The 144179-nt window shown below is 35.5% G+C and overlaps 2 protein-coding genes, 1 long non-coding RNA gene and 1 other non-coding gene across 15 annotated transcripts; 2 read left to right on the top strand and 2 right to left on the bottom strand.

Moving 5' to 3' along the window:
• The first annotated feature begins 40618 nt into the window (after nucleotides 1–40618).
• Nucleotides 40619–60505, top strand: LOC105470024 (phospholipid scramblase family member 5). The gene is made up of 8 exons (XM_024789206.2): nucleotides 40619–40816; nucleotides 45578–45756; nucleotides 51320–51362; nucleotides 52310–52530; nucleotides 54560–54721; nucleotides 56620–56785; nucleotides 57736–57805; nucleotides 60475–60505. Exons 1-8 carry the CDS (start codon nucleotides 40804–40806, stop codon nucleotides 60503–60505), a joined length of 885 nt encoding a protein of 294 aa, XP_024644974.2. The 5' UTR covers nucleotides 40619–40803.
• Nucleotides 60506–74884: 14379 nt separating this feature from the next.
• Nucleotides 74885–74995, bottom strand: LOC112424670 (U6 spliceosomal RNA). The gene has a single exon (XR_003015509.2). It is a non-coding gene; the product is annotated as a U6 spliceosomal RNA (small nuclear RNA).
• A 26016-nt stretch (nucleotides 74996–101011) lies between these two features.
• Nucleotides 101012–129495, top strand: LOC105470022 (phospholipid scramblase 1). 12 transcript variants are annotated; one of them, XM_011721727.2, is made up of 12 exons: nucleotides 101053–101141; nucleotides 104526–104572; nucleotides 106273–106359; nucleotides 108923–109028; nucleotides 109165–109190; nucleotides 112201–112281; nucleotides 116530–116747; nucleotides 120031–120073; nucleotides 122639–122859; nucleotides 122986–123147; nucleotides 127502–127663; nucleotides 128566–129495. In XM_011721727.2, exons 4-12 carry the CDS (start codon nucleotides 109021–109023, stop codon nucleotides 128620–128622), a joined length of 978 nt encoding a protein of 325 aa, XP_011720029.1. In that variant the 5' UTR covers nucleotides 101053–101141; nucleotides 104526–104572; nucleotides 106273–106359; nucleotides 108923–109020; the 3' UTR covers nucleotides 128623–129495. The 12 variants fall into 12 exon arrangements, with proteins under 12 accessions (XP_011720028.1, XP_011720027.1, XP_011720026.1 ...); XM_011721726.2 differs by lacking the exon at nucleotides 104526–104572 and having other exon boundaries at nucleotides 101012–101141; nucleotides 106273–106348; XM_011721725.2 differs by lacking the exon at nucleotides 104526–104572 and having other exon boundaries at nucleotides 101012–101141; nucleotides 108980–109028.
• Nucleotides 129496–135666: 6171 nt separating this feature from the next.
• Nucleotides 135667–137525, bottom strand: LOC105470021 (uncharacterized). The gene is made up of 2 exons (XR_980202.2): nucleotides 137361–137525; nucleotides 135667–137214 (listed from the first exon to the last, which is right to left on the bottom strand). It is a non-coding gene; the product is annotated as an uncharacterized lncRNA (long non-coding RNA).
• Between the last annotated feature and the right edge of the window lie 6654 nt (nucleotides 137526–144179).

Below are 144179 nucleotides of genomic sequence, written 5' to 3'. Positions count from 1 at the left end.
CCAATAAGATTATAATACTATATTTTTACTGTAACTTTTCTATTTTTAGATATGTGTAGACACAAATACTTATCATTGTATTACAATCGTCTACAGTAACATGCCATGCGGGTTTTTAGCCTAGATGCAATAAGCTATACTATAGCCTAAGTGTGTAGTAGGCTATACAATCTTGGTTTATGTAGTTACACTGTATGATTTTTGCACAAGGATGATGTCATCTAATGACACATTTCACAGAATGTATCCTTGTCATTAAGTGACACATGGTTGTTTTTGGAGATTATTATCTGTATTGATTATATAGATTAAAATAAGAAAACAGTCTTTGGTATTCTATGTTATGTTTTTTATTTGTCATAACTGGAAATATTTTCTCACTCAAATCTTAGCTTCTTCCACAAACTTTCATGGATCTCTCACTAAATAGGACACCAACTGGCAAACAGAAAAGAGGTAAATGAAAGTTTGACTAAAAGAAAACATGAGCTTTTTCCAAAGAGAAAAAAATAAAATCCAAAACATTCCAAAATGCCCCTTTTAAATTTCATTCATAACAGGACTCCACATCTCTTGATATAATGAATTTTACTTTCATCGGCTTACTTCCATCTCTTTAGCATCTCTGCTTTACTGCGAGAAGAGATTCTTGGTAAATGCTATTTGTAATTTAATGTTCCAAAGACTCCTTACTCAGTTTCCAACAACTTGTCTGGTCTTCTGTCAGCTGGGGATGTTAAAATGATTAAGAAATAGATCTTCACCCATACTTACTTATTGGTTGTTGAAATACCATGTATTTCCATATTGCTTGGCAAACAACTACTGCCTTTGTTCTCTGAGTGCTTCCCTTTTACCCCAGCAGTCAAGGTGCTGGGATGCTCTGGAATTCCCTAGAATCCAGCAACTTAATGAGGTAGTAACCAGCACAGGTGAGTAGTTCCAAGCCTTTGCTTCTACACTTGACAAACATTCATACCAATTATTAAATATCCCCAATACCAAAACTGAACAAAATATGAATTTGTTTTTTAAAAGTATTCTGGATACCACATGATGAGGTGATTGATCCTGATGCTAGAGACTTGGGTAACTTGTAGAAACTAGTTGAAATGTGAGTTCAGTTGGTAGGAGACAAAAATAAACCTTTTTTCCTATCCAGTCTTCACTATTTTGATGTTTCTAATTGCCTGTATATTAAGAAATAAATATCTTACTTTGTTTATTTGTTAATAATAATTGTGTGCTAAGTAAGAGAAAGGGGAAGGATCCCTCCTGAAGACAATGTATGGTTTTTTGCTGTGAAGATTTAAGCCAGAAACTTCAGTTGTGCAGAAGTCATTTTGTTTATTTCCTAGTCCTCAAATCTCTTCTGAGGTTGAGATTAGAGAGCCAGAAATTTCTATATAAGTAGATAAATACTAAAAACGTTTTGAAAATATTTTCAAGTAAAATGACTACTGAAATCAATTTTACAATATGCAAATGCCCTAAAAGTATATTTGATATCTAGTTTTTTTAATGCTACTGTACTTACTACATTTAGAAACGTTAATGGGAAGACAAAGTTTAATCAAATATTTTCATTAGACCTACATCTCAACCAAGAAGATTTTCTTGCCGTTACCCTTCACATGTGCCTTAGAATATGAAAATAATAAAGTAATAATTTCAGAGGAAAAGCAAAGTGACAAATATTTTAAGCATAGCACTTAAAAGCTGTGTTGGGTAGGAAAGTCCAATATTTTTAAAAAGCCATATTTTTATGCAATATTAAAACAAGAAATCTTCAATGATGGTTGCTTAAAATGTCTGCTACACATATAGGATTCAAAAGGGGCACCCCTGACTGTGCTCCATTCATATGAATGGGAAGTACATGGGTAAATTACTGCCTGCAGTGCATGGTGGTGGATGTTGTACACAGCTGTTACTGTGGCCCTGTAATTATGCAAGTATCCTTCCACTGTTACACAATTAGAAGGACCTGTCTTTCTTTCTTGTATTAGGCAATGTTTTTGTTGGTGTCAAGAGCACTGAGCTATCTGTACATGTTCAGTTGTTTGTGTCTGAGTCGAACATGAGTGGTACATTACAAGCAGTTCATTTTTAAATGTTTTTAAACATTTAAATGTTTAAAAATCATGTTTTAAAAATTTGAAAAATTTCTACCATAACAAGAAAGCTTGTTTTATTCCAGCTAACTTATTAAATTATTTTTAAAAATTTCTTCCCAGTAGTTGATTCTGTTGTACCCTTGCACCTTGTCAACATGGAATGTAGACAATATCAAACATTGTGCATAATCTTTCAGTATTATAAGTAGATCAGAGGACAGAAGTAAAAGTGTAAACACAGTCATTAAATATTTTGTCTAAGTTACCTTTATAATTTAAAACATGGATTTTAAAAAATCTAGAGGTGACCTTTAAAAACGGAAATGTGTTAAGATCATTGAGGGATGGAGATTTCACCGAAATTTAGATTTTACAAAACAAATTATGACTTACTAAAAAAAAAAACAAAACCATGAAACATTGTAAAAAGTTTACATATAACAGAAGGTATCTGATTAAAAAGATAAATGTTTTTTACTTGACTCAAAGATACTCAGCAATAGTTGATATGGTGCCTGAGCCATGAATTTATGGGTCACTTTTGCAAAAGGAGCAAATTTGGGAGGGTACGTGGTTATATAAAACTGTTTCCAGTAACACTGACATGTATATTAAGCGCTATCAATATATTTCTAGTTGAGAGCCTAAATATATATCTTAATTTCTAATTTTACTAATTCTACATCAGCATTCATTTGCCAAGGTTAAATAAAGACTAAATTGAAAGTTACGTGGAAAACTAAGAAGAGTCACCTTTTTAATTAAAAAAAAAAAATTTTATATATTTTTTTGTTTTGTTTTTTTGAGACAGAGTCTTACTGTGTTGCCCAGGCTAGAATGCAGCGATGCCATCTTGGCTTACTGCTGCCTCTGCCTTCCACGTTCAAGCAATTCTTCTGCCTCAGCCTCCTGAGTAGCTGGAATTACAGGTGCCCACCACCACACCTGACTAATTCATGTATTTTTAGTAAATAGGGGGTTTCGCCATGTCAGCCAGGCTACTCTCAAACTCCTGACCTCGAGTAGTCTTCCCACCTAGGCCTCCCAAAGTGCTAAGATGACAGGCATGAGCCACTACACCTGGCCTAAGAATGCCAACAACCAGGTTATTAAGGATGTGAACTTAGCATATCATTAGAAGAGACTAAATTTCAAAACAAACTCAATATCACATGCTAATAAAACTCCTATTTATCATTCATTACAATCAGTTAATGATCAGATGGCATCAATAAGTCAATATTATTTATACTTCCCAGATTTCTTAATAAGTATGCAGGAAAGAACACACCGCATTCTGACAAGTACATAAAAATCTAACAATGCATTATTACATTTTAAGAGGCTTATGCCTTTAGGCGTATGTTTTCACTAAAATTACTACATTAACTTTTACATAGGAGAAAAATAATTTCAAAAACACAAGAAAATTCAAGTTGTTTTAGCTTATTAATTTGGAAAAACAATAATAAACTCTACAAAATTGTTGTTTAAAATGATGTTCCTTTGATTAATATTAAGATGCTTTTGTATAATATTTCAAAGAAGACTACCTGAGATTTAGGATGTAGGACATTTTCTATCTTGTCAGAATTTCACATTCAATGTCTGCCTAAAAAAAATGGTTGCTAATGTCATAAAGATGTTTAAATTCTGCTATATATTGAACACAGTGTCTGGAGTATTCCTAAATGCTTTGCATACAGTATCTGACTTAATCCCCGTAACAATCAAATAAAACAAATATTTTGTATCCCAATTTGTCAGATGAAGCCGTGGTTCAAAGACCTTAAGTAATTTGTGCTAATTAGTGGCTGAGATGGAATTGCAAACAATGTCTCTCTGATTTCAATTATAATCCTTTATGCTGATACACTATAATATCTACTTAAAGCCTGCTCCAAACTGGCCTTGGTTGAAATTGAGTCACATAACATTCCCTAAAAAGACACAGTCTTTCCATTGGCAAATCAACACCACCAGAATTTCATCGGCTCAGAAAGAAAAGTACATGATTCCTTCTAGAGCAGCGCTGTCTAGTGGAAATATAACGTGAGTTGCATACGTTATTTTAAATATTTTAGTAGCCACATTAAAAAAGCAAGAAGAATTAGGTAAAATTAATAAATTAATTGTAATATATTTTATGTAACTCAATATATCCAGAATAGTGTCATTTCAATATCTTCTTAATATAATTATTAATAATGAGATATTTTGCATTTTCTTTGTATTTAAAGTAAGTTTTCAAAATTCAGTGTATATACACTCTCATCACATCATAATTCAATTAGAAATTCTGTTCCTCAATAGCACTAGCCTTATTTCAACTGCTCAAGGCCATATGTGACTAACTGCCACAATATTGGGCAGCACAACTCTGGAGTCTAGAAGGCACTTGAAATGTAATGTTATCAGAAGAAAAATAAATGCCATTAGTTCACAAAACAACACACTATGGCTTCCTAATTGGTTTCCTGTTTTCTGTATTTGGACATTCTGATCATATCAGTAAGACCAACCATATGACCAACAAGTTAAGCAAAATAGACTGTAGTTTAAATCTCTTTATCAGTTTGTCTCAATTTAGTTTTCAACCAGTATTTCTGTGTCTAAGTTCTGACCCAGCCTGAGAGTTTTCATTATTGCACTGCCACACGTTGCTTAGTCAACCCTGAGGGACTGGGTGTCATTTGGAAGGGGTGATATTCTCCTAGGGAACATTTAGAAACTTGTGGGGGCATTTTTACTGAGTCAGTGACTTGGGTTTGCTATTGTCATTTAATGGGCAGGGAACAGAGATGCTAACCATTCTGTCATGGATAGGAAAAGCTTTCTTTCTTTCTTCCTTTCTCCCTTTCTTCCTTTCTTCCTTTCTTCCTTTCTTCCTTTCTTCCTTTCTTCCTTTCTTCCTTTCTTCCTTTCTTCCTTTCTTCCTTTCTTTCTTTCTTTCTTTCTTTCTTTCTTTTAGATGGAGTCTTGCTCTTTCACCAGGCTGGAGTGCAGTTGCATGATCTCAGCTCGCTGCAACCTCTGCCTCGCGGGTTCAAGCGATTCTCCTGCCTCAGCCTCCCAAGAAGCTGGGACTAGACGCATGCCACCATGCCTGGCTAATTTTTGTAATTTTAGTAAAGACGGGGTTTCACCATGTTGGCCAGGATGGTCTCGATTTCTTGACCTCGTGATATGCCCGCCTCAGCCTCCCAAAGTGCTGGGATTACAGGTGTGAGCCACTGTGCCTGGCCCAAGAAGACATTTTCTAACCAAAATTCCAATAGTTGTTTCAGCTAAGAAATACACAAGCTCTCCAGAAAAAGGAAAAAGAACCGAGATATGTACAGTTTGCTGATTTTCATGGTGTAGATTCTCGCATTATGGCTAATTTCAGGCAACCAACTTGACATTTTAAAAAAATGGATATAAAGTATTTTTTTAAATGCCTTTTTTTGGTGTAAAATTAGGGCTCCTAATGCCTAGAAACATGTTTGAAAAATATAGTCATTTTTACTTAAATCATTAAAAAGTTAGCATGTATAACAAATTCATAGTAAAGATTACCTTTACCTGATAAAGGGAACTGTGAGCGGGAAAAAATTAAAAGTTGACTTTAGAATATTATTTAATGTTTTCTTTTTTATGAAGAGATAAAGAGAGTACAGTGATGTAATATTTATGTATGCATACATATATACATTATGTGTGTATACATATAATTTTAACAAAAATTTGAAAGCATTGACAACAGTGATTCTATTTGAGAGGGAGACAGAAATTATAATCTTACATGGGAGTTGTATTATCCTTAGTTTACATGTATCTACTTGAAGAAACCTGGAAAAGATGCTTCCCATTGAAATATATATATTTTTCTATCCAAAACTGTCAATATTGAACTTAAATATTTAACTTACAAATTACTATTTTATCCTATATTCTTTCTGAACCTTAAATCCCATATAAACTTTGACAATAAAAAATATCCAAATACCCTACACTGAAAGAACTTCTTAGTTGATTTAAGAAAATCATGTAGCTTTGAAAAGATTTTTGTTTTAACACTTTGTATGTTTGTTGTCTAAAGATTTCAAACTTTTAAAAAGCCAGGCACATAGTTTCATGATTTTAACCTAAAATTGAAGTTTAACTCTACGTTTTTGCCTTCATGGTAATATATAATGAAAAAGATTAATGGAAAACACTTGAAAAGGTAAAATTTCTCAATTTAATGAGAAACCAAGCCAACTTATGTTTGGTAACTATTATCTCTGGATGAATATTTATTTGGATATTTATATCAATTTAGAAATGCATTATGTATTGAAATACTAATAAATTGGCATAGAATTTTTTTCTAAGAAATTACATCTCCCAAGTATGTATAATAAGGCTGATATTTATTGCCAGTACTGTCATAACAAAACAAGTATGCCTTTCATTTTAGAGAAGCATTGTTATCAAGAGAAAAAAAAAAAGACAAGGTCTATACTATGAAAAATACTTTCATAGAGAAAACCAAAAACATGACATTATATCGCCCCCTATTGTTGATAATGGGATATGCATCAGAAATAGTTTCCAAATTGTATACAGATTAATGGAAATTTTGGTAACTCGTGGTGACTTTCAGAGTAGATACAGACTTTTAGAAAAAAGAAACTGGATTCTTAAGAGGGCACTTCCAAAGGGTTTAAGATTTACAACTTGAATAATTTGCCCATTGAAAAGGAAAATTTCTAAGAGCTCCAGAAGATACAAAGTAAAACCCAATTGAGTGACAGTAACAGTAAACTTATTTTAATGTCTATTTTGAATTAATATGCTTAAATATTTTCTATTTTATGGAAATAATTACCCCAATAGACACCATACATGCCCATATAAAATGGGCACCATATAACGTAACCCAAACATTCAGGCACCATATAAAAATACCCCAAAATACAATCTTTCCCAGAGGAAAGCAGGTGTGATAGACGGACTAGCCACATGATGGCAACATTTCACCACGTAAATGCAGATAAACCAGCATTTGAGAGTGGAAATCTTCTTGAGTTAAAAAAAAGTGCTTAAAATATGAAGTAAATAAAGGTCTATCTTCTAAAGTAATTATTACCTAAACCCCTACCAACTACCTCCATTTTAGTATGAATCAATACACCTTTTCAATTTTATTTGGTGGCTATGTTAATTTTCACATATAATCTACTCTTCATGCACTGCATACATTATTTCAACCTTTTAAAACATTCTATTAAATTTAAATGTTCAATATGTGGGGAATATGATGACCCTCCCCCTTAGAACAGTTATGTATTATTGAATACTACGTTGTAGAGCTGAGCTATCTCCCTAATCTGTTCCAAACCTAGGGCCTCTCCCTCAACCAGTCCCCCAAACCCCTTCCCAGTAGGACACCTGGACTCCACAGCTGTTCCTGGCATCCAAATGGCAAACAGCCCTAGGGTTTGTGGGAATCTGATTATCCTTTAATGGAAATACCTAGAGTGGGGAAATAAGACATTCTCGTTCTCCTGACAGCTGGGCCCAAAGTGGCTTTCTAAGAGAATCTTCAATTGTCTATGATATTGATGACAAACAATTGGGTCCACAACATTTAAAAGAACCAAGAGGTAATATGTGATTAATTACTGTGATAAAAATAAAATCTAGTGACTATTTTTCTACCATGTGATACCTTCAAGTTATATCTGTAACTTTATATGTAGTGCAAGTTAACTCATTTTCTGAAGTATTCTCATATATGCACTATTTATTCATTCACTGACATATAAGGTGATAAGAGTGATAGCTTCTCTACATATTAACATACAATCCAGATCAAAGATGCTATCTTCTTAGAAATTAACTAATGTCGCCGGGCGCGGTAGCTCACGCCTGTAATCCCAGCACTTTGGGAGGCCGAGGCGGGCGGATCACAAGGTCAGGAGATCGAGACCACGGTGAAACCACGTCTCTACTAAAAAAATACAAAAAATTAGCCGGGCGCGGTGGCGGGCGCCTGTAGTCCCAGCTACTCAGGAGGCTGAGGCAGGAGAATGGCGTAAACCCAGGAGGCGGAGCTTGCAGTGAGCCGAGATCGCGCCACTGCACTCCAGCCTGGGCGACAGAGCGAGACTCCGTCTCAAAAAAAAAAAAAAACAAACAAACAAAAAAAAGAAATTAACTAATGTCATTGCATCATTCTGCGATCAGAGGGCAAGGTGCCAGACCTCTCACATACGGGTACCCTGCATCATGAGGAAACTCTTTCAAGAAAAATATTAATTTCTTTTTACAAACCCACCACTACTGAGAGAGAAAGCTGCACACCACATTTCAAAAACTGTCCAATAGCAATATTTTGGCTTAAAAAAAAACATGTTCCATCATTCAGAAATCAGTTGGAAAGTAATGAGTATAAAACACACACACATAAATACATAAAATTAGGACTACATTACAGTTTGCATGACTAACGTTCAAGAGGACATAATAATAAATATGCATTTTAAGCAAATCAATTAGACATGAAAAATGATTAACCACATAACAAGTAACAGGTTACTGTGAACATCATAGTCATATATATAGATGTGTGTGTTTATGTGTGTGTATAAATGTATATATTTGAAATTACAGAGCAAAGATGAAAGAAAATATACTGAATTATTCATAAACATTTTTGTACATTGATTCCACATGTACTCACGATCCCAAAACCTGTGCATCCCCAAAGCAGATGAAGCAGTTATAGTACAGAAATTCAGGCATGATAGAAGGCTGCTATATATATTTGCAAAATAAAGATATATTTCCTTATTTCACTGTTTCAGGATATTTCTAAAAATGCATTTATTTCATAAGAAAAAATGTGTCATTAGAAATTTTCTTTTAATTTAGAGCTAACCAAGAATTTTAGGATGCTTGTTCACTGTTGTTCCACAAATCAGCGATCTGAGGAATCATTCGTAACCGTAATTTTCACTTAGGTTGACTGAGATATAAAAAAGCTAAGGAGTAAGTTTTGCCCTGCTGACTTGTTGTAGAGAGAAGAGGAGAAGAGCATCACAAAAATTTTGTACAGGGAAATTTTGTCTTTGGCAATAAGAAGCTCATACACACAAACACAGGTATTCTCATGTTTTGCTAATATATATTTAAATCTAAATAATTATAGATTAAATTATTTTATTTACCATTTAACTGTGAAAGATGAAATGTTAAGTACAAGTTACTAGCAAAGCATTTTATACTATTTATATCTTATAAAAATAATTATTACTTGCATCTTTAATTTTATTCCACAGAACTTCTCTGAAATACTAAAACAAATAATAATAAGTTTTTGTCTTCATAGCATATTCTTCTTCCCACTAGGTGGCTCTGTTCTGAAAGTTTCTCCTCTTAATTTTAAAATTATGAATATTTATAGTTTCCGTTTTTGCTTGTATAGATACTTTCTATTAAACACACATTGACATTGTGCTAGGCACTTAACTAAATGTTTGATTAGTGTATCTAAAGAAAACGCAAAAATAAGTAAGTAAAAAATAATTTAAGTATTTATTTTAATGTAATGAATATTAGCTATCTGTTCTTGGCCACTATTACATATCAGAGATCCAAACTTTTACCCTAATTATAGCTCTGTTAGGATAATTTCAGCTACATTTTACAAGGAAACCAATTCAAAATGGCCTAAATGAAAAGGAAATTTCGGGGCCTTTATATTAGACAGTCTAGGGTTGAATAATCTGTCTGTTCTATTCTGTCATTAAGGACCAGCTCTTTTGGTCTCTCCATTCTGCCATTAGCAGCTTCAGTTTAAGGCACTTTCTGGCCTCGTGGCTTTAAGATAGTTACCAGTGCCAATCAAAGCCACATATTTTCTTGTTCCTAACTAGCTCAAGAGAAAGAAAACACCTCTGCCCTAACAACACACCAACATTTCATTCTATTGGACGAACTTGGCTAGCTAGGTTATATGCCCAGTAATGTCACCCGGGGAATGCAATGCACTGGCTGCAATATACCTAAGTTTCTGAAAACTAACAAGAGGAGCAGAAATTTCAGGATTGCCTGGGAACCCTCAAGTATCTCCTCTTGGATTTTAGGACAATTTGGTAAGTCTCATGACACCTACATATATGTGAGGAATGCACAGATGTTGGTAAGTCAACCACAATCTCTACTCCCTCACTGAATAAATACACCATCCAACCTAAATTACTTAACATTCATACCTAATATTTACCATCCCAACTCTGAGTCAATACATTTTAATATGTTTTTGTTTTGTTTTAAAAAGACTTCCCTTTAAGTCTGTTGAGGGATTTTTCCCACAACAAAAAGTTACCTTCAACTCCTGAGCGTATCTTTTTATAATATAGACATAGATAAAATCTACATCCTTTGGAAAAAATAAACATGAAGAAAATATTTCACTTTCAAAGTAGCAAATGTCCTTAGTTCTAGTATATGTGTACACTCTATTTTTTGTATATAGTTTATACATACATTATGTACTTTTTGATAATTTAGACATAAAATCAATTACCTATTCTAGTTAAACTTTCTTGTGCCTCGCCCTAGACTGTGTCAATTAAGGCTAGTTTTTAAGAGTGTATTTAAAGACAATAAAGAGCCCACTTGAGGTGAACATGCATTTTGAGGGGCATTGTATACAGGGTTTGAGGTCCAACTGGTTCACACATTTGCATGTAATGAACACTGGTCATGTTGTTTTAAATTTTTAATTATTCCATTGCATCTACTCTCTCTTCACATAATATTTGCCTCAAAAATAGTTAACCAACGTTTTAAAATCATATATTTACTTATCACGGTCATGATTACATTTAGAGCAGATTCATATTCTAATTACATTTTTTCCAATAGTTTTACATTTATTTCATTATGCAAATTTAAGATCAAGATGATGCTTAGCGCTTCGCAAAAGAAAAAAATGCCATACAAATTATTTTAAAAAGAGAGGGATACTTATTCTACAAATTAAATTACTTACTTTGCTGAATTATCAAAGAACTCTCATTTTCTAATCCCCAGTGAGAGTGATTTTTAATTTTTTACCATTTTGTTGTAATTTACTTTGTATGTTTAATTTATGTGCTTTTTCATACATACCACAAGGGCAAATAACATCTTGACTTTTTTAAGTTATAGACATTATGTATTTCCCATCAACAGTTACATTGATGGTCAGGCATTTTCCATCTCTCTCTATTCTGTTAACTCTAGGATGTGTGTTTCATGTGCAATAAGGAAAGTCTCCATTTCATTCTGCTCAAATCTATATTATCTTTCACTGGTTCTTTTTCATAAGGAGAACATCTGGCTTTATCACCATTAAAATGCATGAAGTACTCTTTTGGATGCTCATTCTTAAAGGTGGCTGAGTGGCCAAATGCTGGCAGTCTGGTAGTTTGCCAAAGGTCTGTGGTCTAGTCTGCTGTGATGGTTGTCGAAACTTGTCCAGAGCTGTTCAACCATCAGGCCTGCAATTCCTGCACCTTCACTCTCAGTTTTAACTCCGAAGCTGAGAACAAAAGAGGATAATCCTTCCCGTGTTTAAAAGAGAGATCAGAGAAACTGTGTTGGACTTGCTAAATGATGGCCCTAAAATAGTCAGACACCTTAGCCTGTCATCTACCACAAGGGTGTATAAGAGGCAGTGAGGAGAGTGATTCTTGGATGACTTTGAGAGAACAGGTTTTTGGAGAGAATTGTCAGAGACCCATGCTATTTTCCAGCTCTGTAGAAAGTGGGAAAATGTGCTTCCTAGTCACATCAAAACAACAGGAGAGCCTCAACCCTATCACTTGGAAAACTTGATCTCAGATTTTGGGAGTTCATGGGTTGCTAGAGTCAGTGACTGATTCTCAATTGGAAATGTGTGAAAATTAAAAATGCAGCAGGAGGCATCTTGACATATGAATGATGGGTGTGGGATGGGCAAGCATGTGTGTGTACACTTCTTATGAGCCACATTGACCCAGGGAGGTCCCCAAGTAGCAGGACATGAAGTGTTTGCAAAAAGGATCCAGCAAAAAGCAAAAAGAAGTTTGACCTATTATAAAACAAATAAATTCAAGGAGAGTCTAAGTCATCAGGAATAGAATAAGTTTTCTATTTTCTGTGTGGTTATGCAACCAATAATATTTAGTTAGACATTGCATTTTGAGTTTGGCTTTTCAGCATTGAATCTTTTAAATTTTAATTAGTGTTACAGTCATTGAAACATGTAGATGGTTGAAAAGCCAAATCTACAAAACAAAATATATTCAATGACATCTAGCTGATATCCTATCCCTTCTGCCCTGCTCCTGCACTCTGTTTCCTCTTCTCCCATAGGTATATATTATTTTGTGGTTGCATTTGAATACACACCCATAACATAAGTGGCATAGAATATTGACACACATAATGCACATCCATATGTGTGTGTATATATAATATATACATATATAGTATATGATGTACACATATATAATATATACACATAGTATATCATGTATACATATAATATATACATATATTGTATATTATGTACACGTATTATATAATATATACATATATTGTATACTATATATACATATATAACATACATATATTGCATACTATATATACATTATTATATAATACATACATATATTGTATGTTATATATACATATATAATATATATACACACACAGAGAAAGTGAAGTTTTCCATAGAACTCCATTGTGTGGCTATACCAAAGTTAATTCAAATTATTCCTTACTGATTTATATTTGGTTATTTCCAGTTTTTGCCATTACCAATAGTTGTTGGAGTTAAGACAGAAACTTGGAGAAGGGAGGAAGATGAGCCTGAGAGCTAAGAATGGAACAAAACTTCTAAGGCTTAGAAGGTCATAGTAAAACGTTTTGACATTTTTTCCAAGGGCATCCATAAGCCACTGAAGAATTTCAAGCAGAAAACTGACGTGATGTAATTTTGCCTAAGTCTGTGTGAACTGAAGAAAAGAGGAACAGGAAGGTGGCTATTGCACGAACTGCAAAAGCAGTTCTCTTGTAGGAAGATAATTTTTATTTTTGAAGTATGCTCTTTGCTTATCCTGAAGGCTACAATTTGGACTCATTTCCCAGGAGAGCAGATTGATATAGACAAATAAAGTTTGTAAGATACTTCAGAATAGATTTCCAAGAATAAAAGCTCAAAATAAACTTTGATATTATAATATATTGCCTGGTCGAAATACTTATATTTATCTAACATATTTAGAGTCGATCAAAAGTTCTATATAAGTTATAAACTAAGAAATATGCAAAGTAATTTCTATATGTATTCAAAGATATAAATCTAAAATAATTTCGTGGTCAATTAGACTACTAAAAATTATTTAGTTTTTCAGAATCTCTGATATGAGTTGGCTGAGACCCAAGTCTTTTCTTTATCTTTTTGCTAATCTCCAGTAGCTATTGTGGCTAATTTCATTGTCCACAATATCTGTGTATATCTCCATAAGTACACTATGTCTGCACAGAGTGGTGGCATATGTCCAGCTGAAGGAGGATCCCAGGATTTGGTTTATTAATGGGTTAGCACAGGATATCAATTTAAAATGAACATGTACTACATTGCAGTCATATTAATGTGTAGTCTCGAAGCCATTACAGATGGAAAACTTTCCAACACGCTGAGCTGCAAGCAGTATACCTGTTCATCTATTTTGTGAAGAAGAGGCACAGAGTTCACTTCTGGTGGAGAGAATATACACAGATTCCTTGACACTAGCCAGTGGCCTGGCTTTCTTGTCAAGGAACTAGAAGGAAAGGATTGAGACAAAAAGTTATGAGGTAGAGTTACGTGTCTGGCTATATGGAGTGGGCAGAAAGTATGTATATTTTTGTGTCAATGTTAATGCCCATCACACATCATACACCATGGAAAGGGACTGGAAAAACAAGTGGTCAAAATTACTTGACTAATTGACATTAGCATACATCATCATCGACAACCCCAGATCTGTCACAGAGGCTACATTAAAGGAATAGTCATAATAGCAAAGATGGACGCGACATAGGGATCCATGAGCATGGACATCCACTTGCCAAGTTCTACAGAGCTATTCCTCTTTCTGAATGTGTAACTCGTTCAACAACAGAGACCAACTGTGCACCTGATTGCTGAAAAACAATTCTCCATGTGTCTCTCACATGCCTGCATGTCTGCAGTGGCTCTGCTTTTGTTCAGAACCATCTTTCCAAGGGTGTTTTTATAGCAAATAACCTTGAAAGACAGATCATGTCTTTCATTGGAGGAAAGGGCAGGTTTGTTCACTATCTAGTAAAATAATTACTTCTCCCTCTAGGGAAAAAATACAAGTTACTTGTCACATAAAATACCTGTGTTCCCTAAAATTGCCCTGTAGTTTAGCTTACTGCATGTGTGTTCCTTCTCACAAACCTCTTTGGGAATTGGAGCTGGGGAAACCAGAACAAAAATGATGATTACTTTTAGAAGAAGAGAGTTACCAGAGGCTGGGGGTTCAGTTGGTGAACAAGGGAATGGGGAGTTGCTGGTCAAAAGGTGCAATGTTTCTGCTACACTAGAGGGATAAGTTTTGAGATTTATTACACAGTTGGGTAACTATACTCAGTAGTAATATATTGTGTATTTCAAAATATCTAAGAGAGTAAAGTTCAAATATGTCAACACAAGAAATCTTAAATGAGATGATGGATATATTAATTAGTTCAATTTAATCATTCCACATTTTATACATGTATCAAAACATCACATGGTACTCCATAAATGTAATACAATTGTGATTTATCAATTGAAAACAATATTAATTTTTTTAAATGATCCTCTGACTAATGCTATTGCTTTAAGTATTAAATGGCACATTGTCTCTTATCCAAGAGTCTCAACTTTTCTACCAAAATCGATGAAACGATGGCAGACAAATTAATTACTGACAAATTAGGTAAAATGTCAGATCCTTCACAGTTCTTGACATCAATATGGCCTTATTAGTTGGGGAGAGCAATCAACCACTTGGCCCCTCCCATACTGGAAAGGCCATCAGTACATCTCTCTTAGAGGATATATGCCTGTTCTAGGTTTGATTTTGCCATTTTTACCTACACAGTTTCAATCAGTGACTTTATAAGAATTTATGGAATTTCTAATCTAAAAGCAAGAATTTCACATAGCATAGAATCTGAGCAGGGGTTCTACAGAGCAGAGGTATAAGAGTGGGCCTATGACCATAGAAACTACAGGTTAAATCATATACCTAACATCCAGAAGTGACTGGATTTATCAAAGGCTGGAACAACTTTTTAAAGGCATAGATTTAGCACCAGCTCAAAAGTAATTCTCTGAAAGGATGGGATGCCATTCTTTGGTATGTTTTATATGAATTAAAACAGAGACCTGAGTATGGTATTTTGTCCTCAATAGTAAAAATACATGGATTCAAGAACTAAAAGATATACACAAGAGTGACCCCACTTATCATCACTCCCAATTATTCACTGGGGGATTTTGTGCTGCTCATCTCTACAATTCTGGGCTGTACAGGAATGGGGGTCATGAAATCCAACAAGAGCATCCTTTTACCTAGTAAAACAGCAAGGGTCTCATTAAATTATAAGCTACAACTGCCCAGAACACCATGTCCTCCAAGGCTCCCTATATCCAGGGACCAAATGACAAGAATAGTAATCAACATGCTAACAAGAATAATTGACACTGAGCAACAGGTGAAGGTAGGGGTGTGTTTGTTTGTTTGTTTGATTGTTTGTTTGTTTGTTTTGCAATGGGGATAAGGAGAAACACATGGAACTCAAATTATTCACATAAATACCTCCCGGTACTCCCTTGTCCATTCATCATGCAACAACCCAGGCTTGAGTAGGATATATTCATCAAGCATTCAGATCCTCAGGAATGAGAGTTTGACTCACACCACCAATCAATATTTACCGATGTGATAGCTGAGCACAGGGATTTAGAATGGATTTTGTAGATGGAAACGAGTAAGTACCAACTGCAGCCCAAGATCCACTGCAGTGACTGGGGCTATTGGAGGAAAGACCCCTGGGAACAAAGATGCAACTTCTCCCAAACCTGGGTAGAGGAGTAAATCTATTTGGAGGAAGTGGTGGGCTATGGCAGCCATGAAAATGCACCACTCAGACCTCTTGCTAAAGGGATTGTAATTGACTGACAGCCATAACTGTTGCACCCAAAGCTGCCAACATTATTATGCTGAGGTCACACTTGAGAAATTTCTCTAATGGGTGGCTTTGGCTCAAGCACTCCCCATTGGCTTGACCAAAACTTTCTACAAACTACACTGCAGACGCTAATTTCTACTTTTATTCATGTGGGTCAGAACAGCATTATGTATAGTTCCAAGAATTCCCCATCTCCTCCAGCTCTTTTACACTTGTCCCTTACAGAAGTTTTTCCCAATACATTTCTTGCATGTCAAATTCTTTGTGTCTGCTTCTTAGGAGACCTGAACTAACTCAGTGACTTACTGTCAATAAAAACAATGAGAATAAAAGGCTTTGTATTAGGTAAGCCACTACCGATAGTGTCAACAGTGATCCTTATTGGCTCTCGTAGATACAATCATCATTAATTTGGTGAATTTGGATAAGAAATAAAAGCTGAATATCCTGACTTGCATTTTAAGTTCAAAGGATATTTCCATATTTTAATAGAAGGAGGTTCTATCTAACCTTCAATTTTAAGTGAATAATCTGAAATGCAGTGACATACTAAAAGGCAGTATCTAGAGAAGAATCTATCAGAACTCTTTAAGTGCTTTCCATATGCTCTTGAGTTAATATTAGTATTTGTCAGTACCTGTCTGTATGAAAGATATTTTCAAAGATTAAATACATAAAATCTCATTAGAGATCAGCATTAACAGATGAACACTTGCAATTTAATTTGGTCATAGAAAACACTAATTTTGAACGCCAATTAAATGAAATAGTAATTCTAAAACATAATTCCATCCTCTTAATTAGTAGGCTTGGATTCCCCAAAATTATCTTCAATTTTTATATTTTATAATTTCATAAATAAGATTTTTAGAAACCTATTTTCCCATTTGTTACAAAAAGACCTATAAAACATTCTTGATTTTGCCTCTCGGCTGGCCCACAAAGCCTAAAATATTTATTATCAGTCTCTTTAACTGTGACAACATATAGTATAGGTTATAACTATGACAGAGTCAAAAATTGAAACCATATAAAAATCCCCATTTTTGTATTGTATATTAATTTAGTATCAGAGTTTTATTCGAGAGCAATTCTATGATGCCTTTTTCTTTAAAGACATCATACAGGCAACAAAACAGATATGTGAATGGAAAAGTTCAATGAGTAGTTTCAGAATGATGCCATTTAGGTATATATAACCCAGTTCCTCTAATACCACCTGAAGCCATTGTTTGTGGCTTGACATATGACAAAGTTATTTGAAATTGTTCAATATTTTCTATTATATCAGAACTTTCACTATGCTGTCAGATGCACTATTAATTTAATTTGTTAATTATATTGCTGCCTAAAATGTTTTAGCTGTATTTAAGATAACATACAAGGACATACCAGTAACAGTAATCTAGGGTAAAATATATAAGTGTGCAGAAATTTTATGTTTGGTCAGACCAGGAAATTATTCATGGATTCTACCTGTTTTCTGTCATACTTAGTGGCACATCGAAAAAAAAAAAAAAACTATCTCAGAGTGAAATAAATAAATAGTTCATATACAATTTAATAATATAACATATTAAATGAACTTGTGTTCACATTAGTAATATTTAAAAGGTACAACATTAGAAATATGGTGCCCCTAATAATGAGGGTTTTAAAAAATATACACACCCAAAATAAAACTTTAAATTAAAAATAATAGATATTACTTATATTGCTCTTCTGAATGGAATTTCAAGACTGTTATTAAAAGTACAAAACAAATTAGACTGAGATTGCTAATGTCCTTTTTATTATTATAGAAGATAAATGCTTTGTTAGAATTAAATTTATCTCAAACTTATTCCTTCAACATGCCAATTAATAGAACAGGATCATGGATTTGTTAATTAAGATGAGATACCTCAGGGAATTGAAATTAATTTTGATGTCCTAATAGATACCCTTATATCAATAAATCTCCCAGATGTTTTGTCAGCATTATACAAAAGTGTATAAAGAGCATTTTTAGCTTGATTTTGGCTAAAATGAGAAGGAATTATTCATTTTAGGCTAGTTACAATGTATGAGGTAGATTAATGTAGGTTTTCATTAAGACTAATCTCTACGGATATGTTAGAAATTTTAGAGTAAGCCCTCAAACACTATATATCTAAGTCATTTGTTCAAATGTGATCCTGTTTAATAGTTACTGAAAGCTATAACCATCTGGCAGATGTTTTCTGGCCTATGTGAAATGAGTTGAGGGGCTCATTTCTGTTTCTATTGAACACATGTCCGGGTCACCAGAAATACCACCACAATTTGTACCCTAATTAGCAATCTCAACCATGTTGTGGGCTGCATGGTAATGGAACATGGGCTACTCTCCAAATTTGGATATAAATCTATTCAGATACAAATAGAAATGCCCTTGTAGGGTCAACATCAAGAGAGCTTGCATTTCTGTGTAGTGTAAATTTCAAGAACAAAAAAGATATTTTGGCTTATTCATTTGGCGTTTTCTCTGAAAATTCTTCTTTCTCAGTAATAATTGTAAAATACAACACAAAGCAAAAGAGTATTGTGGCTTTGGTTCTTAACATTTGGGAAACACAGACCCCTTTGAGAATTTCATAAAAGCTACTGAGTCTTCACCGAAAAATTAATGTTTATATACATACACCAATATTTGTATATAATTTCAGAGTTTTCACAGAATATCCTTACTTTAGCATAATTAAAAATCTTAAAATATGATCAATATTTTCACTATGATGCATAGGCTAATATCAATAAACAAGGCTTTTCATTGCAATACTAAGGCCAATAAAAATACATCGTAAGAATTTTTAAATGAAAGTCAAGAAAATCTATATCATTTCTTTTACATCCTAGCTAGAATCTCACACACACACACACACACACCCACACACACACACATACACACACACAAATTCCAGATGATTTCCGAAGTTAATAGTTCTTTAACATCGAAAGCTACATTTAAAAGTCTTTGGTCATATAGGCCACATGTTTATCAAGTCACCTGCATTACATGAGTCCTTCTATTTGGTTCATAAATATCAAACACATACTATGAATGGCTATATAGAATGTTCTTGGCCTGCTCATAGAACCGTTGCCAAAGTATAAAAATAAAACTCATTTAATTGAGGGAAAGCAAGAATTTTCCTTTTACATCAAATGTATATAATAGTCATGCGGGTGGTGCTGTGATCTGAATGTTTGAGTCCTCTCTCTTCCAAATTCATATATTAACATCTTTACCCCCAATATGATGGTATTTGGAGGAAGGATCTCTGGGAGATGATTAGGTCATGAGGATGAAGGTCTCATGGATAGGATTAGTGTCCAGATATCAAATCTTCCAGTGCCCTGATCTTGGACATCTCAGTCTCCAGAACTGTGAGAAATAAATTTTTGTTGTTTATCAGCTTCTGAGTTTATGGTATTTGTTTTAGCAGCCCAAACACACTAAGACAGTGGGTATGTGGCACTTGGGAAAATTCATTCAAAACGTTTATCGAGTTATAATGAAAGAAACAGGATAGGGGAAGTTTCTGTCCTTTTGACAGAAATGAACATAAGAAAATAGTCGGTTATAGCATAGCATAACAAAAGCTTTGCTGGGGAAGGACAAGTTGGCATGGTAGCCTCTGAGAAATAGATCTAAGAGAGAACTGAGGGTCTCTGGACTTAAAGCTCCTAAAAGGTCATGTGTGTATTTCATTTGATTATAAGTACTTTGTCCAGGACCATGACAGGTCCATAGAAAGGCTATAACAATTAACAATGGAATTGGTGGTGGTGATGGTGTGCGTGTGTGTGTGTGTGTGTATATGTGTATATGTGTGTGTATAATTTATAGACCATCTGAGTTTTTTGAGTAATCAATGTGGATAATTACTGTTACATTTTATAAAAATTTTTATAGAAATCTGAAGACCAGAAGAGATGTATGAGCTAATATCATAGATTTTTGAGTTGATAGAGATTAGAGCCAGCATGTAGATACAATTGTTCAGGGAGAGGGTATAGAATGAGAAAATTAAAAAGGGGGATCAAGGGTGAAGCATAGATAACACCAAAATTAAATGTTAGGTAAAAACGAGAAAGCCCTCAGTGCCATAATAGCAAAACTAGGAGGAAACACTATCAAATAAGCCGGAGAAGGAAAGTGTTTCGAAACAAAGAGAGTTGTTAACAGTCAATGCCAAGAGAGGTCAAGTGAGTAAGGATTTCAAAGCATATTTAGGTTTGGCAACCAGAGGGCCATATGTTACCTTGGAAACAGCAGTTTCAGAGAAGCGATAGACCTTTGAAATAGCGAGCGGAAGCAGATTGCACTTGTGTCAGTAGAGAATGGTGGGTGGTGGGTGGTGAGAGAAAGTTGACAAGGCAAATATCGACGCATGTTTTAGGAAGCTTCTACTCAGATGAAAGACAAAGCGTTTGACATGACAGAGCTGCAAAATAGGAAAATATGTCTTCACATTTTCTGCCGTATGATATTTAAATCCTGAGCAAAGCATTCCACACAGATTTATGATCTTCGTGCCAGGAATGGGAGGTCAAGAAAACATTACAATGAATTACTAGAAATAGTTTATGGAGCCACCTTTCCTCTAAGTTTATCTGCCCAAATTACTTATAAAATGTGTCTGAAGTTAATGAGATAAAGCAGATAAGCCTTGGACCTTCCTTAAAACTCTGTAGCACTATCTACTTCTTCTGCTTTAATTAGTCTTCTGTGGAACAACTTCCAAAGCTAGTGTAACATTTCTCAGATTCTTCTTGGTTATAAAGAAGATAAAATATGACGGAAAAAATTAAATAGAGATGATGTATAAGCCTTTGCTTCAATTTCCTTATCTACAAATACTGCAACCAAATCCTAGCCAGATCCTACTACAATTTTCACATTTCTTCCTTGCCATTGTTTTGTTTGTTTTACTTAACAATGGGTTTCCTTCTTGAGTTCTCTTGTACACTAATATATACAAATGTAAACAAATTGAAACAGTCCAAATGAATTAGATGAAAATTTACATATTCCTTTTTTCCTATATATAATAATTTTTAAAATGGAAAACTCTCACATATAGTTTGTTTTTCTTCATTGATTTAAACTGGAAGATCTCTGACCCTTCGCTTTCCTCTAACAGGCCAATAAGGAGGAGGAGGATGGTGGGCTTCTGTGAGATTCCCTATGGTCTCCTCCTTGGGAAATCCTATTTCAGTTATAAATAAAAGATAAATTTATCTTGAATTATTTTCATCTCACTCTTTTTTAAAAATTGATTTCTTATTTCATTTTTAAAATTTTGTTTTTAATTCTTTGGGGTACATAGTAGGCTTATATATTTATGGGTAATATAAGATATTTGATACATGCATGCAATGCAATATCCATTACCTCCTTTGTGTTACGAACAATCCAATTATCCTCTTTTATGGAGGGTTATGTGTGTACAAAAAAAATAGAAAGAAAGAATAAGACCTAGTGTGTGATAGTACAACAGGATGACTATAATCCCCTCACTCTTTTATCAAGATATCTTGGTGGCAGAGCCACTTAAGGCATTCTGTGTTACTTGATAGGCAGGTTTCACACCTCCGCCTGCCTGGACAAAATTACAGATTACTTCTAGATTCAGCATAGACATGAAAATGCAGTATTTATACAGTAAATGGACAAATTATGCTTGCTTATTAATTGAATAAATTTCTTAAAGCTATTATCTTGATAAATGTAAGAAGACAATAAGAGAACTCCCTAAAATTGACAAATGCCAGGTTTTAAACAGGAACATGAAAATAATCTTTAGCCTGAGAGGTCACGTGGTACTCCCTTTCTCACTTTCACTTTCTGAAGGAACTGCTCACCTGGGATCGTATATTTGTTTAATAAACTATCTGGCTTTCAATGACTTAATGGATCTTTGTTTGTGGAGCAAAATAGGTAATACTGAGTTTTATGTGAATAGCAACCTGTTGATCTAGTTTCTTACTTTATCACCTTTCATTCCTTTTCCAACTTGGGTTATTTTATGGCTCATAATCACTTCAACTGAAAAACAATCAACAACGTGGCTGGAACCAAATTTTGTAGAAAACATACACAGCATTTATGAAATTAAGAGAAAATTACTCACTGTATCAATTCACTGTAATTAAATCTGTGTGTGTGTGTGTGCACGCGCACACAATCCCTTTTTGTAGCATCTGATGCAAAATATGTTAAGTGCATGTGATTTTCTTCCTTCCCTTTTCCTTCTTCAAGTACTCCCTTTCTCACATGAAACAAGGGATGTAGAGATACACCTTAGGCTTATTTTAAGAAAACAATCTTTATTTAAAGTCATTATTCCCTAATAAGAATTATTTCCCAAACGATGGGTATACATATTCTAAACAAGGACTGTAGAAAATGGAATAAATTTGAAGGAATTTCCCATTAATGGCTTTTAGGACCTGCTACACATTGATGGGACTGGTTTCCCACTTCTGAATTCTGTCAGTGTGACCCTGGTGATGTAATACATTTTAAAATCACAGTAGCTCCATTTTACTGGTTAGTGGGGGCATTTTAAGCAAAAGACACAATGCATGGAGTCATGCTAAGTTCCTAATTCTGAAATTTTTGCTCACACATGAGGCATGGCTTTGCAGGTTGTGCAGTATACAATGTCGTATTATCTATAAGAAGGCTATTCAATTGCACACAGGGCAAAAATCATTGATTCCAATGATTTTTATGACAGATGAAAGTAACATCTCAGTACTAACAAAATCAGAAAAGGGTCTCAACGTAGGGATTCTATGACAGATCTTTATTTTAGCCCCATACACCCACTCTCTGTCCATCTCCACCCATTCCCACCCTGCTCTCTGTCAAGGGAAACTAACTTCTTTCTCCTAAAAAACAAAATTTTCACGTCCTCTGTCTTCTTGTTGGCATTTAGTCAGTGAAGAGCCGGGAGATGGGAAGGTGGGAAGAGAGTGAGGTCAGAGTAGCTATTTCCCTGTTTCGAGCCCTCTCAAGACAGCCAACTTCCATGACTCTATTCTTCTCCATTCCTGTTTTAATTCATATATTTCTCTTTAGGACTGACTAATAGACTAAAGGGTATTTGTCCTTGGTCCCACACTCACAGATTTATAAATAATGCCTTTGCAAATGAGCATTCTGGATCTTCTTCTGTTTTGAAGGCGTCATCGAGTTTCTATTTGTACCCTGACTGCGGGAGGTCCCTTCCTCATGCACACTCAGGCATTTCATGTCTAGCCCTTCCTTGTGCTCATGTTCCACATTCAGAATCTCAGTTCTACTGATATATGCCTCTGCATCTCCCTAATGGGAAAAAGGAAGCAAGGGGACTATCTAAAAAGAAGTGTAGAGACCGGGCGCAGTGGCTCACGCCTATAATCCCAGCACTTTGGGAGGCCGAGGCGGGTGGATCACGAGGTCAGAAGATCGAGACTATCCTGGTTAACACAGTGAAACCCCGTCTCTACTAAAAAAATAAAATAAAATAAAAATAAAATAAAAAATACAAAAAATTAGCCAGGCATGGTGGCGAGCGCCTGTAGTCCCAGCTACTCCGGAGGCTGAGGCAGGAGAATGGCGTGAACCTGGGAGGTGGAGCTTGCAGTGAGCCGAGATGGCGCCACTGTACTCCAACCTGGGCGACACAGCGAGATTCCGTCTCAAAAAAAAAAAAAAAAAAAAAAAAAAAAGTATAGTAGAAAATCTAGCAGATATGCTTATGTTCATCTTCAATTAGGAGAGAAATAAAAATTCCTAGACATTTCCTTTTACTGTGAGAAATGCTACTACAGATTGCAAAACAAGAAATATTTTGATTTTAAATTTGTTTAAAGTGCTTAGTGCTCAAAACATGGTATCAAACCATATAAAACTTTTAAAATATGAGTTTTATATTCCATTCTCCAAACTCTGGTTCCATTGTCTTTTTTAACAATTTATTCCTTTCTCTTGGGATAGATGCCAGAAAATAATCTTAAAATGCTCTAAAAATATTCAACTTTCTAAATATTATAAATACATAGAAACACTTATACGATTGACCTAACATAATGCTTCAGATTCCTGATTTATCAATTTAACAGTATCCATTTATTCTCAATATAGATTAGCTATCTAAGGAGATTACACTTTCTCCATATACGTGTGTGCACACATACACAACTGCTGTTATGTTTTCAAGGTTTATATAATTTATCTTCTATTATTTATGTATAACCAAGACCTTTGGGTTTTATCCATAGGTGGATTACAAAAAGTGAAGACCAATAATATTATTTATAATATAATGGCATACAATACTTCAGAACAAAGTTACACGAAAGAAAAAAGTACAAGTAACCTTAAGCTACTAAATATGAACCACTAAAGGGAAAATATTCTCAGCATTAAGGTCAAATTAATTCTGTTTTCAGATCATCAATTGCTCAGAATCATGAGTGTGCTCGTTTCTCCACCTTGAACTGCAAATCTAGTTATATATAATTTTAAATGGAAGATAATTAAAAATAATTATATGGTCATCAATATATCATACACAAACATAGCATTATTTATGTTAAATTTTCAATGAATTTATTAATCCTAGGAAAAGCTGATAATGAGAATGAAATCACAGCTTCAGAAGAGTAACCTTGGTAACAGTTTGGCTTGGTTTCCATGGTTACAAAGAGTACAGCCGAAAGGCTCAAAGAATCACAATTTCCTTTGATTGGTAGATTCTCAAAAATGATGACTTGGAAAGTGACAGAGGATTAAAAAAGAAAACACATTTTTCTTATAAGAAATTAGGCATTGGAAGTAATAATAGCGTATTGATGGTTGGACACACGACAGACCTTTGAAAGTTAATGAAAGTTTTGCTTCATCATTAAATATTGGGCATAATATCTCCATTTTTAACAATATGAATCTGCAAACAAAAATTCCTGTTCCTGATTAACTAGCTGAAGTATATTAGATTGTCTATAATCTACTTTAAATATTAGCTGAAAAATCTATTACTTAACTTACTTTGTGAATGAACCCAGACTAAAATCCATATTTTTTTAAATCTCTGTATTATTTTATGGAGTTTAATAGAGAAAAAAAAAAGGTTGCAATAGAAAGCATAGTAAGAAGGGCCTTTAGAAAACTAGAGTCGAGTGTATCTCTGTAGCTAGTTGCATAATTTGGGTACATCATTTTAGTTGCAAATTGCTTTTCTTCTGACCAAGTAACTAACAGTACACACTATCAAAAATAACACAGAAACAGAAAAACTACCTAAGTTACTGATTAGGAAACACTGTTCTACGTGATTTTAAGAATGTCCTGTATGTGTTGAATCCTATGATTTTAAAACATTTTCTTTCAACTTGAAACATAAACTTGAAGAGATGTGTAGACAGTCCAGGAAAAAAATGTAGACAAAGCTTTAGATAGCTTCATCTCCCAAGCCTCAGAAGACTCAGGAAAAATATCCAACACTCTTCAGGGCTTTTTCTCAGAAGGAAGAATGTTCAAAAAAAAAAAAAAAAAAGAAAGATTGAACGATCTTTCCCAGAGTTAAGTGGGAAAAGCAAAGCAATTGAAGACAATGCATTGAAAAAAAAAACAACAACAACACAAATCCTCTGAAAGGGGGGAAGAAGGTGAAATGGGTGCACTAAAGGCCATGGATTTAGCAGGGACCTTGATGCCAACCTCAGTCCCCTCTACTCTGCAGTGCCCTAAACCCTCAAACTCTGACCTTGTAGTCAACTGATCAGTCATTCTTGAAATTTTGTGATAAAAAACAATGGTTTCCACTTGTGTTTCATTCCAGTGTGAGGAGAGAGTGTGGAAATGGCTGCTGGAAGAAGTGATGAGAGAATTACCTAGGCTAACCACCTCAGGAGCAAAGGAGGGCTCTAGGGTCCACTTTATTTTGAATGCAAGAGCCCCCACCACAGAACAGAAGCAGGCTGCACAGCCAACTCAGTGTATTGAAACTTGATACAACATATTTCACCAAAAAAAAAATGGAAAAAGGAGCACAGAAAACATATCCTTTATATAAAATATCACAGAACCTAGGTTGAATTCTCCTCTTGAAACTTCGTGGTCTTAGGCAACATTAAAAGTAATGCAATGCAAAATAACAGTGATAAACTGAAGCTCTGTGAATTTTAAATTTGGTTGAAAAATTTACCCACACTGCATCATAACAATTAGAAGACCATGATACAGAAAAAAGAAAGCAGCATGTCATACTGCAAATATACCATTATAAAAGGAAGGAATAAAAGAGAAAGAAAAAAACAGATAAAAGAAAGAGAGGAAAGAAAGAGGAAGATGAATGACCAGGGAGAGAGCAAGGAATGATGGCATACAAAAATGAAATAAAAAATCAGCTCTGGAAGAAAAATATTACCTACCAAAATAAAGAAACATATTGTACTGTTTCTTGGAGAAGAACTTAAAGAAAACACACATTCAAGATATCAGTATACTAAGTTTACAATAATAAAATAGCAGACTAAAGTGAAAATACAGAGCTAAGAACAAAATTGAAGGGGAATTAGCAGTATTAAATAATTAAAGAATAATTGGAAAATAACAGGTAAAATAAGTAACCTAGATAATATTAAATAACATAAGTAGAACAGATAACACAGCCTTGAGGCTATAAAGTGAATGCAGAGAAACAAGACCAAGTGATTAAAGTAACTAGAAAAAAAAAAAAAAACTATAGACACAGAGCAGGGAATAAAAGTAAAACTTAAAATCTAGAATAATTCTTGTATGCTAAGTAGAGAACACAATCAATGGGACAAAAAAATTTCTTAAGAAAGAAATCTAACATATAGTAGCCCACCTCTTGAGATTCAAGGGTAAAGATAGACTTCTTCAGTCATGTAAGCAGTAAAAGCAAGACATTTATGAGGTGGAGAATGCAGATTGCCTTTAGACATCCACATGAATATTCAGAGACCATAGAACAGTCTACAGTGTAAAGGGAAATGAAATGTAAACCAAGAATGCTATACTCAACCAATATGCCAAGCAAGTATAAAGGCAACAGAAATTTTGAGATACACCTGAATTAAGAAAATATGAACCCATGAACCCTTCATGAAAACACAACATTATGACAAATATAACCATCAATGATATGGTAATGTTGTGGTTGAAAGGCTAATGATAAGCTCTAAAAATTCTATAATAAGACTTAGACTTAAATGTTGTTAAGAAATATGATTGTGGAAAACAACTTTTGACTTTATTTAATATGCATGATCAGTTTGTAAGGTTGAGGTTCTAAAAGAATGCAAATAAAACCTTTAACTTCCAAGCCAAGAAAGAAAAAGAAAATAAGGAGGAAGAATTAATAAAACTTTATCAATTCAAAAGGAGACAACGTGACTTTTTTAAAAGAATCAGGAAAATAATAGGTAACATATGAAATAACATGGTAGAAATAAGCCCAAATAAATCAGAAATTGAAATAAATATAAAAGTAATATGCACATTATGAACTTATATACTGGAATATATATATTATCAGATAGGATGGTTTTTTAAAAATCAGCTATATTTATTTCACATTTAAAATTTTGGGGGGCATATGAACTAGAAATTGAGTTAATCACAAACTTGTTTAATTCAACATTATCAGAACCATCAGTTATTTAGGTATTGTTTAACACTAATGTACTTGATGCATGTATTGGTGTGTACCTTGAAATACCTGTAAGATTGGTTGATGTTGTATGTTTCAACAATTCTGTTGTCATTTTGAGAATTAACTGTAGGGAATGGGTCAGAAATGAGAAGCTTGTTTATGAGATGCCTGCAATAACACAGGCAACAAAATATTATGACTGGACTAGGATAGAAGTCATAGAGTGCTGAGAACTGGATGGAGTCTTTATGTATTTTGAAGGAAGAGCCAAGGGATTCTCTATGTAAAATATAAGGTACATGATTTTTTTTTTCTGTGAACTCTTCAGAGAAGTAAAAATATAAGGTATGAGATAAAGAGGGGAGTCACTAATGGCCACAAGATTTGGCCTAACTGGAGAGAGAGAGTTGGCATTGACTGAGTGGGTAAAGCATATTAGGAGTTCAGTTTTCATCCTGCTGAGTTTGAAGTGTTATTATACAAGTAAAGAATACAAAACAGAAGCCTGAGCTAGAGAAATAAATTGGAACAGTCATGATGTATATTTTATTTAAAGCCTTGAGACTAGACGAGATATCCCAGGAAGTAAATATATAGATAAGGGATTAAGGAAGAAGACTGAGGCGCTACAAAATAGATGTCTGAAAGAAGAGATGTTGCCAGCAAAACAGACTGAGAAAGAATGATCAGTAAAACCAACAAAATGTGGAATGCTAAAAGCCTATTGAGGAAAGTGTGTCAAGAAGGAGGACGTGACCAACTGTGTCTTGGTGTCAGTAGGTCAAACAAGAGGAGACACAAAAATTAATCATTGGACTCAAGGACAGGGAAATTATTATTAACTTTAACAAATGCAATTTGTGGAATAGTGAAGGCAGAAGCTTGAGTGGAGTGGGTTGAGGGAGTATGGGAGTAAAAAATTCAGGGACTGCAAGTACAAAACTCTTCTGAAGAGTTTTGCTTACAAAGTGGAGCAAAGAACGGGATAGCAACAAGTAGGGGGAGTCAGTCGGTCAAGAAAAAAACATTTAAGAAGGGAGGGAGTTGGATATGGCTAATGAGTACAAAAAATAGAAAAAAAAATCAGTAATACCTGCTATTTGATAGCACAACAGGGTGACTATAGTCAATAATAAGGTAATTGTATATTTTTAAATAGCTTAAAGAGTGTAATTGGATTGTAACTCAAAGGATAAATGCTTCAGGGGATAGACACCCCATTCTCCATGATGTGCTTATTTCACATTTCATGCCTGTATCCAAACATCTCATGTACCCCATAAATATGTACACCTACTATGGACATGATCATGTGGAAAGTGAAAATTTGATGAAGTAGGAGAGAAGAGAGAACTGCTGGTGCACTGTCTTGGAGTGTAAGAAGAGAGGATGAGACCTAGTGCACCCATGGAGGGAGAAGGCTGGCTGTATCATCTTGGGAAACACGGGGGAAAGCAAACTACATGTAGGTGGACTTGGACACTGGTGGGGAGACATGGTGGGGGGAGTTTTTAAAAGTCATCTTCTGATAGCTTCCATTTATCAGTTTATGTAAAGTCACTGGTTGAGAACAAGCATAGGATGGGAGGTGTTGTGTTCTTGTGAAAGAAGTTTGAAATAGTCATCTAGGAGACTGGGTGACATGGACATCTTGAGTATTGAGGGCCCACCTGATTTTCAGGCTTCTGAATACAAAAGTGAGAACAGTAAGTATTATTTTGTTTGCTTTACATGTGTTTAGGCACAAACTTGGAAAAGGAGAAAAGTCAGAATAAACCAGGATTGTTCTTTTTTTCCTTTGATCAAGTAAGTACTATCTAACAAGATATGCTTATATTCGGGAGTGAAATTATAAAAATTCTGTCTGGAATTTAGGCTGGGTGACTAAGAGAATGAGGACATCAAGGGGGCAAAAAATAAGTGAGATCAAAGACCTTGGTGCATCAAAAGCTCATTTCAGTGGGAGCACCAGAGGAAGTGGGCCAGAAATAGAGGAAGAAAATAGGGCAATAGGTACCTGAATTTGATATTGTAGTAGAACTGCAATTACAAGTTACAACAAATCTAAGTTATAGCTATAAAATTATGTTTATTTAAATCAGGCCAAGGTAGAAGAAGAGACAAGATCATTGGAGAAAAGTTAAGAGGACATGCAAATGTTGGGATCATTTTTATGTACATGGAGTTTTCTAACAGTTAAGGTAAGGGTAATATAGGCCTACCTTAGAGGTATCACTGGTTCAGTTCTAGACCACTGCAATAAAGCAAGTTACACAAATAATTTTGGTTTCTCAATGCATACAAAAGTCATATTTATACTATACTGCAGTCTATTAAGTATGCATAGCACTATGTCTAGAAAACAATGTACATAACTTAAAAATATTTTATTGTAAATAATACTAACAATCATCTGAGCATCCGGCCAGTCAAAACCTTTTTGCTGGTGGAGGGTCTTGCCTTGATGTTGATAGCTGCTAACTGGTCAGGGTGCTAGTTGCTGAAGGCTGGGGTGGCTGTGGTAATTTCTTAAAACAATACAACAATAAATGTTGCCACATCAATTGACTCTTCCTTTTTCAAAAGATTTATCTGTAGCATATGTTGTTTGGTAGCATTTTACCCATGATAGAATTTTCAAAAGTGAAGTCAATCTTCTCAATCCCAGCTGCTTTATCAACCAACTTTTATGTAATATTCTACATGTTTATGTCTTTCCAACAATGTTCACAGCATCTTCACCAGGAGTAAACTGCATCTCAAGAAACCTCTTCCTTTGCTTATCTGTAAGAAGCAACTCCTCATTCATTAGATTTTATTGTGAGATTGGAGCAATTCAGTCCCATCTTCTGGCTTCACTTCTAATTCTAGTTCACTTGCTATTTCCACCACAAGAGAATTAGTAATCATTTCCTCCACCAAAGTGTTGAACCCCTCAAAGTTATCCATGAGAGGTCTTTATTTCAACTGCTAATGTTGATATTTTGACCTTCTCCCATAAATCATGATCTCAATGGCATCTATTGTAGAATGGTGAACCTTTTCCAAAAGGCTTTCAATTTACTTTGCCCAGATCAGAAGCTTAGAATTGACTTCTCCTCTTTAAGTATGAAAGTTCTATCTAGTATCTTCTTCCAGTCAAAAGCTGTTTCATATACAATGAAAATCTATTTTTTGATGTAGCCACCTTCATCTATTATTTGAACTACATCTTTGGGAAAACTTGCTGCAGCTTCTACAGCAGCACTTGGTGCTTCACCTTGCATTCTTATGTTATGGAGCTGGCTATTTTCTTTAATATCATCAGTCAACTTCTGCTAGCTTCAGACTTTTTCTTTATAGCTTCCTTATCTCTCAGCCCTCACAGGATTGAAGAGTTAGGACCTTGTACTGGATTAGGCTTGGATTTAAAGAAATAATGTGGCTGATTTGATCTATTCAGACCACTAAAACTTTCTCCATGTCAGCAGTAATGCTGTTTCACTTAATTTTCTTCGGGAATGTTTCTTTGCATTCACAACTTGGCTAACCAGTGCTAGCATTCAACCTATAATGGCTTTTGACATGCCTTGCTCAGTAAACTTAATCATCTCTAGCTTTGATTAAATGTGAGAGACATGTGACTCTTACTTTCACTTGAACACTTAGAGGCCATTATAGAGTTATTAATTGGCCTGTTCAGCTTGTGTCCCTGAGAATAGGAAGGCCTGAGGATGAGGAGAGAGATGGGAGAACACTCAATAGGTAGAGCAGTCAGAATACACACATTTATTGTTTGCCATTTTATAAGTTGATGGTTCATGTATTTCAACAAAAACAATTACAGTAGTCACATCAAAGATCACTGATCACATATTATCAAAACAGATACAATAGTAATGAAAATATTTGCAATGTTATCAAGATTTCCAAAACGGGATACGAAGTGAACACATGCTGTTAGAAAAATGGCACTGATGAGCTTGCTCAATGCAGGGTTACAAACCTTTAATTTGTGAAAAGCAAAAAAACAAAAACAAACAAACAAACAAAAAAACACATATCTACGAACAACAGTAAAACAAGGTATTCTTGTATTGCAAATGGTGACAGAAAGTCAGGATCTAAAATCATTAAGAAGTAAAAAAGGAATGTCAGATACCAGCAACAGATTGAACTTTGTTGTATTCTTACTTTTTTACTAAACACTTTTGTCAGTATCTACTTAGGTAACTGTATGCCCATCTACTTCATTATTTCTACTATTTGTATGCTATTCTACAGTGGGCCTCCATCACATTTTACTTTTATCCATTTTTTGTTATGAACACCTGACTTGCGTACAACTTCTCACTATCTCTAGCTATCATGAGTGTCCTCTATGAGCCCATGGAAGAATTTCACTGAGGTATGCACCCTCTGTATACTCACAAATACTGCCAGATTACACTCCAAAGTGGCAACACCAATCTACAAACCACACCAGTAAGAATTAGAATATTCCAAGTTATATTCTTAGTTCTACAATTAGAACTAAGAATCTAATTGTAGGTCCCTACCCTGTTCATATCATTCTCTCCCCAACTAAGGTAAATAAATATCAGTCTGATGTTTGTATTAGTCATATGCCTGTTTTATTTTTTAAAGTATAGTTTTAGTATACAGGCATGCCATTGGTTTAAGCCATTTCAAATTATATAAAAATTGAATCATACTTATAAGCAGTTGTCTCTGAGTTGCTTTTCACCTTTGACACCATGACTAAAATACCCATGTCATATGCATGTAGCCATAGGTCATTTATTTTCATTGATGAATAATATTTCATTATATAGGTATGCAACTGTCTCATGTTTGGTAAATAGACATTTTGGTTGTTTTCTATTTGAGGTAATAATGACCAATACTTCTACAAATAATTTTACATAGTGTTCATGGTAAAACTATTCAAGGTTTAAGCCTATACACCAAAAAGTGGAATTGCTATGACATAGAGTATGTATCTCTTCAAATATACTAAATACTGTCAAACTGTTTCAACAGCCTTGTAGACATAGAGTCAGTTGCCAGGAGTATGTAAGAGCTGATATTGCTTTACATTCTTCTAACACTTGATATTGTCAGTCCTCTTAATTTTTGCGTCTCCATCTAGTATTTAATGGTAGCTTATCTAATTTATCTCTATTTACTATTGAATTGGGCAGTGTACAGACAAAATCATATAAGATTTCATATGTGTAGAAATTATAATATATATATATATTCCATATATAATTATAAGCACATTTTTGACCCAAAATAGATACACAATAATTGAAGCAATTATTTCTAAGGAAAAGAACTGATGGCAGGGGGGAGATAATATTTTTAATTTTTATTTCTCATTTTACAGTATAATTAAAGTTAGTTTTTCATATTAATGTGCTACTTTTATTTTTAAAATATAAATTAAAAATTGAAGTTCAAAATTATTTTCAAACACTTATATTTAAACAAACACATGAAGTTAATAAACAACATGTAATCTGTCACCAGCCAAGTCTTTTGCTAGATCAATACACAAGGATTTTCATGTTCAATACAGTAGTCAATAGTCACATGTGGCTACTGAACACTTCAAATGTGCCGATGGCCACATGATGAAATAATAGTATTTTTAAAATAGTTGGTTAAATAAAATATATTATTGAAATTAATTTAACCTATTTCTTTTTATTTTCAATGTGATTTCTAGAAAATATTAAATTGCCTACATTGCTTACAATGTATTTCTATGGACAACATTGCACTGGAATCTATTTAATAAATTGAGAAAGGCATGACTAAGGCAGTTAAAAAAAACTATACAAAAATGTGCTTCACTTGAAACAAAACAGAATTTGAAGAGTGTTCACAGAAAGTGAAATATGAATGCATGAATTATTTTATAAATAAAGTAGGCAAAGATAATTTAGTTGAGTATTTAATACATTTTAAATTGATTTACATGCATCTGTTTACATGCATCTTTTTAAGAATTTGCTTAATTTATACAATAACCCCATTGTAGTTTCATGTCTATATTTATTATCGATGCCATTCATTCAGCCTAGAGTGCTTGTGTTTTATTACTCTACTTGGCACAATACTCGTACTATTCAGAATCAAGGTAAGATATCTCATCCCATAAGAAGTCTCGAAAACCCCAACACCAGAGAGAGTGTTATCCTTTTCTTTATATTATACATACTTTAATTACAGGACTTTGTACATGTTATGCTTTGCATCATGATTATTTGTTTATTTAGCTGCTTCTCACTGGACTACTCATTGCATTTTTTATTTGATCTTTTAGCCTCAAAACATAGTACAGTACATGGTAATTCCAAAAGACTCAATAAATATTTTTGAATTGACATTTGATGGATACCTCTTAAGAGCTATGGGTCAAAATGCCCGGTCAAAAATTTCATATAAATTGTGTGTGTAAATAAGGTACAGTAGGAATACGAATCTGAGGTAAGCTAAAAATCTCAAAGCCTAAATTTTTGCCATGTCCATTTGATCATTATTTAGTTCTGCAAAGAATATCTTAATAACACATTTTCCAAAAATTATAGCAGTCTATATTTCTAGTCATACCAAAAATGCAGTTATTATATATATATATATATATATATATATATATATATATATATATATATATGAGAGACTATAATTTGAAGTCAGGAGCCAGATCATAGTTTTTATCTATTTTTCAAAGTTCAAGGTCCAGGCATGGTGACTCATGCGGTAATCCCAGCACATTGGGAGGCTGAGGCTGGAGGATTACTTGAGCCCAAGAGTTTCAGACCAGCCTGAGAAACACAGTGAAACCCCATCTCTTAAAAAAAAATTAGCTGGGAGTGGTGGTGTGCACTTGCAATTCCAGCTACTCAGAAGGCTGAGGTGGGAGAGTTACTTGTGCCCAGGAAGTTGAGGCTGCAGTGAGCTTTGATCACGCCACTGCACTCAAGCCTAGGTGACAGAGTGAGATCCTGTCTCAAAAAAAAAAAAAATATATATATATATATATATTCTTGTATTAAAATTGTTAAGGAGGAAGACTGAAGCCAGAAATAATGCTTAGAGTGACATCTATTCCATCATTCTTTCAATGAACATTTCAGGAAAGCATATAATGGGCCAGGACCCGCATTAGCAGCTTCTCTCCATTAGGCAACAACAATGAAAAAAAAAATTCACAAACAGCACAAACAGACCTTTTTCCACCAAACTTTAACCTTTCATTCAGGGAAGCAAGATTCTACATGGTATATAGGACACATCCCACACTTTTAGCCACTGCTTAGCAAAGCATGCCTTCAAATGCAGTAACATTTTCTCAGTGATTTAGTCTATAAACAGCACCAGAAGTAAACACTAAACATGAACTATTAAGCATAAATTAACTCTAATATGTTTTGCCTATATATTTAATGTATATTTAATATAATAATTATCTCAATTTCTTGAAAACTTTGCTCTTGGGGGATCCAACCTCAGAGAAACTTATTTTCATTGCTGGAAATGCAAAGAAAATGTGCTGCAGAAACAATTTATACACGCTTGCTGGCACTGAATTGCAGCTCCACTGGCTGTGCATGATATGGCTGCTGTCAATGAAGGCAGTTGTATGCAGAGCACTGCTGGGCTGTCGGCTGCAGCTACCAAAGGGCACATTGCAGTATTTCGGTGATATCTGAAGATGCAGACAGATGTTGGGAAGACAAAGTGACTACATTGAGCAAAACACAAGAACAAAGGCAAAGGTAAATATAATTTAAATAACGGTAAAATAAAGAGATTTTAAAAACAGTAAAGCAATTATTGGTGGGAAGAATTGGGGTTTCTGAAAATTGTTAATGTCTTCTTAATTCTTCCCTTCATCTACTTAGTAGCTCCAAATTCTCTTCTCTCCTTCCTCCGTCCCTTCATCTCTCTCTCTCAGACACATACATAAACATATACTCTGAAGAATATCTAGAAAAGTAGTCACTGCTATTTCACGACTCTGTAGAGGGCAGTTTTCTGCTTGCAAATTCCATCTCGTTTTCTTGTAATATAGCCTAGAATGTTTACATGCAAGAACCCCTCAGAATATTTGCTCTTCTTTCTAGACTCTTTAGAGGAAAGTATCATCATGAACTATTAAAAGTTCATATTGTGAGTAACAAATCATGCAAATGCCAGAAGACAAAGGCACTAGTTTTGCTCCAAGAAAATATATAAGGTTGAACATTTAAAAAGAACTTCTATAGACGAAACTTTTGCTTCTGCCTTGGACTTTATAATCTACTGATAATGAAATATCATTTGTACCATGTTGTGTCTGTGCACAGGACTCCAAATTAGAAGTTTTTTTCCATGTCACCTTGGTACATGGAGACCTAGATATATCTGCTCCAGAATTATCTTTTTCTTAATTTCAGACAGATTCTACCATGTATCCAGGATTCTCTTTCTTTCATTCTAAAGAATGGATATTGAGTCAATATAATTTTAGGTAGGCAGAAAAAGAGGGAATTAAAAAATTATCTCTTATCAGAAGCTAAGAAGGGTGATACAGTTTATTATCCTCATTATGTAAGAAAGAATATCTTAATAGTTATCACTTTCCTGTTTTAAAGTAACAGATTAAAGAAAAATCTGACACATATGTATGAAACAATGAATTTCTCATTTGAATGATACATTACTCATTCTAATTTCATTTGCTTTTTAGGGAGGATGAGTTATATCATTTTATTTTCTGTAGGTAGTAACTAACTTACAATTTAAAAAAATAAAAAATATTGCAATATTGCATCCTTGTATTATGATACTTCATTAGAGTACATATTCCCCAGAGTGGGGTTCACATCATTAAACATCAGTATGCTCCCCAATATCATGTACATGGTAAAAAGTTAGTAAATGTTTGCTGAATGAATAAATGAATAAGGCACTGAATGAAAAGGGCAGGTTTAAATCAGATACTAAAAAATGCACATTGATAGGAGGTTTACAAAGGGTGAATAACTGGCTAATAGAAAAGCACATTCCCAGAACAGAAATATCCAATTTACATTAAGAAACTGGTGTTTCATATTTAATATGGTAGTTATAAATCACATGACTGTGGAAAAACTATTTATAATATTTACTCCCATATTTGTTTTATTTCTATAATTTTTTATTTACACATACTCTGTCTTGCTCCACAAAGAATTTTACTACAGAAAATTATAAATACAGGAATGATAAGACTTAAGCATAGAAATGCATGCCTTAGGTGCTGCCTGGTTGAATTCTTATGTGGATTCATATTTTAGCAGATCATGCCAGTAGCCTCACTGAATGAAAGGAGCTATTTATCACTGAAGTATAGTTCATTTACACACCATTCCCCACCTCTACAGTCACTTTTATAACAAATTATTCATAAAATGTGCTATTATTCTTCTATGATGCAGTATAAGAAAAGAGGAAAAAAACACAAAGTGTTTATGTTACCCAGATTATAATGTAATCAAGACCTCTGAATGCTGCTTTCTCATAAATGAAAGACCCCTACTTAATCCTCTACTACACTGACCAAGCCAGTACTGGAACTGACATGTAGCAGTAGGAACTCTTACCCACTAATGTTAGGAATGTAAACTGGCACAAGTACTTTAAGATCAATTCAGTGCTATCTGGTAAAAGTGAAGCTCTTCCTACCCCGTAAACCAGAAATTTTATTTCTGAATATATGCCTTCAACAGACTGCTACGAATGTGCATAAGAATAATTGTTTTACATAATGAAAACAATTTAAATGTCCATTAAAAAGGCAATGGCCAAAAATTATGTTCATTATATTTATAAAATGAAATAACATGCAGTGGTTTAAAATAAATGTAATTTTATGTATTAATGTGAATTTTTAAAAAATATAATCTTAAGTGAATAAAATTTGTTTTAGAATTATACCTAAAATAATATTTATATAACTCAAAAAACAAATAATTATCTCTCATTCCATATATTTGCATATATATGTATGTATATGTTTGTAGATGTATGTATGTATATAATTTTTAAGATACATACATTTTGTAGTAAAGTCAGAGGCATAGTAACCATAAGTCCAGTAAAGTATTTTTAAAGCCAGTTCATCCCTGTCCTTGGTTTTGCCCCAGACCTGTAAGATTATATCTTTCTCCATTTTCCATTCTAGAGAATATTAGTCTTTGTTTTGATTCATAACAGGCAACATTTCTTTTCTGTCACTATATAGATTTAATTGACATTTCTCTCACCTTGTGCTGAGAGAAAGCATTTGGATGCGTCTTTCAGACATTAAAATGTAAGTCAAATACTAACCACTAAATAAAGAGTAAAGTTATGAACATCACTGGAATATTGAATGGACAGCTCTTTAGAAACAGCTGTGATATGTCCTGAAAATAGTCTACGGGCAGAAGGTAATTGTGCAAGAATTATGGTGCAGTTTGTTTCCATTTCCTTTTGGCTGGAACCGAAGAGAAGGGGGGATATCAGAGGCTCCTCTTGTTTCAGGAGGGACAGGACCAGAAAGGCAGATCATCCTGAGTAAATGAGCAAGCCCATACAGCAGAGCAGCAGGCCAGTGGCTCAGGAGACAGCGGTGGCCAATAGGGAGTTTCCTGGCAAGAGGCAAAGCCCATTGACCCTGTGGTTTCTGATATTCATGTTCAAGTTTCCTGTTTCTTACAGCAATGCCCTCGATGTGATCTCAAACCTTGAGTACTGTCTGTTAGACATGCCACCTTGGGTGGCAATCAAGTGAGGGGGCCAGAAAAACCGCAGGCTGGTGGCAAAGTGAAACTGATGCTTCTTGAAAAGGTCAAGGGCTTCATGGCACAGAGCCCAAAGGATGCTGTGACCACCTTGAGTAAAAAATGGTTGCCCTGGTTCTTCTGGGAAGGCAACAGATGTTTGGAGAAGAGCACTGAGTACTATGAAGGTGAAGTTGAATGGCAGCAGCAATAGCAACAGGAGAGAGGCCAGCTTGTGGAGCAGCATTTCTCAGCTGCGTGAACACACAGTGTTAGAACACTTGAAACATGCGAGAGTCCTATTAAACAGAGTTTGTGAGCCTCTCCTTGAGAAAAGTTGAGACAAAGAAAGGAATGAAGGAAGGGAGATCTCAGGTTGGCAAACACTGAGCCTTTAAAAAGAAAAAAAAATACAATATTGGTATTATCTTTGGCAAGACAGGGAGAGTGCATAGGGGAAGAAAGAGGCTTTGACTATACCTCACCAGTAGCATTACCAGGTTTGATGATCTGAAAAGCCTTCACTGCAGATTAAATATTAAAAGATCCCATCAGTCAATCATATGCCTATGTCATCATATGCCCATGTCATATATGGTTGTCCTTGGAGAGTTCACAAATGTGTTTAATTCACTTAGATTTTTATCTTTATTCCAAAATTTGTGCTGTGTAGAGCAGTCAAAGTTAACTGGTGAATTATGACCACATTTCAAAACATCTTATTTGATAGTGTTAATAACTGAATTTTTTGCATTAACGTTTTTCCAAATGCTCTTGACAAACATTAAAAAAACTTAGGAAACATACAGTTTAATTTAAAAATACTAATCATATTTACACATCTTTTCTGCCAAACGACAACTTAAATAATGGTAGCTTTTTTCAACTCCAAACACTAAGAAAACAACAACAACAAAACCACTCCTCTTTGTCAAATAAGGAAAATTCAAACTTTTGGCAGTCTGCAAACTGTGAGATTTGACTTTATAATTTTTCATCACCAGGTATACCTTCTGAAGTCTCACAACACCCAATTTAAGTCTCTGAAGTCTCTTAACTATTTTTAGAAATAGACACTATTGCTGATAACGCAATATATCCTGCATGTTCAACCTTTGTGAATCATACCATCTAGGGCAATTGACTTGGTGAGCAAAATCTGCATGGTCACCTGGGCAGCTGCATTTAGAAATACGAGCTGTCTAGTCAAGGTTACAGCATTTGTTTTCTTTCCTTAGAATTCAATGCAGTTAAATATCATCTAAATTTTGATTCGCTTTGCAAGGCTATTGAAGGTTTGTATATTCCAATGTCTCTGATTAATCAAATTCAATTAAAAAATGAAAATAAAGATGTATTTTTATAGTCATAGGGAATATATCCTCTTCTTGTTTGTTTTGAGTTGAAGGGATGGAGATAAAGCCAAAAGAAAAATAAGAATAATAATGTTCAAACATTTTCAACATGTAAAGAATTGTATTTAGAACTGTCAAAAATTTACACAATAGGAGGTTTTATCACAGAATCTGGAATGGAGACTTCTAGAAATTAAGAAATACAGGATATTTCTGATATAAGACTGAATGAAAGCATGTATGTTCTAAGAAATACAAAAACAACTTGGTAAAAAAAAAAAAAAGACACTTAAAATGAGTGTTGTGTGTTTTCCTTTCTGATTTTTATTATTTTTAAATTGTTCCGTCAGCCACCAAAGTTATATGATGGTTTCTGAACAGTGTTTACTTTTGTGACAGTTTCATCTCACTCTGTTGTCCAAACCGATAAAATCCGGAAGTCTAGAAACAGCAAGGGACTCCCTTCCTCTGTTATATGTAAGCTGACAAGTGGTAGACAAACACCTTCTGAAGTTTTATTCATGCTGCGTTTTCTCTCCTTGCTGCAACAAGAAAAGCCTTTGTTTTCCAACCTGGCAGCCTTTGAAGAAGTGACTCAGACATCTTCATGGCCTCTAAAGGTAAGAGTAAATATAACCAACTAATAATTTTTTTCTTATATTATGACTAAAAATAAACAATTGTGGATGTGTTACAACCAGTTAGATTGGTATCTTAAAAGCTGTTATTTGTCACTTTTGAACATTGTGATTTTAAAATTCTAACTCCCAGGAGCATGTTGAGTTAAATTTAAAAACACTCTATCTGACAGACTGTAAAAGTTCAGATGTAAACGATGTTTTAGTTATCATGAACACAAACATAGTGAATTAATAAGAAAAGCTGCATAGCAAAGTTTAGAATGAGAATCTTTAATGTTAAACGTAAGGACAGGGTGATATTTTAAGTTTAAAAGGATTTGAAGAAAACTTTTCACACATAAGTCAGAAAGTGTTAAAGTGCAATTTAATAATTTTTTAAAAATTAAAATTTTAAAAATTTATGTGGGTACATAGTAGGTATATATACCTATGGGATACATGAGATGTTTTGATACAAGCAGGCAATGTGAAATAGGACATAAAGGGGAATGGGATATCCATCCCATAAATCCATCCCATTTATCCTTTGAGTTACAAACAATCCAGTTACACTCTCTAAGTTTTAATTTCCCATTTGTTATTCAAATTATGTGATATAACCGTTTATTATAAAGAATCTGACAGGTGTTATTATTGATTCTTAAATTTGATTGGCTAGAAATAAGTATTTCTGAATTATAAAGCAAAAATACCTTGAAATTTCCTTGTGGTAAATTAAAGATAGAAAACAAACAGAAAATATCTACTTTAAGCACGCAGATCACTTAGCAGACTTTTGGGAGTAGGACTGATGAGTTTTTTCTCAAATTCCTAAAACTGCAAAAATATCATAACTGTTATCTTACTTTAAAGAAATTCTCAAAAGACAAGAGATATAGTTGTTTTTAAAGTAAGCTGCAATCTCACTAAAAACACTTGTGAAACTGTATAAAAAATAAAATTATAACGTGCTCTCCTTTCATTGTCAGAATGAACCATTAAAGCCTAGGCTATAATTAAAAGTTTTAGCATGAAGAATTATGATTAGTATAATTGGTGAAAACCTTTTAAATTAATTACAGATAGGATAGTAGGGCCCATCAATTTGCAGTATCCTAAATTAGTGATCCATTCAAACAAATGTGTATGCTTACTTTCTTCCTTTATCAAAACATACTTTTGGACACTGTTTAATATGAAACAAACGAGATAATCTTTCCATTTTTATCAATCTTTAATGTAGACCAGTCCCTCGGTCCCTCAGAATCACTGGGAAAGCTCACACAAATTGTAAAATATACATGTGAAATAGCAAAATCATGAATTTGATATATGTGTCATCATTTTTTCTGTCTGAAGACAAACAAAAAACCTTGACAAATATTTCCTTTCATTTAAGACTGACACTAACATTTAGTCCAAAATACTTTGTCACTTTATAAAATAAGAGTTACAGCAATACTGTAGCCTGCAAGGTAAAGAGTTGCAGAGTGTATAAAATATTTATAAGCTACTTATACATTTTTAAAAGAGTAGATAGAAATTCAAAGCCAGTAAGAAATTCAAAGGAGTTCCTTCTTCATCTGGTGGTCTGAGTCTTTGAAGAAACTTGTGACTGGAAAGTAATATTATGTCAAAATATGATTAATCTACCAGGAAGCAGTGATGTTCCATAATGATAAAGACCCAAGTCTAAACTTAGAAGCAAAACTTCAGGTGGAAAACTGACCCTCCTTCTGCACCCAGCTCAAAATATTTAATACATGGAGTGGATAAAACACCTATTAGAGACTTCATACTACCTAGGAGACTATAAGTGACAACAAAGCTTTCTTGTGAATTAGATACCTTGTTTAAGACAAGTCAAATTATCACCATTATCTAAGTAAAACACTTTTGCAGATAGTTTTCTTCAACTGTATATAAAGACATAATTAATAACATAATGTTTTCTTGCCCAGTAACTATATTGGCAATTCCCATTTTCCCAGGGAACGCAGACTAAGTGTACATTTCACACATTTCATAGGCAGATCAATCAGCACTACTAAACCAAAAGACAGTCTAAATGCCGGGTGCCATTAGAACTGAAGAGACATTTGTGTGATCTGGAACCCCCTGACTCAGTAGAAATTAACAGAATTTAAGAGCAAGTTGCTCTCAAACAGGGTGATCTGAACTGAGCAAGAGCTGTCTCCAAAGGTTGCTTCAATGTGAACTAAAATCCCAGAAGAAGCAGCAGGTGAGCGCAGAATACTGATGTCTCTCAACAGTCTCAGGCAGAGACTCACCCATACTCTACTCCTAAATAAAGACTTTGGACATAATATCCTCTGAGCCTCAAGTGCATTAATGCCTCTGGACCTGCTGTGAAGTCTAAGGCCCTCCAGGTCTGGGTGGGAATGTACAGTGACTTGCCAAATCCTCCATAACCTACGGCATTTTGTTATAGCAAACATAATTTACAGGATAAAATTGGGGTAATCTGTGAGTCCCTTTAACAATTAAGTTTACAGTGAGAGAGAAAATAATAATCTTATACCAGCTATTGTTAGAAATTGATCCCTACACATGGTTTTTAATTGAGAGATAATATGTGCAGTGAAGGACATAAAGAGCACAAAACCTAGGCTCCATGATTTTTAAAATAAGGACACACTCATGACCACCACCAAGATCAAGATATAGACATTTCTAGATTCTATTAAGTTCTCTTTCTAGCCAATAGCCATGCATCCTCTCTTTCCCAAGATGGACCACTATTCTGGATTTTATCATTGTGAACTAGTTTTCCCTAGATCATAATTTTGCCTCTATGTTTTTCTGAAAGTGATAATGGTACATTTTGCACTAATGCTAAAGAAAAAATGTTTATTGTTTATTACCTTTTAATATTTTGAGTCATTATTGCTATATTAATGGCCATTAGCTCTTCTCCCAAATCTGACATAGTGTTACATAGTCTTTCTCTGGGTTTACTTCTTAGGATCCCATTGAGGAGATGTTCTCAAGAGCAAGGGGAGGTCTAAAACCTATATCCTTTGTATCTGCCCCAGATGTATGAGAAGTTCAGCATGGGGGTCCTTGTGGAAACCAAACTGCTATAGTATTATCAGTATTAGGCTGTATTTTAGTGGGGCCATTTGACAAGTTATTCCATTCGATCCTAACCATAAAGCATGTCTACATTCTACATATCACAGACCAGTACAAACCGAATGGCCCTACACTAATAATAATAAACTCAGTTTATTCTAATAACCTTAAGGTTAAATAAATAAATGAATGAATTTACTTCATGAATAAATGAATGAATGAATGAATGAATGAATTCAGAATATGCTTGAGTTTTCTTAATGATGAGAAATTTACTACCACCAAAGGAAACCCAAATGCATTTTTAGAATTTATTTTTCACAGATTTAAAAGATAAAGATATTTCTTCCCCACCGCCCCCCCCCCCCCCCACATACAAACCTTCATGAGTCTGAGACACATTGCTGAAGTGAGAACATTGTAATTTGCTGCTAATTGTAGAGATTCCACTTCAATTTTGGTATGTGAGTAATGATAATACTTATTCAAATCTTTGTGTAGCTGTTATAAATTTCCTACTTGTTGTCAATGCAGAAGCAATTTCCTTGCCCTTCTCTTTTATATGTCTTTAGGACAATCTGAATTGCTTGTCTTCGTAATGGCCCTTCTTATATTTGAAAATACCTGTCACAAACCTTGCTTCACATCTATACCCAATCTAAAACAGCATAATGTGGATAAACTAACTGAATGCACTTGTGAAAGCTCTAACACTTTATTGGTTACTAAACATGAGAAGTAAATATACTGATATTCTTTGAAAAAAAAAGATATCTAATGAGAGATATATCCAAATGGTAGTTCTGTGAGAAGAAAAAAATCATAGAAAAGCTATCATTTATATTTTTAAACAAAAAGGCCTTTGCATATACCACCTTATTAGGGGTTATACATAAAATTATACAGAGCAATGCAAAGTCAATAATAAACCCCCAAATTTCAAAGTAAAAGACGATTAAATTGTAACATATTTACCTGGCAATAATTTAGAAAACAGGTATCCTCTCTAAAAATTTTAGTCAAACTTTATATAATTATTTGGTTCTGATATCTTTTATATTTTGTAATAGTGGGTGAGCTACAAAAGGATGCATAGCTTCAAACTATTATTGGTTATATATAGACTTATATAAACATAAATATATAAAAATAAGTATATATATAAATAGATAGACATATATTACTGCATATATATTCAAGTAACATCAATTTATATGTATATACTTACATATGTTTATATAATATATAATTTATATATGTATAAAGTAACCAATAATTACTCTCCACATTTTGCTTTGTATATTTATATAATATATAATTTATGTATGCATATAAATATATATGCAGTAAGTGTATATATATATACGCAAGTAATTACATATACACACACACATATACACATACGCATATTTTTTCTAAAGTCATTTATTTTGGCTAAATTCAACTTTTTCTCACAACTACTACCGGAAGTCTCCTGCCCTTCTTTTTTTCTAACTTAGGGGACAAGTGGTAACGGCAGTGAGTAGTGAAAATAAGGAAAAGGGCATTAAAATGAGAGGCAGGAGATAAACTATCCTATCAATCAAGAAGTAACAAATATTTTAAGAAGGACTAAATAAAATGGCCTAAATTTAAATATGGATTGCGATTTCCATTCTCTTGCAGATGCCCAGAACCAAAGAAGAGGTCTGCCTAGTTTTCTTCCTGGAGTTCCAGACCCAGACCAAAGCCTTCCTGCCTCATCTTCCAATCCAGGGAACCAAGCATGGCAGCTGAGTCGCCCTTTGCCAAGAAGTTTCCTGCCAACAGTCAGTTTCCCTCCGGGTCTAGAATATTTAAGCCAGGTGTTTTTATCTTTCTATTCCTACAGATAGTTCTACCCTTAAAATTAATACAAACTTTCTTTCTGACTTTTCAATCAAGGTTGAAAGACTTTAACCAATAATTTACTGAAGTGAAAAAAGCATTATAAATCATAAAATTGTAAAATATTAATTTTATTTATTTATACTATTTTTAAAAGTGTGTCTTATTACTACTTTTATCTTCCTTATTTATTTGACAGAATGATGAGGCTAAATATTTTTGATGGAGCTGTTTAGCATGTTTAGCCACTTGTTCATTGATCAAGGTGTCAGCAAATTTTTCCTCAAGAAATTGTCTAATATGCCAGGCATGGTGGTTCATGCCTGTAATCCCAGCATTTTGGGAGCCCAAGGCAGGCGGATAAGCCAGGAGTTCCAGACCAGGCTGGGCAACATGATAAAAACCCCATCTCTACAAAAATTAGCAGGGCATGGTGACATTTGCATGTTGTCCGAGCTACTCAGGATGCTGAGGTGGGAGGATCACCTGAGCCCAGGAAGATCAAGGCTGCAGTGAGCTGTGATCACACCAGATTGGGTGATAGAGTGAGACTCTGACTTGGGAAAAAAAAAAAAAAGAAAAAGAAAAAATTTTCTAATGTATCTAGTCACCTACAGCTATTTAATTAAAGAATATTTGTCGAGTGCTTGCTATACTCGAGACATATAAAAAGCATGAAACCTAGCCCCTGTCACCCAAAAGTTCTGCAACCTAAATGGCAAGACAAAAAAAAAAAAAGTTAATGCAAAGTGCATGCCTATATACAAATGATTGATAAGCACACCATTGTAATTTGTTCAGGTGTATAGAGGAGAGAGAGGTTCTTAAGGATCAAAGTACTTGAAAGAGACTTCAGCAATGAGCTGAGAGCTCAATGTCCTCAACTGAATCTCAAGAGGAGGACACAAATCCAAGAGAAAGCAGTTATAAAGTGAACATTGTCTGCTGATACCACTGCATCTCCAGGCCAATTTGCTTAAAAGAGCATATTGCTATTGGATATAGTCACTGTTCCAGTCATTGTAGAGTAGGCAGGATTCAAACCTTACAATAAATCAATCAAAATATCACTCTCTGAATTTTATGGCATATAAATAGCTATTGCTATTCGTGTATGTATATTATTTTTGCTTTTGTATTTTATCCTAAAAAAAGATTAGAAGTACAATTACACTAATATTGAGATGTCAGCACATCTGCTGCAATTTTCAGCTTGTTTGGCATTCTTTCAAACTATAAAGTCTATCTCCTTTATCAAAATCAAATCTCTGTGTTAATTCCCTTAAGGTACAAGAGATTTCTGTTATGCCTGATAGGGTTTAAGCTGCATGCAGCATATGTTCCTGGTAAAATGTTTATAATTGCAGATGCCTTCTCCAGAAACCCACTGGCAGACAAATGTACTTTAGAGACTGGAGAGCTCAGGGAGATATGTAAAAGAGCTGGAAATGTGAACCTACCATCTTCCATCTGCAGAAAGGATCAGCTGTAATAGCTGACTAGAGTTGATTAACTGCTGCAAGCTGTTTGGGAATGTTGTCAGACAAGGTTTTGCCAAGTATAAAAGTGATATACCAGTGCCAGAGGGCTGAGGTTTGATGATCACATATGGTCATCACATATTCTTCTTCCATTCATGAATGATGACACACCCGGAGCCAGATGCTTGACATGAATACATTTTTGTTACGTTCAGTAAGTAGAGATGTGAACCCATTGGCTTTGGTTCTAAAATGGAATAAATTTTCCAAAAATATACCTTTGTTAATCGTTCCAAGAAAAAAAAATATGCCACCAATTGTTGAATATTCTACTTCTAAAGAGAAAGATAATTTCCTCACTTTATACTAAAAGAACATTTATTTTATTTACTTTAAAGCAGTGCACATATAAAACCATGAATGAGCATTTCAAAAGTGTTATGCCATGAGTCTGGAAGAGGCACAATACAAAATGAATTTTTAGATGCTACGTTTTCTCTGAAAGTCACAAAAATCAAATAAAATAATGAACATTTGGAAATAGTACATTAATCAATGAATAAACAGGAAATATACAATAAATATCTTTCTAAATTAAAAAATTTAAATAAAATATTTTAACATTATTCTCTTTTAATCAAGTCCATCCAATTACTATTGAGAATCTTGTTTCCATAAACAATTTGAAAATATACGGGGCCGGCCGCAGTGGCTCAAGCCTGTAATCCCAGCACTTTGGGAGGCGGAGGCGGGTGGATCACGAGGTCAGGAGATCGAGACTATCCTGGCTAACACGGTGAAACCCCGTCTCTACTAAAAAATACAAAAAACTAGCCGGGCGAGGTGGCGGGCGCCTGTAGTCCCAGCTACTCGGGAGGCTGAGGCAGGAGAATGGCGTGAACCCGGGAGGCGGAGCTTGCAGTGAGCTGAGATCCGGCCACTGCACCCCAGCCTGGGCGATAGAGCCAGACTCCATCTCAAAAAAAGAAAAAAAAAGAAAAAAAAAAAAAGAAAATATACGTATATGAGTGTTTATCTATATAATGTATATTAAATCTAAGAATAAAATTGATAGATTCATTACAGATTAGATTTACATGTTCATACAGTCAATAACATTTTATTGTATAGTGTCAAAGTGTCAAAGAATAATTATTATAGTTTAGTCACCTGTATGTAAGAATAATGAGGTAAAGTCTACAAAACATATAAATATCCAATTTATTTTGAAATACGTATATCAAATGGAATAATTGATACCTGTCAACGTGATTTTTTAAGAAAATTAATTCTTAAGCCATACATCTAACCCTCTCATTGTATTTTCATTTCTACAGCTTTCATACTTAAGGAGTTAAGTTTTACTTGCCATGACACCTAAATGTATAATTCAATCTGTTTAAAGTTTTCAAAATTCCTAGTCTATCAATCAATAGAAAAAGAATGAAAAATGTCCCTTTGGGCCATGGTTTATAAGTGGCTATGTGCTATTTAAAGAAAACTACAAGAACGACCAAAAACAACTCCCCCAAATCCAGGAGATTATTTCACAGAGAAAGCAAATCAAATGTTATTACAGAGGGTGGGGAGGGTATAAAAGTAAGAAAATATGAAAGGTATTCAAGTTTCATATTGTCACTTGAGATTTATTTCCCTTAAATTTAGCATAGTGATGTCAGTAAAGAAACAGAGTAGAATGCATGGTAGAATTGATGGCCATTTACAAGTTCTGTGATCGTGGGCAAATTACTTAATCTCTGTGGGCTTGTTTCCTCACGTTTAAAATTAATGATATTTATCTCTCCAAGTTTTTGTGAGGATTAAATCAGACACTGTCTAAACATCTAGCACAGTGACTACCTTATGGTAGTTATTCAATTTAAAAAGCTGCTGTTGTTGGATATTAGAGAGGTACTACTTCTTTTTCATTGTCAGGTGGATTTCAATTAATAGTTTCTAAATTTCAACACTAAAACTTGATTCACGACATCAGTATTCAGAGTACCTAAACTCCCACTTTATTTTTGACCACACGGATCTCTATTTCTAAGTTACTTGTGCATAGATCAACTGCTAAATAATAATGTACATCCTTGTTGAGGCTCACCACTCCATTTTCCTCAGAAGATAACAGAACTAATGCAGTATATTACTAAAGACTTGGTCAAGTTTTTTTTTTTTCTAATAAAAAGCTTTGTCATTATTGTTAATTTAGGTTTTAGAATATATTCGATCATAAATTATTTTTGGAAAAATATTTTTTGCAAACCTTAAAAAAGTAGCCACACATATTATTTTATCAATAAGAAGATTTAAATAGAGAAAATGATATTAGTTTTACCTCCACCTTAGGACATACAAGGACAATGAGGGAAATCACGTAGCTTCAAATGTTCTGAGATTGTAATGTCCACTCAATACCAAATTTTAGTAATGACTGGTTAGTTTAAAAGTTACTGGTGAGTTTATTAATGCGAAGGGAGAATATGGGGAAGAAAATTTTAAGGTGGAATGAAAAATGAAGCATTAGAAAATACAATGATCAGCAGCATATTCAGTGTTCATGCTTTTGCATTACTGGATCTTCAAGTACTGAATATCAGATTGAAAATAAACACAAATAGGCCAGACACAGTGACTCATACCTGTAATGTCAGCACTTTGAGAGGCTGAGGTGGGTGGATCACTTGAGGTCAGGAGTTTGAGACCAGTCTGGCCAACACGGCGAAACCCTGTGTCTCTACTAAAAGTACGAAAATTACCCAAGCATGGTGGTGAGCACCTGTAATCCCAACTGCTCAGGTGGCTGAGGCACGAGAATTGCTTGAACCCAGGAGGTGGAGGTTGCAGTGAGCCAAGATCGTGCCACTGCACTCCAGCCTGGGCCACAAAGCTGAACTCTGTTCAAAAAATAAAAATAAAAATAAAATAAGCACAAATAAATTACTTTATAAGAACAGAACTTTCATATTTCCTTTAAAAAACAATTTGCATTGCAGACTTTTTATTTTAATAGTCATTTCTCAATTATCTGTGGATACTTTATCTCTGTAAATTAACTTTATTTTTAATTACATAAGTCAAATTTTGTAATGTATTTAGTGCCATAACATTTATTTGACTTAGATTGGTATTTTGTTGGCATCCGCAGGAACTCATTTTTATTTTTAGTCCATAGGAAAGTGTGAATGAGAGAAAAATATATACAATAACTTTTCAGGTTTAACAAGTATATTCCATCACTGAAAGAAATGAGTTGTAGTTTGACAGAGTGATAGTAGAGGTAGGCAGAGGTTAAGAGGAGAGGCCAGGCATTCAAATCATTATTGTGTTGTTTCCTATATTTAAAAAAAAATTGAATTGTAAAACATCTTAAACATTATAATTCAGAGATTGTTTAAAAATCTTCACAAACTCTTGTTTTCAAGATCAACTCTAATTTTCTCATTATCGCAGAGTTAACATGTAGTTCTGTCTCCGCCTCCTTTTTTTTTTTTTTTTTTTAATTGAGACAGAGTTTCCCTCTGGGGACCAGGCTGGAGTGTACAGGGCTCATGGTTCCCCGCAACCGCAACCGCAACCTCCCAGGATCAAATGATCTTCCCATCTCCGCCTCTCTCCAGTGTAGCTGGGACTAGAGGCACATACCACCACAGTCAGCTAATTTTTGTATTTTTTGTAAAGACAGGGGTTTGCCATTTTGCGCAGGATGGTCTCGAACTCCTGGGCTCAAGCAATCTGCCTACCTTGACCTCCAGAAGTACTGGATTTACTTCTGGAGTAAATATAGGAACTGCGCCCAGCTCCGTTCCTATTCTTATTCTTGCTCAATGCTGCCTTGGAATTTTCAGGGTTCTTCTAAATTTTTACTTAAATAATAAAAAAAAAAAGTTACATTCTTTTGCATTATAAAATGTGAGATATTTTCAACCGTTTTCCTAATAGAAAGCATGAAAATCACCTAATTTTATGCAACGTAGTAAATAGGGTAATAGTAGTATCTCCAAAGGTTTTCGATGTGATGTAATACTTTTTATTTCCTTTATGTCATCCTTTACAGTTAGACCTGATAATTATACACCAGCAGGTGGAGCTGCTTGGAAGTAAGTGCATTATATATATTATGCATTTATTAAAACTATTGAAAATATTTTAGTTTTCACAAGTTTCTTTACATCTAAAGATGTTATAAACGAGAAAGTTAAATGTGTAAAACAGAATTAGATCAAAAAGAGTACTAGGTCTTTTTTTAATTAAAAGCTAAAAGTAAAATTATTAGTCTTATTTAGATAAAATAGAAGCATAAAACTCTGAATCTTTGGTGATATTGCCATTCAAATTCTGACATTACATCTACTTTAAAATAGTAAAACGTATTTGATTATTTCCATGGATGCTAATCATTTAAATTTCTTAATAATTTCAAAAATGGAAACCGCGGTTTTAACTAAATAACAAAAAGTTATCAAAACAAAATGTTACTGTTTTATCATTTTATCAGTGATTTACCAAATAGGAAAATTATTTAAGAATCTACAAATTTACAAGCATGACTAACTGGATTCAAATTACTTGAGTATTTTCTGGTTTTGGTGCTCTATATTATTCCTAAATATATGTGAAAATTGAAATAGCCGGATAGCATACAACTTTAGATATATTACCAGCAAATATTTTAGACAAAATCACTATTATCATCATATGGTGCCAATAGTTCTATATAAATAATACAATTATTTTTTGAGTTATAAATTACTCTTTAAAGCATTTGTCCTTTAGTGAAAAGGTACACTATATGTTCTCAAGTAGGTCATATATCTGGAATAAATATTAATTAATTATATAGCTTTATTCTCACCATTTACTTTTATTTCCATGGCTAAGTCCTACAGATTTAGAGCACAGAAATAAATTTGTGTGAAGAAGATACCATATACTTAATAAGTGATCAGACACTGTATTCTTTTAATGACATCTCCTCTTTATTTACAGTTATCAATACTAAGGAAAAAAATGTTTTTATAAAAAATGGTTTATTTTGCTCCATCAGTGATACTTGGTACTGAGACCTCCAACAAATATGAGATTAAAAACAGCTTGGGACAAAGAATTTACTTTGCAGTGGAGGAAAGCATCTGCTTCAATCGTACTTTCTGTTCCACTCTGCGATCTTGCACCCTGAGGATCACAGATAACTCAGGTCGAGAGGTCATTACAGTGAATAGGCCCTTGAGATGTAACAGCTGCTGGTGTCCTTGCTACCTCCAAGAGGTTAGTTACTGGCTATGGTTGCCTTTTTTGATTTTTAAAATTAGCATTTGTTTCTTTAAAAGGAATTCATTTGGAGCAATGAGGCAATTAACCTGTCAGTTGTTTCAATTATTAATAGTATGTTGTTCCTTTAGGATCAGATCAGCTTGAGGATTTGGTGATTCACTAAATTTTTTTTCCTTTCCAACCAAAAACTATGGTGGCTTTCGTGATGTAAACTGTTGAGGACAGCTCATGCATCATGTAAATGAGATAGACCTCTGGAATCTCTATAGTAGTCATGTAATTGTAATGTCTACAGGTTCCACGATTGGGCATATATGCCCTTTGTCTTCTCCAACTGGAGCAAAGTCCAGAAAGTGCTAAGTGATACTAAACTCCTCTAAGGTGTCCTCTTGGATAGCTATTATTATTTATTATGGAATCTCACACATTTACCCGTTTATGACAAAACCCAAGGTTTGGCAAGACAATGTTATTGTTCTACAGGAAATAATTCAATTATTTTATTTTAATATATAATAGATTTACATTATTATTTAGTAGACCTATAATAATAACTTTCATTGACATACGCAGTTCAATTGACACAGAACTTTACTTACTTTGCTGGATTTGATACCAGGATATTCTACTCATAAGCAAGAATAGAGTCATGAAATCTCTAGGAGCTAGAAATAATTACTCTCTACATTTTGCAGTCAAGGAAGGAGAGTGGAGGCCGCTAACCTATGACTATACATTCAAGAAATCAGGAAATATCATAGATGGGACTTGATCCAGGTGTCCTAACTTAGGCCCAATCTTCTCTGTTAGAACCTGTGGATAAGTACTGACCTTAGGATGATGAGAAAATATTAATATGAAAGATGGTTATTTAGGGAAGTTTCTAATAACATATATCAAAGCTAATTCTCCAACTATCTTTAGGCAAGCATCTGACTAAGTGATAAGATGACTGAAGTGCTCATGCATGGAGCCCAAGAATTTCCATCCATCTACTGAGGATATTTAATATTAATATGCCCCAAGAGAGTGTAGTCATTATGATCACAGAATTATGCTCATTTAAAAATTTTTGATAATTAATGTTTTCTTTAATGGTAGTCCAGGGTCATAAATTAAACATAATATATATCTTGATACCTATTAGTAACTTTTTAAAAAATTTGGTCAATAGCAAATTAATAACTTTAAAAGTGACCCCAGAACAAATCTATATTAATTCTGAGCAGTCTAGTTGAAATCACTTTTATCTATCCAAGAATGTTACAGACATATGCATAAGACTATGAACTTAATAAGAAAAGTCAAAATGAGATCAGATGATGGAGAGATGGCTTGGTTTAAATGCAAACATTTTAAAAATTTGTACCCGGCCCCAATTTATTTTACAAAATATTTGATTTGATTACATAAATATGTAACGGTAATGGAGTCAAATACTAAAGTAATGCCTGATAATGCAAAAATCCAACTACTAGTCTCCAACACTGTGGAAGCCACGAACCAGCAATCAAACTGGTGTTTAATGACTACAACTCTGCAAGAAGCATTTGTTTTCAATTAAATGCAGATAATCTGGGAGTTTATAATCTGACTGAAAAAAGTATGAATACTCAATAATTGATAAAAGAGATGAGTGTTGTGGCTACAATTAGAAGGAGTAGATGTGAGTTACTGCATAGGAACAGCTTCAGTGGTTGAACAACTGTTGTACTTGGGATAAAATGACAAAGAAGCCACTGTCCCAGGGTCAGAAGATAGTCGTTGGGTAGATTCTCTTTAGTGAAATAAGACAAAGACTTTTAGTGCACTGTGCTAAACATATGTTTATACAGTGAATTTCTTTGTTCTCTGTAAAATATTTTATAAAATCTGTATCCTTAAAAGCAGATATTTAGAATGATTTATATGATATCAAAATAATTTTATAACAGTATATTGTTTACAGGTAAATTGACATTATAGTAAAATTAAAATATGATAACCTAAGAAAATCTTATTTTGTCATTATCTCTTCTTGCAGTTAGAAATCCAAGCCCCTCCTGGTACTATAGTTGGTTACGTTGCACAGAAGTGGGACCCCTTTCTGCCTAAATTCACAATCCAAAATGCAAACAAAGAAGACATTTTGAAAATTGTTGGTCCTTGTGTGACATGTGGCTGTTTTGGCGATGTGAATTTTGAGGTACAATTGACAAAATGAAAGAAGTTTTCATTTAGGTCCTGATTTTTTTTTTTTGCAATATAATTCAATTTTTTATATGTTCAAATTAATTTCATCTCAGATAAGTTCAGAAAAATAACATATTTGTAATATAATGTAATCAGCCCATATTGTACATGCTAAGAATAGGAATATGTAAATCCAGAGATATAAAGTCCAAGGATTTTTAAAAAATAATATTACAAAATTTATCACCTTGGCCATCGTATCATATGTCATAGACTAGTGTAAGTATTATTCAAAATAATTTTAATAAATTTAATATAACAAAAGCATATTTAGCTAAATATAATTCTATGTGTTTTATGGACAAAGCTATTGTATCTCTTTGATTAGAATAGTAAATGTGTTGCGATTTTAATGTGTCCAAGACTTTGAACATCAAAAATTTTTGGACATATAGTTTTACTTCTTTAAGATAACCAATATTTCCTGATTTTGAAAATTAGCACTTCATTCTCTTTTCAGTATGTTTTATTAATGTAGAATCACAGGACACATGCCATAAAGCCAATAAATATAGTTTAGAATCACCTAAATTATGTATCTTCTTTCCTATGGCCCTTGTGATCACATATCCCAGTAGGTCTCATTTCAGCAGCATGTTGCATTAAAACAGCAGTAACTCAAAAGTTGTGTTTCCAAGACCTGCTAAGTTAGTTTTGTAAAAAACAAACAAACAAACAAACAAAAAATAAAAAAAAAACTTATATGTGTATGAATTGAATATTTAAAAAATAGAAAGTTGCAAATTTGATCTGCAGCCATATAAACTATCTTAACAGGTTGTCCTGGACATACATCTTAGGTAGAGGAGACAGCTTAATTGAAAGTGTATATTTATTTTTCATGCATTCATACATAAATATCTCAGCAAGGGCATTCGGTTCTCAGGATTTCAGGAAACACTATGCACATAAAATACCATGGAAATTTTGCAAACTGAACTGTTCTAACTTCACCCTGTTCCCAAAGGATTTGGCATGACTTTCCTAAGAGTAATATGATTGAGAAAGATATTAAACATGAGTTTTAGCATTCATACTATAGAAATGTCCTAAGTAACTCTCTCTATTCTCTATCTTTCACTACCCTGAAAAAAGTGATAGTTTCTCTTGAATTACTTTCAGCATCAGGATGGCAAGCAGAGTAAACAAACGAATAACTGATAAAGTTGATTTGTGAACTCCTTCTAGCTGAGAAGGACTGATAGACTTTGATGTCCAGTTGGTCTTAACTTCCTATGTGGCACATTAGCCAGGAGGACTTTTTTAATGTAAAATTGGATTTAGGATTTGTTACAAAGGATTGACCTAATAAATGTCTGAGTATAATATAAAAATGTGATTTAACAATGTCCAATAATATTTAAATGTTTTAATAATTATAAAATTTTAGCAACTGAAATTTGAAAGTTTACAAATTATGCCTAGAAATTAATTTAATTCCTTCTGAAATATTTTTCAAACATATCTTCTTTTATATTTTTAAGATACGGAATTCAGGTTTAAAATCTGGACCACAGGTAAAGAAATTGCCTTCATGCTTAGATAATTCAATTGAACTATGTACCCGCTGCCATCTTGTGGTGGCTGAGCCTTAATTATTTATCCTGCATACAAAAAAAGAAAAAGAATTATGATGGACTAGAAAACTGTCAGAAAAGCAAAGTTTCTAAAAAATAAACTGAAAAGCTAAATTTACAAACCTATGCTTATATGATGGAATGAGTAACATGGAAGTGTCATTTGGAGATGACAAATAAAATAATTCAAATCTCTCATGAAATAAACATCCTTGGAAGTACAAAACCAACTTTTTCACTTTCAAATTTAATACTCCTTATTTTCTTTCTAAAGGTGAAAACCATTAATGAAAAGCTTACAATTGGGAAGATTTCAAAGTACTGGTCAGGATTTGTAAATGATGTCTTCACAAATGCTGACAATTTTGGAATTCATGTTCCTGCAGATCTAGATGTAACAGTCAAAGCAGCCATGATCGGTGCCTGCTTTCTCTTTGTAAGTATAGGCTTCGAGAGCATGAGTGATTTGTTATTCTCCTTCTTGCTTGTTAATTACAATATAGCTTATTCCATTTACACAGTGTTTACCCCCAAAGAGTATATTTTATTCATAGAAAGATAGCTTAGGACCAATGTTCTTCAAAAATTAGAATTTAGAACCCTGCATTTCTGTCAGGCAGCCCCTCTCCAGTGATCTCATATCCCCTTTCTCAAAAACTGATACGCTATCCCATCCTCTTCATCATTTCCCTAAAAACCGAGTTTCCCCTTGCTTTTATGTTCAATTTAGATTTTTGGCTTATTTTCACTTTAACTAAAAAATATGCAAACATAAATATCACATGATTTATCCTGGGTAAAGTTCCAGACTGGTTCATTAAATGATAGTGAGCTAGATGATATTAAGGATGTTGCCTTCTCAATATGAACATAGATACATGAAATGATTTGATGAGTTAATAGGTACCAGTTGTCATTATTTCTAACATATTATGTTCCTGTTATTACTTTCCAACTTACAATTATATTGAAAACCTTTTCTTCTTTGGTGTATGGAGATTGATGATAGAAGAAAAGAAGTCAACTAATAACTGTGTCAAAATGCGTGACCTATATCCTGTTCTTAGTTTTCCCTCTAATATTTATCTAATTTCCTACTGCTTTCAATGCAGCCATGAAGACTTATGGAGTTTTTATTTTTTGATATATAAATGACATGTATTTTTGACATGTATTTTTTATAAATACATAAAAATATGTGTATACACAGGCACACACATAAGTGATTAAAACAGCATAAGAGTTGAGAGTAGGTTGCAGACATTATGCCTTTTCCCCTAATTATATTAATGTGCATTTGCTAAAAACAAGGAATTTTTTTTACACATCACAGTACTATTGTCAAAATCAGGCACTAAACACTGATTCAGTGCTATTATCTAATCTACAGACTTTATTCGGGTTGCACCGATTTCCCATAATGATGTCCTTTCTAACAATAGAAAATCCAAGATCATGAAGTATGTCCATTTTGTCACATCTCATTAGCTTCCTTTCACCTGGAACAGTTCTTAAGGGGGGTGTGTGTGTGCATGAACATGTGCACACTCATGTGCATTTTCCTGAGTCTCATAACACTGGCATTTTTGTTTTTGTTTTATTTTTGGAGATAGAGTCTCGCTCTGTCGCCCAGGCTGGAGTGCAGTGGCGCAATCTTGGCTCACTGCAACCTCCGCCTCCCAGGTTCAAGTGATTCTCCTGCCTCAGCCTCCCGAGAAGCTGGTATTACAGGCATGTGCCACCACACCTAGTTAATTTTTTTTGTATTTTTAGTACAGACGGGGTTTCACCGTGTTAGCCAGGATGGTCTTGATCTTCTGACCTCGTGATCTGCCCGCCTTGGCCTCCCAAAGTGCTGGGATTACAGATGTGAGCCACCCTGCCCGGCCGACATTGGCATTTTTTTAAGTGCATAAGCCAATTATTTTGTAAACTGTGGTCTAATTTCAGTTTGTGTCATGTTTAGATTCAGGTTATGCACTTTAGGTAAGCAAGAAATTTTTATAAAGCTTAAAGTCTTTCTCATGTTTTATTGTTTTCTGGGGTTTCAGAATGCTAAATCTGATTATTTACATTAATGCCCTACTTACTGAGTCTCTTCTAATGATATTTGGAAAATATATGAACTAAAAATTATTCCCGATGACTTCACTGATGGAAACTCAGAATTTAATACAGACGTAGATATACATATGCATATATACATATACATATACACATACATATACATGTATGTATATTATGATTATTTCTCCAGGATTTCGGAGGAATTAGTTTAACTTACCTGTCTCCTATTATTGGTAGAAGGTGGAACTAACATCTATATAGTGCTAGGTTTTTAAACTGACTAAGTTGTCACTCTCAACTCCCATTTTCATCTGCAAATCTAACCAGTTCAGTCTATCTTGCCTGTTGCCTAATGTCATCTCTTCCATATTCTCCTCTATCCACTGGACAGTGCTTTTAACTTGTCACCCTTCCTTTGCTTGTTTTCCCATCTTTGATCATTCTGACTTCAACACCAACCCATCCACACACACACCCTTTCCCCAAGATCTTCATTAGGCCTTTCTGATTAAGCCCCTCACTTAACATTGATATTTAGAAACCAATCATTTTTAATCTGCCCTACTCATCTATTTTACATAACAAGCTGATGGTTAAAATGTACTGCCGAAATTGGAACTACAATTCTCTGTATTTTAAACCTTACCAGTTTTTCTTATTGTTTCAGAACCCTCTAAACATATGTTCTTCTTGAAAAAGCATGTATTTCTTAGTCCATATGCTTTGAGAGATTGATGAGATGTAGGTTCCATAAAGGTTGATCTAGGTCATACTCAAAGTGTGGTACAAAGTGTAAGCATCTGCACCACCTAGAAGCTTGCTCAAAGCAAAGAATCTCAGATCCCACGCCAGAGGCATCAGGACTTGCACTTGAAAAAGATGCCCAGGTGCTTCCTCTACGCACTATAAATTTAAGAAGCACTGATCTAGATAATACCCTAATTATCTAAAAGGATAACTTTTAAACTCCAGCATTTAAGGGAGAAATATGTTCACTGAGAATAGTTAATGACTCCCATTCATTTCTCTTTATTTCTTTTTACCATCGTATTGTAAAATACTTGCCTTTTCTTGCCAGCCAATATAGCTTTTAAAACTATTTCTTACATGTATTACCTAGGTAAATTACTTTGTTCTATATATAATTTTATAGAAAGAATTATGTTGTTATTTTTTAAATGCTGTTTCTATTTTATTCAGGTGAAAGCTTTAGAAAGCTGCTGGTATAAGGGTATTTCCTGATTTAAATACAAATCTAAATTCACAAATGAAATCTAATTTTTGGTCTCCTCTAGTTCCAGGCTACCACTTCACAACCCACCACTCCTCCAACTCACCACTCACTGTCTAAGTTCTCTCTGGTATAGTTTTTAGTACTCCCTCAACCACCTATTTGCTGACCACATTATCTGTGATAATAAATCTAATTTTTGTTCAAATATTGGTATACATTATAACTTCCTACACTGACCCAGAATGCCTACTGTCTAATTCTGGAAAGGGTTTATCACCCAAAACTTTGACAATACTATGCAGAGTTAGATAAAGTTTCCAAGTTACTTATACTCTGAAAATTCAACATGAAAATAAAATGTCATGAAGCTTAAAACTTTTAAATTTTTATCTCCTGATAAATCATATAATACTGGAACACTTTGACAATACTATGCAGATTCAGATAAGGTTTGCAAGTTACTTATACTCTGAAAATTCAGCATGAAAATAAAATGTTGTAAAGCTTAAACCTTTTAAAGTTTTCTTCTTCTGATAAATCATAATACTGGAACACCGTTGGAAATATAATTGCTTTACAGAATCAAAGCTTGCATGTCAAATTTTTGATCTTGTTTTCTTTTTGTAAATTCACTTATATTCAGTTTATTTATTTGTAGGATTTTATGTTCTTTGAACATTCACTGGCTGGATTATAATAACCAAGATAATGAAAACAATAAAATATGCAGAGCGTATTTCAGTAAGTAAAAAGCAAGTTTAAATGATCTCTTTCCCTTTGAAGATGTCTATATTTGACGCTATCTAATTCTTTTTCATTTTCTTCTAGAAATCCCTTGGGCTCTGGATTTCATTTCTGAATGATTTGAGTGTTTGCTTTTCTGTTAAAAAAAAAAAAGTTAATTACTATATTTATTAAAACAGTTTAATGAGGCAATTATCTAGTTGTGAATGCATGATAGCTAAATATGTGATTACTGGCCTGAGCACAAGGTTGCTTTGAGAGATTACCATTCTTTCTTTTTATCCTTTTGAAGTTATTGCAATGGTAAGCATGAAAGATGAGAACTAAGGCTTGCAGTATCACTGATGAAAATTCAATGTTTAGAGAACACTTTGAAGTTTTTCTGGTACTAAGGCTGGTTACTAATCAAAAGCACTGAGTTTCTAAAACATTTTTTCAAAAGTAGTCCCTTTATACTTTGTTTATTAATCTTCTTATTGTAGTGAGATATTACTACTTTACACTGGAAAAGTTAAAAGCTGGGTAAATAATACATCTAAAGATGAAGAGGAAGATAGATGGTATGAATTCATTCTAGTAGTAAGAGGCACAGTTACATTCCGTAAAGAAACTAGTATTTACAAACCAAAGAATGCTTTATATACCTACTCATGCCAGAGATTTAAATAAGCATATAAACAGACCTCTAAGTTCTACAGTGTTGTCTAGCAGGAATTTTATCTATTTGCAGAGAAAATTCAGTCAGTTAAGGGATCTAAGGCTCTGAAAAATAGACAACTCAAGGACTTAAAAACAAGCAACAGAAACCAAATAAATAAAATCTTAATCCATGAGTCAAATGCAGATGTAAAAGAGTACAGTACATTCAATTAAATTAGTATCTTTCAATTCAACATTTATGGAGTTTTCCTGATTACTATCCACGAGTTATCAACATATTTCCAAAACCTACACAAAAGGAAAATTTGTTATGAACGACAATAATTATTCTCTCCCTTTTCCAAATGGAACAGATTTCTTTTAAGCAAGGCACCATGTAGCCATGTAGGCTCTGTTTTAGACTTACACAAATACTACCTACAGATTTATGTACATATAATGGTGTTTTGAGAAACTCCAGGCAATTCTTCACTTAGAAAAAGGGAATGCATGCTGAACATCTGTTACTAAGTTAGTCAAGTTAGAGTCATTTGAAATTAGGAGATGATCATTTCCTAGAAATAACATTATGGGTGGTAGTTAAATTCCCCAAAGAGTGCACAAATATCAATTCAGTTCTAGACTCTGGAGTAAGGGCTTCGTGCTGTATAACATAAAAATGAAAAACTTCTTTCCCCCATATTCTGGTTCAGTATTCTTCAGTTAATTTGTCCTTATTTACACCTGAACCTTTTCTGACAATCCCTCCCTCCGACCTTTGGCATGTAAAGACTATATATTGCCTCAATCGACCATAACATATCTTGTACCTGAGGCAGAGTGGTTTAGGTATTAACTACCAAAAAATAACTGTATTTTAAAATCACATGCAAGCTTTCTCCCAGTCATACCATTTATTTTTTCAGTGTAACTGGTATCACATTCATGCTGGAAGCAATGCAGTCATAGAAGGGAACAAAAGTCTTGTGTGCAATAGACATAACCTGGAATCTAGTTTCGCTCTTTGCCAGTACTGCAAACTTAAACTGTGATCTTTGGAGATCTCCTTGAGACTCTCGTATTACCTTGAAGAACTCTGGTGATGATGAAGAAGAGCTCAGCATTCCTTCCCTTTCCTCTTAATCTATTGCAACTCAAGTATATGGGATTTATGGTTTTCTTATAATCAGCTAAAGTAAATTACACTTTTAAAACTGATGCTTATTAACTAATAAAATGGAGGACAAATAACATGCCAGGCACCTTGCTTTATATAAATTTCTGGTAGGGTAACAAAATGAAATGACAGCAAAGGAAAATCAGACAGTATGAGGATGACTGCCTGGGAAATCATCTTCCCCCCTTCCCACCCAGCACCCCTGCTTCATGTCCGAAATTTTCTTACTAAAGATAATCTTGTTTTCCTATCTTCTCATGTCGTTTACTTTTGATTTCTAAAATATAAGATTTTTATAACTGACGTCACAACAGCAACAGCTGAGATTTTCACCATGGGGCAAAAATGGGAAAAAGAAAATATCATTTGTAAGTGCTGCATTTTACCATGATAAACTGCTTTGGAGGTTTTTTTTAATATTAAATGAACCCTAAAACTATTGGACAGAGATTCAACACTTACACCTAAGGAAGACTCACTAAAGATTAAAATCCTTCTTAGAATATATCACTCATTTTTAAATTGGCTGCATTTAAATAAAAACCTGATGTACTGCTTTGATTCCAAGTTGGCATAGTAAAATAAACTGAGAACCATCCTGTCTCTCCTTTCTTATTAAAGGTAAAATTGATCTTCTTATCTCTTCTATGCTCTACTTTTCCCTTTTCCACCAAATGTAAGTCCATGAGAGACTAGCAAGACCTTATGATTTTTAGTGAAAAGCATGCAGCTCTAGAACAGGACTCATACTTGTACAACAGTGTTTCCTAGTGCACTACTGCTTCTTGTCCCCAGAACAACCCCAGAACACAGGCTCCAACTCTGTTTACTCCAACTCTGTTTACTGTGTTTACTGGGAAAGACTTGACCAGATTCACACACCTCTCATTCATTCATTCATTGAAATAAATATTTATTTACTTGCTCTTACATGCCAAATATCTAGACCCTTCTCTTATAGTGGTAACAGTTTAGTTGAAGAGATGGCTTTTAATCCAATAATGACAAGAACACATATTACATTTCAGATATGAGAAGTGTTTAATGGAGATGGACAAGATGCTAAGGTATGGCAATTTGACTTGGTCAGAGAAGGAGGGAGTGATGCTGGATTTAATTATTACTCAAATCAGTCTCCCTGAAAATTTGAAGGCTAGGGTTTTTCAAGAATCATTTGTCAAGCAAGGGGCTAGGGAATGGGTGCTGCTGATTGGCTGGGGATACAAACATAAGGGGTGTGGAAAATGGTCTTCATGCACTGAGTCCACTTCTGGGTGGAAGCCACAGAGGAATTGCTGGTCTAGGCAGGACCATTCGGTTATTTGAAGTGCAAAAGCCTGAAAAGACATTTCAAAAAGCCAAACTTAGTTTCTATAATAGTAATGGTACTTACAGGAATAACTGGGAAAGTTGTAAATCTTGTGACCTGCAGTATAATGGCTGGTAATCTTTTAATTACACCTGCATCTTAACAGAATTCAGGCCCCTCTCATCCTTTTAACCTGTGGCCTTTCATTAGATTTATAGAGGCAGTTTTGTTCTGGGAAGGGCTATTCTCTTTTAAACTACAAACTAAATTTTTCCAAAGTTCTTTGTCTCACAGCCAAGAAAATCAAGAATGCGACATGCCAAGGGTGAGGTTAGAACAACAGTTTAATAAGCAAAAGAAAGAGAGAAAGCTCTCTGCCTCAGAGAGGGGTCCCAGAAAAGGGTTGTCATTTTACAGTTGAATACAGAGGCTTTTATAAGAAACCAATGAGGGCTGGGCATCTAATTTGCATAAAGTGCAAATTTCTGGTAGCTCCACCCTGTCCTCCTAGTGTGCATGCAAGCTCTTACCTTGATTTACTCCATATTGCTTTGTTCCCCTTAATGCACGTGTGTCAGTGGATGGAATTTTCCTTTGCAGACATGTCTGGGCAAGTCAGTCGTGTGGCCTGTCTTATCTATGTAGTGTGGCCATGTCTTAGACAAGCTCTCCTGTGCAAGTTCCCTTATTTATGCTTGCAGGCTGTTCTTTTGTTTGAAAGAACTCAACCAAGGACCCACCCTAACTGACTGCCTGACCAGTTTCTCCCTACCTACTCTCTGTGAGCAAGAAAGGATTTCAGGCCTTTGCCATTTACTGACAGAGGAAATATTAAAAGAGGATCTGGTTTAGGGCAAAGAGCATGGGTTCAGTTTTAGTCATGGAAATTGCAATGCCTTTAAGTCTTTCAAAAAGAGATGTCAAAAAGGAAAGTGGGTATCTTTTCAACTAGAATATTTCTAAAAAGAGAAGTGAGTTTATGAGAACTATATGGACGCATTAAGATTTGAATACTTTCTGGTTTACTTCAAGGATGCTCCTAAAAATGTTTTAAATAATACACAGACAATCTTTTTTTTTCATTTTCATTTATTTTATAATTGACCAATAAAAATATAATATTTATCATGTACAACATGATGTACTGAAATATATCTATACATTGTAGAATGGCTAAGTTGAGCTAATTAACATAGGCATTATCTCACTTTTTTTTATGCTGGGAACACTTAAAATCTGCTCTTAGCAATTTTCAAGAATACAAAACATTGTATTCTAGAGTCACTCCTGAACTTTTTCTTATTCATTCACTTATTTAGCTAATGTTTTTGAAACCACTTCTATGTACTAGGCTCCATATCAGGCAATGGGGATATTATACTCAAAGGTACATTGTCCCTGCTTTAAACTCTCTTCAACAAATATTTCTGGAATGCATGCACTGTACTAGGCATCAATGCCAGCATTAAGTTATAGCAGTAAACAAAAGCAACAAGGTGCCTGCCTTTGTGGAGCTTACGTAGAATAGAGTTGATAGTAAACCAACAGGTAACAACATGATAAGGTTACCACAGATAATCACAAATATTGACAAGGAATCTACCACTCAATATCTAAAACAAAAAGCTAAACTTATTATGTGTTCAGGCAAGGGAGAACTGGTTTTGCAAGACACAATTTATAAGCAAAGAAGGTAAATTATATAGGGTTTTGGGAAAGTGTGGAGTTTAAATGATGGAGTATTGACCTTAGCTATGTAAATATGTTCACTATACTAATTGTTGACTGGCTGACCCTTAGGAATCTGTTCACTGGACTAAAGTTACTACTGATTATCTGATTTTCAGAAATTATGTGAAGAAGATGTTTCCGATTATCTTTCAGAAGCGTGTGTACTTTTGTAATCAATCATTGATTGATTAAACAGGTTTAATACTAGTTTTGATTGTTACTCGTTTGATTGTTAATGCAAAGGGTGAACAATCAATTATTTCCTAGGAGGATGAGAATTTTACACCCTCAAACCCATGAAAAAAAGTAATTCAGGGTAACAAAATAGAAATAGAACTGCTGTTACATTTTAGCATAGACGAGAAACAAGAAAGCAAGACTTAAGAATATTTAGGAGAAGAGTGTACCAGACAGATATAAAAGCAAATGCAGGGCAGGTGCAGTGGCTCACGCCTGTAATCCCAGCACTTCGGCAGGCCAAGGTGAGTGGCTTGCCTGAGCTCTGGGGTTCTCAACCAGCCTGGGCAACATGGTGAAACTCCATCTCCACTAAAATACAAAAAATTAACTGGGCGTGGCAGCGTGCGCCTGTAGTCCCAGCTACTCGGGAGGCTGAGGTAGAACAATTTCTTGAACCTGGGAGGCCGAGATTGCAGTAAGCTGAGATCGCGCCACTGCACTTCAGCCTGGGTGACAGAGCAAGACTCCGTCTCAATTAAAAAAGAAAAAAAGAAAGAAAAAAAGGCAAATTCAAACGCTCTGAGTCGAGAGCAACTGGGCAAGTGTGAGAAGCACAGGAAGCCGGTATGGAGTACAGTAAATGAGAGAGAGAGAAATGAACAGCTGTAGGAAAAGTAGCCAGGGGTTAAATCACATACACTCTTGCAAGGCAAGGTTAGGAAGAGGAAATGACAAAACTTGGCATTTCGTTAGATATGGAATGTAAAGGATTTTAAGAATTCTAGTATAAAAAATCAGTTCATTCCAATTTTTGTCATTAGAAACTGAAGGTATGGCCATGACACTCATAAGAACAGGTTCAATTCAGTGTTACAGGTGCTACAATAAAGAGAATTTACCACAAAGGCACAAAAAAAGGAAGCATCCAATATCATTTAAGGTAGAAGGTTAGTACCCCTAGAGAGTAGCTAACAAATAACCCATGAGTTGAATATGTGTCTTCCATGCTAGGTGGGGTCAAAGCTAGGAAGTGTTTGGCTGGGAGAACATTCCAAGCCAAGAGCGCAGCACAAACAAAGGCACAGAAGAGATAGAAATATAGTAGTCAAAATGAAGAATGAAGAGGATGCATAAGATCAGAATGTGCTTAATGAGGTCAGACTCTCTTGGGCTAGGCCACATCTTCCCACTCAGCTGTGCCCCAGGTATTCTCCAAGTAATGGTGCTAGATCATGATTCAAATAATATTTTCTTCTGAATTTATGTACTTTGTATTTGGCCAAAGCATCCTCTAGGGGCTTTGGCAATTGTTTAGAAACGGTAGTGAAACTCAGAAACTGAATCTGAGCGAATAGACAACTATTAAGGGGGAACAAAACAGTATTTTTCTGAAGCCATAATATCTTGAAGGAAGGAAGATAAAACTTGTTAAATAAATTAGACTTCCCTACAAAAGAGAGGTTTGGATAGATGATCTAAAGAATTCAGGTTATAGCCTAGACAGGTTGCACACTGAAATTCTAATTCATTTGAGCCTTAATTAGAGGTTTACAGACCTATTATTTTTAGATTTGTTATATTTTATTTTCAAAATGAAAACGAACTGAAGAAATAACATAAACATTTACTACTTCATAATTTACTCTCATTACTGTTTTGTAAGTTTTATATTATTGTTTCTTTAATTGCTAAAATAAGGTGAAATGAAATTATTGTTTATCATATTTTGACTTTTCAAATTAAGCATTTTTTCCTTTCTCTACACTTTGATTTTTATCATTTCTCCTTACATTGTGTTTTGCTCATCTTAGAAGAAAAAATTCTTTTTTTCTTTTTAATAAAATTTCTCTAAATAAATGTAAATGGATTTTGTCTATTTCTTATGCTGTGAAATTTTTGCCATTATAAATAGGTGGGAATTGTACTTAGTGACATGTATTGTGGTTCATTCCAACTGTCTAGGTGTTAAATTTAGGCATCACTTATTTAAATAATTTGAATTGAATAATTTAAGTAATCTATAATATATCTTAAAAAGAAAAAAATTTTCATTAAAAATCTTGTCAAAGAAATGGAAAAAACTAACTAGTTTTAACTAACTGAGCCTCTATTTTATGACTGCCTGCCAAATATTATTATCAGCATTATTGAAAATGCATTTCAAGGCATTTTTGATTTAATTATAAATATATTGTATTTTTAAAAACAATTACAATAGAACTATAAGAGATTTCAAATATTAAAATTTGATATTTTGCCTGAAACAAAATTAAAATGCAATAAGACTATTTGTTTCACAAATACATAAAGCCTAGCATTAATGAGCATTATGAGACACTGGGCTAGACTTCTTACATACATTTCTCATCTAATTCCAGTGCCACACATTATAAGCCCAAAGGTATAGATGAAAAAAATCAATGCTCAGGAAGGTTAAGTAACTTGCCAGATTTTACAAAACTGTTAGCTTTTTGTCGACCTTCCAGAATGAAGAATATGAGTGGGCAGGAAATGGCACTATGAAATAACTGCTAAAATAAAATAAAATGAGAATCCAAAAAACTAGGGGAGAGGTGCTTTTATTCCTTTAAGACCTGAATTAATAATATTCTCATCAATATTATGTGCTGTCTCTATTTAGAAAGGTAACATATAAACAACTTTAAATCTTTCATCCACTGATCGTATATCTGTGGTGTTATTCTGTGGATATCTTTTTGGTTATTATTCCATATAATCGATGAAGTAGCTAATGTGTAAGCCTGAAAAAATACCTTTGAGAAAAAGTTTACATTATATTGGATTATTTAATTTAAAAAACTTTATTAAACATAAAAGATTTGGAAAATATTTTCCAATATCAATAAATCATAAATGTGGTTTTGGTCTACCATTTCATTGCCTCTTCAGTATTAATTGTAGCTTAACCAAATAATAAATAAAAGAAAATAAAATGTCAGTATTCATTTTGGCACCTGCATTATATACTTAAGTACATCGAATGTTTTAAACTATACCATATTTTTAATTACGTTGAAGGCTAGCTGTAGAAAATACACAGAAAGACTAATAGAGAAATTAAACAGTTCTTACTTTTTAAATCCAGTTACATATGCCTAGGTAATATACACGTTTAATAAGTCTTTCATACTGCAGATGGCAGCAACACTTCACATTGTGATGACATTGCTTAGCTACACCAGCAGAATCTTGAAAATACAAATTTCTATTGAGCATTCATTTTGTTCTTTCTGTAATCCGGGAAATAAAACACATCAATTTTGTATGTAGAAGGGTGAAATTTGATGTTATGTTTTTAATAAACTGAGAAACACTGTATTTGTTGATGGATTATGCACATGGTGAGAGTTTAGTAATTATTATTTTTAATGAGCAGACTGAATTGATGGACAATTTCCATCAATTTAGTGAATGCATATATTCCTATTTTTCTAAGGAAACTGAGTAACGTTGGCTTATCAAATAGTTAAATAAAAGCACCATAAAATCAAGCATATAATTGAAAGTAGAGTCCCAACTCTGATTTTCTATTTGTCACTTAAGAGTTAAATCATCAGTATACAAAATCTAAAATTATTTAAAGTTATGCAGAAAATCCACTCATTTTTGATCATTTGTATGTTGCATCTTGATCACCTTCAGAGGAAATTTGTAGGCCAAGCCAAGACACATCCATAGAGTCAAGTTCCAGTTTGGTGACTCAAGGTCATCCAGCAAGTGTGAGTAGGTCTAACAATGGATACGAATGCCCCACCATTTTAAATAGGCTTTTAAGATAGCAAGGTGATACGAACACAAAACCATAATAAATATTCTATCTAGAGTTAGGGTCTGGGTCAGAAGCAAGGAAAAGCAATATAAATGTAGAAAAGTCAACTTATTCTATGTTGACTTTTAACCCAGGTTAAACGTTTGAATAGCATAGCTATTTTTAAAAAATATCCATACCCAGACCTCATTCTGTATCAATTAAGTCAAAATCCCCAAGAGTATCTTTTAAGTCACTTAATTCTTTTTTTTAAATGACTAGTAATTCTAACATACAACCAGTGTCATAAACAACTTCTTTTCTAATGCTGACAAAATAGTATAACTTCTATTTTTAAGTCCAGATCCAAAATTTGGCTTTCAAATGCTTTAGTAATCAGTGTCTGGCTTACTTACATAGACTTTCCTTTAGCCTGAGACTTTATATTATAGTACTATAATGCCCCTCTGGAGTCCCATTATAGATCTCTACCCTATTATCTTTAAGCAATAATAACAATGATATCATCTTATTTTTAAGAATTCTTTAGAATATTTCAAAGCACTTCCACACATATGACTGGCCTGCATTGGACCTCACAAGAAAACAGAGGGTTTCAGTTGTACATACCATCAGAGATGACCAGGTACAACCTCTGTATACTGAAGACTTAGAAAATGAGAAATATAAAAACTAAATTACTTTGTTTTACTTTGTGCCCACAAGTCTTTCTACTATACAAGAGTATGTATAAAAAGACTATACATAAATATATAAAATGCTCACCATGGTAAATTGTTTAATAAATTATGGTTTATACATAGAATGGAGTTCTCTTTTCTTAAAATGAGATTTTTAGATGATAAAATACATAGAGAGATAGACAGGATGGAAATTATAATATAGGTGGTAAAGGAAAAGCATTTACTTTGCATGTGTGCAGAACTATGATTCAATTCTTGTAAAATTAAAAACTAATTACATATAATGTGTGTGTGTGCATGTGTGTGTGTGAGAGAGAGAGAGAGAAGTGGAAAAGGTTAAATTTCTTAATTGCTACAGCAGAAGCACAAGTATGCAAATCACATAAAAGCCATATTGATTTATTTAAGATATACATTTAAAAGAATGCCAGCCCGGACATAGATCTGCTCTAAGGTATTTCAAATTAGTGGCTCACCTTTCAAAACCATGAGATAACTTTTTTGATCAACAGAAATATTGTAAAGATTTGAGAGAAGTATTAAGCTCCTAGATCTAACTCTGGGGAACCCGTATGATTGTGATCAAATTCAGAACAACACATATTTTTTTGTGGAAAATAAGTTCTTCCTGAGGGCTGTTCGTAAATTTAACTTAGTCAGACAATCTTAATGAGTGAGGTTATTCTGGCCTACAAAACACAGCTGGGAGAAATAGACATGCAATCATAAATAGGAATGTGTCTTCCTGATTCTTGGCAGCCAAGTTCCAGAAACACAGTTACTGGCTCTCACAGTCTCTCAGTACAAATAAGAAGAATTACAGGAACTAAGACAGTTTGGTTCTTAGTAGAAATTTAAAAAAAAAAAAAAAAGCCATACATAGTCCAGAAATATAATGATGCTTACTCTATATGGAAAGTTAATTTATGATAAAAGGATGTTTTCAAAGGAATAAGTCAATAAATAAATGACTATTTATTCATTGAATAATCATTCAATAAACTCTGGTAAGGAAAACCTTAGCCAACATGGAGCCACTTTTGTTTAGCTAGTGCATTTCCAGACTCCCTTTTGTCCATATCAATCTCAGAGGCTAAATGTGTGGTCTGTGTGTGTGATAGAGAGAGAAAGAAAGAGAAAAAGGAATATGAAAATGTTATGTTCCTTACTTGCTACAGCAGAAGAACAGGTACACAATCATCTAAAAGCCATGTAAGATGTTTTTGATATAAGCTTAAAAGCATGATAGCTAGATTATAGTTCTACTCTACAGCCCTACGTCTATTACTTTCTCAGCTTCCTTGTATCTAGGGGCCCCATGTAGTCAGGTATTGTCAATGAAACATAACCATAACTGTATTAGGACTTTTAGTAAAACATTTACTTCTCTGTAAAAAGGGGAAGATGTTGCCGGTTCTATTTTTCTGATTACTTCTTCCTCCAGGGAACACAATGTGATACCTGAAAACAGAGCATTGATCTTGTATGAACAAGTCAACAAGCCAATACTCTAAAGGTGTAAACTAAAAACCACAGAAGGAACACAGGTCTTTGATGATACGATGAAATTGTTTTCCCTGTCCTGGACTACCTACCTCCAAAATTCTTAGCTGAGACCATTAAGGTGTTATTGCTTAAGTCACAAGTGTTCAGGTACACTGTAACATGAAGCTGAAAAGATTGTTATCTAATACGACCATTTAGAAAAATTAAAATATGATTTTAGGCCACATACAAATATAAATCTAGATATAAAAATAGAGAAGTAGAATTCAACATTAACATTCCTTTTATGCAATAAATTATAAAACAACTACGGCAAATGAAAACTAAGACAATTGAAAAAAAAGCTTGCAATATAAAAGAAGACACAGTGCTTATCCATAATGAGGAAAGAGCTTCTGCAAATATATGAGACAAATATACTGAAAGAAAATAGGAAAAGCACAGGAACATAAAAATCACTAAAAGACAGTATTAATGGCCAGTAAAAATAAAATTATGTTCAAAGTATCTGTTAAAGAAATGAATCAGAATAGAAGATTCAAAAATCTGAATTATCCATTGTTATCAAAGATTCAAGAAAGTATATATACTTGGCAGTAAGGTAAATTGATACAACTAATCAGGAGAGAAAATTTGCTTCAAGTGCATTCATTCTAAATATATATTTTAGTCGAGTAAGCAATTTTGCCTGTAGATTTGCTAAGTAATCACAAAAGCTTTCAAAGATGTGTCAGGGTGCTTGCTGCAACATTGTTTTAATATTCTCAGTAAAATCAATGAAGACATACTAATGTTCACCAATGGTGACTTAGTTAATAAATTATTGTTCAAACATAGAATGGAATCATCTCCTCTTAACAATGAAATAGATTGGTAGCCAAGTAGATGGGAGTGGAAGGGAAGGAAGCAGGGATGAAAAGTATCTGTAATATTGTTGGTAAAGGAAAACCAAGCCCTTTTCAGAGCATGTGAACACTGAAATGAAATTGAATGAAATGAAATAATACATTTAAAATGTTAATAAACAAAAATAATTACATGTACACTAAATAGGGCATTCTAAAATTCAAAAATCTAGAATGCATACCAAAATTTTGACAGTAAATATTTCAATGTAGGGTCAGGCATAATGGGGGAAATTAAATATTACTTTAAATAATTCTGTGTTTTTAAATTTTTGAACAATAAACCCATTTAATATATAGATATAAAAATACATATAAGCACACACACGGCTCATACACACACAATCGTTAAAGTACAACTATTTTTAAAAATAATTATTCAGATTTGCCTCATAAGGAAAACCTTGTGACATTTGAATTCATAGGAAAAAAAGTTAAGAATAAAATTTTTAAAAATAATGTTTCTTTTCTATATGACTACTGTCAACCTTTCTCTTCAGTTGTTTCTAAATGAATCCATCTTTGGTACATATCTATTTCATTTTTTCATTGATTTATTTGTCAAAATGTCTAACTCATAAAGATGGATAAATTTTCCTGGGATTTATCATACTACCCAACATATTAGAATCTCAGCTGTTAGTATTTTATTTCACAAAATTCAGTGGTTATTTGATTTGATATGGGATCAATCCAACATGAGAACTCAAGGTGGGAAAGATATATTCATCCTTTTTAAAAAGTGTTTTAAATTGTTATATTTATGGGTGCATTGTAGGTGTATAATTTATGGGGATGTGTGTGTCCTTTCATCAAAATAATAAATAGGACAAAATATATACTCTGAAATTACTTGGTATCTAATTTACCATCAATGCATACTGTAATACTTTCATTACTAGTTTATTTTACAGCATGTAAGTGCAGTAAGAAGAGAAGTTGAGAAGGTGGAATTCATTTCTTAATGTACTGGTCTTGAGGTGCTTATGGAACATCAAAGTCCAGAAAATTTGCAAGTACCTGCCAGGAGAATGCTCTAGCTTAAAGTTTTGAACTTAGAAATTTAAACCATGAGTGCATGACGTAAAACCTTGAAGCTATATAGCAGGAAAAGATAAGTGTCAAAAGTGGAAGAAAGCCCTGGGACACCATACTTTCAAGAATAGAAGAGTCCACAAGGGACAGAGCAAAACTGCCTAGAGAATAGCAGGAAAAACAAAAGTCTGATGCTTTAGAAATTAAGAGAGGAGAGATTTCTATAAAGTGGGCAGTGATTAACCAGGCTAAATGCTACAGCAAGTTAACAAAAAAGATAGGATTTAGTTATTTCCTTTGGATTTAGATCTTAGAATATTATTAGGCCTTGGAGAAGGCAGTTTAAATTTATTTTGTTGAGGGTCCTAATTTAATGCATCTGGGCAAAATGAAAAGCAAGAAAGCAGATAAACTAGGTGACTTTTAAAAATACAAGAAAAATAACTTAGAATTAACATAAAAAGTTAATAACAATCACAATGATCTGGGAGAGGGTAACACTGCCAGGTCGTAATGAAGCCGGGACTATTTTATTTTGCTGCAGAGGAATTACCAGAAATATAAACGAAGTCCAGAGAATAATAATATAAAAACAGCTCAATAACCCTGTTATTCTGGTAAGAGTGAGGTACTTATTCCAGAATCAAAAGCCTGCACATTCTGTTAATCATGAGTTAAAAGATTAAGCTCAGATATAATTTTTCTGGGGTTATAGAAAAAACACAAAGAAAAATAAAGAATTAGATAAAGAATTAGAGCTTCTAACTTTGAATAAATTCCTCTGTATGGGTTGCATGCAAACCCAGATGTCATGGTTCCATATTAGATTTTAGAAAATATAATTTATCAATTAAAGTTAGCAGTAGAACCTAATTATAGAATTAGAAAATAATTTAGAGCAGAATGTAGTCTGGATATTCACATATTGTATTTACATTAAAATTGTATCTGTTATTCTAAGGGAAGAAATTATTTCTTCTTGTGTATTCACAACTGTCATTATCTTATTCCTAAGCCTGCTTATTCTCCCTGACACCATCCAGTATATCCTACAATCCATTCTCCATATAATTGCTAGATTAATCTTTTTTTTTTCTTTTTTTTTTTTGAGATGGAGTCTCCTCTGTCTCCAGGCAGGAGTGCAGTGGTGTGATCTCGGCTCATTGCCACCTCTACCTCCCGGGTTCAAGTGATTCTCCTGCCTCAGCCTCCCGAGTTGCTGGGACTACAGTTTTGTTTTTTTGTTGTTGTTGGGGTTTTTGTTTTGTTTTTGTTTTTTTCGGTATTTTAGTAGAGATGGGGTTTCACCATGTTGGCCAGGATGGTCTCGATCTCCTGACCTGGTGACCCGCCCTCCTCAGCTTCCCAAAGTGCTGGAATTACAGGCACTAGCCACCACACCTGGCGTAGACTGATCTTTTAAAACTAAGTGTCTGAAAGTGCCTTTTAAAGTTCAAAATGGCGCAATGAAAATAACTTGTCTCTCCTCTCTCCTAAGTCCCCAATACAATTATAGCAAATGCAAATGATGATAGACAAAACAACCTCTCAAATTTGCATCACAAATTTGTGTGTCATCCTTGTGCAGGGGCCATGCTAATCTTCTCTGTATCGTTCCAATTTTGGTATATGTGCCGCCAAAGCAAGCACAGGATATTTTTAAAAAGATACTCATAAATTCTAGGCTGAAATTCCAAGTCATATTGGAACACTGATGGATCGAGGAATATGTGAACCTATCAGTCAGATTAAATGTGTACATGCGAACAGTCTATGATGAAGAAAAGTCCTTATCCCAGGGAGCTACCTGGCTCAAAGACAGCAATACCATGCAAGGTGGGAGTACGAAGAACAACTAAAAACAGAGTTGATTGAAAGTCTGTCTAATGAAATACGCTAGTCAAGTGTCCCACACCAACCTCACTGCTAGCCTCTTCCTTGTCTCAATGAACACTAAGCCTAAGCAGCCCAGCATTATACTTTCAGGAATCCAAATTAGTACTCTTATTGAATCTTAATTAATTGCACAGGGAGAACCAAGATTTTGAAGTTTCTGGAATGGCTTCCCACGCCAAAGGAAGAAGTTCTCCTCATTTTAGCATCCAAAGAGTGATTTCCTCATCTGCTCACCCTAATTGCGATAAGCACAGTCTCTACCTTGGTTCCCAATCCTAGTCCTACTAGTGGGAGAGATCTAGTAGAAAAATGGACAACAGTATATACAACGGAGAAAAATAACAAGAGTCACCAGTCTTCCATTCTTAAATATAAGTGAACTAAGAACCACTACATATATGAAGCATAGAAAACCAAGATAACCAAAACATAGCTGACTAATGAAGAAACAAATGTAAATCAAAAAACATAAAAAAACTTTAAAAACAAAGTTTTACTGTATTTTGAGGAATTTGAAGAATTAATACATTCATTAAGGAAGAAAAAAGGGTCTGAAAAATAAATAAAAGGAAATGTAAATTACACATGCAATATAAACATATTACTATGTTCCTGGAACAGCTATGATTTAGTATAATCCAAAGAAAATTTTTATTTTCTATTTGAATTAAGAGTTTTCACTCCCTTTCCAGGAAATATTTTAATATAAGTGTTGGTAAGAAGCATAATCTACAAATTATAAATATTATGTCTTTTCATTCTCAAATAAAGGTAAGTATCAGCAATAAAGACATCACTAACCAAAACAAGAAAAAGTAATCAAAACATGTAGATTTCACATAAACAAATGTATAATCAGTTGCTGACTATTTTGCTTACATATGCTTAATAAATGCACCAGTCACTCTGCACTTTGGCACAAGAATTAGGAGCCAGATTTGTGTATTAGTAAAAGAAAATAAAACAGAATCTTAATTTTTTGCTTTATTTCATAATACTATAAAAGAAAGAAAAGGAAAATTGTAAATGTATAATCCACATGAGTGATTCATGAACTGTCACAAGTAATTGACAAACTGCTAGTTGTTTTCTTAGATATTAGTATTACTTTTCTGAAGCAAATATAAAATTCTGTCATATATATATTATAAAACATTTTCAGCTATAGGAAATTAATGTTATCTCCTTCTTACCCACAGTCTTTAATAACCACTATGAATGAACTACTCACCTTTTCCATGAGATTGAATGTATGGAAACATTATTGTATTGCTTTGTATTATAAATAACATAGATTTTGCAAAAATAAATATTATAAGTAAAGTAGAATGGATTTTTAAAAACATGTATTCAAAAATTATAAAATGATTTACAGTGACTGACTCTTAAAGTAAACTCTTTGCTATGATTTATGATTCTTTCTCATTGTGAGAGGTAAAACATATTTCAACTCTTGATATTCAAGTTGTAATTCTATCCCTTTGTTCTCATAAAATAGGGTCCACCATGTGCATTTATGACTGCAACAGACATTTATATAGGCACATCACTCACTGTGTTTATGCCTGGTTGTATCTTCCAGAGAATACAAAAATGTAAATCTCTTTGCAAGATGGAATGTTTCAGTTATTCAGACTGCAAATTGAACAGCTGTGAGGGCTGAGGAATTATCAAAAATCACCACACAGGATGCAGATTTTAATTCCTGCCCTTCATACATTTATGTACAATTACAAAAACAAGAAAACAAAAACAAACCTGCACATGTATTAGCCTACAAGAGAGGGAGGCAGTGAAACCTCAAGGTTAAAAAGTTGAAATATCAGTATAACACCTTTCAAATTTAATTCTGAAGCAAAAAGAATGACATCTTAATTTTAAATCTCAGCCTGACTAACTTTATTCAAATTTAACTATGCTTGAGGCACTCTGATTTCCCTGCATTCATTTATGCTTTTCCATCTCCCTTAGTACATTTTTTTTTTCTATTTTTCTACTGGTCCGAATACTCTTCATATTTAGTTTTTGTTTTTATTTTTGAGGCAGGGTCTCACTCTGTCACCCATGCTGGAGGGCAGTTGTGTGATTACAGCTTATTGCAGCCCTGACTTCTGGGCTTAAGAAATCTTCCCACCTCATCCTCCTTGAATAGCTGAGACCATAGACACATGCCAGGATGCCCGGCTAATATTTTGTTGTTGTTGTGTTTTTGATTGTTTGTTTGTTTGTTTGTTTGGAGAAATGGCATCTCAGTATCTTGCTCAGGCTAGTCTCAAACTCCTGTCCTCAACCTATTCTCACCAAGCTTCGTGAAATACTGAACAGGCATAAGCCACTATGCCTGATTCACTTTATCTTTTAATGTCAACATAGTTTCTGCCTCAAAATTGTTCTCTAATTTTTTTCCAGTGTGCGTTACTTTCTCCGTTCACTTCATGCAAAAAAAAAAAAAAATGCAATGATAACTTTATTATGAAATTACCATATTCTACTGTGTATTACAGCTATTTACTTTCTGTCCCTGATGCACTTTCTTTATTAGACTGTGAGCTTGTTCTGGGCAGGATTTGACTCAGAACCATTTTCCTGTCTGTTCCCCATGGTGTCAAGAACACTGTGCTTTGGATATATTTAATTTCCATAAAGATCAATTGTCTTATTGTAGAACAGATGAAAATGTAAGCAGATACTTGTAATAGCTAAGACTTGACTAATATTCATCATTGAAATTTCAAAATGGAGAGTATGTCAATCTTCCATCACAACCATCCATGTAAAATGAACAAACAAACAAACAGGAGTTTTACATAACTACAAGCTCAGGTAACTGCCTAGAAAGCCAGATGTTTACCGAGATGAACTGACAGAAATATATGTCCATAACATAGGGGTAGCTATTGCATTGCATGTGTCAATAATTGATTTGGTTTGGCTGTGTCCCCACTCAAATTTTACCTTGAAATGTAATAATTTTCATGTGTCAAGGGTGGGGCCAGGTGGAGATAATTGAAAAATGGGGTCAGTTTCCCTCATATTGTTCTTCTGGTAGTGAATAAGTCTCATGAAATTTGATGGTTTTATAAGTAGAAGTACCCCTGCACAAGCTCTCTTTCCTGCCACCATGTAAGATGTCCCTTTGCTCTTCTTTAATCTTCTGCCATGATTTGTGAGGCCTCCCCAATCATGTGGAACTGTGAGTCCATCAAACCTCTTTCTTTTATAAATTTCCTTTATACCAGTCTCAGGTATGTCTTTGTTAGCAGCATCAGAGTAGACTGATACAGTAAATTGGCACAGGGTAGTGGGGTGTTGCTGTAAAGATACCCAAAAATGTGGAATTGACTTTGGAACTGGATAACAAGAAAGGATTGGAACAGTTTGGAAGACTCCAAAGAAGACACAAAAATGTGGGAAAGTTTGGAACCTCCTAAAGACTTGTCAAATGGCTTTGACCAAAATGGTGATAGTGATATGGGCAATAAGGTCCAGGTTGATGTGGTCTCAGATGGAGATGAGAAACTTGTTGGAACTGGAGCAAAGGTGACTCTTGCTATGTTTTAGCAAAGAGACTGGTGGCATTTGCTCCTGCCCTAGAGATCTGTGGAACTTTGAACTTGAGAGAAATGATTTAGGCCATCTGGTAGAAGAAATTTCTAAGCAGCAAGGTGTTAAAGAGGTGACTTGAGTACTGTTAAAAGCATTTGGTTTTATGCATTCACAAAGATATGGTTCGGAATTGAAACTTATGTTGAAAAAAGAAGCAGAGCATAAAAGTTCAGAACATTTGCAGCCTGACAATGTGATAGAAAACAAATACTCATGTTCTGACGAGAAATTCAAGCCAGCTGCAGAAATTCTCATACGTAACAAGGAGCCAAATGTTAATCACCAAGACAATGGGAAAAATGTCCACAGGGCAGTACAGAGGTCTTCACAGCAGCCCTTCCCATTACAAACTGGGGACCTAGGATGAAAAAATGGTTTCTATAGGCCGGGCCAGGGCCTTGTTGTTTTATGCAATCTCAGGACTTTGTTCCCTGCATCCCAGCTGTGGCTAAAAGGAGCCGATGTAGAGCTCAGGCCGTTGCTTCAGAGTGTGCAAGCCCTAAGTCTTGGTGGCTTACATGCAATGTTAGGCCTGCAGGTACATGAAAGTCAAGAATTGAGGTTTGGGAACCTCCATTTAGATTTCACAAGATGTATATAAACGCCTGGATGTTGAGGTAGAAGTTTGCTGCGAGAGTGGAGCCCTCACTGCTAGGGCAGTGTGGAAGGGAAATGTGGGGTGGCAGCCCCCACGCAGCATCCCCACTGAGGCACTGCCTAGTGGAGCTGTGAGAAGAGGGCCACTGTGCTCCAGACCCCAGAATGGTAGATCCACTGACAGCTTGCATTGTGCTCCTGGAAAAGCTGCAGTCAGTCAAAGCCGGCCCAGGGAAGCAGCCGGAAGGGGGGCTTAACCCTGCAAAGCCACAAGGACAGAGTTCCCAAGACCATGGGAACCCACCTCTTGCATCAGTATAACCTGGATGTGAGACATGGAGTCAAAGGGGATCATTTTGGAGCTTTCAGATTTTACTGCCTCACTGGATTTCAGACTTGTGTGGGGCCTGCAACCTCTTCATTTTTGCCAATTTCTGCCATTTGAAATGCATGTAATTACCCAATGTCTATACCCTCATTGTATCTAGGAAGTAGCTAACTTGCTTTTGATTTTACAGGCTCATAGGCAGAGGAACTTGCCTTGTCTCAAATGAGACTCTGGACTGTGGACTTTTGAGTTAATGCTGAAATAAATCAAGATGTTGGGTGACTGTTGGGAAGCGTGATTGGTTTTGAAATGTGAGAATATGAGATATGGGAGGGTCTAGGGCAGAATGATATGGTTTGGCTGTGTCCCCACCCACATCTCATCTTGAATTACAATAATCTTCAGGTGTCAAGGGCGGGGCCAGGTAGAGATAATTGAATCACAGTGGTGGTTTACCCCATATTGTTCTCATAGTAGTGAATAAGCTTCACGAGATCTGATGGTTTTATAAACAAAAGCTCCCCTGCACAAGGTATCTTGTCCACTACCATGTAAGATGTGTCTTTGTTCTTCCTTTGTCTTTTGCCATGATTGTGAGGCCTCCCCAGCCATGAGCAACTATGAGTCCATTAAACCTCTTTCCTATAAATTACCTAGTCTCCATTAGGCCTTTATTAACATTGTGAGAACAGACTAATACAATGATATTACATCTTGGATGTTACAAGCACTACGATTATTTTTACTTCAGTAGTAAAATATCTAAACTGTAGTTTTAGAATTTGGAACACATAAATATAACATACATTATAAAACATAAAATGGGTTTGGGCAATATTAAAATATGAGTGTCACTCAGTAACTTAAAAACAGAATCTTAAGGTGTATTAACTGCCCAATTTTATGTCTATTCAATAGATAAACAGGTTATTCATTGATTGACACATGGGAGGACTAAATAATACATATTCACTATTCTGATGATATTTCTAGGAGACAAAAAAATTGGTAATAGAACATAAAAAAAGTTCTGTGGAGAAATTGAATAGTTAAAGAACAAAAAGAAACCTCTACAAATTTTGGAAATACCTCACAGAATCATATTTTAAACAAATCACCACATGGTGTGGAAAATTGATGGACAAACCCTGCTGCTGAGATCTGCTATTTTACTTCCTCTGGCATAAATATAATATACTATCTGAAAATCCCCAGACGTTTAAGAAAGATCTCAGAAAAACTAAAATCAAAACATAAAAGAAACAGAGACATTGCAAGTAGCAAGAAAAAAAGTGGGGGAAAATCCCAATTAATAATTAATATCTTGTGGAATATTAAAAAAAAAAAAAAAAAAAAAAAACCTACCTAACAAGGATAAGAAACTTTTTTTTTGAGACAAAGTCTCATTCTGTTGCCAGGCTGGAGTGCAGTGTCACAATCTTGGCTCACTGCAACCTCCACCTCCTAGGTTCAAGCCATTTTTCTGCCTCAGCCTCCCAAGTAGCTAGAACTACAGGTGCATGCCACCCATGCTCAGCTAATTTTTGTATTTTTAGTAGAGAACAGGGTTTCACCATATTGACCAGGATGGTCTTGATCTCTTGACCTCATGATCTGCCCACCTTGGCCTCCCAAAGTGCTGGGATTACAGGCATGAGCCACTGTGCCTGGTTGAAACTTTTTTTTTAAAGGATATTTGGGGGAGGCAGGAGGAGTTGAAAATAGGAAACTAAATTTTAAAATTAATTTAGGGTAAGAAAGATAAATTGAGAAAACCTGCCAGAAATTTAATAATTAAAAAAAAAAAAACAGAAAAATAAGGAAGAAAAGAAATGAAAGGGGTAGGGAGGAAGAGAGAAAGAATGGGAATAAAAGATAAAATTAAATTTAAATATCCTATTGTAAGATGGCCACAGGTTTACGTTGGCCAGTAAAAAGAGAAATAACCATTGCAAGCAAAGTTGTACTCACTAAAAGGCCATGCTACTCTGATTCAGAAGACGCTAATCTTGGTATTTTTTATGCTCTGTTTCATATTTCATGAAGGCAATTTTCCCTCTGGATTCCTGGGTTTTGCATCTGTGGATTCAACCAAGTGCAAATCAAAAATATTCAGAAAAAAATAATGTAATAGAACTTCAAAAACCAAAACTTGAATTTGCTTTGCTGAGTACTATGTTGAATCCACACAAATGAAGTAAAATGTGTGGATTTTAATAGACAATGTAAATAATCTAGAGATTATTTAAACTACAGAGGAAAAAGTTTGTAGATCACATGCAAATACAAGACCATTTCATATGGGACTTAAGCATCCACAGATTGGGATATCTGAGGGGGATTCTGGAACAACTCTACCAAGGATTCCAAGAGACAATTGCACTCTTTTTCAAAATAAAATGTTTCATTTCTTCTACGAAAAAGAATTATACACTGGATGTGGTGGACTCATGCCTATAATCCCAGAACTTTGAGAAGCCAAGGTGAGTAGAACTCTTGAGCCCAGGAGATCGAGACCAGCCTGGGAAACATGACGAAACCCCATCTCTGCCAAAAGTATAAAAATTAGATGGGCATGATAGACATCTTTAGTCCCAGGTATTGGTAGCCTGAGGTGGAAGGATCAGTTAGCCTGAGAGGTTGAGTCTGTAGTGAGCCATGATCATGCTACTGCACTCTAGCCTGGCAACACAGTGATATTTTTTCAAAAAAAAAAAAAAAAAAACTATATATAATTTGTAAAAGAGTTTGATATGGTTTGTCTGTGTCCCCACCCAAAATCTCATCTTGAATTGTAATCCCCATAATTCCCACATGTCAAGGGAGAGACCAGGTGGAGGTAATTGAATCATGAAGGCAGTTTTCCTTATGCTGTTTCCCTGATAGAATAAGTTTGCCTTATGCTGTTTTCCTGATCTCATGAGATCTGATGGTTTTATAAGTGTTTAGTAGTTCCTCCTGGGTTCGTTCTCCTTTCTGCTGCCTTGTGATAAAGGTATCTTGCTTCCCCTTTATGCTTCTGCCATGATTGTAAGTTTCTTGAAGCCTCCCAAGCTATGCAGAACTGTAAGTCCTTTAAACCTCTTTCTTTTATAAATTACTCAGTCTTGGACAGTTCTTTATAGCAGTGTGAAAATGTGCTAATACAGTAAATTGGTACCCATAGGGAGTGGGGTACTGCTTAAAAGATACCTGAAAATGTGGAAGCAACTTTGGAACTGGGTAACAGGCAGAGGTTGAAACAGTTTGCAGGGCTCAGAAGACAGAAAGATGTTGAAAAGTTTGGAACTTCCTAGAGACTTGTGGAATGGCTTTGACCAAAATGCTGATAGTGCTATGGAAAATGAAGTCCAGACTGACGTGCTCTCAGATGGAGATGAGGAACTTGTTGGGAACTGGAATAAAGGTGATTCTTGCTATGCTTTAGCAAAGAGATTGGTGGCATTTTGCTTCTGCCCTAGAGATCTACGGTATTTTGAATTTGAGAGAATGATATAGGGTATCTGGCAGAAGAAACTTCTAAGCAGCAAAGGGTTTGAGATGTGACATGGGTGCTGTTAAAAGCATTCAGTTTTAAGCATTCACAAAAAGATGATTTGGAATTGAATTTATGTTTAAAAAAGAAGCAGAGCATAAAAGAAGTCTGGAAAATTTGCAGACCGATCATACAATAGAAAAAAAAAATCATATTCTGGGAAGAAATTTAAGCAGACTGCAGAAATTTGCATAAGTAACAAGAAGCCAAATGTTAATCACCAAGACAGTGGTGAAAATGTCTCCAGGGCATGTTAAGGGTTTTCATGGCAGCTACTCCCTTCATAGGTCTGGAGGAATAGGAGGAAAAAGTCATTTCATGGGCCAGGCCCAGAACCTTACTGCTTTGTGGAGTCTCAAAACGTGGTTCCCTGTGTCCTAGCTGCAGCTAAAAGGGGCCGACATACAGTTGAGTCCATTGCTTCAGAGGGTACAAGCCCCAAGCCTTGGAAGCTTACATGTGGTGTTGCTCCTGCAGGTGCACAGAAGTCAAGAATTGAGGTTTGCGAACCTCCACGATTTCTGAGGATGTATGGAAACACCTGGATACCTAGGCAAAAGTTTGCTGCAGGGGTTGAGCCCTCATGGAGTACTTCTGCCAGGGCAGTATGAAAAAGAAAATGGGGGTTGGAGTCCCCACAAAGAGCCCCCACTGGGGCACTGCCTAGGGGAGCTGTGAGAGGAGGGCCACTGTCCTCCAGACCCCAGAATGGTAGATCTACCAACAACTTGCACTGTCCACCTGGAAAAGTCACAGGCAGTCGATGCCAGCCTGTGAAAGTGGCTGTGAGGGAGGCTGTACCCTGCAAAGCCACAAGGGTGTAGCTGCCCAAGGCTGTGAATATCTCCTTCTTGCATCAGCATGACCTGGATATGAGACATGGAATCAAAGGAGACCACTTTGAAGCTTTAAGATTTGACTGCCCCTCTCCATTTGGGACTTGCATGCAGTCTGTAGCCCCTTTATTTTGGCCAGTTGCTCCCATTTGAAAAGGGTGTATTTACCCAATGCCTGTATCCCCATTGTATCTAGGAAGTAACTAACTTGCTTTTGATTTTACAGGCTCATAAGTAGAAGGAGTTTGCCTTGTCTCATATGAGACTTTGGACTTGGATCTTTTGGGTTAATGCTGGAATGAGTTAAGACTCTGCGGGAGTGTTGGAAAGGCATGATTGTGTTTTGAAATATGAGGACATGAGATATGAAAGGGGTCAGAATCAAGGGTAGAATGATATAGTTTAGCTGTATCCCCAGCCAAAACCTCATCTTGAATTGTAAACTCCATAAACCACATAATCCCCACATGACAAGGGAGAGACTAGGTGGAGGTAATAGTATCATGGGGGCAATTGCCCCCATACTGTTCTCATGATAACGAATGAGTTCTCACAAGATCTGATGGTTTTATAAGTGTTTGGTAGTTCCTCTTGCATTCATTTTCCTTCCTGCCACCTTGTGAACAAGATGCCTTGCTTCCCCTTTACCTTCCTCCATAATTGTAAGTTTCCTGAGTCCTCCTTCGCCATGCAGAACTGTGAGTCAATTACACCTCTTTCCTTTATATATTACTCTGTCTTGAGCAGTTCTTTATAGCAGTGTGAAAATGGACTAATACAAAGTTCTCGAAGTACTCCGCAAAGGTGACTCAGCTCTATTGTAATGGGAGAAAATGCGCTTCTTTTGAGAGGTCCCTCTGAAACTCATATCCTATGGTTATTCCAGGACTCAAGGGATTTTTTTTGTGGGTACATAGTAGGTATATTTAGGGGGTACATGAGATGTTTTAAGGTCTCAAGTCTTCTCCAAAAAATGGACTTTGAATTTTCACAAACTCTAATCCAAAGTAAGTATTTCCACAGCATACGACACTGACAGCTTTTGGGATCATTTGGAGCTACTGTGGACCTGTACCAAATTATTACCTGTGAGCATGAGGTTAAGCACCAAAAAAGCACCATTTTTCCAAATCTTGGAACTTCAAACAAGCATTTTTATGGGCAGGACAGATGGTAAAGTTTAACTTGATTGATTCTTGAGGACTTGGCCTCCTAGATAGGGAGTTAGCTTGCAGAACTTCTGATAGAATGCTCAGAGTGACTCAGAACCATCCATATGATAAAACAGCTGCAATTGCAATGGAGTTCAATACCTAGTCATACCAAGATTACAACTGGTTCTCCCACAAGCATGAATGCTGAGTAGAGGAATAGTGCTGACAACCAAGGTTCTGACATATCTTACTGCTATCAGGAAAATATTATATTCAGGAATGATAATCAAAAATATGACTGGGATGGCATGGGAGCTGAGCAATTAGAATAGATGCTGTGATTGATGGAATTATAAAGATTTCTCCCCAAGTTTTCTTTACCCTGGTTATTTGATCAAACATTAGTCTAGATTTAACTAAGGCTACCAATCAGTTGACCTTAAGATGGGAATAGCATTCTGGATTATCCAGGGGGGATTTAATGTAATCACATGAGGCCTAAACAGCAGATGAGGTAGTCAAAAAGTTGCATCAGAGATGGAGGTCAGACAAATCACTGGTCCTGAGATGCAGGGGCCCCTGTGGACCTAAGGGTGGTTCCCCAGCTGACAACTAGCAAGGAAGCCAGGACCTCAGTTCTACATACTCAAGGTAATGGATTCTGCCAACAATCTAAAGGTGTTTGGAAGTGGATTCTTTCCAGGGCTTCCCACTAGTAAAAGCCCAATTGACCAACACCTGCTTTCAATCTCATGTGACCCAAATCAGAGAACCCACTTGTGATGGTTAATATTGACTGTAAGCTTCATTGTATTGAAGGATGCAAAGTATTGTTCCTGAGTGTGTCTGTGAGGGTGTTGCCAAAGGAGATTAACTTTTGAGTCAATGGACTGGGAGAGGCAGACCCACCCTCAATCTGGGTAAGCACCATCTAATCAGCTGCCAGCACAACTAGAATAAAGCAGGAAGGAGAAGATGGAAGAGCAGACTTGCTGAGTCTTCCAGCTTTCATCTTTCTCCTGTGCTGGATGCATCAGACTGCCCTCGAGCTTCAGGCTCCAAGTTCTTCAGCTTTTGGACTCTTTGGCTTACACCAATGGTTTTCCAGGAGCTCTCGAGTCATTGGCCAAGGACTGAAGCCTGCACTATCAGCTTCCTTATGTTTGAGATTTTGGGACTCGGACTGATCCACCAATGGTTTCCTTACTCCTTAACTTGCAGATGACCTATCATGGGACTTTACTTTGTTATCATGTGAGTCAATTCATCTCAATAAAGTCCTTCTCATATATATACATATACCCTATTAGGTCTGTCCCTCTAGAGAACCCTGACTAATATACCACTCAAGCCTACCCAGATTTCTGACATACAGAAGTGTGAGGCAACAAATTTGCGTTGTTACATGCTGCTAAATCAGTGGTAATTTGTTAGAGCAGCAATAAAAATGACAAAAAAAAAACCCCACTAATATAAGTGTCAACCAATTTGTATAACTTGCATTCAGGTACATAACTGCTAAATATCAGCCCAGACTATGCCATAAAATATTTTACCTAAAACTAGTAGCACTGCTGTCAACATAAATAGCAAAGAGAGAGGCTCTCTAAAAGACAAGATGTTTATTTGAGAATACAGCATTACAATTAGAGTATCCCTACCGTAGTACACCAAGCTCATATTCAGGAATATAAAGAAAGACAAAGGTTTTTAACGGAAAAAATTAGGATTACCTAATTATTTTTTAAAAATTATCATTGGCTACAAAGATCAATAAGATGGGTGATACAAATCTGAGGTTGTACAGGCAGTTGCTGGGCAGACGTTCTTGCAGAAGGACTTTTTGTGTAAGGTTGTGGTGGCCTTTGTGCAAGGTTGTGGCTTTGTAGAGTCTTTTTTCCTATCAGGCATGTAAGCATGAGAACCTTCTCTTCATGGCCTTTCCAGGCTTTATTTGTCAGGATTTTCCTAATGGAATCATTACTGATACGTTTTGATTCTGACAACTTTTGTACTGCCAAACTAACTGCTGAATTACAGAAAGCTTGTTTGTTGCATATTTATTTCTGCATTCTATCTGCAAGCCTGTATGGATAAAATAGATACCAGACTCCTCATTCTCCATGTACACTAGTTCCATTTTGTACCACTACTTGTTAGCAACAACAAATAGGACTGATTACCTAATGATTTTATTCCTAGGACTTTAACTCACCCAAATAATTCTAGGTGCTCATATATTTGATGTATAAGGTTGCTCACCATGTTATATATAATAATAATGTTTAAATATACTATGATATAATTATTAGAAGAAATAATATGCAAACCTTGAAATACATTTGTAGGGATCCAATTGTCATGTATAATTGGACAGTAGGAAAGTAAATTGTATCAACAGTCTGAAGCGATTTTATTAAAAATACAAATAGAACTGCACACACAGAGAAGACTGGAAAGAAGAACATTATGTTTGAGAGGTTAATATGTAGTAAGGTTTTAGAAATTCTTATTATTTGTGTATTTTATAAAAGTTATATTTATTATGACTTTGTAATATATAGAACTTTTATAAAATAAAAAAGGTAATTAAGAAGACAATAATCTGTAGAATTAGCCTTCTATTTATATATATGTCACTAACTCTACATACTTCCTTGCCAAATTAACAATTTCGCAATTTAAAAATAAAATTGACCTAAAAGGCCTAGCATTGGTTTGAACGCAAACATTCTAGAAATATCCAGATTTAGAAATCACTTAGTCCACTGCATTGCTATGAAAGAATACTTGAGACTGAGTAATTTATATATTTAAAAAAATGTTTATTTGTCTTACTGTTCTGCAGGTTGCAAAAAAAGCATGGTGCCAGCATCTGTTTCTGGTGAGGGCTACAGGCTGCTGCCACTCGTGGCAGAAGGGGAAGGGGAGCCAGTGTTTCTAGAGATCACATGATGAGAGAAGAAGCAAGAGAGAGAGGAGGGAAGTGCAGAGTGAGAATTCACTCATTACTGCAAGGATGGCACAAAGCCCATTCACATAGGATCAACTGCCATGACCCAAGCACCTCGTTGTCGCCCCACCTCCAACATTAGAGATTAAATTTCAACATGAGTTTTGGGGGAAAAACATCCAAACTATAGCAAACAGCTTCAAGAAAAGCTTAAGTGTATGATATATTGCCCTACAATCATCACCTCGATTTGGCAGTTTGCTGTTTCTGTCCTTCATGTCACTATTATACTGGTCCCTTACGAGCATTAACATATTCTGAACACTGTGAGTCTTCTACTAAGTCACAATAAATAAAGTCTTCTTTATTTTTCATCCTACTACTTCATTTTGAGTATGTTAAGACAGTACAAACTAGAAGGCAAATCACTGGAAAGTTGCTATCTTAATTTCTCACTTTAAGTAACATCTTATGTAAATGACGTCTATATAGAGTACTTTATTTGTTTTTCCTTTTCAAATTCTTCATGCTATTATTATTTCCTGGTATTAATATTATACATATGAAAATAATATTTGTATGCCGAGACCAGCTTGGTCATGGAGACCCTAACCCAGCGGTGCTAGAGGAATTAAAGATACCACACACAGAGAAATATAGAGTGTAGAGTGGGAAATCAGGGGTCTCACAGCCTTCAGAGCTGACAGTCTCAGAGATTTACGCATGTATTTATTGACAGCAAGCTAGTCATAAAATCTACTAAAAGTATTCCTTACGGGAAACAAACGGATGGGCCAAAATAAAGGGATGGGTTGGGCTAGTTATCTGCAGCAGGAGCATGTCCTTAAGGCACAGATTGCTCATGCTATTGTTTGTGGTTTAAGAATGCCTTAAGTAGTTCTCCACCCTGGGTGGGCCAGGTGTTCCTTGCCCTCATGTTTGTAAGGAAGAATTTTAAATTAAGTTCATTATTTAAAAAATTATATAGATACGGTTACAAATACATAGAGACTATATTTATCAAAACTATTCTTCCAAATCATTTTAGCCATCTAATTTAAAGCTTAATAATCTAAGCACACATCAGCCTTCATGAATAAAAACATCTTATTTTTCATGTATATTATCCTAGAAGTAGATATATAAATCAATGTTCATGTAAAAGCAAATGTGATAAAATTCTTTTGGAAAGCATTTTGACAAGATGATAAAGCGTATCAAAATGTTCACGCACTATGACCCAGAAACCCACCTGGAAATTTATCTTCATGAAATGATTCAGAAGTTAAAAAAATAGAAAAATGATGGATATTTATTTCCGGTTTTTAAATTTTATTACAATTATGAGCATTATGAAATCTATAACCATCTATTGTGAATTGTTGAATTTCTCAACTACTATAGCCCAGACTAAATTTAACCTGGTAATACTCCAATTTGCAAAGGAATGAATTAGACATTCAGTACCCAGTGAAGGAAAGGTTTTAATCTGCTTGCCAGACTAACAAGTGAAAGTTACTTTCTTTGAAGTAACATTATATTTATCAAGCTAGCTATGAAAAATTTTTTCTTTATGATTATCTCTTTGCAGATAAATGACTCAATCTATAAATGAAATTCCTGCTTTGGTATAAATTTGTATTGTTTGCAGATGAATTCAGGTCACCATCTGAATTTTCAAACCTGCAATAAACATTAGTAATTTCTTTCTTATATCACAAAAGAAATAACTAGCAGCTATCATTACTGGAAAATTCAAGATTAAAATATTACCCTTCTAAAATATAGATAAAATTTTGGACAACCACCAGTACCGAACTTGTGAAAGGAGAGCTAACATCTAAGAAACCATATGTGGTTGCCACATGTTACTGTTTGTTTTCAATTTTGATTCCACTGGTGACCTGGGTGTAGGTGTTACAAATAAAGAGTAAAGTGATCAGAGGACACAGCAAGCAAGGGGCAAACAAGATAGAGTATAAGTAATTGTGATGTTTATCTATAGACCTTATGTAATATGTTACCTATATTGAACTCAGGTTAGATTTATATATGACAGATTCATAATGATTTTAAAGAACTAAGGGCATTATTGACCCTTTTTGGGTTTTTGTGATATTTTACTTTGTTTAAATTTAGCATTCATAAAGGAGTATGAATTTCACATCTAATCTCAGCCTCTGACTGAGTAAGCAAATGTTTGTACTTCAGAAGTATGAACCCTTTTGTGATGGTTAATTGTATGTGTCAAACTGACTGGGCCAAGAAATGCCCAATAGCTTGTTGAACATTATTTCTGAGTGTGATTTGTGATATCATGAGGTAATAAATATATATTTGGTGTCTGCCCCTAGGTTTCAGCACAGAACTCCTAAAACTCTCTTAATTTCTTGAACAATGGGAGTGTTAGATGCATCCTTTGCTAGATTTTTTGTCTTTGATCCAGGTTCTTGATGCAGACACCCTCATTAATCCCTTGGAATTTACTGTATGATAGGAATATTTCTTGTTCTAGTGAGATAACTGTTGATGAGCTCCCAGATAGCCTCAGGAGCAAGCGGTTATCAAGAGAGACAACCATGTAATTAGAAGGTTGGAACTTTAAAGTCCCAACCCCTGGGAACACAGGGAGAGAGGCTGAAAGTTGAGTAGATAAGCAACAGCCTATGATTTAGTGAATCATGCCTACATAATGAAGCCACCAAAAAAAGGACTGGGTTTGGGGAGCTTCAGGATTGCTGAATCCATGTAGGAACCTAGAGGGTAACACACTCAGAGAAGTTATGGGAACTCCATTCTCCCTACCCCAGACCTCACCCTGTGCATCTCTTCATATGTTCATCTGTATCCTTTATCATATCCTTCATTTATATAATAAATCAGTAAATGGCAGTATTTCTCTGAGTTTTGTGAGCCATCCTAGCAAATTAGTCAAACCTAGTCATGAGAACCCAATTTATAGCCTGTTGGTAAGAAGTATAAGTGACAATTTATTCCTCGTGATTGGCATCAGAAGTGGGGGCGACATTTTTGGGGGACTGATCCCTTAACCTGTAGGATCTGACTCTAACTCCAGGTAGACAGTGTAAGAACTAAATTGAATTATAGGATACCCAGTTGGTGTCCTTTTGGCATGTGAAGAAAAATACACAAACATCCATTGTCAGAAAGTGAGTGCTGAGTAGTGGGTGAGAATAGGAAAAACAAATTGTTTTTTTTCTATCTCTTATAGACTGTGAGGGCGTTCCCCAAAGAGATTATTGTTTGCATTAGCAGACTGAGTAAAGGTCTGTCTCACCAAAGTGAGTAGGCAATATCCAATCCACTGAAGGACAGACGAAATCGAAGAAAAAGGCAAAGGAAGAGATGATTTTGCCCTCTCTTCTTCTGCTAGGGCATGCATCTTCCCCTGCCCTCAGACATCAGCATTTGTTGTTCTCAGGCATTTAGACTCTGGAACCCACACCACTGGCTTCCTTGATTCTTAGGCCTTCAGGCTTGGATCGGAACTACACTACTGGTTTTTTTGTGTGTCTCCAGCTTCCAGATGGCAAATTATGGAGCTTCTCAGCCTCCATAATCCCAGTAGCCAATCCCTCACAATAAATCCTTTCTATCACCTGTATGCTTCCTGTTGGTCCTGATTCTCTGAAGAGCCCTGACAAATACACCTTATATCTGAATCTTAGGATCTTCAGTTAATAGGGTTTCAAAGTGGTCTCAGAACTTTATATTAACATGTCTCTTTCCTTGTTTTTGCTTGTGATACCTCCAGGAAAATTTATGTTTCCAATTAATAAATGTAGAGTTCAATGGATTCACAGTGAAGTTTAGGTTTTCATTACATATTATGGTTAGTGATCATGATATTTGCCTATAATGTCTTTTGAGTAAGCTTGGTTAACAGTAATTGAAGTAACTTTAAAAAAAATTCTAAATGTATTGCTGTATTTCATTATCTTCCCTTTTATTCTGCAAACAACTGAAATATAGTTTCTACCCCCACCATTTAAATAAAATTGACCTTTCTGTAATTGGTAATGGCCTTTTAATTGTTAGAGCTCAAGTAAACTTTTAAATATTGAACTAAAAGTGAGAAGAAATCTATGAAAATTCTTTTCTGTGTGTGCTTCAATTTCTATAATATTTGTCTCTTAAGATGGTCACTCAACAATTGGCTAAATAAGTAGAAACCTTTAGGCCGTAAATCTAACCATTTTGTTTGGTTTGGGAGGTTTGGATTTGTGGTAAGTGGTAATTGTTTGCAAAGTGAATAAATGAAGCAGTCAAGTTCATCAGGTGGTGCTTGATAAAACCATAGCTGCAACTGGCTAGCCTCATAGATAGATTCAGCCTGTGCCTCCTCCCAGAGAAACTGGAGGCAGCAGCACGCTCACTCCCTTCCTGCTGGCTAAAAGAATGCTCTCTTTCTCTCCCCTGCCTGAAGAAAACATGGTAACTACATTAGTAAAACCAGAAACTACACTGTGAGTTCCTACTTTCTTTCCATTCAGATAGCATCTGCCCAGTAGGCTTCAGATTGTGGCATAACATTGTGGGATATATCTTCTGATTATTGACATTTTTTCCTTTATGGAACTGGGGGGATGGGGAGCATAGTCAATCAGACATTGTGTTTTACCACAAGGTATATGTAAGTATTCTTTCACTGTCACTAGGTAAAAACAAAAGGACATGATACTATGTGAACTGTGAGGCAGGACTTGACGACCACAGCTCCAAATTCTTTTATTTCATTTCAATTTGTGACACCATTCATCACTTCCTTATGTAAGTCTGTCATATTTTAGTTTCATAATAACCACATTGCTGTCTTACACATCTTTCTTGGTCTTCTCTTTCATTTGCTTTAGGAAAGATTAACAAACCCATGGTCTTTAAACATGAGTGTCCCCATTTCCCATACTTGAACTTCCTCTTCATGCAATAACATTTCAGCAGTGTTGATCTATCTAATCCATGGGTTCAATTACTGTGCATATAGCTGTTTCACTCCTAAGAGGTAAGCAAGATTATCTGAAGAAGCTATCAGTTTTTCCCACTTTGATGTCCCATAAGCCTCTCAAACTAAATTAATGTAACCAGACTGTTCCCCCAAATCTTCTTCTGCAATCCCTCATATATATACAGGTACCATCAATTGCCCAAGGTGGAAACATTCTTAAGATAATTCTCTTCCTTCCTGTCCCCCAAATCGATTGAGTGGCCAAGCATTGTCTATTCTTTTTTAAAAATTCCTTAGAGACCTCCCTCCTTTTTAATTTTACTTAACACCACCTCACTATTTTAGTTCAGGATTACATTATTTTGATTTTGAATTGTAACTAAAATGATCTAGCTGTTTGTTTCTCCTATCATACAAATCATTCTTCACACTGTCACTAATTTAGTCTTTTCAAAACAAGAGCTTAATAGTGTCTTTATGATACTTAAAATTATATCATTTTTCAATCTATCCTCCAAGATAAAAGCCAATGTCCTCTCTATGGTATACGGCCTTATACCAACGACTCCTTTTCAATCTTTCCAGGATTATTAGTTTGGATAGTGCTAGTTGCTATAACAAATTTTCCAACAGAATTTGTTTATCCCTTATATGACTATCAAGGTGAGAGTTTCTGGCTAATGGACAATTTCTATTCATGTGGAATTTCAGGGTGGAGGGATTCTTTGTTTTGCAGTTCAGCCATCCCTTAAGAGCTCATCATCTTCTGCATCAAACCAATGGATGGAAAATAGCAGTGAAGGCTCACCTATTAAAAATTCTTGCTTAGAACTTAAACCCTTGTTTCTTCTCACATTCTAATTGTCTAGAATTCAGTCACGTGGCCACACCTCTATGCAAGGAAATACAGTCCCAGGCTAGACAGCCACTTCTCAGCAACAATTCTATTCCATGAAAGAGAGAACACTAATTTTGATTCACAGTTAAGTGTCTCTTCCTCAAGATCCAGAGTCTCTGTAAATTCCATACCTTGCTCCATCTTGCACTATAGTCATACTTAACTGCTTGTATTCTTAAAATACACCATGGCCTTCCTTTGCTTATGTTGCTGTCTTTTGCTTGTGAATATCTTCTACTCTTCTTTCAAAACTTAGCTGAGAAGACTTTTCCTTCACAAGGTCAGCACAGAAATGTTATTTCTGCATTAATACCCTCCTTATGTATTCTATATTTTTCTCTTGCAATAAGGTGCTTGGAAAATCTTGATAGGTTCATTTGTAATTTCTACACATTATTATTCTAAAATATCCATTTTCTCCTTCTCAGAGGGACCTGAAAACATGGGTATTGAAAATCTGGCTTGCTAAAAATGATGGTTATTACAAACTTCTGGAAGTGCTTTTGTTACAGCACTAGGATTTAAGATTTTATAAATACTTGTGATCATATATCTGGCTGCAGCTTGTTAAAGAGGGGCTTTTATTTTGGCCTTACTCTTTAGTGAAAATCTTCAGAAGATGGCGTAAATATTTCTTAATTAATCACAAATATATTTCCTCATATTTCTGGGCAGATACTAGACAGCATCCTCCAGCCTCCTTTTCCATTAAGTGTGGCTGCTATCCAACTGACTTCAAACCAATACAATGGAACCAGAAATAATATGTGTCAATTTCATGTGTGGTTCATAAAAATCTCCCATATACAACCCTTTTCTCCCATCTTCTGACTACAGACTCAATGTCAAAGCCCAGAGCCACCTGGGAAGCCATATATTAAAGATTCCAGAGTTTTCATTAACCTGGATTTCTAAATGATGCTGTGAAGCAGAGTCCTCCACTTACAAAGAGGAACATTTCGATGTAATTGTTTTATAGCCTAATTTTAATATTTTATTTGTTATTAAAGTCTTGGGGTTGATGGTAATATCCCCAGCATTACCCAATATAATATAGCCCAATGTTGATTAACAAAATATTGGGAGGCTGAGACGGGTGGATCACGAGGTCAGAGATCAAGACCATCCTGGCCAATGTGGTAAAACCCCATCTCTACTAAAAACACAAAAATTAGCTGGGCATGGTGGTGCATGCCTAGAATCCCAGCTACTCAGGAGGCTGAGGCAGGAGAATCAGTTGAACCCGGGAGGTGGACGTTGCTGTGAGCCGAGATAGCACCACTGCATTCCAGCCTGGTGACGAAGCAAGACTCCGTAAAAAAAAAAAAGAAAAGATTTTGTGTAATTTAGGTGACATTCAGGCACCCAGTTGTCAGGACCAGTGATTCAAAGTGAAATTTTCCTTCTGCTGCTGTTTCCCATAAAGCTCTGTTATATCAATTCTTCCTTGGAGCTGTGGGAGTCTTGGAAGTATTGATTCTAAGCCAGAAAGCAGAGTTAAGAGCACTAAAGATTTCAGAAGGAATACAATTAAAACCCTCAGTAGTACAATGATTTTGACTACAAATAAACTTTTATAGCTCAAACAAAAAGCCATAATCACAAAGAACTACAACCATAGAATAAAATTGAAAAGAAACTCCACCATGCAGAAGAGAACAGCAATAAAGAAGCTTGCTTGAATATGAAATCAGGTCAAGAGCAAAGAGAAATATCTATAGAGTTTATAACCACAAGCCAGCTTTCATGTAATGAGTCATCTGAAGTATGTGAGTCCTCCATGAGTGTAGTGGGTCATCAGTGCATCACGCGTCCTTAGAAAGATACGTACAACATCTTGGATCCACCATCCTTAAGACTTGTTCTCTCATATTCTGTCATCTGAAGATAACTGCCATAATTCCACATATCACTGCCTTATACAAGAGAGAAAGAGGCACATATATACTTGTATGTGTATCTATGTGTGTATGCATGCAATCACACACACACACACACACAAATGTAAGCAGTAAACCCTTTCCTAGAAGCCCTCAAGAAGATTTTCCCTTAGCTAAATATAAATTATATGCCCTCAGTTATACAAGTTACAGTCAAAGGAGAATAGAATCACTATGATTGTCTACTACTCAAAATTCATCCTTTGTGCTATGACCCTCCTCTTATGATGCATTGTTCCACAATACCTGAAAAAAATAGAGTTATTTCAGCAAATGCTTCTTAAAATGTGGTCTGTTGAAAACAATCATCAGCATCATATGGAAAATTGTTAGAAAAGCAAATTCTCAAAGCACAACCTATACTTACACCATCAGAAACTCTAAAGACGGGACTCTGCAAATTTAGTTCTAATTAGATTTGTAAGTGATACTTATGCATGCTAAAATGTGGGAACCACTATTTTACTATGTCAAAGCAAATAGTGAGCTTTATTTAGGCAAACAATAATTTATATGGTACCTGGATATTTTCTAATTAAACATGGTATCTTTCTTCAGAGACTATAATAAAATGAAAATGAAGACAGTTAAAACAAAATAAAGAACCCAAAAGCAGTAAATGCCACAGAGACTATGAAAAGATGAGAATTTACTGTAATGAGTGAGATTGCAAAAATTTGAGAAAATGGGAGGAAGAGGCAAAAGTGGAAACTGATTTTGCAAGACTCAGAAAATCATAACCTAAAGTGTGTAAAAAGGAACATAAGATTCAGGAGATCTACTTTAACACCACAGAAATCCAAAGAGGTTGAGGACTTAGTGATGTCAAATAAAAAAACAAATTTATGAATTAGAAAGTAAATAGAGGATGCTTGAAGGTCTAGTCACAAGCCAATTAACCCAGCCTAACTTACTACCTCCACGAAGACAATGTGGTACCACCCTAAGCAAAGGATCGGAGAATTCTTCTGCGTAAAATTGACAGAAAAGTTTTGGGTCAAAAATACACTATTCATCAGGGAAGGAGAGGTTGAAAAATATAGAAAATGAAAGCTACTGGAATTTTACAGCCTCCTACCCTTCTGCAGCAGCAGTTCATCAGTAAACCCAAAGCAAATGCTTACCCTGTGGCAGGCACCACCCTAAACCTTCTATGTATTTTAACTTCCTGAAGCTTCAAAAAATGTTATGAGGTAGATACTATTACTACCCTCATTGATAGATTTCGTAAAGAGGCACGGAGGCTGTCAGGTAACTTTCATGAGGTCACAGGGATGGTAAATTGAAGAGAAAGAGATCAAACCTAGGTGGTTTTGTTTTCCTTCTACCTTTTTCCATCATGTTTTCTCAATTTCTTTTCCACCTTCCTGTTCTCTCCTCTCACTTCTCTTAGTAAATCTTCAAACGTGGGTTTAAGATAATGGGAATAAAACTAGGGAGTGAAAAGGACAAGATTTCACTTCTTTTCTGCATTTGCAGCTTTATTGTTTGAAAAATCACATTACTTTTGCAAGTAACAAACGTTAAAGGAAATTTTTATTACTTCAGTTCAATAAATATTTATTTATTACATGTCTCTGTGCCAGCTGCAGGGCTGGAAAATTAAACATTCTAAGCAAATCTGGTTGGTTTGATTTCCAAAACATATTTAAAATATCATTTGATATAGTCTCGGTTATTTATTTTTGTTTTTGTAGCCTGCGCTTTTGGTGTGATAGTCAAGAAATCTTTGCCAAGGTAAATGTCAAGGAGCTTTTCTCTTATATTTTCTTCCAGGAGTTTAATGGTTTGAGGTCTTACATGTAGGTCTTTTATCCGTTTTGTTTTTGATTTGTTTGTGTGGTGTAAGAAAACAGTCCAATTTCATTGTTTTGTATGTGAAAATCCAGTCTTCCCAGCACCATTTATTCAAGAGACTATCCTTTCCTCATCGTGTTCTCTTGGGGCCCTTGTGAAAAATTCGTTGACCGTGTATGTTTGGATTTATTTCTGAGCTATTTTGTTCCATTGGTTTACCTGTCTGTTTTAATGTTAGTGCCATTCTGTTTTATATAAATTTGTAATATAATTTTTAATTAGGAAGTGTTATTTCTCTGACTTCAATTTTTTTTTCTCAGAATTGCTTTGGCTATTTGAGGTCCTTTGTGGTTTCATACAAATCTGCATTGAATCTATATATTACTTTGGGTAGCATGAAAATTTTAACAATATTATTTCTACATCAAACCAAAAATTTCTGCACGGCAAAGGAAACAATCAACAAAATGAAATGACAACCTATAGTTTGGAAAAAAGTATATCTGCATACCATGTTATCAGAGAAGGGTTTAGTTTCCGAGATTTATAAAGAACTTATACAACTCAATAGCAAGAAGACATAGCCCAATTTAAAAATGGGAAATGGACCTGAATAGACACTTCTTCAAAAATGACATAAAAATAGCCAACAGGTATATGAAAATGTGCCCAACATCACTATTCATCAGAAAAATGCAAATCAAAATCACTATGAGATACTATGTCATACCTATTAGGATTGTTATTATCAAAAAGACAAGAGATAACAAGTGTCGGCAAGGGTGTAGAGAAAAGAGAATCCTTGTACACTGTTGGTGGGAATGTAGGCTGGTACAGCCATTATGGAAAACAGTATAGAGGTTCCTACAGAAATTAAAAATAGAACTACCATATGACCCAGAAATCCCTCTTCTGGGTATATACCAAAAGAAAATGAAATCACCATCTCCTGAAGATAGCTGCACTCCCATGTTCATTGTAGCATTATTCAGAATAGTCAAGATAATAGAAATAATCTAGGTGTCCACCAATGGACAAAGGTATAAAGAAAGATACATATATTCCATTGTGTGTGTATACACACACACAGACACACACACGATGGAATATTACTCAGCCTTATAAAAGAAGGAAATTCTGCCAGGTGCTATCACATGGATATACCTGGAAGGCATTATGCTAAATGAAATAAACCAGACACAGAAAGAAAAATTTTGCACAATCTCATTTACATGAAATTAAGAAAAGGTCAAACATATACAGCAGTGGTTTATAGCAGGGGTCCGCAAGCCCCAGGCCACAGACCTGCACATGTGAGGGATCTAGGTGCATATTCCTTATGAGAATCTAATGCCTGGTTATCTTAGGTGGAGCTCAGACAGTGATGCTAGTACTGGGCAGCAGCTGCAAATACAAATTAACATTAGCAGAGAGTTTTGACTGCACAGAGACCATAATAAATACATTGATTGCAGACTCATATCAAAACCCTATCAGTGAGGAGCAAGTGACAAGTGACAATTAAGCTGTGTCCGGAGGCAGGCTTTATAGTGGAAAATTGATGTACTTCAATTGTACAGCTGCATCTGGTGGCAGGCTTTCAGTCAGAATCCAACACTTATTTTAGTCTGTGCATGGCTCACCCATTATTTTACCACTTCCATCCGCACCTCTTTCCCACACTGTGCACTTGTCTTAGTCACAGTTTTGCTAAGCCCACAAGCTAAGCCTAGCCTAGCCAAAGTGAGTGAAAAACAAACATTACTGGACAGCTTCTTTGAAAATGGGGAAAACCCAATGATGAGACAACAGAAGACTCTAAAACTGCTAACAAAAATAAAGCCACATTTAAAGGAAAATGCCAAGAGTCCTACTTAAATTACAGGTTCACTGCAACAGGTGGTTCACATTCTCCAACCCTGCTTTGTATAATATGTGATGATCGACTATGCAATGAAGCCTCGAAACCTGCAAAACTGCTTTGCCACATGGAGACCAAGCACCCTGCGTTAAAAGACAAGCCTTTGGAGTTTTTGTTTTGTTTTGTTAAAACAAACAAACAAACAAAAAAACAGAAACCATGAAAACATGAACACAAAGAACACATAGAAGCAATTATTGAAGGCCACCATGTCATCAAATGTGTCTGCACTGACAGCATCATTACATATTACAATGTAACAATAATAGAAATAAAGTGCACAATACATACAATATGCTTGAATCATCCTGAAACCGTCTGCCACTCGACCCTGGTCCATGGAAAAATCCTCTTCCGTGAAACTGGTCCCTGGTGCCAAAAATGTTGGGGACCACCGGTTTATCCAGGGTCATCCAGGCTGGAGTAGGGTCAGGAGATATGGGGAAATTTAGGTCAAAGAATTCAAAGTTACAAACATGTAGGATGAACAAATGGGAAGACCTAATGTACAACATGAGGGCTATAGTTAATGATCGTGGTATTCAGGATTTATGCTAAATGAGTAAATTAGAGCTGCTCTTGCCCCAAGGGGGGAAATGTGTAATTATAGGAGTTGATGGATATGTCATACACATAACTTAAATACAGACAATAAAAACTATTTTAGTTTAAAAAGGAACAATATTTATTAAAAAAATAAGGTGAGCTCTTAAAAACATTTAAATAACTGCCTAAAAAATAAAAAATAATATCACATAATTTAATAGAAGGAAAGAGCAAGACAGCAAGAAAGAAAAGGCACCATAAAAAAAAACAATTTTGACCACTCCTCATTTGTAGTCTAAGCTGCCTCTGCTTCCTCGCGTTGAAAAGCCACGGGCTTCCGAGGGATGGAGGTCAAAGTCAGAGTAAAGAAAGTTCCCGGGGGAGGCCACTCCCCAGCTGATGACTTTCCAGTTCCAGTTAGTGACAGAGTCCCAGTTCCTCTCCTTAACACCGGTCAAAAGTCTCTGGAGTCTCTCCAATGAGCAAGAAAGCAAGTCGGGGGTAGGGGAGGGGCCTCACACCTGGCGGTGGGTGCAGTCCCTCCTCCAGCTTCTTCATCCTGCAATAGTCCCGAGGGTTCCCCGGCGCGAACGCGGGAACCAGGAAAAGGAAACCGCGTTGTGTACGTAAGATCCAGGAAACGAAACCAGTACTCGCGGGTGTTGGCGCAAGGGTTACTCGTAGACCCTGTTCCGGCTGATTTCCGAGAAGGTTGCGCAGCAGCCGTGCCTTGCAGTCTAGAGGCGCAGGAGAGGAAGCCACCGCCTGACCCCGGCTCTCTAGACCTCGGCTCTCTCGGGAGCGGAAACAGCGGCAGCCACAGGTGCGCGAGCGGCTTTCTCTGCCGCCTCCCCGGGGCTCGGGCGCGAGAACTGCGCGGAGCCTGCGCTGGGGCCAGGGCCGGGATCAGGTGTGGGGGCCAACTTACGGGGAACGGGCGCGAGGGCCAGCCGGTTGTTTGCTGCTCTGGGGGTGGAGGATGTGGGGTGAAGGCTGGGGCCAGAAATGCAAGAGACCTCTGAAAGGGACCCTGTAAGTGGAGCAGATGCACGGCAAGGGGCCCCAGGCGGCCCAGCGGCACCTGGGCTCACCCAGAATCATTCGAATGAAAAGGGGTGTCCTGCCTGAAAACGCCTCGCGGGGCTCGGCTTCCCCTTAGCTACACTGCTCTACAGGCAGAGAGCGGCGCTGAATCCTGGGCAGAGACTGGGCTCGGGAGCATGTGCCAGCATAGTGGGGCTATTAGAAGGGACGGTTAATACAGCCTGCAAGCTGGCATTTATCAGTAAGTATTCACTGAAGTCCGCCTGGAGCCCACATCTATGCTAAACCCTCTACAATACTAGCTTGGAAAAGATAGCGGCGGTATCTGGCACGGTTCCTAAGACCATTAGCTCCAGTCAGGCTCCCCGACTTTAAATTTGGCCTCTACTGCTTCACATCTGTGGATTGTCAGCCACTTTCTTAATATATATTCTTTCCATTGCCTCATCTCTGAAATTGTGTAACTATTAAAAGAGCTACAGAGTATTATATGTGTTAATGTAAAGTTCTTAGAGCAGTGCCTGGCACTACAGAAAGTACTCAGTGAAAGTGAGCTTTTATTATTTTAAATATTTGACAAAGTTCCTGCTTCTCCAAGCTGACTCTCCGGTTCCCATGTGGTTTCATTCATGCACTGTTATTCCTGGAAGTCTTGGCATGGCCACTTCCCAGTTCCAGGAACAGGCAGTCGTTGTTTTTTTTCTGGCTTATCACATTGAGATACATGGTTACTACAAGTGACACTTAAACGTGTCAGGCAGTTTGGGGCCTCCTTTCTTGAACTTTTCCTAAGAGCAAACTTTTCCCTTAATGCCACCCTGTTTACAACCATAGTAGGGCTTTGAACAACGAGAAAATGCAGGGAAATGAAAGACATATAAAGGGAAATGAATGGATTTCTGCAGTTGGATAGCAAAGTGGCATGTGAAATAGCTGGTTTATAGATCAAACTGCCTTTAGATCTGTAAAGGAGCTTAGAGTACAGGTGGAGAGACATCAAATGTGTGTGAGCAGACGCTTATGTACCTCTCCGTCTTCATCTCTAAGAATGTCTCCCTCTTCTGCTCTGTAACCTCACTGGTCTTCCTTTCCTTGAATGAGGCATGTTCCTCCAGCTCAGGAATTCTATCTATGAAGTTCCCTGTCTCTATAATGCCCTCCAACACCCCACCCACCATACCTCCGTAGACTAGTTGATTTGAGATTTCCTTCAGCTCCCAGTCTGACTTTTCTTAAACCCCCTACCACTGTTTAAGTTAGTGTCCTGTAACCCTTTCTTGTAGCAACATTAATTTTATTGATAGCACTTAGAGTGTTTATAATAATCTATTACATTCTTAATTGTCTGTCTCCCTAGTGTCTAGGTATTGTGCTCTAGTGCCTGGTATAGTGCTTTGCATGCTCTATGCCTTCAATTAATTCCTTAAAAACCACACCAGCTTTATATTTAGTGAATATTTATATAGGAAGTATTTCTATATGTATATATGTGTATCTGTGTATATACACACTCTATAGCACTACCCTGAATAGTGATAAATTAAAAAGCCAAAACACTTTTTAGTTAATCAGAACTAACAGTTGCACTCTTCAGTTTTCCATATGTTCTTTTAATAAGTCATTAGAAAAAAATGATGTCTCCATATGTTGTCTGCTGCTGTAGCAGAATACCTGAGACTTGGTAATTTATAAAGGACAGAAATTTATTTCTTACAGTTCTGGAGACTAGGAAGTCCAACATAATCATGTGTTGCTTAAAGACAGGAATACATTCTGAGAAATGCATCATGAGGCAATTTGGTGGTTGTGAGAACATCATAGAATTTACTTACACAATCCTGGATGGTATAGCCAGCCTTCTATTTAGGCTGGGGTGGTGGCGTGGGGGGTGTTGAGGAGAGTCAGATTGAGAGCTGAAGGAAGTCTCAAATCAATGTGTGTGTGTGTGTGTGTGTGTGTGTGTGTGTGTGTGTGTGTGTGTAGTGGTGGAGGGCATTATAGACAGAGGGAACTTCACAGGTAGAAGTCCTGGGCTGGGTGTGTGTGTGTGTGTGTGTGTGTGTGTGTGTGTGTGTGTGTGTAGTGGTGGAGGGCATTATAGACAGAGGGAACTTCACAGGTAGAAGTCCTGGGCTGGGGGGAACTTGGCTCATTCAAGCAAAGGAATGACCAGTGAGATGGCAGATAGCCTACTAGACCTAGACTGTGTGGAATAAGGTATTGCTCCTAGGCTAGAAACCTGTATAGCATGTTACTGTGCTGAATATGGTAGGCAAGTATAATACAATGTCAAGTATTTATGTATCTAAACATAGAAAGGGTACAGTAAAAATAATCTTATGGGACCATCATCATATATGTGATCTGTTGTTGTGGTGCATGACTCTATGGAGGAACCAGCATCTAGTGAGGGTCTTCTTACTGCATCATCCCATGGTGGAAAGTGGAAGGGCAAGACAGCAAGCGAGAATGGAACTTGACAAGACTACTCTGGCAATAATGAACCCACTCCCAAGATAACAACATTAATCTATTCATGAAGGTAGAGTGCTTATGAACTAATCATCTCTTATTAGGCCCCACCTCCCAACACAGTTGCATTGGAAATTAAGTTTCCAACACATGAACTTAGCACCTGACCTAGTTAAAGCTAAGTGGTACAAGAGTAAATTGAAATTCAAGCCTTTTCTGTCTTACATAAAAAAGATACCTTAAAAGAGTCTTTTAACAAATTTCACTGAAGGGTGTCAGTCTTCCTTTTTTCAGTGAATTAGAGACATCGATGCAAAGAATATGAATTATTGATCATCTTAGTTCAGCTAGTTAGTGAACTATATCACATTTATTAAAGTCACTTTTATTTCTATGGGTTTAGTTTCACCATTTATTAGGAGGAAAGGAAACAACTCAAATTTGTGAGGGAGCTCTGGGTTGTCAGGAAAGGCTTTTCAGAGCAGTAAAGCAATCAAATGACAGTAACTGATTCAATATTTGTTTCCTTTGTCTCTTTTTTTTACTTTTTAGTTTTGTAGAACACTTGATCACTGCCATCTCACTTGGTCCTAGTTGATGTATCATCTACATTTTTATTCAAGGTGTACTATAAAATGCTATAAAAGGCTATCCTAAACTGGTTTTAAGCATATTTATTTTGTTTGTTAAGCATAAAATACGCAAGAGGATTTTTATGGAGTGACTCCTTGTTACAAGGTACTTTGCGTTTATAATCAGCCTCAGTCCCCTCAGTTTCATTCCATAGCTTACAGGTATGATGTGCTGTATACTCAAAAGCCTCACCAGCTGCTTGCGCCACCCATTTGCTTAAATGCATCAGTTTTTTCTAAGCTTAACATTTACCAAAACCCGAGTTCAAAAGATGAATATTTTTCCTTGTTAGATGTTAACTAAACATTTTTAAATGTACAAAGTTTGCATACAAACATAACCCAAATGACATGAAAGTTATTTGATTCATGACTTACCTGTGTAATCTCCTGGCCTACTTGAAATTCCTCCCTTCCCTCTAGTCTAGTATCTATATTCTCAGTTATCGGGAGGAAGTTAGGGACCTAGAATTCTTGTGATTGTTTTCAGAGCAGTAGCATTTTGCTAAAATAATTCAAAACATATATCCCTATCTTGGGACTTGAAGAGAATGTGAAATGCTTTATCCTCTGTTTTGCGGGAATGAGGGAAGGAGGTTGTTCTTAGCCAATTAACAAGTAAATGTAAATAAATAATCCAAATCTGGTGTGGGTAAACAAATTTTAGGAACTGTCAAAATTAAGTATGCTTCCCCTTTGGGTTCCAGATTTTACTTAATACTTTTTGAAAGCAGTAAGATAAAAATTTCAGGACCTCAAGAGATGGGTCAAAAGAGTTTCACTGTAATACGAATCGTGAAGCCAGAACTGGAAATCTCCTGTGCTGTTTCTTCCTCTTCATGGTGGTAGAGGTTACAGTTGTCAAATGGTCCAGAGAAACAATGAGAACTTAGGATTTCTGATAGAAAAGTTTTAACAGAGGTGTACTTGTATGCAAATAATGTGTGATGCCTCAGTTTCCTCCAAAGTCTTAGTTAACAGAGTTAGAAAAAAATCAGATTATATTTGAAGTTCTGTGTTCATCCTGGAGTAATTATTATTCCAATGGTGCAATATACAACATAACTTTAATGCACTTTTTGGTATAGCATAAAGATTTTCTCTTTCTCTGAAGTATTTCTGAAATGAAAAACAAAGTAAGTGTGGTAGAAGCCGTTATTTATGAATTATCATGCTAAATTAATTAACTCATTAATTAATTTATTCAGGGCACACCCAGTTATTCCCCAAACTGAGTGACATGTATCTTGTAATAGACACATTAACCTTGAGAAAACCCAAAGGATCATTATAACAGCAAACAACAATGTAGGCATCCACATAGTGGATGACTTTAATGACCTGGCACACAGTGCTTTATCTACTTGGCACATGTATAGGTACAAGGAACACTTAACATTTTGCACCAGAGCTTATTATATACCTTTTTCAATGCTTTAGGTATTACGTAAATGCTAAAATTCTAAAACCTATAGTAAAGCAAAGACCCAGGTTTTATTCTACAGTAGTTTTGCCAGTAGGTCTCATCCTTACTAACTTACCTTTTAAGATGAAGAACAATGTAAGCAAGTGGGAAGAAAAAGAGCCAATATGAAGAAATTGTCATTGTTTTGAAATCTGCTTCTTTTCCTTTCCTGTATTTCTGTGCAAGAAGAGAATCATCTCTGACCTTGTGAAAGGCAAATACCATGTGTTGGTATTTTATTACATAATTATTATATTATATGACAATATAATAATTGGTTGGTACTCATTTGGCAAGGACTTGAAATTCCCTGCTTAAGATCCTCCACCTATTTTTTACAGCTGGGCTCCCCAACCCCTGGATCACCAACCAGTACCAGTCCGTGGCCTGTCAGGAATTGGGCTTGCACAGCAGGAGGTGAGCAGCTGGTGAGTGAGCAAAGTTTCATCTGTATTGACAGCTGCTCCCCATCACTTGCATACATTACCGCCTGAGCTCCACCTCCTGTCAGATCCTCAGCAGCATTAGATTCTCATAGGAGCAAGAACCGTATCGTGAACTGCTTGTGTGAGGGATCTAGGTTATGCTCTCCTTATGAGAATCTAATGCCTGATGATTGGTCACTGTCTCCCATCACCCCCACATGGGACTGTCTAGTTGCAGGAAAACAAGCCCAAGGCTCTTGCTGATTCTACCTTATAATGAATTGTATAATTCTTTTGTTATATATTGCAATATAATAATAATAGAAATGAAGTGCACAATAAATGCAATGCGCTTGAATCATCCCCAAACCATCCCCAACTCCACCCGTCCACGTCTTCCACAAAACTGGTCCCTGGTGCCAAAAAAGGTTGGGGACCACTGTTTACCAGAATACATAGCGTGGGTTTATAAATTCCCTATCTTTGCAGCACATCCTTTATTTCTGGCTTGCATGGGACTTGAAAGCCTAAAACAAACTAAATGCTAAGAAAAATTGTTTTTAAAATTATGACAAATTTTTTTTTATTTCAGATATATAGATCTGCAGTCCAGAACTATGAATTTTTTTCAGTTGAGTAGTCTGTTTGCCAATAAATAAATAAATAAATAAAAACTTGCCTATGTTTCTTCTCGTACATTTTATTTAGGATTTGCCCTTAGACATTATTTAGTGCTTTTCTGACATTGTAGGGAAAGTGAGAATAACTGAAACACTAGTTTCTTAAAATTTCTGTTAAAATTGGTTAAAGGCCATAGAACCTTTTTTTTTTTTTTTTTTTTTTAAGTTAAGCATGTTATTGAGAGAGGTATCCTATAAGAAGTAAGGGGCAGGTAAAGATTTTAGAGATGTGTAGTCCAGTATATTAATTAGAGGGGACTACCTATTTCTAATCTGGAATTACTCATCTTTTCTGATATATCTGTTAAAGTACTCTTAGCATATTTTAAGAAAATTGGCATTTTAAAGTATAGTCTTTGATGGTAGAAATGTGAGGTTGACAAAAATCATGTCCTCTTATATGTATGAATTTAGTCTTCTTTATACAATTCTTCCTCTGATGGAATCTAAAACACAAATGTCTTCAAAACTTTTAGTCTACTTTGGTTACATGTGTTTATTAGCTTATTGTTCACCTTATAGATTAATGGCAAAAAAAAGTATAAATTTTAATATTTCTACCTTTCTGGCTTGATGAGGTCTACAGCATTAATTTCTGACTGGTTAATGCAAACTGGGATTCCTGTTGTCCTAAGAAAATCTGGGAAGTTAAATCAGTAACACAAACACATCTTTTGATTTATTTCAGGACCACATAAACCCATTTTGAATTATTCAACCATTGCTCAACATCTTGAGTATGTGTAATTAAGAGGTGACTATAACTGGAATGTTCTTAAGACTTTAAGTTGATTATAAAATTTTGTGCTTAATGTTGGCAATAATAAAAACAAAACAAAAACTTTTATTTTAAAACACAGTCTTGCTCTGTCACCCGGGCTGGAATGCAGGGAAGTCATCATACTTCATTACAGCCTGAATATCCCAGGCTCAAGCAGTCCTCCCACCTCAACCTCCTGAGTAGTTCTGACTACAGGCACATGCCACCATGCTTGGCTAATTTTTTTTTTAGTAGAGACAATGTCTCTCCATGTTGCCCAGGCTGGTCTTAAACTTCTGGACTCAAGTGATCCTCCTGCCTCAGCTTCCCAAAATACTGGCATTATAGGCAAGAGCCACCACACCTGGCCAAAAAATAATTCTGAAACAACAGGGAGGAAGGTGGTTTCTTCTCAGGAATTCTAGATTTTAGTTGAGCATGTAAAGGGATCGGTTGACTTACTAACCACTTAGGATCGCACAGTAAGAGAATTTAGTTAAAGGGTAGCCAGCACGGGAATGGGCCTGGGAAGAGGAAGGGCAGTTTGTGTTAATGTGCGTGGGTCCAAGATAAAAATGTTGGGTAACAGAGTTTTGCCTAATGCATTGTTGCTAAAAGGGATGAAGGGCATCAGGATCTACAGGAGATGGAAAAAGTAGTGACTGGATAGTACTGGGAAAAACTAGAATCGGATCAAGGCACTGGAAGGCAGAATTACTAGGTAGAATGTTTGCTGCTATTTAAGTTTCTGTATAAATACCAAGTACAACGTTTCACTTGGGTGGTCAAGGTGCTATGGCTGTGACGACTCCTGAGAGTGAGTTTTCTAGTAAAAAAAAAAAAAAAAATCTCCAAATGCACAGAATAGTCTCAGGCCTTCTCAAATTTGCAAAGAACAGGTCCACAAGACCTAAATTGCAGTAGTGTAACCTGATACTTAACATTTTTTGCTTTCCTGCTAGAACATTCCTGGGGCCTAAGTCCGGAGACTGGGAACTGAACCACGCATTTCCTTTAGATTGTGCAAGTTGTGAAGGTTGATGTTATTAGCTTGGTTACTATTTGGAGTCTTAGCTCATAGTGTGTCTTTATGGCTTTCTGCCTCACTGGTCCCTCTTCCCAAAAGGCTTTAGAATGTGTTCACCATCATGAGCTGACCAACAATTTCTAAATTCCTGCTCAGAAACACAGCAAGGGGAATGCAGTCAAGCACAAAGGGCTTAAATGACCAGGTAAGGCTGGGCTGGATGAATAAAGAGGAATGTCCTATGAGTGTGACTGTGTAGTTTTACAGTATCCTGTTTCAACGGTTAACATTTGACTTGTGGCCTTGTAGACAGTGTATTAATATCAGATCTTCTTTTTCAGAACTGTTTTAATCATGGACAAACAAAGTAAGTTATTTTAAATGTTTACTTTCCTCCCTATAATGTTAATCTGTTGGTAACTTGTTATTTGTCATAATGTTTTATTCAGCGTCTGAAAGTATATAATTTGCTTTCTGTTGTTTATGCTCCAGAATACAATGTCTAGTTCAGTATTTTGACTATAGAGAAGATGTACAACAATACCACTACCACCAGGTTCTTCATTAAAAATAAGAAAACCTTTTGGAAAGCTAAGAAATGCTAGATTTATTGGGAAATAGGTTCTGTAACATATATTCAAACCAGAACAATATTCTCTTTTCTCTATGTATTTTCTATCTATAAAGATTATTCAGTCATACTAATTAACAGATAATAAGATTTCAGTTCATTGTAATAAACTCCTCAGATATACACTTCGACATATATTTCATCGCAGACACATGTTTGTATGTTTAAATAAATACCAGTCATTATGTTCTGGCTTTTTTTCTCAAGAAAATTCTAAGTAAGATGGATATTTATCAAGCAAGTAATAAAAACTTTGTCTTATTAAGATATTAAGGTTCTGAAGAGGGACACCACTACAGAGGGAAAATTATGTTCAAAATTCCCACTACATAGGGAAAATTAAATTCAAAAATTAAATCCTGTTTTTCTAAAATGCTTTTCTTTATTCTCTCTTTCATCTTTGTTGAGGTAACAAAAAAATATTTATCTATTGCTACAGTGTCAGCCTTATTAAATATATGAAATAATCTCTAGGACTAGACTCCTCACTTTTCCCATGTGAAGTTTTATGGTTTTCTTTTTACTTACAAAACTCAAAGCTTTTTAAATGTAAATTTATATAGAATTACACTGTTTTATTTGCCACAAGCTTTAAGTTGATTCCACTGAATTTGCAAAAATGTATCTCGTCATGGTCATAGTCAACTTTTAACTTTTCAGTTTTGTATATATAATTGTATGTATATATGAATGCATTTGCCTAAATAGAAATAAAATGTGTATATGTGTGTGAATAAATGTGTATATATGTATATATACATACATGTAGACATAAAAATAAAATATCTTTAAGACAATGCGATAGACTTGTACTATTTATAAGCCATTTTAAGTTGCATTTCAAAAATGCAAAAATGAAACCATAGTTAGCATGCTCTTTGTTCTACTTGAACACCTGCCCATTCACTCATTCTCCTTGTATGAATTCCCCCTGGAATGCCTGAAATCAGAATCATTGCTTTGGTACCAAAAGCCCAGAGATTGTGAGCTCATGATTTCTTGAGTCTGTCTGCTCCTGGATATGTGTATGTGTGTGTGTGTTCTATGTTCTAGTATTCAAACAATGTTGCTTATTAAGAGGTATCACAATGTGACATACCTGTCAAGGATAGATCTTTACTTCACACTTGGAGAGTATTTTCCTGAAATCTCTTCTGAGTCTGATGCTGTTGTTTCCAACTTAAGTTTAGAGTAGGGGCTGCAGGCAGGGCCTTATTAGCTAGAGAACTAGGGAGTTAGGTCAGTCACTTAATGCTGAGAAATAGCAGAAAATGGATGGGAAAGAATGATGGGGAGTTTCAGAGATTTGTAATGACTCAGATCACAGGGTATGTTGCAGTGTTTTTCCAGGGAAAAGCCTTCATGTGTTTTTTGTTGTTGTTTTGTGTTTGTTTGTTTGTTTGTTTGTTTGTTTGAGACGGAGTCTCTCTCTGTTGTCGCCCAGGCTGGAGTGCAGTGGCACCATCTCAGCTCACTGCAAGCTCCGCCTCCCGGGTTTAAGTGATTCTTCTGCCTCAGCCTCCTGAGTTGCTGGGACTACACGCATATGCCACCATGCCTGGCAAATGTTTGCATTTTTAGTAGAAATGGGGTTTCATTATGTTGGCCAGGCTAGTCTTGAACGAGAAGGAAAGCAGTTTTTTTTGCCTGATTTTACACAATCACCATGCACTGCATTCTGCTGAAGTCATGATGAAGCCATTTATGAAGGAGAAAGGCCGGGGCAGGGGGTGAGGAGAACAATCCAATCTTCCTGATAAAACCACATGATTAGCAAGTTGAGTGGTCTTTGAAAGTTCATAATAGAGACACATACAAAAAAAATGTTACAGTGAAAGTTTGACCTATATGTTCTTCCATATTGATGCCATGCCTCCATGATTCTAAAAAAATATTTTGAATTTACAGTTAGTAATTCATAAGGAAACAGATAAGGAGATAAGTGTAGTGTCTGCTACACCTTAAGCTGTATGAAAGCAGAGCCATTGTAGCCACAGAGCCTAATTCAAGGGTGACACAGGACATGCTCAGTAAATATTTAGAGGCTGGCTGTGGTAGGTAACTGAATGACTAGATGGACATGAATATTAATATTTAGGAGGCTGAACCATTTGTGCATATATTAAGGTTACTCAAGCCTTCTTAGCAAGTAACAAAGTTTAATATGCTAGTGTATTATAATTAAACATTATGGCTTTTGTGGGTCAAAAACAGTCATATTTGGGGAATTTCATATGGTTCAACTTTATTGGTGTAGTTCCAGAGTAAGCATAAAATATATAAATACTGAAGTATATTCATTATTTTAAATATTTAAAATAATAATTCTTATAGCAGTGACGATAGATATCTTTAAAATCATCCATAATTCTACCATCCTCACATCCCATTAATTTCATTTATCTCTTTCTTCGTAGTCTATATGTAATTTTAAAGCTATCTTTATTTTATTGTCAACAAAACATGGAACTGAACATTCATCAGGGATGTTTCAAAAACTGGTGATTCAGCCCCAGTAACTCAGCTGTCTCATTTTATCTAAAGGAAAATTTGTTTGAAACAAATTTGCTAATCGCAAATTAGCTCTGATAATAGGCATAGCTTATGTTAAGTGAAAATTTTACTTCCCCTATTTCAATATAGCATAAGACCACACAAGTGACAATTATCTGAGTACAATACATTGTTTCTTTCTAATATGTATTTTATTTAATCAGACATCTATTTACCTCTCCTTGAATTGCAGACACACAGATGAATGCTTCTCACCCTGAAACAAACTTGCCAGTTGGGTATCCTCCTCAGTATCCACCGACAGCGTTCCAAGGTAAAGTAGTTGATTAAAGAAGAAAAATGAAAGTTAATCAATCAGTCTCTCTTGAGAGAGAGAGAATTGTGCATTTGTTTTTATTTTAGTTGCTCTTTTTTTAAAACTATATTAATGAAATTTTGGCAGCCTAGTTGTTCTTGATTATTTTTATTTGGCTATACATTTTCCATAGAAGTAATTTTTATTTATAGAGGACAGTAAAGGTATAAAGAAAGCTAGTAAAAACAGCATTAGGTTTAAATTTAGCAAATGAAATACAAGACTGCACATCCCAAAACACAAATGTTAAGTAAAATATTTTATTGATCCTCCATCTGTTCTGAAAATTATGATCATTTAATCACATTTAGGAAATTTATTTCTGATAAATTGAGTCATGTAGCTTGGCATGTGTTCAGTGAGAGTCACATCAAAATGATAAGACTGCTTAAAACTGGAAGTAATAGAAATTCAGTTACGTGGGAATAATTCTCATTTTAATTTTATAATATATATGAAAGCTTTATTTTTGTATATATACTGATTCAGCCCTGTATTTCTAAGAAAAATAATTGAGTCATTTGACTACGTATGCAATTGAGTACATTTTTTCTTTTCAACCAATGCCTGAAAGAATTCAGAGATTTTCATTTAGGCAAATGCAGTTATCCAAAATACTAGAACTTTAAAAATAGCAAAGGCCATAGCATGTCCAGATTTACAAGCAGGCAGGCTACCCAGATCTTGAAAGAGCATCCTGGGGATTTAGGATCAAAGGGAATGTGGGTTGGATAGAAGGATGTACCCATTGTATGCTCTTCCCTGAGTAAACAAATGTGCTTAGGAGCTGAATGTCATGTTTAATTGCCTAGCAAGAAACCTCCCTGCGGTCCCGGATCTCATCCAGATGTTTGCAACTAAAAGAATATGAGCTAGATAAGCTCAAAGACTCTCAGGTGGTGGCTCATGGGAACCATGCCTGCACTGAAGTATCATCACCCAGAACCACTTCAAAATAGTAGTGCCAGGGCACTATTCCAGAAAAATTAAATCATAGCTTCTGGTGGTGGGACTTAAGGAATAGTAATCTTTTAACACCCGAAGTCATTCTAATGTGAAGCCAGGGTTGAGAACCTCTGCTCCAAATTCTTACAGGGTTGCTGTTTGGAAAATCATTAGTAAGTCTATAATAGTCATCCAAGGCACTTAAGAGAATTACGTAATCCACCCTATCACTAAATTAAAAGTGGATATACATAAATAATACAGTTCAGATATAATCAGACTTGAGAGTTTGCTGAGATATATATATATATCACTCTACAGCTTTATTTTGTTTCTCAAGTCCAGGATTACATATAGCACAAGTCTTAAGATAACAATGATGCTAACAGTAAGGATAATTTAAAATTGAGAGCTTACCATGCTTTAGTTATTGTTTTAAATGTGGAATTAATGTGGATTAATACATTTAATTCTCAGAATACTCTTATGAGGTAAATATTGTTAGTTATCCCCATTGTGTATGTGGGAAAGCTGAGGCATAGGGAGTCTGGATCAGACTTCAGGTTCTGCCTCCTTTAAAAAAAAAAAAAAATTGTATAGGTAAATGTGCTGGTAAACTAGGTTCTGCCTTCTTTACTGATACTTATGTGGTAGTCTTAAACAAGTTGCAGTACCTCGAAGCCTCAGTGTTCCTATCTATAAATGAGGGTGATATTTTCAATGTAGGTTGCTTTGTAGAGTAAATGAGAGTATATGTAAAACACTGAGCACAATGCTTGCAAATAAGAAATGACAAGTATTTGCTAACATATTTAAAATATTTTAAATCAATTAGTCTTTACATAAATGATACTAGTATTCAAATTTCAGGTAATTCTTTATGCTTAATTCATTCATTTGATGAGTAATCAATCATATTTTCAGAGTCTGGGGGAAATTATGATGATGTTAAAAATGTGAGAAATTAAATCACATCTCCACATACCCACTGGTCTGCCTATGGTCTGGGTTCTGTGCTGACGCCAGTGATCTTTAAAAATGTAAATCTGCTCATATTACAGAGAGTGTATAACCCCTATTTTATTAGTGTCCTATTACTTTTAGGATAAAGGCTAACACTAAACCCAGGATGGCCTTTTCCATGCTCTCTCTTTAACCTCCTCTTGAGCCTGGCTTGCTGCTATTCAGCTAGACAGGCTATTTTTCAGATTTTTAAAGGCCTATGTTAGTTATTGTCCCAGGACTTTGCTCTGAAATGTTCTTTCTATGACTCTGGCCTCCTGAACTCCTGTGCATCCTTCAGATCTCAGCGTAAAGGTGACCCCTCAGGGCAGCTGTTCCTACTCCTTCCCTTTTTCTCTTCCCATCTCAATAGCGACCTTTGGCATCTCTAGTCATAAAACCGTGGTCTCTTACTTGAAAGCATTTATCTCTTATTCTAATTAATCAATTAATTACTCTGGTATTATAGCTCCCTAGAATAAGTGGGGATTTAAAGTTGTCTCTCTCATTAAACAATGATGGACAGGGATTGCATCTGTGTCTTCCATTGTAAATTATAATACTTTTCTACTCCTGAAAATTTTGTAAGATATAAATAAGACCATGGAACTCATTCTTCTGCTCAGAATCCTCCAGTACTTGCCAATCATAATTGGAACCAAATCCAGACTCCTTACTAAGGCCTCCTTTGATGAACAGCTTCCTATTGCTTTGCTAACAGCATGTCAGATTCATTACAAAGTCAGAGGTATTCTATTTGCCTTTCTTTCCTCCTGAAGCATTTCTCACTAGATCTTCATATAAAGCTTTTCTCATCTTTTAGACTTTGATGGAAATTATATTTACCTAAAGTAACTGCCTCATGCCCTGCCCTCCCTGACATACATTCTTCTCCATCACATTCATATGAATTTTTTTTGTTCTAAATGTGTTTTCTTTCTCTCAGAAGTTGACTGTAAGCTCTCTGACAGCAGGATGCCTCCTTGAGATTTGTGTCCTCATATTCTACAACACAGCCAGTCACATTATGGATCATTTGTAAATATTCATTCATCATAAAGGAATAAATTATAAAAACTTTATTTATGATGCATTATTGTGAGGTTTAATCTGTTTTTCTAAGCCTTATTTTTTAAAGGCAAATGAATTTTGTCATAAATGTTCCATTTAAAAGAATGTATACATTTCCTATTCTAAGTATTGCATTTTGCATAGGCTTTAATGTTAAAATATTGAGAAACACAGTCCTTTGAAATTATATTCCACTGCTATGGAACTTTGTGGACCATCCAAACAGGCATATAAATCTTCATTGTAATCACATATTCATAGAGAATATGAAGTACACTTACTCTTATTAAATTTCTGCCTCTACTCTGCCTCTTACAATTTTTTCCCATCCTTGTTTCTCAAATTATATTTTCCAGAGACCAAAGGATGTTAAATTGTGAAATTTAAATTTCTAACCTAAATATTACAATGAAATTTTCTTTTAATGAAGAAGGACTTAGGAAAGCAATACATTATGGATTAAAACATAATGCAAAGGATTAACTCAAGCAGGTATCTGGAATGTACTGAAAGAAATGACATGCTTTCACCTTCAACAGTGGCACTATAATATTTTGGGCTGGACAATTCTTCATTGTTAGGGAGCTGTTCTGGGTCTTTGAAGATGTGTAGCAGTAGCCCTGGTCGCCACCCACCAGATGCAGTATTATCTTCCCCTCCAGTTGTGACCAAAAAGAGTCTGCAAATCTTGTCAAATATCCCTGGCAGAGAGGGGGCAAAACTACCCCCAGTTCTATACATACATTATAAGTCATTTGCTAGAATCTCAGAATTATCATTTTTCACAAGGTACTTTGGCCCTAGAAATGCTGACTCAAAGCCATTATTTTGGGCCTTCTACCAATGCCATGTCTGTTTCCCTTGAGGCTTGCCAGAATCTTTATGTAGGTGACTGTAGATCATGGTTATTTACTTTCATTTTCTCAGATATTAAAGCATATTTTCCATCTGAGTTTTGAATGGTAAGGGTAAGGCTGTTCACTGCCTGCTATCCTCAAAACAGAAGTGGATGTGCAACCACAGATATTTCATTGAAAAATCTCAGAAAGATAAAAGCATATCTTAAACATCACAGATACAGATTTCTATGCTGAAATGTCAACTTATAGATAGATGGCGTAACCCTAAAATGGTTGATGATTCCATCTTTGGTGCAGTTATAAATCATTTCACTTGTTTGTATTTCAGGACCTCCAGGATATAATGGCTACCCTGGGCCCCAGGTTGGCTACCCACCCCCACCAGCTGGCCATTCAGGTCCTGGCCCAGCTGGCTTTCCTGTCCCAAATCAGCCAATGTATAATCAGCCAGTATATAATCAGCCAGGTGGAGCTGCAGGGATACCATGGATGCCAGCACCACCGCCTCCATTAAACTGTCCACCTGGATTAGAATATTTAAGTCAGGTAATTTCAAAGACACAAAATACTCATAAAAAACAGAACTGTGCTTCCAGCTTGCTTAACCAGATTAACAAATGAATAATTCACCAAAGTCTGAAATGGCAAAACTATATATTCTGCTAAGAGATTACTCTCATTCTTTTAGGTCAGGTTCAGTTTTAAAGCAAAACACAAATGCCTTAGAAAATTGTACTTTCTGTGATCTTAAATACAATCTATGATAATGGCCAATAACAAACATTTAATTAACACTGTTTTCCTGTCTTTGTTGTATGCCTGATACATGTATTAACTCATTTAATCCTTATAGAAAGTCTATGATGTATAGGTGCTACAGTTATCTCCATTTTTCAAAAGAAGAAACTGAGGTCCAGAGAAGTTATATAGCTCCCTCTGGGGTGAGAACCTAAAGAGTTGAGACTGTTTTTTTAATCCCCAAACTTTGGTACTGAGCAAAGTGCTCTTTAATCTCAATACTGAATAATTGCTTTATAATTTGAAATAAAATTTAAGTTTATTTTTGAGTTTCAATATGTGGCACCAAACAAGGGGTTAATATTTTATGTGTAGTACAACTCACCTTTTTATTGTAACTAATAAAACTGCATTTTTATGATGCTGCTTTTGTTCTTTGGAAGACCCAATTTTATAAATGCCATTAATAAAGGAGTAAAAAGTCCTGGATTTTGTTGCACTGAATTATAATTAATCTCAGCAATAAGAGGTTTAACATTTATTTGGTGTTAAAAATCAGGTAGATCAAATAGAAACAAGAAACTCCGTGTGTCCAGCCAGTTTTCATTTCATTAAATCACTTCTTTCTTGCACTCTCTTTAGTAACTTAATTTCCCACAATGCACTTAAGTGGCACAATCATAGGAATTTTGGGTCATTATTGTATTATGCAAGAAATACACAGAAATAGATATTTTAAAAATCAGGGTCTCATAAAATACATAAAGGATGTTATCACATATGACAAAGGCTGATATTAAGTATGCTTAATACAAATTTGAAACTTGTAAAAAAATCTCTTTGATGGCTAAAGAAGTTATCAATATTTCTTGAGCCTCCTCAAGAAGGAAGACTGTTTTCTACTTTTCAAATTGTTTTTGACACATAATAATTGTGCATATTTATAGAGTACAGTGTGGCATTTTAATGCCCATGTACTATGTGTAATGAAAAATAAGGATAGTTAGCATACCTATCACTTTCAATATTTATCATTTCTTAGTGTCGAAAACATTCCAGATCCTCTCTTCTAGTTATTTGAAAATATACAATAAATTGTTAATTATAGTCAACCTACATAGCTGTGGAACACTAGAATTTATTCCTCCTATCTAAATGTAATTTTGTATTCATTAACCAACTTGTCTTTATACCTCTCCTCTCTACCCTTCACAGTTTCTAGTAACCAGTATTCTACTATCTACTTTTTTTTGTTGTTTGGATGGAGTCTCGCCCTGTTGCCCAGGCTGGAATGCAGTGGCGCCATCTCAGCTCACTGCAAGCTCCGCCTCCCAGGTTCAAGCGATTCTCCTGCCTCAGCCTCCCAAGTACCTGGGCTACAAGCGCGCCCCACCACACCCAGCTCGTTTTTGTATTTTTAGTAGAGACGGAGGCTCACCATATTGGTCAGGCTGGTCTCGAACTGCTGACCTTGTGATCCGCCTGCCTTGGCCTCCCAAAATGCTGGGATTACAGGCGTGAACCACCGTGCCCAGCCTCTACTCTCTACTTCTAAGAAATCAATTTTTTTAAGCTTCCACTTATGAGTGAGAACATTCAGTATTTTTCTTTCCGTGCCTGGCTTATTTCACTTAACATAATATGTCCCTGGCCGGTCGCGGTGGCTCAAGCCTGTAATCCCAGCACTTTGGGAGGCCAGGATGGGCGGATCACGAGGTCAGTAGATCGAGACCATCCTGGCTAACCGGGTGAAACCCCATCTCTACTAAAAAGTACAAAAAAACTAGCCAGGCGTGGTGGCGGGCGCCTGCAGTCCCAGCTACTCGGGAGGCTGAGGCAGGAGAATGGCGTGAACCCGGGAACCCGGGAGGCGGAGCTTGCAGTGAGCTGAGATCCGGCCGCTGTACTCCAGCCCGGGCGACAGAGCAAGACTCCGTCTCAAAAAAAAAATAAATAAATAATAGTAATAATAATAATAATATGTCCCTTAGGCTCATCCATGTTGCTGCCAGTGATAGGATTTCATTCATTTTTATGGCTGAGTTTTATTCCATTGTGTGTATCAAGAATGAATTTTTCTTTATTCATTTATCTATTGAACACTTAGGTTGATTCTATATGTTGACTATTAATGCTGCAATAAGCATGAGATTGCAGATACCTCTTTGACATATTGATTTCCTGTCCTTTAAAATTTTTGTTCTGAAAATTTCGAAAAATTTGAAAAAATACCTTTTAAAAAAAAACAGTAGTGGGATTGCTGAATCATATGGTGGCTGTAATTTTAGTTTTTGAGGAACCTCTTCACTGTTCTCCATAATGGCTGCTCTGATTTACTTTCCCACCAACAGATTTCCCCTTCTCCACATTTTTACCATTATTTGTTATTTTTTTGTCTTTTTGATAATAGTCATTTTAACTGGACAAAGATAATATCTCGTTGTGGTTTGGATTTCATTTCTCTGGTGATTAGTGATGTTGAGCATTTTTTCATAAACTTACTGGCCATTTATATCTATGTATGTATGTATGTATTTATTTATTTATTTATTGAGACGAAGTCTCGCTCTTGTTGCCCAGGCTGGAGTGCAATAGCACAATCTCGGCTCGCTGCAACCTCTGCCTCCTGGGTTCAAGTGATTCTCCTGCTTGAGCCTCCCATGTAGCTGGGACTACAGACGCCTGCCACCACACCCAGCTCATTTTTTGTATTTTTAATAGAGACAGGGTTTCACCATGTCAGCCAGGATGGTCTCGATCTCCTGACCTCGTGATCTGCCCACTTTGGCCTCCCAAAATGCTGGGATTACAGGCATGAGCCACCTCAATTTACTAATTGTTAAAGATACTCCAGTGTAAATCAATTTTATTTGACCTGAATTTTTCCACATTAATAATGAACACAATAAATCTTTTATTAATTAAAAATATTAACTTCAGTTTTATACTAAAAAGTAATATAAGCTATTAAATATTGATAACTGATTACATGTACTTTAAAAAATATAAATACATGAATTTTAATTTGGTTAGCTTATAAAAACCTTCATTTGACATATACTTACCACTCATTTTTTTTTTCCTGTGACAGATAGATCAGATACTGATTCATCAGCAGATTGAACTTCTGGAAGGTATGTATTCATTGTTTTAATCCTGTTTCTATACAGAGTAGAAGTTTATGCAGATAAAGGCACATCAACCTCCACAAATATAACACTCTCACTTACATGGGACAGTTAAGCCGGTTATTTACAGTAATAAACATCAGCAATTCGTTTCTAAAATTTAGGAATCAAAAGGTAAAATGCTATTATGTTGGGCACCTGCCCTCAGGATATTGACACTAAGTTAGAAGAAAAATAATCAAAACCCTTATTTTGCTCCTGTCTTCATACATCACTTTTTTTCTGACTTCTGCCACTTAAGCTATTTTCTCCGTAATTGTGATCAGCTTAAGAATGGCACAGAGCCACATTCTAAAGTAAGTTATCTTTTTTATTCGGATGAGGAAGTTTGGGAAAATTATCATTTGTGCCCACAGTTTCTCTTGGGAGTTAAGATGAATGCTATAAAACCTTTGTATACCAGGTCGGATGCAGGACACTGCAGTGTTGGAGGATGCTGACCAACTAGCCTGCAGGCTTGGCTTCATAGAAGAGCACTCCTGCTCCTGCTGAATGGCCTGGCATTTCCTTGGGTCCAGGGCTCCTTAGGTGCAGGAATAAACTTAGGAAGCCAGTAATGTTTTATAATGACTGCCAGGGGAAGAAGACCCCGGGTAGATTTATGAACCATAGTGTTTTCCTTCTAGATATAAAAGGTTTAGTAAAAACTCTGCCAGTTTTTAGGAATATGTCTGTTAAATTCGTTTTCACCTGTCTCCAAAGTTTCTTTCCACTGGTAAAAATTAGAACATGGATTGTATAAGCAAAATAATGGATTTGGCTAAAATATACAATTGTCATCTATTACATTGAAGTTATTTATAAAGCACAATATTAGATATTTATAATTTACTTGATTTTTTTTTAGTGTATGTAAACAAAGCTTTCTCTGGAAGACAGCTTTGTATTCTGAATTTTTTATGTTTTATAGTATATATTAATAAGGCTATAAAATCCAAACAGACATATAACCAAACATTACACAGCACACTATTGATCTTTTTTTGTAGGTTTATGGGCTTTATAGATATTGTTAAATAATGTGTTAATTATGAAATAGAAAGTTCCAAATCTAATAGTTTTTAATTATGCTTATTTTTCAAAAAAGAAATGTCTCAAGGTTTTTTTGTTTCTTTTTCTCCAAAATTGAAAGTCTATGTTATTTTTTCGTGAGTGATATAAAAAAGACGAAGATTACTCAGTTTTTTAGAATCTGAGCATAAAATAGGCACTTACTTTTTTTCTCAGTTCAAAACACAGAAGACAATAAAGACATAAACAATTTGTATTTTTAAGTAAATGAAAAGAAACTTAAAGGTTATGTAAAGCAATGTTGTTTTACAAATAAGCTGGAGATTTTTGAGATTAAGCTACTTAATGAAACAATTAATTAGATAATAAATGCCCTCTCAAAATCAGCTTAACTTTTTTCTCATTAAACATTTGACTATTTCAAATGTTGATATCAGAAGTGGTTCTTATAAATGCAGAGTACAGGGTCTGTCTGTGTCCCACCAAGGACTCTTAAAGGCATTCATAGTGCTAAGACTTGTGAAGGCCATCTTTCTCTGACTCAGAGTCTTTCCACATAGGCATTGTAGAGTGACTTTTCCTCCATATATTTATTTTAATCACTCATTATTGTAGTCAGGCTTCTGACATCCATGACCCCAGTTACTGAGGGCTATGTACAAGTGGAACAGTTATTGCTCCTTTCTGGCTTTAAATACGGAGAGGTTTCTTTCCAGTGTGTAGTTAGATACGGAAAGCCCTTGATACAAGAGCATGTGAGCGTCAGCATTTTGCAGCCATCTGTTTCGCTCATGAAGAGATTAGCCCAGCTAAGGTGCAGATTCCCATGGTCTAGATATTCTGTGAGATGAAGTGTTGGTTGCTAAACACCCTTTGTCTAATACCCACCTCCCACTTCTGAACAACTACTGCTGAGTTGAATAAGGATGCCCTGGGTCCACTGTGACATTCTGATTCACCTTTCATTTTTCACTCCCTCGGTTTTTATGCACGTACATTGCCTTCTTTCAAAAGCATTGCAAAAAATAAGACATAAGTATGGTTTATGAGACAGTCTCAAACCGATTGATTTAATATAAAATTTCATAGCACATAAACAGCAATCCTCTTATATTCCCCTCCACATTACACAAAAACTATCATGCATTAGTGGACATTTTATCTATGCACCTAGCACCACTGTGCCCACCCACAGCATTGTCCCAACCCTCAGCAGCAAAGTCTCTCTTCTGACAGACATTTATGGAATTAGGAAAATATAACTTGTTTCCTGTGTCTCACATAAGGACTTAATTTCTCTATACATTGGTAATCTCTCCTCCTCCTTTTTTTTGCCATTTTTCTCTGCCTGGATCATCTATGAACATCATGTCTTCTCCTTCTCCTTATGCCACTTGGAGTATCATCTAAAACTGGCATAGCTAGATATTATATCATCTTTGGATAAATTCAATATTTTTAACATAGAGGTGATTATGATTTCGTCTTTTATGTTTTTAGTTTTAACAGGTTTTGAAACTAATAACAAATATGAAATTAAGAACAGCTTTGGACAGAGGGTTTACTTTGCAGCAGAAGATACTGATTGCTGTACCCGAAATTGCTGTGGGCCATCTAGACCTTTTACCCTGAGGATTATTGATAATATGGGTCGAGAAGTCATAACTCTGGAGAGACCACTAAGATGTAACAGCTGCTGTTGTCCCTGCTGCCTTCAGGAGGTCAGTGAGCAATTACCAGGGCATTTTGTAAAGTAGTTCAGCAAGAATTTCTACCCTGTCATTGAACCTTTCATCAAACATAGGCATTACGATTATTACATTTACATATATTATTTTGCCTTGTAGATAGAAATCCAAGCTCCTCCTGGTGTACCAGTAGGTTATGTTATTCAGACCTGGCACCCATGTCTACCAAAGTTTACAATTCAAAATGAGAAAAGAGAGGATGTACTAAAAATAAGTGGTCCATGTGTTGTGTGCAGCTGTTGTGGAGATGTTGATTTTGAGGTAAGAGATGTCATAATGTTTGTAAGATTTGCTTTCCTAATAGAAGAATGTAATTTTGCAGGATATTATAAATGCATTAAATAAGTATTGTGTGCCAATGTCTCAACAGCAAGATAATTTGCTCATATATTTAACTTTGGTCAGAATGATAGTTATCACTCTGATTAAAGGTCACTGTTGGTCATGATAAATGGAAAAAAGAGAAGCAGACCTATGTAGTCAAATAAAAATAAGCAAATCATCTAACACTTAAATGTGGTGGTTTCTGTGTGATGACACTGTATATTATCCATTTTAAACAGAATGTTAACCTTGTCATCTAAGTCTGATTGCCAAAGCATATGGATCCTTCTTAAATCTGAAATATCAGCTGCCAGTGCTCAAGGCCATGTTCAGAATGTCTGACATCTTTGAATTCCTACTAGAAACCCAATTATGCAAAGATAGTTTTGAGAAAATTAGTATAATATATACTACCCAATTATGCTTCTCTGTGTTCTCTGCTTTTCCCTATATTAAATTAGGTCACTGGAAGCTGCAACATATTAATATTTGTATATTTACTGTAATATATTATAGAATTTCATTGCAGTATTTCTTCAACAACAGATGGTCTACTTTTACAATCCAAATTTTTTCATTGCAAATGTTTAAAAATCAGAAGGTTTTATGACTTAATCTTGATTTCTTGTTTCTCTTGGAAAATCAGAAAACTGGGTTAACTGGTCCCACCTTTCCACAGAAAGGGCAAAAATCTACTAAAGATGTGTGGGGCTGCCCCTTGTAATAATGACATGGGAACTCTATCACTGTCTCCACCCCTTACTGAGGTTTTTCAATATCCAGTGTCATTCCTTTACATGATCTGTCTGCCTTCTTTAATCATATGGTATTTGATTCCTCTGTCAGACCTTAGCTATGTAAAGATGAATCCTTTTCCCTCATTGACTTAATAATCTAATGACAGAGATTTGCAGTTCTAAGGAGGAGGTGATGTAGAAACTTTAAAAAGGCTCTTATAAAGGGATTGTATAGTGTGTGTATGTATATGTGTGCATAATATGCATGTATAAAATTTTATATAGGGGTATGCATAATAGCAGTTCTTCATGTAAGGGATGGAATCTCTATCCTACATCCAGAGAAGTGAAAAGTAATTTCTCATTCAAGGAACAATATTGACAGAAGTTTGGCTGGCATATATTTTACTTTTAGTAAATAAATGTAAACACTGGAAAAGCATTGTGTAATCCTTATATTTGATACTAAAGAATTTATGTTTCATGTAGCAGCCTTCCTTGATGGATACCTTGAAGCATCCATTCCATGTAATAAATTAACTTTTCTTCTATTTATCCAGAATGATGATATCAAGGTACTCTCATGGAAAGAATTGAGAAATAGTCACTTGAAGAATTTTCTGTAGGGTTGACAATGGAAACTGTGACACCTCAAAGCAGAAATTATTGGTATGAGGGACCACTAAGGAACAGGAAATCCACCAGGGTGCCACTGGGCATGGAAACTTGAAGTAATAAAAGAGATAAAATCCTGTTCCACAGCAGGGGCAGGAGTCATTCTAAAACAGAGAATAACTCAAGAGGCATTTTATCGGTGTACTATGTGGAACTAATTCATGGATTTGATGTCAATTGAGGATGAAAAAAATTTTGGAGATAAACTTGATGTGTTATTATTCTGATATTACATTGGCCAAGTTAAGAATCTTGGAGGAAAAACACTTGATTTGTGTCCTCTTGACCATTATGATAGTCTGCTTTTTAAAAAGTAAGGTATCAAATACTAATACACATCTAGGTCAGGGACCAGCAAAATGTAATCAATGGGCTCTAGTTGATTATATAAAATATATATGGGAAGTTAATGACTTGAATTACAGTCATGTTGGATTTTAGTTATGTAGAGGAAAAGAATGGAGAGTTTTCAGCAAACAGATAGTAATTGAATCTCTAAGAAGGTTATCTCAATGGTGAGTAAGAGAGAGCCTAGTAGACCTTTTATCCAATATAGATAATAAGAGAGTCTGTCTCCTTCAAGGACTCTTGGTAGGGGAAAAATATGGCCACACGAAACTGACATACCAAGTCACTTCTGTCTATGAGCTTGAATTCCTGCCACTGTTGTGTTTCAGGAATCTCAAAATACAGAAATTGATCCTGAGTGGTAATAAATTCTATATGGTCAACTACAGCCCACAGATTTTTTTTCCTGCCCTCTCAACTAGATTTTCATTAGTATTCAATAAATATGTTTTTAAAAAGCAGGCAATCATAATGGTCAAGAGTATAGACACTGGAGCCAGATACCCAGGTTTGAAACCCATCTTTATAACACTTACCTGTGTGACTTTCAACAAATTCTTTCACTTCTCTTTGCTTTAGTTTTTTTACATGAAAATTGGGTGTAATAACAGTAAATAAATAAATAATTAGCAAGTAAATAAAATAGCTTACCAGCAACTATTAATATACTCACGATACACTTATATTTCTTTGCTACATAACTAGATCCTATATACTGTCGTTATATTTCAGTATTTTGCATTTATATTTGCATTGTGAGATGAATCTATGGTTTTCTTTTTAGAATGATTTACCAATTAGTATTACGTTTATGGATTTAAAAGTTTAACATTATACAATACCAATTTATTATTTCCAAATGTTGAAATTTTATTACAGTAATTTTCTATTCCAAAATGTCTACAATTTAGCTAAAAATTATCTAGTCCTGATAATTTATTGGTTGAAGATCATTATTTGCATTTCTTATCCTTGCCATAAAAAAATGTATTCTCTACTTCTTTAAATTTCTTGCTGTAGTAATCAAAAAGGGCAAATGTTAATGTCTTTGTATAGTGTTAGGTTTACAGTGGCTAGTAAGTTGTCAGCTGCATTTTTCATTTTTTTTAAATTTCAGAATTAAAAAATAAACCAGAGTTTTCATTACTAGCTTCAAATGCTTCAATGACAGCTATTAGCAGAAAAATACTAACATGTACAAGAAAGGATTTGTATTCATTTATTTTTCCACAGTAGTATTTCATTACACATAATCCCTAAAACTCAGCCGCTTGCAACAAGCGTTTATGCTCATGCTTAGGGGTGTGCAGGTCAACTGTATTTCAGTGGATGTATTTAAGTAGTGATTTGGGCTGCATGTTAACCTCAGTCTGCTCCAGGTATGTTTGTTCTGTGGCTGTAGCAGCAGCAGCTACCTGAGTCATGCTTTTCTAGTGGCTTGTCACTGAAGATCATAAGCCAGGCCAAAGCACTTAGCCCAGTTTAAGGACACTACTCATGTCATATCTGCTAACGTCCATTGTTCAAACAAATAACATGGCCAAGCCTAATTATGAAGGAACAGGAAGTATACTGGCCATACAGAAGGAGAGGGAATGAAATGAATATTTGATGAACAGTATTATGCTATCAGTTTCATATTAGATGTTTATTTCTGGTATTTTACAAACTCTCCACTTGTACTAAAATAAAGTGAGTCAAGTGTTTTTAGATTCCCCACATATATTTAGCTGAAAAGGACACTCCTCTGTTAACACAACTATAGATGCGCCTAGTTTTGTGAATTTCAGCTACATTCAGTCCCCACCTGCCCTCCTAGAGGAGTTGCCTTAGTCTGAGCACAGTCCATTCAACCCTATATGATGGCCCTGGGCTTTCCTCAGGCAGAATTGTGAAATTAGAAAATTGCTACTTTGGAGCTCATTTGTTTATACACTCTTCGTCTTTTATTATTCACACCCCACTAGTTACCCACTGTTACTTCAGCCCTTGTCGTGAGGCATTTCATCAAGTTACTTACTGGTATTTGCCTTTACTCCAAACTGCTAATCTTTTCTAGGCGCTTAGCATTTCATGTTTGGTAACTCACAGTGGGCGGTAACAAGCCTTTTCATCATATTTAACCTTTTGGTCTGTGTAAACTGTGCTTCTCCTAAAGCAGAAGTCTAATAGGAATTTTGTTCATTACCTTCCTGATGGCTTCTAGAAATGTCATCACATAAACATTTCATATTTATATCTTTTTTTGCCTAAATTTTATTTTGGGTCAATTCAAATAATTTATTAATGTCTATTAATATAAAATAGAAATTGTTAAATATTTCAGAAAATATAATTTCTCTATATAATGAAACAGTTTTTTTCATATATCTATAAATAGATACCGGAGCCTCTAGTTATCTAATGTGGGTTACATGTTCATGGTTACATATGGTACATAATTTTAATACCATATTTGTTTCATCTTCAAATTTGAAAGTACTTTTGCTATAAGTTTCCTAAAAATATGTAATACTTTTTTTTCAATTTAGATTAAATCTCTTGATGAACAGTGTGTGGTTGGCAAAATTTCCAAGCACTGGACTGGAATTTTGAGAGAGGCATTTACAGATGCTGATAACTTTGGAATCCAATTCCCTTTAGACCTTGATGTTAAAATGAAAGCTGTAATGATTGGTGCCTGTTTCCTCATTGTAAGTCTGTTCTTATTAATCTTGATTATAGATGCTTTCTCTATATGCTTTCTACTAATCATTCTGAAATGATTCAGTAAAGTGTATATTTCAAAATGACTTTTTAAAATTTATAGATTTTTAAATCAGGATTCCCATTTAATCCTAGCTCTGAAATTCTATTTGATCCTGACACTCTGGGGTGACTAGTTTCTGTCTGAAGAGTCTATGAATATTCACATGGCAAGAGAGGGACTAAGGAGGCGTACTAAGGAGAGATTTTAGTCTCCCCTTAAATCAGCCATCTCCTACATGCTTTGAAGAAACTGAAAGTGGGCATATGTGGAAAAAATTTAGTGAAACAAGGAAACTTGACCATGACTCATAGTAATTAAATTAAACCATCTAATATAGGAGTATGAACTACAGTAAGAGTGTGCATTCACTCAAGTGTGTAGACCTAACTACCAAATTACAGGAGATAATCGGATATACCAGTGATTCTGAAATTGTCTTCACATTAGAATCACTTAGGGGCCTTTAAAAACTGTAAGTACTAGTCCATACCTCAGTTCAACTGAGTCAAACTTCGAAGTTCATATAGTGCTCCAGGTGGTTCCAATATGCAGCCACAGATGAGAATTATGGGGATAGAGAAAAAGTCACATTTAGAGAAAATGACCGGAAGATTAATTAAATTCATACAGGTATCAATACATGAATAGAATTATAAAATTTATTATTAAAATGGAAAGCTAAAGGTAGAACTTATATAACTATAGAGCTTTTCTGTGTTTATTACATTTAATTTTTTTAACAGATATGTTACTGTGTTTCACTAGATCCCTTAGTATTTCTGCATCTGATAATTGATCTCTGTTTTGTTGCTGAAAATTCATTTGTATATTTTTGTTTTTATCTAGGATTTCATGTTTTTTGAAAGCACTGGCAGCCAGGAACAAAAATCAGGAGTGTGGTAGTGGATTAGTGAAAGTCTCCTCAGGAAATCTGAAGTCCGTAAATTGATTGAGACTATCTAAACTCATACCTGTGTGAATTAAGCTGTAATGCCTCTAGCTCTGGTTGTATACTTTTGCTTTTCAAATTATAGTTTATCTTCTGTATAACTGATTTATAAAGGTTTTTGTACATTTTTTAATACTCATTGTGAATTTGAGAAAAAGGACATCTGAGTTTTTGCATTTATTAATGAAACTTCCTATAAAAAACTGCTTTGAATTATGATCTCTGATCCACTGTCCATTTTACTACCGAATATTAACTAAGGCCTTATTAATTTTTATATAAATTATATTTTAAATCTAGTTACAATTTATTTCATGCATAATAGCTAATGTTATTTTGCAAATGCCATATATTCAAAAAAGTTCAAAGATAATTTTCTTTACTGTTATGTTCAAATAATATTCAATATGTATATTATCTTTAAAAAGTTAAATGTATTTTTTTAATCTTCAAGAAATCATGCTACACTTAACTTCTCCTAGAAGCTAAGCTGTACCATAAATGATACATTCATGTTCACAAGATATTAAATTACCAGTTTTTAAATTATTGTTAAATAAAGAACAAAATAAAGAACAAAATGATTCTTGTCCAAAGAAAGGCACATTTTAAACACTCCTTCACTCTAAAACTCGTACTATTATAAATTTTGAAAGTTAATATTTATATATGAAATGTATAGCTTTTATACTCTATCCTTTCTAGAAAATGGTAATTTTCAGATGTTAATTAAATATAATATTATATATATATATTCACAGAAAATAAACCTAAATAATGATCTATTAGATTCAAATATTTGAAATAAAAACTTGATTTTTTTGTATATTTGACTTTTGTTTTTAAACAAAATGTGTTCAGATGGTATTTTGAACACTCATTCAGTTAAATGATGGTACATTTGAAGCAGGATATTTCCCTGACCCCTTCCTGGGACTCGAGAAGGGGTGTCTTGTTTACTCAGCCTGCCACTCTCAACTCCTCCTGGGAGGGAGTGCGCAGGCAAACAAGGCAGGAACTGGAGTGCACAAGCACTGGAACTGGCTGACCGCTTTGGCACGGGCAAGAGCAAACTCCGTGCACGCCCTGTGGTAGCAACCAGGTGCGGTTGCCTGCGATTCCTGAAGCCCCAGAAGGTGTGTTACAGTGCTCTTTTAGCTCTGCAGTCTGTGGACAGCTTAAGTGTTAACAGCTCAGTGAGCCCTTTGTCTTGTCACTAGGGACAGCTGCCCTCCACCAGCAAGGGCAAAGGGCGAGTATTAGTGCCTTTTATATCTGCACTCATGGCTCCCAGGCTCTTGTCCGGCGTCCAGGAAAAATGTGGTCACAAAAACAACTGAAGGATGGTAAATGTGGGGATTTTATTGCTGAGGAAAGTGACTCTCAGTGGAAAAGGTAGCTGAAAAGGGGACAGTGGGGTAGGTGATCTTCCCCTGAAGTCTAGCCATCTCCAGCTGGATTCTTCTCTGAAGTTACACTGTCAAGCTATCCCTCTGAAGTCAAGCTGCTTCTCTCCAATGTCCAGCCATAGTCTCCACTCCTCTCTGACTGAGTCTGGGGTCTTTGTAGGCACAGGATTGCGGGCAGGGAGAGCCATGGGCAGTTTAGGAAAAGGCAACATTCAAGGAGAAAAACATGGATATAAATTCTCACTTTGGGCCAGGGTTTCAGGCATTTCAGCTTGGAGGTACAGTTTTCACTGGGGACTCACCCTTTTCTGCCTAGAATTTCTCTGCCTCCTGTCCCCATCATGTTTAACTGCCTTTTCCTTTCAAATCTCATTTAAAAAGGAGCAAGTACATGACACTTTGTAGTAAAATCTGTACCAGAGTTGGAAACTAGGTTTTCCACCTGTCAGAAGCTGGTAAGAATTTAGTAATCTCTTTTGTAATGAAGATTGAGTTGAAAGATGACATGAACAACCCACAATATTCCTCACGCAATGGAAAAGTGTGCTTAAGCAATAAGGGCATGTGGAAGAGTCTCTCTTTCATAGTCAGCACAATTCTTATAACAGCAGCTCTCCTCATGGTGTTAGTGCCCTAGACCTCAATAGCTCCAAATGGCAAGTGGTGAGAACATTAGTATGCAGGAGATCTTCAAGAAAAGCCAAGTCTAGATGATTTCCCACAAGCCTAAACAAATCGCCAGATGCCACATTCCAGTGATGAAGTGTACCCATGGAACTCACTCAGAGCGTGTGCTTGGTAGAGATAGCATGTCAAGAAAAGTGGAGGTACTTGCATAGCTGAATCCCAATGGCATTGTTACGCCAGTTACAGAAGAGAGTGGAAATAGGATTTCCAAACTGGCCCTAATGTGTCAAAACTGACCCAAAATAAGGCTTAGAGTACTGACATTATCTCTGTGACAGCTACATCTTACTTTCATTATTTGTCTCTCTCTAAACAGGATTCTGAATCTTTGGTTAAGTAAAATAAAACTAAACTGATCTAAACATTTTTTTTCTTCAACTCTGCAAAGAAGATCTGAGCAAAACCCCACATATTTTCTGCAGAACCTATACTAGACAAATATCTTATCATTGCATAATTACATAGAGAAAAATAATCACACATGAAAAAATCGATATTTAATTAAGAAAATACCAGGAATTGTTTTTCAAAGTTTAACTGTAATCTTAATGAGAGATTTGAGGAAATGTTGCATATTTTTTTATTTCTGCTATGTGAGTTATAACAGTGAATGGAAAGTCACTGCGTGTGCCTGACTAGGGAAAATGTTGAGGAGGAAAAGCTGCAATGGATAAGCATGGAGCTGTATTTTTGGTCTTGGGAAGAAAGTTCTAGGTAGGTGGTCAGTGAGGAATGGGGAGAATGGGGAGGGAGGAGGAAGACAAGATTTAAGGGATGTCAGTACCTCTCCTATGTACCTCTTGGGGGAGGGTTGAAGAGTGAGGGGCGTGTAAGTGAAAGCAGAGACAAGGCTGGGAGAGGAAAAAACAAAAAGCACCAGCCACAGGCAATTAAGTTGCCAGAAAATCGGTGTCTGGGCTCCCAGCATCAAGTTAGCTAGCTACTCTAGGCATAAGTACTAAAGCTTTAACTGCATTTGGGCTAAAAGAGCGACTGTAACTTTAGGGTAACTAGAAAAGACTCTGTAGAGAATCCCTGCCATCAGTAAGAATGGAATGATTTAAAATGTCTCTGGGCACAATGAAGTGCTCCGAGTGCTTAAAGTGCCAGAAAAGTGTACAGGGTTTCCCTCCATATGCTGCCTCTCTCCTTTCCTGTCCCTAGCCCAGCATACACTGCATGAGTTTCCTAGGACCACGTTCCTGCACCTGGCACTGTCTCCTTCAAGCTCTGTGCTCCTCCTTATGCCTTCATTTCCCTCAATAGTCAATAGTATCGTTGTCAATTGATTATGTTATCTACCTTATAAGGTCAGTGTGAAGATTCAGTATTCTAATGCAGGTTCAGAGACCTGAGCAGGTTCCTGCAGTAGAACCAGTGTAAAACATGAAAAGGGCTATGTGTTGATAAAAATCAATGGGTTTCGAAACACAGGGAAGTGTCTCAAAGCCAATGAGGAAGATTTGGGCTAAATTAAATTTCTGTGTTATGATTTGAATAGCAAATAAAATTCATTTAAACCCTAGGAAGAATACTATCTCCTCAAAAAAAAAAAAAAAAAAAAAGATGTCTATGCAAGATGCCAAGCTAGGGAATGATGTTCATCTCACAGAAGTGTAGATTAAAGGAAATTAAGGCATGGGGAGAACACAGTCTCTGGCTTCTGCGTTAGAGTCCTTTTTTTTTTTTTTTTTCTTAGCCTTATAGTGTCAAAATGTGGCAAGCCATTTTAAGAGAGGGACAGTAGCTGGGCTCAGTGGCTCTTTCCTGTAACCCAGCACTCTGGGAGGCCAAGACAGGTGGATCACCTGATGTCAGAGGTCAGGAGTTCAAGACCAGCCTGGCCAAAATGGTGAAACCCCGTCTCTATTAAAAATACAAAAATGAGCTGGGAATGGTGGCGGGTGCCTGTAATCCCAGCTACTGGGGAAGATGAGGCAGGAGAATTGGTTGAACCTGGGAGGCAGAGGTTGCAATGAGCCGAGATCACGCCATTGCACTCCAGCCTAGGTGACAAGAGTGAAACTGCTTCTCAAGAAAATAAAAGAGAGAGAGAGGAACAATAATCTGGGTCCCTGAAACCAGATGAAACAACTGAAAATACAGGGTTTGAACTCATGATTTACAAACTGAGAGGGCCATAGAATGATAAGCAATAAGTACAGCTGGTCACAGAGCTCTGCACTTAACAACCCCCGACACACAGACACACACATCAAGCATTCAAGTTAACGTTAATCTACTGTTAATGTTTATACGGTAGGAAACATCAGATTTATGCCAAAATGCAGATTATAAATTTACCCACATTGAATTCTGACTAGATTTGGAAAATTGATCTGCTTGCCTACTAAGGACAATTTGTTTCTACCTGTGGATTCTGGGAGTTTTCCATCATTAACACATTGAGGTTATTCTGTCTGGTAGTGATAGGGAACAAACATTGACCTATTTATTTCAGCAAAGGAGTTAGTTGCTAGGTAAAATTTCAACTTTAATCGGGCATTGCCAATAGACTGCAACCACCTGGAAATATCTTAGAGAAATTCTCAGTTATATTGACTTTACAGAGTTAATTAGATCTTAGTTTACTACCCGGTCCGCTCGGGCTTCTACACCAAAACACCTTAGACAGGGACAGTGTAATTATAAATGACTAAAATTTGTTAATTATAGTTCATGAAGCTGAGAAGTCCAAGATCAAGTCACCAACAGATTCTGGTGTGTAGTGAGGGCTGCTCTCTGCTTCCAAGATGGCACTTTGTTGCTGCATTCTCACATGGTGGAAGGCAGAAGGTCAACAGGGACCCAACCGAGCCCTTTTAAAACGTCACCGATCCAATTCGTGAGAATGGTGCCCTCATGACTTAATCACATCCTAAAGACCTCATATCTGAATACTGTCAAAATGGGTCTTAGTTTCCAACAAATGAATTTGGGGGGACACATGCCTTTAAACCATGGCACCTACTAAGCACATTTCTGCTCAATCATACTGTCTGAATTCTCTCCCCATTATTGCAAGTCACAAGCAGAAGATAATTTACTCACAAAAGTCTTTTTTTTTTTTGCAAATCTATTTTGGTTTTTATGAATAAGATAGATTCGCTCAAATAATTCACATAAATGTATTTGTAAACTTTATAATTGAGGAAATGAATATAAAAAATGTAAAGCTGATTGATTTAGGGGCACTGAAACTGCTCATCAACTATTTAACAAGTACATACAGAGCTTCTACACTGGGCCAAGAGTTATGCTAGGTACGATGTCTCAATAAGCAACAAAAATTATTTTCTACAAGGTGCTTAAGGTCAATTTTACCTATGGAATGTGTGATTATAGGATTCAGAGTACTATGGAGAGAGTTAGTAGGGACACTGAACTCAGTTTTAATGGTCAGGAAATTAGGGGAAGTAACTTTTAAACTAAGAAAGCTTGCTGGACAAAAGGGAAGTGAGAAGATTATTTCAGGGAAAGGAAAGAACATAAACAGAAGTCACCTCAGGGGTCTGAAATGTGGTTAGGCCACTGGTTTTGTGTTCCTTCATGAGTGAAAGACATGCAGGGGGTGGGACATCTAAAGAGTGGCTACATCATACAGTGCCCTAGTCACATTAAGAAGTTCAGGTTGGGGCCAGACGTGGTGGTTGACACCTGTAATCCCACCACTTTGAGAGGCTGAGGTGGGAAAGATCAAGTGTCCTTTCCTCCTCATAGCTCTCTCTCAGTCTCTAGGAATCCTGGTGGCGGACTTCTCTAAAGCTCCTTTCCCCCCCCGCCCAAGCAGCATGGCTTACCTGATTATTCTCTAGGAACTAGTCTAGCCTTTTCAGATGGAAAAGTTACTTTGTCTACACAGAAATTTTCTCATGGTGATTTGGTATCTCCCTCATCACCAAAAACTTGTATACATGGTAGATGGCCTAAAATTGTTGAATTATCTATCTTTCAAATTTACAGTGTGAGCTGATAATACATTTCAGGTCCTGAAAGCTATCAAAATAACCAAAGTTCATTTATCTGAGGAGATTGGTATTAGTAATTAGTTGTGTAAGTAAAAAAGTCAATAAAAGATGAAGAAGCATATCTGTAAAAAAGATGAATATACTTAAAATAAATTAAGGGTAAATTTTATTATTTTGTTATTATCATTTATTTATTTATCAGTCTTTTAAGTAGGGGCAAGGGCCAAGTGTGGGTCTACTATTCTGCATTGTCTTTCTTGTATAAAAATACACAGTTTATTTTTGTTTCAATAGAGTCCGAATTCTAAGACACTTTCAAAGGTATCTTAGTGTAGAACAATAAATTTTTACTATGATTTACATAGAAACAATCTTTTATGTTAATATTTAATCAAAGCAAGTAAAAATATTTCCTTTCTGTAACTACAATAATCTTTCGTATAAACTGATTTACAAATAAATACAAATCACCTTTGTTTGGTGTAGAACTTTTGAGAGAGTAGATGTACCCTAGAACTAGAGAATCAATAGGGACTCTCTTGATGTAATTGTCAAGCGCATTCAGCATAATTTGAGCTAATAATTAGGTCTTACCGACAGAATAGGAAATGTCAATCCAAGGAGTTGGGTAAATTAAGATCAGTTAAGAGAGTGTCTATATTTTACTTTCTTTAGTAATTATTTTCTGACAAGGAAAACAATAGTCACCATCAATCCAGTAGCTAAAATAATATGACACTTTTTTGATATGATTCATGGCTCCCTCAAGAACTTATCTGCTCCAAAAAGTAAAGGAGAAAGCAGGAAAGAAGAAAGGGAGGGATTAGATGAAAAGGAAAGAAGAAAGAAAAGGGGTTTTTGTTTGTTTGTTGCAGTAGAAGTCAACTAAAAAATATAGAAGAAATGATGAAGGTAGGAAAAGACCATTTGACAGTCATCATCACAATAATTTTATTCCAGCAAGGAAACATCAGTGGCTGCTAAAATTAGTGATGATCCTTTAAGGAAAAGCAGTATGCAGTACTTACATTGTCTCAAAGTAGCTTCTTATAAGATACTTATTTATTTCAAAAGAATAAAATAGTAACTTACTTTACATTTACTGCATGATACAATTCAGCTGAGCTGCCTGCCATGACATGGAAAAGATCTCCATTCCTCCAGTTTCCAAAAACAAGTTTTTTTTGGCACTCATCTGAACTTTCACCTGCAGTGCATTTAATTCTGTATTTTTCTACCATAGGTCTCTTCATGTTGATGTAAATCTTCTCTAAGATGATCAACATTTTCTTAGAGAAAATACATACCATGCTCCTCACTTCCTTTTGTGGACTCACCAGTCATTGACACCCATATCTCTTCAGTCTTGTCTTAGTCGGCACAGGCTGCTACAACAAAATATCATAAGCTGTCCTAAACAGGAGATGCTTGATTCTCACAGTTCTGGAGCCTGGGAAGTTCAAAATCAAAGTACCAGCAGACCTGGTTTCTGGTGAGGGACCTCTTTCTGTCTTGGAGACAGCCAGCTTCTTATTGTGTTCTCATATGGCAGAGTCCAAGCTCTGGTTTCTCTTCTTCCTGTTATAAGGACACTCATCCCATCATGAGACCCCCACCTTTATAAACCTAATTAACTTCCAGAGGCCTTGACTCCAAATATCATCACATTAGGGGTGAGAGTTTCAACATATGAATTTGGCAGGAGAGGTACACAAACATTTAGTTCATAACATTCCAGCCCTGGCCCCCATCATTCATGTCTTTCTTGCACGTAAAATGTATTAATTCTATCCCAATAGTACCAAAATCCATAACTCATTCTATCATCAACTCTGAACTTCAAAGTCTCACTTAAGAAACATCTAAATCAGATATGAATGAGACTCAAGGTACAAATTCATCCTGAGGCAAAATTTCTTTCCAGCTGTGAGCCTGTGAAACCAAATAAGTTATGTACTTGCAAATTATAATAGTGGGACAGGCATAGAATGGACTTTCCCATTACAAAATGGAGAAGTTGGGAGGAAGAGAGGAGTAACATATCCAAATCAAGTTCAAAACCTAGCAAACAAATGCCATTAGATCTTGAGGCTCAAGAATAATTCTTTTTAGTTTGATGCTCTGTCTTCGAGACCCATGTCCTGCAAGGCTCTTTCGGGTGGGGGTTGTGCCCTCAAAGCTCTGCAATGTGAGAGTCACATCCACTCCCAAGGCTCAGCTGAGTGGAATTCTCATTCTCCAGGCTCCAGGCTGCCATTGTCTAGCCTGCTGAAACCAAGGCAATGGCTCTCTCCCCCACTGAAAACAAAGGAGGCAGACCTGATGACCTCCGAATTGCCTTCAGGATTACTGCTTTTTCTTATCTTGAAGAGTAGTATACATCTGCAGCCAAATAGCTTGATGTTCTGGTACTGTGGCCTGTAAGAAGTCCTGTAGCTTTCTTTCTATTGATACTGTTTCCATTGTCTTTAGCTCTGTCAATCTGAAATAATCAAAAGAATCAGAATTCAGTCTTAAAGAATTTATTCTAGCAAAAAGTTTGTTACGATCATTAGAGAAACATTGGCTCCTGAAAATGAAGTACGTTACAGTGCAGTCGCAGACTAGAAAGTGAGTCAATGAATATACCTGATGCAAATCTCATGCAGTTTTTTTTTAATTTTTTTTAATAATCAACTAATCTATGTTAACTGAGACTCCTTGTTCTCCAGCTACTCAATCCACAGGTGGCCTGTGGCTCCTGGTAAACAGAAAGGATAGCAATGTAATTGAAGGCTGATGCTACTCCTCTTATTGTAGGCCAACTTACAAATGTCACCAGGAAATAAACTCTCATCATTCTCATTGACTAGACAATAAAAGGACAATGGACCTTGTAAAGTGGGAACAAGGAAATGGAACAATTAAAAAAAAAAATGATTGGTTAACATTAGGTTACTTCAGGTTACTTTTTTGTAAGGGTTAAAGCAGAGCAACTTCCTTATTATGCTGACTCAATCAGATTGAAATTTCCTGTTTTCAGGAAAAAAAAATGGTCTGCTTGGGATCTATCTGCTTCCTTAAAGTTGCAGTATGATTACGTGACATTTGGCATGAGTGACTCTGCTGTGGTTTAATCTGGTTTGTTGGAGTCTAGTGCGTGAGCTCACTCCAAATCAATGACCGCCCACAGTTTTTGTTTACACACACACACACACACACACACACACGGTATATATTCACTTTTTTTTCCCCCTGTTGGTTCTCTTTCTCTGGAGAACCTTGAATAATATACCAACTTTCCTCTATAATCAACTTCAGTGAATATTTCTGTACATGTATCCTTTTGCTCATGTCAAAAAAAAGCATTTATCATTATCCTTATGAGTAAAATTGCTGCTTCTAAGGGTCTAAACATCATTATGAAATATTATAATATTGCTCTCCAAATAAATAATACTAATTTATTGTCTGAACACCAGTGTATGACCATCACTACAGCTTTACATCTCCCATCAGATCTGGGATTGTTGGGTTATGTTTTGTTTTGGTGAATTTCCAATATTTTTAACTGGGAATCTCATTCTTGTTTTCATCTGCATGAAATGGTGAGGTTGAGTATGTTTTCATTTGTTAATTAGACGTTCATGTTTCCTCTAATGTGAATCATCTTTTTGCATACTTTAATAATTTTTGTATTTGTTTGCTGTCAACTTTCTTATTAATTTGTAGGAGTTTCTTTTTATGCAACCAAATCTTTTATAAGTTTGTATGCATTGTAAATATCTTCTCTCAGGATATGGCTTTCAATTCACTTTATTTGTGAAATAATATTTTTGTTGTATAGAGAAATTTTAAATCATCATATTTATCAATTTTTTCAAGGTTTGTATTTTTTTTTTGTTTGTTTTGCAGGTTTATTTTTCATACACAGGTCATTATTGCACTTGGAACTTTTTAAATGTATGTTATGAGTAGATATCCAATTTTATTGTATATAAATAGCTAATCACTCCAATAACAGCAAAGAGTTCATCTTTTCTACTGATTTGTAATGCTACTTTTGCCAGCTATTAACTTTTCATGGATTTGTAGATCTGTTTTCAAGCTTCCTCTCCTATTCTATTGTTCAATATTTTTGTATAAACAATTCCCTTCAAACATTCCTGACAACGTATTTCCTCTTGAATATTATTCTGGTCCGGTCTCTTTAAACAGCTGCATTTTATTGATGGAACATAAAACAGGCAAAGGGAAGGAGCAAGATACAAAGTTCATTTAATATCCTGAAAAAATAGATCAGCCTTTAATATTTTAACAGCTATATATTATTTATTTAGTGATCTTGGTTTTGTTTGTAAACAAGCTAGTTATATTGTAGTAAAGAAGAAATGTGGGAGGAAAAATAAGACTTTAAAGATGTATCTAATCTTGTAATTAACATACATTCCTACTCAACATTTTTAATTTAATGTAAAATATTTTAGGATATACTATGCATGTTTTTAAATCACTTGATTTTAAAGCTTTTTAATAGAAAAAAAAGATACAAAGCTGAAGTTGTAAGGGTAAGGGTTAAGTATTGAAGTTTTGTGGGCCTAACAAATGACTAGTTTATATAATTTGTAGAATACTTTCTTATTTTACCTACTTAGCTAATACAAGTGGTGCCTAAATAAGTAATGTTTTATAGAATGAACTGATGCAGGTGGGAGAGTCACTGTCATACGAAACTGTCAGAGGCATTTGAACCAGAGCAACTCTATTTTGAATAGAGGCTGGATAAATTAAGTCTGAGACCTACAGGGCTGCATTCCCAGGAGGTTAGACATTCTTAGTCAAAGGAAGACACAGGAGGTATCTCAAGATACAAGTCACAAAGACCTTGATGATAAAACAGGTTGCCATAAAGAAGCCAGACAAAACCCACCAAAACCAAGATGTCAAGGAAAGTGATCTCTGGCCTTCCTCACTGCTCATTATATGCTAATTATAATGCATTAGCAAACTAAAAGACACTCCCACCAGCACCATGACAGTTTACAAATGCCGTGGCAATATCTGGAAGTTACCCTACATGATATAAAAAGGGAAGGAACTCTCAGTTCTGGGAATTACCCGCTTCTTTCCCAGGAAACTCATGAATAATCCACCCCTTGTTTAGCTATAATTGATAAATAACTATAAGAATATTAAGTCAAGTAGCCCATGCCACTGCTCTGTCTATGGAGTATCCATTGTTTTATTCCTTTAGTTTCTTAATAAACTTGCTTTCACTTTAGTCTATGGGCTTGCCTCTAATTCTTTCTTGAGTGAGGTCCAAGAACTCTTCTCTTGTGGTCTAGATCAGGACCCCTTTCCAGTAACAAAACTAGGGATCAACTTAACCTACAAGTAAATTAAAATATGCTTAATTAAACTGAGTAAATATTAAATATGCTATCAAAGAGAATATAGTCAGAGAGACAAAAAATAAGGAGGGAAAGGAAGCAGAATCAATACTGTTTGCATTCGGCCGGGCTCGGTGACTCACGCCTGTAATCCCAACAGTTTGGGAGGTCGAGGCGGTGCGGATCACGAGGTCAGGAGATCGAGACTATCCTGGATAACACGGTGAAACCCCATCTCTACTAAAAATACAAAAAAAATTAGCCGGGTGTGGTGGCGGGAGCCTGTAGTCCCAGCTACTATGGAGGCTGAGGCAGGAGAATGACGTGAACCCGGAAGGTGGAGCTTGCAATGAGCCAAGATGGCGCCACTGTGCTCCAGCCTGGGAGACAGAGCGAGACTCAGTCTTGAGCCCACAACAGTGTAGTGAGGTAAAAATGTAGTGGGTGTCTAGCCAAGCTGGGCTTAAGTCTCAGTTACAGCTGAGTCTGCACGAGCCCCTGCACTCCCGCAGACTCTGCAAATGAGTCACCAACCACACACTGCTGATGTTATAATAAGGAAAATCCATGTGCACTGAATTCAAGCGTATTTACAGTTGTAGCCACCGGTGGACTTACTGGTGCCCCACTAAAGAAAGGTCTTAGGAGAAATTTGTTTCACAAATGAAGGCTGAGAAAGTAAAAAAAGAATTTGAGATATGTAAAGCATCTTGACTTGTATACTCACTAAAGTTTCTAAGTATCTCAGGCCTTTTGTTCTCTCTGCTGAGTCACATCAGAATCAGTATAGTTCCATGTAGTCTAGCCTGTTCCACCAGATTGAAATCCGTTCACTTGGGAATGGTGGGAATTTATTTTCTAGTCACTTTTGTCAATTGCCCTGCAATAAAAGGAGTCCTTCAATTACATCTATCCTTTCTGTTTACCAGGTGCTGCAGGCCACCTATGGGTTGGGTAGTTGGAGAACAGGGAATCTCAGTTAACAAAGCTTAGTAGACTATTAAAAAAGAAAAAAGAAAAAAAAAATCTGCCTGAGATTTGCATCAACTGTATTTATTGAATCATTTTCTGATCTGTGACTCAAATGGAAAATGTATACCCTGGGGATTTGAATTATTATCAGGCAACTCCTACAGATTTCTATTTGTTTTCTTGTTCGCCATAACTCATAGCAGATTACATTCTGACTTTAAGGAGAATGATGTGAAGTTCTCACAGAGAAACTCCTCACATGGGTAGGGGTGAGAAGGGAACAAAGTAATCCCATGCCAGTAAAAAAATAAAGGAGATATATCCCATCATGAACTTGTATGTCTCTGTGAGCTTTGTTTTAGGACTTATATTGACTAGGACTAAACCTGATAACCAAGACTCATGACTCAACTGCCTGCTTGGGCCAGACAAGTAAGATAAATGCATAGTACTACAGGTATAAGACATCCAGGAATGAGGGAAGGTAGGTGCATTTGTCTGTTTTACATTGCTATAAAGAAATATCTGAGACTGGGTATTTATAAAGAAAAGAGATTTATTTGGCTCATAGTTCTTCAGGCTATACTAACATGGCACCAGTATCTGCTCAGCTTCTGGTGAGGCCTCTGGAAATTTCTACTCATGGTGGAAGGCAGAGAGGGAGTAGGTATGTCACATGGTAGGAGAGGGAGTAAGAGAGAGAGAGGAGAAGGTGGCATAAAAAACAACCAGCTTTCATGTGAATTAATAGAGTGAGAACTCATTCATTACCACGAGGATAGCACAAAGCCATTCAAGACAGTTCTGCCTTCATGATCCAAACACCCTGCACTGGGTCCACCTCCAATACTGAAGGTCACATTTTAATATAAGATTGAGAGAAGACATACTTCCAAACCGTATCAGTAGAGAACCAAAACTGCAGCCCAGCTAATGTCTCTCAAATTAAAAACACACAAGCAGGCTACTTTGCTGGCCAAATTCTCAAATGTAGTCTGGCCTAACTAGTCCTAAATGTCTCCATTTGTACCCACCTACCAGTAGTTTTGTCATATCCATAAAATGCTCCTCAGAAGAGAATGGTTCATGAATAAAATTTAAGTCTTTAAAATGATTTATTATAAACATCAGCATTTTCTCATGATTGAAAGTGGAGACTGTGGAAATGTCCCATTAGAATTAGTATCTCAGCTCTGCCGCATTTGAGCTCTGTGCTTCAGTTTCCTCTGAGCAGTTCTGTGCTTTGGGCAAGTCACATAACTTTTCTATGTCTTAATGTTCCCATCTGTAAAATAGGCCTGTTAACAGGGGGAACCAACTAGTCCGCAGAGGCCATACTTCTAAATAGTTTCAATACAGTTCAAAGGGTTGTTTTAAGAATTTTATGAGTTTTGATATGAAAACTCCTTTGAGCCATGTCTGGCATATTGATAGCAAGCAGCACAATGACATTATCTATTATTATGTTACTCACTTTTCCCCTTTAAAGTGAAAGTCTGTTTGATATCTGAGTATCATACTTGCATAATGTTATGGTCCGAATGTTTTGTCCCCTGAAAACTCATATTGAAACTTAACCCCTAGTACAACAGTATTAGAAGGTGGGGCCTACTAGAAAGTGTTTAGGTCATGAGGATGGAGCTCCCATGAATGAATTAATGCTGTTATACAAAGGATTGTGGGAACAGATTTTCTCTCTTCTGTTCTTTTGTCTCATAAGAATCAGCGTTTCTCCTCTCCAGACTATGCAGGGTTCAAGGTACCATCTTGGAAGTGGAGACTAGGCCCTTACCAGACAGCAAACCTGCCAATGCATTGATCTTGGACTTCTGTGACTCCAGAACTATGAGAAATCATTTCTATTTGTTTATAAATTACCCAGTGTGTGGTATTCTGTTACAACAACACAAAACAAATTAAGATACAGAGTTCAGTTATTCTGAAATCATTTAACCACTTGCCTTTAAAACTTATTTTAAAATATCATTTCTAGTTAAAATTTGGAGCAGGTATATCCATGACACGTAACCTATAAGCTAGGGATCTTTTGGCACAGGGATTGTTGTCAAATTTTACAATATATATAAATTTCCTGGAGAACCTGATAAAATAAAGATTGCTGGGCCCATCCACAGCGTTTCTGACTGAGTGGGTATCAGATTTTCCCAGAGAATTTATTTGCATTTTAACAATTTCTAATGTGATATTGATTCTGCTGATCTGGAGACCAGACTTCAGAACCATTGTCTTAGCAAATGACATCCAATGTTTGTTTGGTAAAGAATTTTGAAAAGGTAAACAGTAAATTTACTCCTCTATGTGTGTATATATACATCCATCCACATTCACATATATAATTTAATAGATATATAAAATTATCATTTACTGTGCATTTAAAAAGACATTAAATAATCATGTAGTATGAATATGTAGGATGTTTAATATTCATATAACATTTCTAAATTGCCATCATTGGCATGTTTAAAAAATATTTTATTTCATAAACATGGGATTTTTTAATTTCTTGAAATGACTAATTAACTCATTCACCCTTGTCTGACAGATATGTATGTAATCACTGTTCATTTGGGGCAGGAAGCCTTCCTGGATGACCTCCTTCGTGCCCGTTCCTGGCCCCTGCTCACCTTGGTAAAGGTCTGGGAAAAAAAATAAAACAATGAATAAACAGAAAACTTTTCTGGCTTCCAGGCGCGTGATTGTGTATGTATATGAGATTTTTGAGATTTTATTTTAATGAAGAGTATTTTCCTTTAACAGTATAATTGGAAAGAATATAAAGCCATGTAATATGAAAACTTTAATAACTATTAGTGGCGTAGTAATAGTAAATAATGTAAGGAAGAGGAGGGCCAATCAAAACACTAATGAGCGAGCTTGTATTTTGTAACTGAGTTTTTCTTACGTATAGTTGTGCATAAGTTAAAATGCAAGATAACATGTGAAAGATTTATTTGAACTTCCCTTTGTGGTAAAACTGGCAGTGAAGTACTCATATCCAGGGACATAATGCTCTAATTTTGGAGTTTCACTCTTGTTGGCCAGACTGGAGTGCAATGGCGCGATCTCGGCCTACCCCAACCTCTGC

This window comes from Macaca nemestrina, chromosome 2 (assembly GCF_043159975.1).
Source record: "Macaca nemestrina isolate mMacNem1 chromosome 2, mMacNem.hap1, whole genome shotgun sequence".
NCBI classification, from domain to species: domain Eukaryota; kingdom Metazoa; phylum Chordata; class Mammalia; order Primates; family Cercopithecidae; genus Macaca; species Macaca nemestrina.
Note: the sequence above shows the minus strand (reverse complement) of the source record. Positions and strands in the feature narration are given on the sequence as shown.

Coding starts and splice junctions, on each gene's coding strand:
- LOC105470024 (XM_024789206.2), top strand. Junction 51,363..52,309: donor GCAGGTGGAGCTGCTTGGAA/GTAAGTGCATTA, acceptor TTGCTCCATCAG/TGATACTTGGTACTGAGACC. Junction 52,531..54,559: donor GTCCTTGCTACCTCCAAGAG/GTTAGTTACTGG, acceptor CTCTTCTTGCAG/TTAGAAATCCAAGCCCCTCC.
- LOC105470022 (XM_011721726.2), top strand. Junction 120,074..122,638: donor GCAGATTGAACTTCTGGAAG/GTATGTATTCAT, acceptor TTATGTTTTTAG/TTTTAACAGGTTTTGAAACT. Junction 123,148..127,501: donor GTGGAGATGTTGATTTTGAG/GTAAGAGATGTC, acceptor TTTTCAATTTAG/ATTAAATCTCTTGATGAACA.